The 141206-nt window shown below is 38.7% G+C and overlaps 2 protein-coding genes and 1 pseudogene across 6 annotated transcripts; 1 reads left to right on the top strand and 2 right to left on the bottom strand.

Annotated features, from left to right (window-relative positions):
• The first annotated feature begins 424 nt into the window (after positions 1–424).
• DRAM1 (DNA damage regulated autophagy modulator 1) lies at positions 425–34328 on the top strand. 2 transcript variants are annotated; one of them, XR_013994009.1, is made up of 8 exons: positions 513–1341; positions 14863–14930; positions 18555–18697; positions 24043–24220; positions 28422–28480; positions 31674–31766; positions 32315–32519; positions 34057–34320. XR_013994009.1 is itself a non-coding variant. In XM_081059674.1 (7 exons), the coding sequence occupies exons 1-7, from the start codon at positions 1211–1213 to the stop codon at positions 32357–32359; spliced, it is 717 nt and encodes a 238-aa protein (XP_080915800.1). In that variant the 5' UTR covers positions 425–1210; the 3' UTR covers positions 32360–34328. The 2 variants fall into 2 exon arrangements, 1 of the variants encoding a protein (XP_080915800.1); XM_081059674.1 differs by having other exon boundaries at positions 425–1341; positions 32315–34328.
• Positions 34329–77840: 43512 nt separating this feature from the next.
• On the bottom strand, positions 77841–79756 carry LOC308501825 (10 kDa heat shock protein, mitochondrial-like; annotated as a pseudogene). Its single transcript has 2 exons — positions 79663–79756; positions 77841–78147 (listed from the first exon to the last, which is right to left on the bottom strand). The product of its transcript is annotated as a 10 kDa heat shock protein, mitochondrial-like (transcript).
• An 18031-nt stretch (positions 79757–97787) lies between these two features.
• WASHC3 (WASH complex subunit 3) lies at positions 97788–140263 on the bottom strand. Of its 3 annotated transcripts, none has more exons than XM_081059671.1 (7): positions 140118–140263; positions 139442–139540; positions 131792–131857; positions 129967–130074; positions 126128–126238; positions 106987–107051; positions 97788–98071 (listed from the first exon to the last, which is right to left on the bottom strand). In XM_081059671.1, the coding sequence occupies exons 1-7, from the start codon at positions 140166–140168 to the stop codon at positions 97987–97989; spliced, it is 585 nt and encodes a 194-aa protein (XP_080915797.1). In that variant the 5' UTR covers positions 140169–140263; the 3' UTR covers positions 97788–97986. The 3 variants fall into 3 exon arrangements, with proteins under 3 accessions (XP_080915797.1, XP_080915798.1, XP_080915799.1); XM_081059672.1 differs by having other exon boundaries at positions 126128–126235; XM_081059673.1 differs by lacking the exon at positions 126128–126238.
• Positions 140264–141206: the final 943 nt, after the last annotated feature.

Raw genomic sequence — 141206 nt, 5'->3', positions numbered from 1 at the left:
CAGCTCTGTGCATATCTCTATTTTATTTTTTAATCTCCTCTTATCTACTAATGTTCCATACAATATTGTTTTATTTTGAATGTCAGTTTTCTAGATCCCATAGAACGATTTAATCTTTGTATCCTGTCCCCAAGCAGGGTGTGACAACCAAAAACTTTATGCAGCTGAAATGAACCCACGTTTGGTCACCAATGACCCAATCACCCCCACCACATACCTTCAGCTCAGAATCCCTAAATTATATCTCAAAATCACCATGCTTGCAAGTGCCTCCAGGACATACGTCCCTTTTTACAGAGTTTGAAATGTATTAAGTCACCTGTACTTCTCTTAGGTCGTGTTTCCCACTCCTGGGCTAAGCTTGCTCAGTGAGAGGAGAAAGGGAAATCTAATTCCTAAGAAACAAACACTCCAAGCCCGCTTTGGTGTGAAGCAGAGCTGTGGGCGGCACAAAGGGCCACCCAGCCTGTCTAGAGCTCGGTCCCACCCAGACTCCCACCAGCCCCCACACTCTCTTCGTTTTCAGGTGTACACAATCCAGGTGCGTGTCACATCCGTGCCGCGTGGCCTGGTGAACGTCACCGAACACTGCTCCCGGACCCCTGCAGCAGTAATAGCAGTGCGACGGGATGGGGTGGATGTCACCACGCGGAGGTCACCGTCTCCCCCGAGACGTGCAGGCGTTGGGACCTCGAAGGGGAAGCCCTGGGTGTTCGTGGTCCCGTACCCCGGAAACCCCGAGGGAAGGAGGGGCTGGGAGGAGTTGATCAGTTTCTCCGGAGTTGCGCAACCGGCAGCTCCCAGAGGCGGGCGTTCATTCCCGCCCGCGTCCCCGGAGCAGCCGGCCCGCGCTGACCCCTGCAGAGCCCGAACCAAAAGCGAAAGGAGCCGCGTCCCCGCTCACCTGGCGTCGCGTCCACTGGGTGGTCGCCGCGCCCCTCCAAGTCGGCGGGGCAGCGCTTTGTGACTTCACTCATTTCGCAACAAGCCGGGGCCGCCCGGGCCCCACCCACCCCGGCCCGCCGCCTGGCCTTCCGCAGCCTCCCCGGGTCCCCGCGCTTCCTCTCGCTCCGGGGCTGCGCCTGCCCCCGCCGTCGCGGAGCCTCCCGTCCCGCAGCTCGTGGCTGTCCGTGCGGTGGACGCCGCCTGGCGGGCCGGCACGTGGCGGCCCCCGCCCCCCCGGAGCAGCCAGGAACAGCCCGGCGGCGCGATGCTGTGCTTCCTGAAGGGAATGGCTTTCGTCCCCTTCCTCCTGGTGACCTGGTCGTCCGCCGCCTTCATCATCTCCTACGTGGTGGCCGTGCTCTCCGGGCACGTCAACCCCTTCCTCCCCTACATCAGGTGAGGGGCAGGGTGAGCGGAGGACTGGGGACCAGGCAGAGGTACCACAGGGAAGCGCTGCTGATGGGGAGGACGGGGGACCAGACCCAGCTGGGGTGTCTTGCGGAAAGACCGAGGTCTGAACACGAGGAGAGGACAGTATGCACCCTGGCAGAAGTGTAGGGACGCAGGGGGTACGGAGCTAAGCAGTTCTGACTTGACCCTGAACACAGTGGCATCACGAGGAGTTCGGGACAGACGGGAGAACTTTCAGACTGGGTGCGGGACAGAATCTCTAGAAGACGCTTCTTGGGCGATATTGAAACAGGATCGTCCTGATGGATGCTGTTTCTTGAGAGTGCAAGTTGCAGATCCAGGTGTGCGCTAAAACAGCTCACATGTTTCACTTCTGCTTCCCAACATCCTCTCGAAGTGGATGTCTGGCTCATTTTTTCATGAAAGGAAACTAAGTTTAAGCAGATGTTGAAATACCATCAGTGTGACACTGATGTCACAGCTAGGAAATGGTGAAAGCAGAATCCACACCCAGATCCATTTCATGCCAAAAGCAACACTGTGGTACCTTCAGGCCATTGGGGGTCAGGTTGTCGCTCTCCTGGATGGAGCTGCCCAAGATCCCTCTAGGTTCTGTGCCCCCAAAGTCAGAGCCCTCAAATTGTCAGCTTGTGACATCCCTTGTGTTGTCATTATGCCCTTTCGTTTCTCATGAGTTTTGGCCTCCACCTTTTTTAGGGTCACTTCATCAGCGCCCAGGACACATGTCCTGGTCCTCTTCATGTGCCCCCCAACTCGGTGCCTTGCCCATGGCAGTGTTTATTAGAACAGTTCATCTTTATCCAAGACATGTGATTTCTCTGGATCTGTATTGGCTGGTGAGGGGGTAATAAAGTTGGTGACACCCAGTGTTTGTAGAGATTATAGATTGTAGGGCTTCTCCTTTCTGCAGCCGTTCTGCCTTGTGCACAATATTCTGTAATATGGGTGAGGAAGGGAGTGAAGATGAAGCAAGAAGAGACTCGAATTTAAGGATGCAAGAGAACATTCTGGAGAAGGGGGAAATATACGGTATTGATGCAGAAAGAGGGGATCCTTGCATCAAGCAGGCTTTCCCACTAGGCCTTGTGCCCCTGCGGAAACCTGGGCTTAGTTTCTCATGGCTCATCTCAGTCCCGAGTGCCACTGTGTCACTCCTCTGGATTCTGAAGCAGCATAGGTCTTCTTAGACTTGTGTAAAAAGCTTCTCTCCCTGCAATGCTTTTTATTGAGAAAAGAGTAGCTCTATTTGTCCCAGATCTGAAGGTCAGGGACAGATAATATTTGATACGCATTGGCCAGGCAGTCAGAGGCAGGGTTTGAGTCTTTGTAGAGGTGTCTGATACAGTCGTGATTAATATTACCCCAAGGTGAACCTGAAATGGAAGACATTCAGAAATGGGGAAATGAGCTGACAAGACGAACCACTTATGAGATGCTCAAATCACAGACATTCTAAGGGAGAGGGTTTAAATTTAACAAGGAAAGAAAGCCTTTAGAAAAAGAATTACAGGAAGAAAAGGCATGAGATTGTCCCCTTGTTCCCAGGAGCCATCCGTCTACAAACAACAAACATGTATATTGCTTGCTCACATGTGTCTGAGGCTTTGAAGTTGTCTGCTTCCCTGCAGACAAGAGCAGCTGGAGCATTGAATTGCTCCTGCCCCTCCTAGAAAACCAAGTCATTGAGGCAAGGACAAGATGTAGGTAGATAAGAGCTAGACAACAGGACCTGGTGGAAGTAGCGCCAAATTTATCAGTTTTGCCCAGAAGTGTTCGCCCTTATCTCCTATAAGTCCTCTCTGCTCTCACTACCTCCTATTCTTCTTTACCCTCACTCCCTCCATTTCCTCCAACCCCACTGGCTTCCTTTCTGTGTCTCACACATGTCAGGCACACCCCCTTCTCAGGGCCTTGGCACTGATTATTCTTCTGCCGGAGTGTCCTACCTCCTGATGTTGCCCTTACCTCCTTTGTTCAAGTATTATTTCAGTGAGGCCTGCTCTGATAGGCCTATGTAAAATTGCACCCTAGTACACTTGATCTCCCATACCCAGTCTTACTAGTCACCAAAGCTCTGTCACCTTCTAACAAACGATATGATTTACTTATTATGTTGATTACTTGTCTTCCTTCTCTGGAGTGTAAGATCTATGAAGGTTCTCAACATTATCTGTTGAATTAGTATTTCTCAGGCACTCACTGTGGTTATTGTATTCTTCCCCCTCGAGCAGGCCAGTTCCCTTCAGGGAAGGCCTGAGTCAGTCACCGGTGGTGGGTCAGTGATTTGGATGTACACATGCTCCTCGACTTGGGGATAAATCTTAAGCCGAAAATGCGTTTAGTAATCTAACTTAACTCTTTCACTGCATTAATTGGTTTCAAGTTTTTTCTCCAAAATGTATCAAAAATTGACAAAAGTTGAACGTTGCAGCTTAAGTATTTAACAATAGCTTAGCCTAGCCTACCTTAAACGTGCTCAGAACATGTATATTAGTCTAGTGTTGAGCAAGATCATCTAACACAAAAACTATTTTATGATAAAGTGTTGAATATCTCATGTAATGTGTTGAAGACTGTAGTGAAAGTGAAAACAGTGGTTGAATAGGTTCTCACCATTAACCACTAACCATTAGCACACAGAACCTAAAGAATGCTTGAAGCATTGAACTAAAACAAAGAATACTGGCAATATAGTATTCTGTAGAGTATCAGTTTAAAAAAAGAAACTTTTTTATTAAAATATAGTTGGCATACACTATTAGTTTCAGGTGTACAACATAGTGATTGGACATTTCTAGAGTATGAGTTGTTGACCCTCGTGATCTTGTGGCTGACTGGGAGCTGGGGCTCACTGCTGCTGCCCAGCATCGGGAGAGTATCATACCGCATATCGCTAGCCCGGGAAAAGATCAAAATTCAAAATTTAAAGTATGGTTTCTGTTGACTGTAGGGCTTCCACACCATCATAAGGTAAAAAAAAAAAAAATCACAAGTAGAACTATCATAAGTCAGGACATCTGTGTTTAGAATGAACCTCCTTTTAGGTGATAACGTTGTTAACATTGTTCAAACAATCTGATGTTCTGATGTTTTGTTTTGTTTTGTATTTAACAATGTTGAACACTGAATAAAAACCATTGCATGTTAATTAAGAGCCAGAACCCTGGGAGCACCTCTCTCTAGTATGGCAATCAAACTCAGCTTCTTTACCAGGTATTTCCCCATGACACTGTTATTCTTCAGTACATTGGCTAAATGGGCAAATATTAATAGCTCTTATATATATATGGAAAGATGCTCAACCTCATGAATTGAATAAAAATTCAAATCAAAACTCATTGATGCAATTTTTCATCTACTGAATTGGCAGAAGAAACCTAAATGTTTGGCACACTATTTGTGAGACTTTGTGGAAACAGGCTCCCATATGTTGCTAGTGGGAATGTAAATTGATTCAATCTCTGTGGAGGAACTTAGCTTTATCTATCAAAATGACAAAAGTATATTTCTACAAGGTTGCTACTATTAGCATTGTTTTCAATAACAAAGTTTGGAAACCATACAAATATCCATCAGAAGAATACTAGCTAAATAAATATGGTTTATTCAAAGAAGACTTCAAACAAAGCTCTCTATACATAGAACAATCTCTTTGAATTAATACATTGATGTGAAAATTTTCCAGTACATTGTTACATGGAAAAAGCAAGAAGCAGAACAAAATATGTTACCAGTTTGTGGAAGAGGTTGGGGGGTGGAGGGGGAAATAGTATACATTTTGTATTTGCTTGCATTAAGAAACTAATAAAAGTGATTTATCTGAAAAAAAAAAGAAACTAAAAAAAGTGATTTATCTGTATGATGGAAGGAGTAAGCCATAGTCAGGGAGACATTAGCAGATGGGTAAAACGACAGAAATACTTTTAAAAAATTAATCTTTTTACTTCTGAGATAATTGTAGATTTACATGCAGTTACAAAAAACAATGCAGAAAGATCCCATGTGTCTTTTACCCAGTTTCTCTCAAAAGTAACATCTTGAAAACTTGGCATACCTTTATGTATGTATTTATTTTTCAAACAAATGAATGGGTTTTTCTCTCAGAAAATTAAATTAGAAACATGGGATTCAAACAGCCACTAAATTTAACAAGTTGGAGTAGAACAGTGCAATATTTCTGTATTATGAAACCATTAATGCAAGGATGTCAAAACCAAGGAAACATAAAAGTCAACCTGAAAGGATTAGTTACACCCATATCTATTGTTGAGCACCATCATGGTTAATTTATTATAGTTTCTTTTTTTTTCTCAATAAACTTTATTGAGGTATAATGTCCATGCAAGAAAATGCATCTATTTTAAATATACAGTTTTGTGAGTTTTTTTTTTTAAAGTATATGCCTATATAGCCAAAATATAGAACATTTTCATCACTGCAGAAGACGTCCTCGTACCCCTTCCTGCTCCATCCTGGCCCTACGCCACTGCTGATCTGCTTTTCCTTACTTTGCTAGCGATTCATCTTAATATAATCCTACAGCACTTACTCTTTTAATTTTATTAGTTTCAGTTGTGCAAAATGATGGAATAGTTAGACATTTATCATTTATACTCCTCACAAAGTGATAATGTGAGGAGTATAAAATTTCTTATATTTCCTCTGTGACCAAATCCTCAGGCTATCTTGGATCAACATTACTTACCAACTCCTCCAACTGGTAAGCCATTATCTTTTACACGTTCTTTGGCTTATGTTTTATGCTTCCAGAATATTTGGTGGCCTTTTACTTTAAAGTTTGCTAATTCTGCATCCTGGTTGCATCCTTTATTAGCTTAGTCTTTTTCTTTTTTTTTTTTTTTTTGCAAGTCCTGTTTGCTGGATGAATTGTGGTCTTTGATCACTTCCATGGCTCCTCCTCAGGACCACAAATCGTGATCAGTGATTGGTGGCAGAAAACCTAGAATGAAGCCACCTTAAAAGGGAGACCAAAATGGCATAGTAAATAAGTAAAAGAAGTTAGGTTTTTAACTCCAAAAATGAATCTGAAAATTACAGAAATTATTTGGTCTTTATTTCGCTAACAGTCACAAAATTTAGGTTATAATCACAATGTGCTAATTCTCATAATGAACAAAATTACAACGAACGCTTCTCATAATGAACAAAACAAAATGAAAATACAAAGGTCTTTTAAGGAACCAAAAACTTAAAATGATTTAGGTGCTCTTTTTAAGGGAAGGGTACATACTTTTCCAATACAGTTCTACGATTGCATGCTACAAAGTCTTTGATTTCACATTTGTCTTTGGAAGGGTACTAGGAAGAGGCTCATTTTTGCAGAAATGTTTTATGACTTCAATTTTTCCAATGACCATTGTTAATCTATGTGGGAGGACATTGATCTTGTCTGTGTCTCCTGAGGGAGAGATTTCGAGTCTGTTCGCTGCTCCACCCCCAGCATTTATGACAGTGCCAGAGAGATATAGGAGATGCTTAGTAAATATTAGTTGAATGCTGAGTAAGATCATTTACACCAGGTGGGCCTGTTTCTTTTATGCCTGTTTTATTGATCGTGTCAGTTTCTCTTCAATTGTTAACTGATTCTGCCAGCATTCATTGTTCATTTACTACTTTGATTGCGATTCCAACTCTTGTCTCCAACACCATTTCTACTGACTTCATGAAATTCTCCATGTTATAAGATTTGCAATCTCCCTTTGTAGTCAGTTTGACTATTTACTTCTCCGCTCTCCCAGATGATAAAAGCCACTCTTTATATCTTCTTTGACTGTGTGTCATGCTTCCAGAATATTCTGTGGCCCTTTACTTTTAAGGTTTTGCCAGTTATGCATCCCGCTTGCTTTTTATTAGCCTACTCTCACTTTTCGTGCAGGTGCTGTTTGCTGCATAGAATGTGGTCTTTGGTCATTCCCATTATTTCTCCTCATGACCACCGCCCAGTGATTGTTGGCAGAAAACTGGGTCACCTAGTAAATATTCACCATGTTTAATATTTACAACATTTGATAATCATACTGAGAGGGAACATAGTAGATTGGATAAGGGAACAACTGTGGAGCAGATGACTTTGGTTAGAGTACACCACGTGCCCCGGCTATAGGACTTTGGACAAGTGACTTGACTTCTCTCTGCTTCCCTGTGGGTTAATAGCACCTCCCTTGTGAATTAACACACGAACCCACTGAGAACTCATTAACACCCTGATCCAAGAACATAATAAGTTCTCTGTAAGCATTTGCTGTTAGTATTATCAAGGGACCAGTCCACATTAATCTGGGTAGATGCTAGTGTTAAGTAGGAAAGGACATTTGGTTGAGGGCTAGTTTTATGTGATCAGTTTATTTTATGGGTATAGCAGAAGCTTTCCTAACTACCCTCAACTTAATGAAATTGCTTGTTTAACTGATAACCTCATTCTCTGAAAAGTATACTGACTAAAGCTGGTGGACTCTGAAAACCTCTCCCAGCAGTGGCTACTCTCTGAGCTGCTTGCTTTCTCCTTTCACCTGTTTTTGTACGCTTATCAGTGCCAGCTGTGTTTGTTCCCAAATGTGTTTGTGCCAGTTGTATTTCTTTTTATTGTAATGATGTGATTTAACTCAATATACGTAAACTGTTGGTCTGTAAATGCAAAAAGAGAAGCATAATTTATAAGAATACTCGGTCGAATGCTTTGCCAAGATTCAACAGAGACAAGTAAAAAAATTGCAGTCTGTTTAATAGTGTTTATGACACGTGTAAAGATTTACGAAAAATGATAAAAAAACTGGAAGGATTCTGCACTTAAATTGCTTCAAAGGTGTCTTTAAGGTTTCCCTCTAAAGAAACCAAAACTGGAATGAGATCATTCAGGGTAGATGTGGTTTATCTTCCAGGAAGACGTATAGTGGACTCGCACTTGTGTAACTGTCTTGATTTACATCAATAGGTAGGCAAGCGAATATACATTGATGTTTGTGGTGTGCATGTATCTGTATAATTTTTGATGACTTCCTGCTTAAACCAATATTTTTGATTACTAACTACTACATTGAATTTCAGGCGGTGGTGACTTTTGCTTTCCTATTTAACTGCAACAGTGGTGTCTGGGATAATAAATAATCAGAGAATGAGGTCTGTGTGCCTAGAGTCACACATATTCTGACATGCTGTTGATGACATGTTAGTCTTTACAATGTAGTGATGATTACCTCATAGAATCTCTAAGTCATAGTGTCATAAGAACGAAAAGGGAGGCATGCCACGTAAAACTTTCAGCTAAGAAAAGTATCATCCTTTTAAGTGATAATTTATCATTTGATATTTTCTTCAAAAAAGCGTTGCCAAAATTAATTAATTCTAACAGAAGCATAATGAGAAAATTGAAAATCCCAAACTTGTACAGCTTGACAATGAATTGAGGTGGTGGAGGCAGTGTTCGGCTCCTGAGCCAACTGTAAATATTTAAGTTTTCCATTCAACTTAAATTTTCTTGTGTCACTTGATGACATTAAAAATCCTCCCCCACTAAATCAAATAAAATTGTGAACATTTTTCTTCTGTGTTTCTTACTTGTTAAAAGGTGTTAGAGTATTGCTCAAAAGTCCTGACTGATGCCGGGCTGATAACTTTTAATAAGAACTCAATTTCCACTTAAAGAGTGCTCCACTTAATAGTCCTAAATACCCAACAGTAATTGCATTTCAGCCCACCAAGAACATTCATTATAGAGTTATTACATTGCATGCCAAGGACAACTTGCTAATGGCTCCAGAAGGAACAGCTGATGCCAACGTGTTTGTAAATAGACAATACTGTAAATTAATATGGTAAATTCATACCGTAAATTCAGATGGAAATATGTTATCATAAAATGAAATGTAATAGAGCACAGCAGAGAAGGGTTCCTAAGTTGTGTCCGTTGAAATTATCCAGCTCTGGATGCATGACCTGGCTTCCCCATTTACTATCTGTGTGATCTCGAGTGCATTACTTTTCTAAGACGCAGTTTCTTCTTCTTTAAGATGGCCATAATAACTGCTTTCCTTATAATGTTGTGAAGACCAAATAAGATGTGCCGAGCTGAGTGTAAGTGCTGAGGAAATGTTAATTGTTTTCTTTTGTAATATTAGCAGCTATAGTCCAAGCAGGGATGGTTTCTAGAGACTCACCTTAAAAAACTTCCCAAATTTGACCTCTTATCACATCTACCGGGTCCCAGCCACTGTCATCTCTTTACAAACTTCTGAAATAGCTCCCTAATGTGGTCCCCCTGGTCTGCACTTGCCCCTCTATAGTCTTTTCACAATGTCCTTTATAAAAACATCAGCTTCATATCACTTCCCTGCTCTCAGCCCTCAACAGCATTGTATCATGTTTAGAATAATATTCAGAGTCCTTACCATGACCCATGGTTTCTGCGTGACGCCGCCTCTCCCCCCCACACACACATTCTTGCTCACTCCCCACCAGCCACACCTACTTCCTTGCAATTTTTCTAACATATTGCCATAAGGCCTTTGATTTTGCTGTTCTCTCTGCTTGTGATTTTCCTGGCCCAAATATTCCACCTTGTTCAGATCTCTGCTCAAGTACCCTTCCCAGATTACTCTGTCTCAAGTATGTGGCTCACCTATCTCCCTCTTCTTATGCAGGTTTCCTTTTCTTCACAGCATTTATCACTCCGAGACTATTTTTATTACCCTTCACAAGAATATAAATTCCACAAAAGAGGGGTGTTTTCTGTTTTATTTACAACTATAGTCACCATGCCTACAAAATTACCTATTACATAGAAGGCTATCAATAACTGTGTATTGAATCACTGAATCCTTGCATTTTTTGTTAGATATTAAGCTTCTTGAAGGTTATGAGTTAGTTATCTTCTCATCTTTGGCACAGTTCCCGACACTTTGGAATTGCTTAACAATTTTTTTAAAAAATGTTGTATCAGTGAACAAAGAGGAAACTCGGATTGATAGAAAGAGAGCAAATTGCAGGTGGGTAGTGTGAGGAAAGAGCAAGTTGTTTGCGTTTATGAATAGGAAATTCTTTTTACATTTAAAAATAGTTGACATAGCTTTAAGATGCCTCTCCCTCTAGAATAATCGTCACCAAGTGAAGCTGCCTAATAATTATAAGCATCCAAGAAAATGTAATGGCTTGTTATTATCATACTTATTCCTTTTAAATAACATTTAAATATTGTGAAGAAAAAGGAATTAATGGTCTCCTTTTACTGGTGCATTAAATGTTTTTAGGTTCTAAGTCCTGATTAATCTTCCAAGCAATGGACTAGAGTGTTATGGCAACGCAGAAACCTCAGTCTGGGCATGCAGATAATTTTGCATTTTGTCATCTCAGTTCCCCCAATAAATCATGACTCCAGGCTTTGGAGTAATGGAATCACATGTATTCAGTGATTTAAAGCATTTGACCAAGCTTATATTGTCATATATGTCTTTTTTGTATTGTTTCCATTCCTTTTAGCATCAAGTGATTATGCAGTGGCTTAATGTTATAAATTAGTTTGCAAAAGGATGTTAGACAAATAACCTGGAAATTTCCATGGTGAAATTAAGTTGTAGAAATGTAAATAAAGGAAATATAGACATAAACTGACTTCCTAGGCACAACCTACCCTAGAACCTACTGTGTACACATAACAACCTCAACAGTTTTGAAGCCACATGCAAGTGAACAGTTCCTATCCCTGTTGCAGTTTTCAGGAAGTGCCTCACTGACAAGGTGAGGAGGCTATAAATGGGACCAGGGCAGGGCTAGAACCATATTGCTTAAGCCACGTGGTCCAGAATCATATGGTCGGAGTTGGGCGGGGAGACTACTTCTGCTGGGTTGGGAGGCAACTGATTTTGCCTCTCCTTCTCTAGTTTCCTGAATCAGGTACCCAAGTAAAGCTATGCCAACTAAAGACTACTACCTCTGCCTTTGTGCAGTGAGATCATTTAGTTTGACCTTAACAAAAATAATAAAACACAGGCTGCCCACAGGGCCTCTCTGTACCTCCTTGGTGTTATACTCCTCTGGATTCCAACATCAGGCAGAAGACGTGACACAATATATGATGTAACATATTCGCACATTTTCGTTTGCTGCTTGGAAAGTCTTTTTGAAATATTCTTCAGCAAAATTTCAGCAAATGTTAGGTATCATTTTTGTCACTTTTATGGAAATAAACCACAAACTGACCATTCTTACCGGACAGATTGGGGTATTTGTGTCTCAGACTGTGTCTAATACCTAGTAGATGCCCCATAAATATTTTGTTGATGAGAGGATAAATTTTATATTATTATAGTTATATGTGGAGCCAAATAAAAAATTTTTTAAAGGTGGTTGCATTTAACCAAACAACTGTTTATGAATGCATTAATGTTTCCCCCTTTTTTTGTAGTTTAATACTGCCTATGTTTTAGTGCCAAGTATAGGAAAATAGGCCCATTGGTACTCATGCACTGAAGGTAGGTGTTGTAGACTCAGGACTTCTGAAAGGAAATCAGATTTACCATGGCAATGAATATTTCTTAAAGACATTTACAATTAAATTATGGCATTTGAGAAGCTGTGAGGTCTTGCCTGCTTGTCACCTTCCTGGTATACAGGAAAGGCATGATGATCCCTTCTTTTAACTGTCATGGTTCATTGCTCCTGAGAGCCAACTGTGTGCATTTCTTCCCAACTCCATGTTCAGTGACCAACATTTGGGTAGTTTGAAGTTTGACACTTTGGGAGTATTTACCCCATAGAAATGGGCCTATGCTACTGTAAATGCGCTCCTTCTAGAGCTGGTTGTTAAGGATTTACCAGCATATCACTGTTTGTTCTCCATCCCAATCCTAATCTTTCTTCTAATTGCTTTGTCCCTTGCCTGCTGTTAGAGCATAGTGAAGGCAGAAAGATTAGGGAGTCAGACATCTGGATTGGAATATAGATTTTGCTGTGTAATAATAGCTCCGTTACCTTGAACAAGGTATATAAGTTCTCTAATACCCAGTTTTCTCCTTAGTAAAATGAGATTGATAAAGGACCCACTTCAGGGTTGTGAGGATGACATGAAATGATGTATAATAAGCATCTAGCAGTGCCTGGTACATAGTAAATGTCCAATAAGTGGTATCTATTAGGTCAAGTTTTTTTGCAAGTACCTGATAGTCATTCAAAAAACACATACGGAATGGCTATTGGCAAAGCACTTTTGATTCTGCCTGTATTGTTTGTAATGTACAGATAAACAAGAATAAAATACCACCCCGAAATTCTGAGTTTTCAGATTGCATGTTTGATGTTATGTGGATTATACATTTGGGCCCTTGGCCTATGTCTTGGTTTGCTGTGAATAGACAGATAGTTCCCCAGTCTGGTCTTCTCACCTCCTGTTAGAACACCTTAGTCCGCCCCCAACTACCTATCCACCTAAATATCCTCCTCATTCTTCCCTTTCCTTCTCTTTCTCCATGAACAAGCAAATAATCTTCCTGGCATGTGGCAGATTGCTCTAGACCTATGGTAACAAGTCATCTTCCATGGGTTATCTGGTAACTGCTTTCTTTTTTCCCCCCTTCTTCTGCCCCGCCCCCTCACTCTGGTTCAAGACGTTTCTCAGTCTAGTTGTGTAGGACACAGCTCCCTGGCCCATGCTGCTGTTATGAGCCTTGCACCGCCCCCCCTACCCCCCCAGGCAGTCAGTCGCCAGTAAGTCGGCCACTCACTGCAGCTGACAGCGGCTCACACCGACTGCCGGCCACTCACGCTGGTCGACGGCTGCTCGTGGCAGGTAGCTGCTTTTTTATACCCTAAGGACAAGAATAGAAGGCTTGATTTCCCTGTGAGAATGAATCTTCTGGCAAAAGTGTTGCCCAAGGGTATGAACTGTCTGTACCTTTTTCTCATTACTGGTTCCAGTTCCCTCCTGTCGCCCACTCAGCACTGGGTTGTCCTCAGAAGGGCATCCGCCACCTTAAACAGCCTTCGCTACAACATTCCTTCAGTGAGAAAAAATGGTAATATCAAACTCTAAATACTTCAGATTCTTATAGGTACAAGTGACGCTGAGATTGAAATAGTTGAGAATAGAAGCATTTGTTGTAAGGGGGAATATTAACCTCTTTATATTCTTCAGATATTAAGTGTTCACAAAATTGAATGACTCCTGCTTTCTGCAAACAGGCTTCTTGTGGGATTCTTCAAACACTTTGAAGTACGCCTTTTTCAACGTGATCAGTTTTTCAATACTTAAATTGCAGAGCTGTTTTAAAACATGGGAACACTCAAGACGGGTACAAGTTGTTTCACGTTGGGAGCTCTTTTGCCATCAGTTTTAAACGGTTGCTTTATACGAGCAGCTTGAAAATGTAAACATTCAAGCCTTGGCACAGATGAATAGAAAACAGAACTTTCCAGTGCTACTTTCCAGCTCATTCAATTAGTGATAGACTACACCTGAAAAATGTTTTATAGGAATTATTTTTTGCTAAAATAATTTATCATACCCTCAATTGCTTCCATAAAGTATTGGCAGGCTTCAATAATATTGCTCAGCTTTTCATCATTATTTTCAGCAGTGTAAAATTGCGCATAAGTCAAATTGTTAAAAATTTTAAATGTGTTTATGTATATCGAGCATCCCAATAACAGATTTTTCAAATGTGATTTTAGACCTATTTTTTCCGCTGAAATAGTCACACTCAAGTCTTCACCAAGAATGGAAACATATCAATCAAGTTTATTGAGCTCGATCATTTTAGAAACACTACCACCCTTCACTTTGAGCATTTGCTAGCTTTTTATAATGAAAAAGATGTAATCTTTCATGATAGAAAAATGAATTTTAGATTTTCCAGAGGCGAATGAGAACACTTGTGGGGACAGAGCCCCAGAGAGCAGTTTCCAGCTCTCGGCCACACATGGAGGGGTCCTGGCTCGGGTAGTAAATGGCCATCAACTGTGATTGGATGGCCATCAGCTGTGGCTAGTTGGCCGTTAGCTGTAACCAGTGAGCCATTGGCCACTAATATAACTGCTGTGGCTACGCTAGCAGAAAATGTGGGCTGACAAGAAGATGGTGGCTGAGCTATTAAGCGGCTGAGTGTGCATTGCGGATAGTATGGCTCCTGCTTCCTGTGTCTCCAACCCAGCCGCCCGAGAGAATATAGTGGTATGACTCCCCTACCTATGGCTCCATGGGTGTTCCTGTTTGGCCTCACCATATCCTGCATTCTTATGTGGGGAGAGGGAGCAGAGACCCCACCTGACACCCCGCATGCCATCCTGTATGACACATGGTGCAGCCAGCAGGGTCTCCTGCAGGACAACACTTTAAAACAGAATCAGGCCAAGTCTTTGGAATTCAAAGTGACTAAACACCGAGAAGAAACACGGTATAAAACCTGCCAATTACCTGCCTGTCCAGAGGTCTGAACTGAATTCCTTTATCATAATTTGGATATTTCTTCTCTTTCTCAGTGATACAGGAACAACACCTCCGGAGAGTGGTATTTTTGGATTTATGATAAACTTCTCTGCATTTCTTGGTAAGTACATAATGACTATTATAAATAAATTTTAAAAATTCGCAATCTCCAATGAAGTGGAATGTGTCATTTGCAGTTTTAAATACTTTTTTTAAAAGATTTTATTATTGGGGAAGGTGAACAGGACTTTATTGGGGAACAGTGTGTACTTCCAGGACTGTTTTTTTCCAAGTCAAGTTGTTGTCCTTTCAATCTTAGTTGTGGAGGGTGCCGTTCAGCTTCAAGTTGTTGTCCTTTCAGTCTTAGTTGTGGAGGGCGCAGCTCAGCTCCAGGTCCAGTTGCACTTGCTAGCTGTGGGGGGCGCAGCCCACCATCCCCTGCGGCAGTCAAAACAGCAACCTTGTGGTTGAGAGGACAGGCTCCAACCAACTGAGCCATCCGGGAGCTCAGCGGCAGCTCAGCTCAAGGTGCCGTGTTCAATCTTAGTTGCAGGGGGCGCAGCCCACCATCCCCTGCGGGACTCGAGGAATCGAACTGGCAACCTTGTGGTTGAGAGCCCACTGGCCCATGTGGGAATCGAACCGGCAGCCTTCAGAGCTAGGAGCATGGAGCTTTAACTGAGCCAGCCCCTAATTATTTTTTAATAATAATTTTTAACAGACTTTATTTTTTAGAGCAGTTTTAGGTTCACTGAAAAGTCGAGCCCATGGTGGAGATTTCCCATATAGCCCATGCGCCCCCCACCACAGCATTATCAACACCCCCCACCTGAGTGACGTTAGTTAGAGTTGATGAACGCTCATTGACACAGTATAACCACCCGAAGTCCATAGTTTACCTCTGGGTTCACTCTTGGTGTTTATCATTTTATAAAAGTACAACCTTTCAAACTAGAATTTTGCTCTACTTTGAGAAACTAAATGACTAGAAATTCAGAGTTCCTTATAACCTCATGATAGGACTATTCTTTACTTCATCTGGTAATCTGCCACAAGATTTTGCAATGGATTTTATATGTAATTTGATTTTTTAAATTGTGTTTTATAGCCAGTACATGTGTGTAAACCAAAGACACTTAATGTATAAATTGATGTTTCTTAGCATGTGTTTTGAAGGCAACTTACGTGACAATCATCTGGGGTGCTGGTTAAAATGCCTGTTCTGGGGCCACAGTGCAGAGCTACTCACTCAGCATCTCTGAGAATGGGTCTTGATAACGTGATGTGAACAAGCACTGTAGGGAACTTAGATACTCACTAAAGCTTGCGAGGCACTGACATAGGTGTTGTTTCACTTGTTAGAGGGGAAAGGTGAAGCAGGGAAGTTTGTCTCCAACTCAGGTATGACTTTTCAATTCCTCAAATACACTTGAGATGCAGTTGGTAGGGTACAAGCCTCTCGTGAACCAATTAATGTCATGACTGAAAAGCTCAGTCTACTAAAGAGTCATCAGGTGTGTAGATATAAGATGCGGGTCTCTTTCTCTTTGTCCTTCCATAAACCCCTACCCTATGGAACAATCAGGTGTTTGCCAGAGGCCTATCCTGTAACTAGCACTTTTGTCCCTCTCTCCTGGTGTAGGGTGGGAAGGGACAGAGGTGCTGGAAACCCTACTTAGTGACCTGTCACCTTTTGAATTTGTTCATCCTACTTGACAGAGAGAATGTTTTACCCTGTCACCCATTTGTGGTCTTCTCCCAAGGTTTTAGAGGTGAGCAAGAGGAAGTAGAAATAGTCTCTCAATCTAATTGCCCTCTTACACCATCCTTGCCCAGAGTCCAGATTTAGAAGACAGATTATTTGATCATCAGCAAGTGATACATATAGCTTTTTGCTTCTAGGCAGGGCAGAATCTGACATGAATAGCTTTGTTTAAAATAATCTACGGTCAATGATTAGCTTTTAGCCTGCTTTTTAAAATTCAGCAAAAATATTATGGCCATCACACTATTGCAATACATAGAAATCTACTTTACCCTTTTTACACATGCATGATACCCATCTCATGGATGTATTATAATTTATTTAATCAGTCCCGTATTGTTAAACATTTAGGCTATTTCCGATTTTGCAATTTTCAATACTAAAGTGAATATACTTTTAAACATACCTTTGCATATATGTTTTTCTATAAAGTTGCTGAGTTGAAGGAAATATAGATCTAAAATTTTTTGATACCTATCCATTTATTCAACATTCATTTACTAAGTGCCTACTACCGTGTTTCCCCAAAAATAAGACCTAGCCGGATAATCAGTTCTAACACATCTTTTGGAGCAAAAATTAATATAAGACCTGGTTTTATATTTTATAAGACTTGACCTTATAGTAAAATAAGACCGGGTCTTATATTAATTTTTGCTCCAAAAGATGCATTAGAGCTGACTGTCCGGCTAGGTCTTATTTTTGGGGAAACACGGTATATAACACTCTCTGTGCTTAGTGCACAACAGCAACAGACAAGGACCCTCCTGTCATGGAGATTACATTTCATTCTTAAATTACTCTCTAAAACAGTAAATGGTATTTGGTTAATTGACTAGCTTTTTGGAAAAACATACCTTTAGTACTCTCCTCATACCTTTCACGAAAACCAAAGGCTACTAAAGAACTGAACAGGAAAAGCAAAACTATAAGAGAATTAAATTATAGGAAAATATTTTTTAAAACTTAAGATGGAGAACCTTATCTAAGTGTACAAAAAATCAGAAGCTAAATAGGAAAGAATTGACAGATTTAGGTAGATAGAACATTAAAACTTCTAAGTGATGAAAGATACAAGAAATAAAGACAGACAACAGACCAGGAGAAAATTTGTAATATTTACAACAGACAATAGACTAATGCACATAATGTGTAAAAAGCAACCACAAATTAAAAATTAATAGACAAACTCGAGAAAAAAATTATAGACATGAAATTTTCAAAAGGAGAAATGCAGATGACTAGTAGACATAGCAAAAGTTTCTCAATCTCACCAATGATCAGAGAAACGCAAATTAAACCAACAGGTTGCCAGTTTTCATTCATTAGATTGACAGTAATTAAAAAATCAAGGGCATATAGAATTACTTTCAAACTCTGCATAGTTTATAGAAGTATAAATTGCTACAGTCTTGGAACAATTTGGAGATACTTCTCAGCATTTTAATTGGACATAGTTTTTTAACCCAGTAATACTACTTCTAGGAATTCACCTTTCACAAGCACTGAAAGTGTGCCAAAGACTTGCACATACAAGGATGTTCACTGAGCATTGTTTGCAATAGGAAATACATAAAAACAATGTTGAAATCTATCATTAGGAGAGTGATGAGATAAATATAGCATTTCACTACATACCATGATGAGGTATGTACCCCTAAAAATGATGACATACACCTATTTTTACTGACTTGGCAAGATCTCCGTGGTACATTTTTAAGTGAAAAAAAGCAAGTCACCGAACAATACATGCATGATAGCATCCATGTGGAAAGGGTAACAGCCAAGTGTGTGTGTGTGTGTCCATTACACTAGGGAGAGAGTAAGCTAGGGTGAGGAATGACAGGGGTGGGTGAGTGGGGAGACTATTGCCATCAGAAAATTGAAAATACAAACTTAAAAAGCAATGCAAAACTTTCTGTGTTTTTCATTCTAAAAAGTCAAATAATAAAAATTCATCACAGTCCATTTCTTTTTCAGGTGCAGCCACTATGTACACAAGATATAAAATAGTGGAGAAGCAGAATCAAACCAGCTATTTCAGCACTCCTGTTTTTAACCTGGTGTCGTTAGTTCTGGGATTGGTGGGATGTATCGGAATGGGCATTGTAGCCAATTTTCAGGTATGACCGAGTTTTTTTTTGGTTTTGGGGGGTGATGGAGTATGTGTGTCTAGAGGAAAGAAGCAAGAACACAAGAGCTATGCTTGCGTCCGTATAACTATCAAATAGTATCCCAGTTATAACAATTGGGATAGTTTGCTTTTGAGAAACAGATATCATTTGAAGGTCAGTCCTGCATGGTACTTAGGAGAGATGGGGTGCATGTGGCATGATTATGAGAGAGCATGCTTTGAACCATGCTATGGGTGTCACATTGCTTTATATTCTTATTGATGTGGTTCGATGTGTTAGGAGAGCTATTTCAGTCATTGTACTGATTTCACTAAGAGTGTGAAAATATTTGTGTGTGTGTGTGTGTGTGTGTGTGTACCGATTCTACTGTTTGACCCTCTGGTGTTCAAGCTCTTTCACGGATAAGGATATATATAGGTACATGAAAGTGAAATAATTTGTTCAGGATTCCTCAGCTAATTAGTTGCCATGCCAAAACGTGGCCCCCCTGGCGCCAGTCATCTTGCATGACGACCCCTGTGGAGTCTGCTTGATATATTCTACTGTGTCGAGTGTTTGACAAAACTCTACTTGTTTTATTCTAATTTGGGGATCCCTGTTCATCCTGAGGTCTCTTACTGGAAGGCATGGGACCCATTTGTCTATGGAGAACATGTTCAATATTTTAAAAACATTTGTTGTATTCCAAATTAATACTAATTATAATAGTACTCACCTTATAGGATTATGGCAAGGATTTGATGAGGTAATGGGTAATGTACTGTAGTAACCAGCAGTCTGCACGTGGCAACCATCACGGTCATCACCAGTTCATCATTATAGGCTAACACTATGGTGGTCCTACTCTGTCCATCACTATTGTCTCTTGGGGACAGCAGAAATCAATTCATTCCAGGACAATTTCTTTTTCAGGGTACTCCTTTAACTTTTTTCCTACCAGAAGTGGGTTGATCTTGTATGATGCTTATTTTCACAAAATGGTGTCAGCCATCACTGCCAGCAGGCTGCTAAAGTACATGTCCACGCACTGAAGCAGCAGTCTAGGGATGCTGTACCCTACCATTGATATGGGAGGATAATAAATAACCTCAGGCCTCTATCCGTCCATATTCCACTCCTGCATGAAGTTGGACCATTGTCAGAGAGTCCTCTGTCTGACCTACACCACGTGGGCCTCATGGAGTCACTTTTTCTGCACTGTCCGTGGGGGATGCCATCTGTCAATAGGGATGGGGCATTATAATAGAGTGCTCTGGGACACTCAGTGCTGTATTGTGAGGTTGTGGGGAAAGGCACCCTTCCCTGTTTTTCACAGTATCTTCAGGATAATCTACAGGGTCCTGGGATATTCTTTAAGGTCTCAGGGACAATGAGTTTTCAGTTTTGAAAGTTACAAACCCATAATTATTAGTACTTCCTTGTTCACATTGGAACTAGAAAGGTGAGAGCCAAACTTGTAGCCTCCCTGAAGCAAGTGTATAGGGCTTCATGGAGGGCATTTTGTGAACTAAATTTGCTTCTGGCTTCATTTCACTTTGCTACCCTTATTGCCATATATGGCAAAATCAAACAAACAATGCTGCAATGTATGGTTACATGTGACATTTGTCACATGGTAGAGACTCTCTGTGACATTTCTTTGTTTTATGATTGCATGCATTTTGTTTTTCATAACCTCATTTATTGAAAATTTTCTATGTGACATGTTTATAAGAACATTGAATGTTTCAACTTGTATAATTCTAATAGTAACCTTAGAAAATAGGTAGTATAATTTTCCCCATTCTCAGTGGAGAAATGGAGGCCCAGAGAGGTTAACATTTACCCAAAATCATATGAGCAATAAAGGCAGAAGTGAGCCTTGCATTGAAGCCATCTGTCCAGAACCTGTGGGAAAGAGTTAACCTCAATGCCAGAATGAGGAAATCTCTGTGAGAAAAAAAACATGTTCATAAGTTCTAGTATCAGAAAACACAATGAAAAAAAAAAGGGAAGTGGGGAGACCTGGAATGATATAATTTGTCTAGTAGAGTATTTATATGAATCGTTCAGTGGGGGATAGTATGCACTCTATGATATCCTATTACTTAATTTGCCAAATCAGTGAATGTCCTAAGTGATATCGCTGTCAGTTTCTAAACCACAAAGGGAAGACTTTAGGAAGAAAATTTAGATGGTTAGATGATTGAACTCTTGGTTCTCTTGAAGGCTTCTATGATGTGATTACATTTTTTACAAAAACCGGAAATAGAATCTGTTACTTTCCTGAGAGCAAAGTGTTTGTCTTGTCATTGTTCCCACAAATGTATCTTTACAACTTCCGTGTTGAATATCCTGTAATTCATTTCCAGCATGCCATGAGCAAATCAACTTGAGCTGTAACCTCAAGAAGAATTAGAGATGTGACGGGAAAAGAGAGCGTTGACCCTCTGGTGGTTTTTCCTGAGTAGGAAGTAAATTGCATTTATCGAAAGTGCACAGATAGCTCCCTTTCCTGAACCAGGTGGGTGGGATGGCTACTTTTTGGGGTGTCCTCACCAATCTGTCAATGTTTTACTTTTCCTCCAGAAGTTTCCTTTTTGGAAAAGTCAAGTTTTCCAAGGTTTAACCCTCTCAATATTCTAGTTTTCTCTATCTTTACTATCTTTTAAATTAACAAGAGAGTTTTGAAAAAGAGATCCCAAAAGTGCTCCAGGTTTTCATCTTATCCTCTATCCAAAATTCATGTCTGATCTAAGACTCATTTGCCCTCTAAAAGGCATCTTTATGAGAGAGTATGTAGTCTACCGTGAAAAAGGCGCATTGTGAGTACAGCTCTTGGTCAATCATGGGCCTTTTGATCTGATAATGTCAGGGTTACTGCGGGGGTGGGGGGGTAATTAATTTTGCAGATTAAGATCCTAACAGATATGTTGACTTGGCCAGGGGTGAGGAAGCAAATTCCTTGACAATACTGGTGGGAGGGAAGTAAATATGTAAATTCAGGATATTGACCTACTTAGATTCTCAAAAGATTATTCCTGAAAACAACTCATTAGCAATAGATGCCTTGCTTTTTGTTTTTTTCTTTTGCCCAATATGCCTAACATTCAGAGGTGACAACAATTCTTCTGTTATTATTTTTTTGGTTTAATATTGTTTTCCCCCCAGTTTTATTGAGATGTCATTGACATATAACATTGTATTAGTCCAAGGTGTATAACATAGTGATTTGATATATGTACATATTGCAAAATGATTACCACGATAAGTTTAGCTAACATCCCGTCACCTCAGAGTTACATTTTTTTCTTGTGATGAGCACTTTTAAGATTTACTCTCTTAGCAACTTTGGAAATACACTATTGTTAAATGTAGTCACCATGCTGTACTACATATAACTGAAAAGTTTTTACCTTTTAACTGAAAATGTTTATCTTTTGCTCACACTTACCCATTTCCTTTACCCATCTACTCCCCACCTCTGGCAACCACCAATGTGTTTCCTGTATGTATCTATGAGTTCAGGGGTTTGTGTGTGTGTGTGTGTGTGTGTGTGTGAGTGTGTATTTTAAAAAAGATTTCACATCTAAGTGATCTCATACAGTATTGTCCTCTGTCTGACTTATTTCACTTAGCATAATGCCCTCAGATCCATTCATGTTGCAAGTGGTGAGATTTTTTTTTATGGCTGAATAATATTCCTCAGTGTGTGTGTGTGTGTGTGTGTGTGTGTGTGTGTGTGTGTGTGTGTGTGTATACCATATTTTCTTTATCCATTCATCCATCAATGGACACTTAGGTTGTCTCCATGTCGTGGATATTATAAGTACTGCTGCAACGAACATGGTGGTGCATATATCTTTTTGAGATAGTGATTTTATTTGCTTTGGGTTATTGCTATTTTTAATTGTGGTAAAATACATATAACATAAAATTTACCATCTTAACCATTTTTACATGTACAGTTCAATGGTTATTTTCCTTAATTCTTTAAATATTTGATAGTATATACACATTTTAAAAAGCATAGAATGTGTATTATTTTTCATATATAACTTTTTAAAATCTATACACTCATGCTTGGTATCCTAAGTATACAGACTCTACATGTAATAAATGAATAATTGATATGCCACGTTGCAGAATATTAATACATTTGTATTTGAATATAACACAAATCAAATAGTGAATTTTCCCTTTACATTCCTAAGTTTGGTACTAGGAAATAAATTTCCTTAGAAAATAATTTTAAAGTTTTTTTTTTTTTTTTAATTTTTTTTTCCCATGTGGAAGATAAAGCCTTTCTAAAAGAGTTTTAGTGGAAATTGATTCAAATCAGGCAGTGCCAAACCGGAAGTGGTTAGGAGTTAAATCTTAATCAAGATTTAATGATTTTTTTCATGGACAGTCTGGAATAGAACTCTGTGGTTCTGGGGAAACCTGGGTGGCCCAGGTCAAAAAAAATATTCAGGGAATGGGTGTGGACAGTGAATTGGGGCCAAGAGGAGTCTGGGGCCAAAACCAGGCTGTCTTGGACAATACTTTAATTTGCTCCTTTGCAAAGCTCTAATTTTTAAGTGCAAGGGGAAACTCAGGCATTCATTCTAAACGTCATTGTTATACCAGAAAGTAGGTACCTACTGCACATTTGAAAGGAGCCTTGAATGCACTCCTTAATGGTCAGTTAAGAGCACGTTTGGGGTCGACACCAGACTTTCTGCCTAGACTGGGTGTAGGGGCTGCCTTCTTGTTAAAATGGCTGGTTAGAGGATGGTGGGGGCTGGGGACTTGATTGAAATTGTCTTTGCATTGCAAGAGCAGTGTTTTTATTTAGATTTGTGTGTTCATTTGGGGTGGCTTGGGCAGGACAAATAGAGATTATGGGGGAGTAGGGAGCCTAAACACCTTAGCATCATGGAACAAGTGGTGTACCTGATTTATAACTTGTCATGTAATCTTCATTGCAAATCTGCAAGGCAGAAATTATTATGGCCCATTTTACAGATAAAGACATTCAGGTTTTAAACTAAGAGCCCAGTCAGTGGTTCAGTTGAGAAAGTTTTATCCAGATCAGCTAGACTTCAAAACCCACTATGCCCAACTCTGCCACCTCTAAGTTAGCTGTCATTCTGTCCTTGTCCCATGTGCTCAAGTTTGCTGTGGAAAAACATTTACTTTGTCATGGGGGAAGGGTTTTCCCTTGGTTATCTGCAAGCGGCTGCATTTTCCAAAGGAGGGTGGGTGCATCTGTGAGGACAGATGGCTTTGAGTAGCCGAGGGTGAGTGAGTGCTCGGGTCTTGATGTGGACAGACTCATTCCGAGTAACATACACTTGTGACTTTCTGTCTAGGAGTTAGCTGTCCCAGTAGTCCACGACGGCGGTGCCCTTTTGGCTTTTGTCTGCGGTGTCGTGTACACGCTCCTGCAATCCATCATCTCTTACAAATCGTGTCCCCAGTGGAACAGCCTCTCCACCTGCCATGTACGGATGGCCATCTCTGCCGTTTCCTGTGCAGCTGTGGTCCCCAGTATCCTTTTTACATTTGTCACTGTCCATGCAAGCGGGACACCTTCCCCTACCCACCTTTCATCAAAAAAAGCATGAAAAAAGCAAAGGTTAACAGCCACATTTCCACATGCTTCAGAAGAACCATTGGGGGTAAAGTGTAAATCGTTAAGAAAATGTCTCAACATTGTCAGGTTAGATCAAAAGAATCTTTGAGGAAAAGAATGGTCTGAAAGGAAGATGGAAAAATGTCAGAAAACTTCAGTCTCTGTTTACTTTCCTCCCAACAGGGTTGGTTTCACCAGACATGTGAAAATATTTATTTTCCTTTGTAGTGCTTGGCTAAAGACACCAAATATTGATATTGTACTTATAGTAACAGCCCTGTGAAGTCCCAAGAGGCCAGACTCTCCCCTTTGCCTGCACGTAGGTCATTAGATGGTTTGATTTACTCAGATTAAGAGGTTTTTAAAAGCCTCTGTCATTAACTTCGAGATCAATTAAAATATACTTAGCCTTTTCTTTTTTATTACTGATTTCATTTTCAAAATTTTATTTCATTTTCTGATTCAATGTGAAAAGAAAATTGGGCTTGTATGTTCTAATTTAAAGGAAATGACAGCTCTCTTTCTCTCTCGCTGTCTTTCTTTCTAGAGGTATTTAACAAAGAAAATAAAAAGCCTGTGGTCTTCAAGAGGTGGAAATTCTCCATCTTTTGAAATACCATCTGCACTCGTCAGAGAAAGCTGCAGAGTCATTAAAAATGGTGATTACTATTTTAAAAAATGGTGATTATTGTCACATTATAGGAAACTGGGAGCTATTTTATTAGTGACAGTTTTGTTAGTCTGGGTTGGATTGGGGTATAAAGTGGGTAAACCAGTACCATATACTTCTAAATATTAAGTTCAGTGTTGCTCTTTTAAAATAGAAACTATACAAAATATTAAGTCTACGTATGGTTTTGGGTTGGGTTTTTTCCCCCCAGTTTAGGGAAAGACATTTTTAATTACAAAATCTGTAAGCACAGAGGAAACAAATCCAAGTATTGAGAAATTTAACAACAAATTATATATGTCCCTGCTTCCTAAGATAGTTCCTTCTCTGTTTCTTTGTCCTATTCATGGATTGAAGACATTCATGCTTCCTCTTCAAATATATCACCTTAAGACCTTTAGCTTGTGTTATCTGTAAAATTCATAGCAGAAGTGTCTGTAGTGTTAAATGAACATTTCTTCATGTAGGGAACCTTTCCTTGCTTCCAGCTTTGGAGACAGATCTCTAGGTATTAAACTCAGAAAAAGTTTTAGCAGAATATGCATTTCAGGTCTCTGAGTTTCACATACTAACAGTTCCCATTTCGAGAGGGATTTTATGAGCCATGTCAAGGGGTGGCAGCCTCACACAGAAACAGGGTATGTCCCTGTATCGAGTTAATGAAGTCATCCATAGAAAAAACTCTTTTGCATTAAACATTAGCTGGTATTTATATTTTCTTACAAAGATTTCAAAGCGTCTTTAAAATGTCCTTGGTTCTCCTTATTGTAGTATTTCTGCAAAACAGCCTCACTTGACTATTGAAGACACTGAGGTATGTTAGAATCAGGCCTCTCGCCCTCCTTGGTAAACTGTCTGTCTTGCACCAGCTTCTATGGCGTTCAGAAGCCCCAACAAAATCACTAACAACAGAAAGTCCAGGTTCCTTTACCTGAGACACTCACTCTGAGATTGCTTGTTTTGACCTCATTTTTACACTTTCTCCTCCAGACTTGGCTGTTTTGTGCTTTGTGCCCCTGCCATTCTGGCTGGAATTACTCCCTTCACCTTGTCTTTTGAGAGCGGAACTGTCCAGTCCAACATGGTAGCCACCAGCCACATTTGGCTTGAAATGGGGCTAGTTCCACATGGAGACAAGCCGTTGTGCAAAACACACGCCAGATTTCAAAGACTTAATAAGAAAAAAAAAGTAAAATATCTCAGTAATAATTCTTTACATGATTCCATAATTGAAATGATAACATTTCTGATCTACTGGGGTAAAGGAGCAACATTATTAAACTTAATTTCATTTGGTCCTTTTTAGTTTTCTTGAAATGCAGCTACTATAGTAGAAAAATTTAAATGACACCTGTGGCTGGCACTGTATTTCTGTGGGACGGTGCTGCTCTAGAGAACTCTTCAAACCTCACACCTTAAAATCAGCTCCACTCAGGGAAGCCTTCCCTGACACCCAAACCCCATTCCACTCTAATACTTTACCCAGTGACGCAGCACTGTGCTTTGTTCTTTTCTCTCGCGTGGCACAGTCCTGGGCTTCCTTCGACAAGGCTGGGATGTTTCTGGGAGCTGAGACTGAGTCTGTTTGGCCAGGGTTTTTCCTGCCTCTTCTCCCCCGGCAGCATGGTACCTGGTGCCCAGAACATGGAACAGAATGAACACACACATGAAAGAATGAAGGGGCTTTAAAACTATGAGAAACAGAAGTATGATCATGAAAGGATCAGAGAATCTGCTATGCTTTCTACTTTTTTTGTTTTGAAAAAACTGAGAAGTGTTAAGCATTGCAACATATGGGGATGGCGGGCAGGGAGCAGAAGTGCTGACTCCCTATTCAGAGGGGGCTCTAAACTTGGCGTTGATGAAACAGTTGGAATTTCTAACTTCATTAAAATCTTTTTATTTTTTTTATTTTTTTTTATTTTTTAAAGAAAGTCTCATGTCTGTCTTTCTCTTTTACCTTCTAAGTTCAATCAAAGTGGTGTCACTGCCTTTGTATAAACAATATTCTCCATGGAGGGCAATAGCCCCAGTCCCTGGCGTTTAGCAGGCTGAGCCCAAGGTCAGATGTAGGATATATCTCTTTGATTTGTAAAACCCTTTGGGCTTGGGAGAAAGGGCTCAGCTTATACCCAGTTACTCAACAAAAATTTGTTTTTTAAAGGTAAGAGTTTCAATTTCTATAGCTTGTTTTTGTCTATAAGCCTTGATATTTTGTAATGCTTTGGTATGTTGAAATGTTAATTTTTCTAAAAATATTAATAAATGTTAATAAAGCTGTTGCCTTGAAAATAGTATTTTAGAGGAAAAGTATTTTTATTCAGTATTTTTATTTAGGGAAAATGGACTCAAAAAGTATCTTGGAGTGCCATGTCAGTCGTTTTGACCAAATTTAAACAACTATTGTAACTGACGGCAACACCAAGAAACAGGGTCAAGGCAAGTGTAGCTGCAGATTAAAATTTTGCTATACACAAATGAAAAATATTGCTAAGAAGTAACTGTTTCCATGTTGTAATTTAACTGCTGCCATAATCAAATTTAAGGTTTGAGATTTTGAGAAGCTAATATAACTTGGTTGGACTGCAGAAATGTTGGTATTAAGTATTTTTTGTTGTGTTAAAATACACACAACATAAAATTTACCATCTTACCAATTTGTAAGTGTATATATTTCAGTGGTATTAAATACATTCATATTGTTGTCCAACCATCACCACCATTTATTCCATAATTCTTTTCATTTTGTTAAACTGAAAGTCTATGCATATTAAACAATAACTCCTTATTATCCCCTCGCTCTAGACACTGGCAACCACTATTCTACTATCTATGATTTTGACTACTCTGAGTGCTTCATATAAGTGGAATCACATACTGCTTACTTGTCTTTTTGTAACTGGCTTATTTCACTTAACATGTCTAAGCTGCATCTATGTTGTAGCATATTGCAGAATTTCCTTCCTTTTTAAGCCTGAAAAATATTCCAGTGCGCGTTACACCACGTTTTGCTTATCCATTCGTCTGTCCGTGGACACTTGGGTTGCTTCCATGATTTAGCTATTGTGAATAATGTGAATAATAATATTGTGACATGGATGTTCAAATTTCTCTCTGAGGGTCTGCTTTCAGTTCTTTTGGGTATATACCCAGAAGTGGAATTGCTGGGTCATACAGTAATTCCACTTTTAATTTTTTGAGGAACCTCCATACTGTTTTCCACAGTGCCAGTACCATTTTACAGTCCCACCAACAGTGCATAAGGGTTTTAAATTCTCCACATCCTCGCCAACACTTGTTTTCTTTTTTTTTTATAGTAGCCATCCTACTGTGTATGAAGTGAAGCATTTTAACACTGTATAATTATTATTGGAAGAATAATCTAGTCTTAACGTTAAAAGACCTATTTTCTTCTGTACTTTCCTTAACAAATTCCTTTTTTTTAGTGATTGCCTGTGCTTCACTAATTTCTATAACCAAGCTGGAGTGGAATCCAAAAGAAAAGGTAAAATTTAAGTCATTTTCAATGCAATTGTCAAACTTGGTTATGTTGACTGTGGCTGGATCAATCCTTCTTTGAAAGGGTTGCTGCCATTTCTTAGAACAAGTTGCAAAATATGGAGTAAATATGGCATATAATTCACTTACTGTCCACTTACGTGGTAATGAGTTTTAATTAGCTCTCAGAGTAAGCTCAAATGGTTTCCTGGGATTAGTTTCAAAGTTTTGAATTCCTAATTCTCTCTTAAACAACCCTCTATGACTAGGAAGAGAGCTGAGGCATTTAAGGATAGGGGAACAATGTGAAGGAAAGTGTATGCAGGCCAGAGGAAACATGGGATGTTAGGCAACCAGCTCCACTGTAGTGGTTATTTCATTTCAGGTTAAAGTGAGACATAAATAGGGTCAGAGGTAAATTTTTAGGAAGGAGTTTGTGCAAGATTTTAAGAGATGGGCAGAAAGGCTCATGCTTCACTTAGGTGCCCAGAGTAATTGAAAGAATATTATTGGATGAACATTAGTTAGAAGCAATGCCTGGAACAGATTGACGAGGAGGGAGCCCGGAGTTAGGATGGCAGAAGGCAATTCTGTTAGTTCAGATTTCAAATCAAGATTAGCCTTAGATAGCAGATAAGAAGGAAACATATTTGATGGGCACTGGCAAGTGACATGAGAATGAAAGGACATGATGAATCAAAGATGACTTCCGAGTTTTTATCTTGGGTGAACCAAAGAATTTCTTCTCATGAACAGAGAGCGAGAGATAAAGTTCCTGACAGAATACGTTATTTGGTGGGGGGAGGTTGATGGGTTTGGTTTTACAGTTGTTGAATCAAAGGCTGTAGTGAAACATCAAGGAGAAATGTCCAGTTAGACGCACAGGACTAGACCTCTGGTGGCATTGAGAGCCATCAAGCAGAGCATAGGGTAGAGTGACCGGTCATTTCCAGACCAGACATCAGAACACATGGAACTGAGCATTTGGAATTGAGGTGGACTCATGCCATTATAGTGGTGATGCTTTTAGGTGCCATATGGAGAATGAGTGATGCCCCAGGAGAGAAGGGAGTTAGTGCAAGCATGGCAGGAGTATTTTTTCAAGGGACAGGTGGAGTTGCTGATGTTTTTCAAAAAGCAGTTTTAGTTAGAAATGTTGGGGTTAAAAGCCAATGGCAGGGGGTTAAAGAAATGATGAGAGGAGCGGTTCATTCATTCATCTATTGATGAATGTTTGGAGGTGAGAGGAAGAGAAGTAAGCTGGTGGCCAGAGAGGACAGCGTGATCAGAGGAAGGATTTCTCACCACAGAGGATTCTGGCACGTGATGGAAGCCTGCAGGAGACAAGGGAGAGACTGAAGATGCTGAGGAAGAGAATGATGCAGACAAATTTTTTAAAAGTTGTTTTCTGAAAGTGAGACCTCACGGCACAGCAGCCTCAGCTGTACTTTACGTTTTTAACCACTAGGGGGAGACCTTCCCCCACAAATCAGCTGCTGGGAAGGGAAGCATTCATCGAATCATATCCCCAAGCAGTTAAAAATCTTTTTCCATTTCATTTTCAATCTTAAAAATGTGAAAAGTACCTGATTTTTTTGGTCTCATTTGACATAGCATGTCCGAACTTCTGGTTCAGTGCACTTTCATTAATGTGCTAAAGAAGTATCTGCCAAAATTTCCTACCCCACCTTCATTGTCCAGGGATGATATGGGATGGGGCGGATTCTCCCCTTAATGGAGGGTGGTCGGGTCCTCCCCAGTGTGACCTACATGAGAACAGTAGATAGGAACATTATGAGGAGGGCAAAGACAGATGTTCATGAGAGTTTGATGTGCCTGGATTAAATCTTTGCGGATGAAAATTGGAGCAAGGAAAACAACTGTCACCATAGCACCAACCTGCAATTCAGCACATGTGATTATTCACTCTTGTGACCTATAGCCAAACAGAAAGTGAAGTGTGTGTGTGTGTGGGGGGGGGGGTCATTATTTGAAATCAGATCTACCGGATGGTCCACAGGTCTAATTTTGCAAGTGGGCTAAGATCAGAATGATGACGTTATTTTTTTACTTAAACAGTGTTTTAAAATGCCTTTTTTTTCTTTTTAAAAAATTAAAGTTTATTGGGGTGACAATTGTTAGTCAAGTTACATAGATTTCAGGTGTACAATTCTGTATTACATCATCCATATATACCACATTGTGTGTTCACCACCCAGAGTCAGTTCTCTTTCCATCACCATATAGTTGAATCCCTTTACCCTCATCTACCACCCATCCCCCCCTTTTTAAAAGTAATTTCCAGCATTTAAAAATCAGGATCTCTCTCTCTCTCTCTCTCTCTCTCTTTCTCTCTCTCTCTCTCATTCTCACTCTCACTCTGTAACACACGCACACTTTTTTTTTTCACCTCTTTGAAAGCAAATGGGTCATAGTTTCTCATCTAGTGAAAATCGAATTGAGTTGATGAGGCATGGGCTCCCCATATTCCCTGTCATTTTGCAACCATCAGTTTCTTTTTGTTAATCTGGCCTCCATAGGCAGCTGACTTCGGAACCCCCTATTAAAGCCATTCTCATTCTTGCCTTCTGTTTTCTGATTCCTGCCTCCAAGAAGATAGTCAGTGAACTCATAAATGTCTCACTGGCATTTGCTTTTTAGCTGTGTTTACCTTAAGCAGAACTATTTTCTGAACTGACATTTTCTATGGCAATAGAGACACACAACACCCAGTGGTGACAGCCCGTTCCCTCTAGATGCATACACTCATTCCTTCAAATAACTGCACGAACATGAATGCCTTTCAACTTGGGGATTCCCAGGCTTGGGAAAGCAAGTCCCACCTTGTATGGAACGCTCTGTCTTCCACTGAGTCCTCATTGGCTTCCTAGTCTCAGCCATTTGTGGCCCTTATTCTGCTTTTTGAAACTATTGTAATATATTTAGGCAAGTGTTAAAACCAGAGCGTGTGACAACCAGAGAGCACTTTGGGAATGATTTCATTCCTGATCTCACGGGGCAGGGCCCTGTTCACCTGCACGGTTAGGTTACTGTGTGGCCTTACGTACTGTTTCCTCACGGGGTGACTGACGTCACTGCACAGCTTTTCCCTCTGGTCTGACCTTCTCATTGTTATTTCGGTACCTCTACGAAAGTGAATCGGTTTAGGCTAAATTCTGTTTCTTTCTTGTTGCTATTAGGATTATGTATATCACGTAGTGAGTGCGATCTGTGAATGGACAGTGGCCTTTGGTTTTATTTTCTACTTCCTAACATTCATCCATGATTTCCAGGTAGGTGTTTATCAATTCAAATGTTACAAATGGCTAACACGTAGGATTGTTAAAATCCATAGAAAATCCCTTGCCTTAAAAAGAGTACTATTTTCTCTCTTTTTATCCTTACTCGTTTGAAAAAATATGTATCATACAATTTAGAGTATTCCCAAAGGCAAACAGCTTGAACTGTTCTGCCAACCAATGAAACCTGTATATGTCCTCTGCCATTTTATGCTTATAGTCATACATCCTGGTTATTTCCTTTTTGAGGAGGTTTCACTTAGTGGTTCCAAATAATAGGAAATATGTCTTTTAAAAAAATAAAAGTGAGTTGTTGAAAATTGTTCCCAAGACAGAGAGAAGGTGGGACGTTATCAGATTTGGCCCCAGGTAAAATCTTATATTTTGAAACGAGTGAATTCATTATTAGCGAAAAGGATATGGAAAGCCCAGAAAATTCTGTAGGACCCAACTCAAGCTCAGCACAAACCGTTAGTGAAGTACTCTCATAAAGGCTGGTTTTGTTTACCTTCTTTTGTACCTTTTTTCTTTTCTTTTTTAAGAGTGTCACCCTCAGGATATCCACAGAAATCAATGATGACTTTTGAAGAAAGAAGAATTATATCTCACTCAATGAAAGTCATAGACAATTTCCAGAAGTGGTGCAGGGGAAAGACAGGGTTTTCATGCTGCCCTGAGTGGCATGCGTCTGTCACTTCAGGACTTGAACTTCATTAAGAATTCTCACTAGTTCTATTATTTCCAAAGGTATGTTTTTCTAGACAATGTAGAGCATTTATGACACTGTAGCAATGTTTTTATAATTTTCCAAATAGACACATTTTTTATATTCGCAAATTCATTACAGAAAAGATGTTACAGAAAATGGAGAGCTCTTATTTTTGTACAGGTTCTATTGTGTCCGTGTGTGCGTGTGTGTGTGTGTGTGTGTGTGTGTGTGTGATTGATTTCTGGAAATACACTAAAAAGAATTTATTAACCAAAAGTAAAATTGGGGGATATTCCTTTTTAAATTTCATTTTTAGACAATGAACTGTATACATTTTTACCATGAGAACATTTGTAAAATTCATGTATGGTGATCATAAAGATTTAGTACACAAATGAACACTAAGTAAGATACCCCGATTTTTAGATGAACTAAACAAAATGCTTCCATTGAAAAGCCTTAATACCACTATGCACATCAATTCTAAGTAAACACGAAAGACCTCAGTTTTGAAATTCCGCCCGGCTCAGCCCCTCTGCTCACAAGAGCTGGAGTTATTACCTTTGCTACTAATTGGCAGTCTGTAGTGGGCATAATTTCAGGTGGGATGGATTCAGCAAAGCTGGTTCAAAATCAAAAACCTTGTAACAACTGGGTAAAATGGAGGAGAGTCCGGATTGCTGTCTTTGCTAGATGAGCAAAGAATGTTGGTGGAAGGGAGGATTATGGGAAGGAGACTTTTGCTTCACACTAAACCTCTGCAAAACCAACCTGTGAAAGTCATTAAAAATACCATTTGTAAAACCACCCTTTATTGTTACTGGCGTAAGTTGATGTACAGTCTGACTCAGAAGCTGAAACTTACATCTCTAATTCATTTTATGCCAGTAAATATGTCGAAGAGAGCATAGGCCCCAGAGAGAGGGGAAAGGAGAGGGTGTGGGGTGCAGTTTATTCATTCCTCTTCGTAATGCTGTGGCTGGATTTTGGACACATATGAAATGTGAGTCAGGACCTCTGTGACAACAAACTGTTTCCCCCAAGTGCCCAGCAGTGGGAATCTGATAACCATTCCTTGTAACTTGTCATAATAATGTGGATCCCCATTGTCACACTGGAACTGAAAGACTGATGAAAGCCATGTCAAGCATTTGTTATTCCGAAGAGGAGGTGGAACACCACATACCTTTACCGTGGAAACTAGTAGAATGAATTCCTGGTTGTCCCCCCTTTAAACAGACTTTTGTTATCAGTACTTCTCATACTGAGTTTCATTCTTCATTTCCACATCTCTCTGTGAGATTAGATTGGGAGCTCCTTGAGGGCAGAGTATGTGCCTTAATCTTTCTCTCTATAACTCCAGCATTGAACTGGGTACCTCCTGGTACACAGCAGGTGCTTAATAAACATTCACTGAATGCATAAATGAATGGGTGAACAAATAAGGGAATGACTAGAGATATTGGTAGTGTTGCCTAATGAAATTTACTCTGGTTGACTACTAAGTGATAAACCAATCATCTGTATCACCCAATAATGGTGACTGTTTTGCTTTGTGTCCTGTAAACATTTCAGTTGTTTGGGCTTCACTGTGCAGTGACAACTGTCTTCAACCTGGATATTTACCACAGAAATTGTTACATGGGCTAGACAAAATGGTACATCTGGCTTGGCAAACTGAGAAGGCCAAAATTCACTCCAGACAATCACATTCTGCTGCTTCCATGCAACCTCTAAAGCTGGTCTTATCCACATTTTGGTATTATTTCTAATTTCCATGAACTTGCATTGCCTTGGACCTCATGACTGAAAGAGTAAAATAAAATGAAGTATTTCTTTATTTTGGTAATTTGTGTCTCTGTTACCGTATGTAGCCTGGGCAGTATGATGAAGTGTATTCATCCAGGACACAATTCTAGTTCCATTGGATTTTTATAAAGGTTTTGTGTAAATCTTATGTTTTCTTAATTCATATAGCTTTGCATGTGGGCATGATGGTTCATCTTTGTAGAGATCCTTGAACATTAGTATCAGAAGTTTGCATCAGTCAAAATTCTCAGAGTTGAGGCACCAGAAATACAACTCAAATTTGTTCAAGGAAAAGGGGGCATCTGTCCACTCAGGAAACTGCGAGGTACAGGGCTGTTGCTGGCTCCAAGGATGGTGGATTCAAAAATGCCACCAGGACTCCATTTATTCTCTCCTCTCAGCTCTTCTTTTCTCTCTGTCAGCATCATTTCAGTCATGCTTTCCCCCAGTGGGCAGGAGATGGTTTCTGGAAACTCTAGGCCTACAAACTATCCAGTGAAAAGAGAGGACTTCTCATGAGTTTCAACAAAAACCCTTGAGTTGAAACTCATCCCTGATTGGCTGGCTTGGATCACATGCCCATCCTGTAGCCCAGGGAGGCAGGATATGCTGATTGGTCAGAACTGAGCCACATGTCCACTTCTGGAGCAGGGAGGGGTCAGCATCACCCATACTACTGGGCTGATGGTGGGTGAAAGTTGTTTCTCAGAAGAAAGGAGTGGGAAATGGATCTTGGACAAACAAAGCAAGATTCCACTATGGAATTAAAGTACTCCCCCACCACTGCCCTCCACACCAGAGAAGCTAACCTAACTTGTTTCAGAGGAAACCAAATTTACTTGCTGACAACCTTTTCAGGTTAAAAGAAAAGAAAACGCAAGCCATTTAATAAACGTGCCTTCAGTTAACTTCCATTAACTTCCAAGTGATGTTTACTCTTTTTCAAGCTTCTTGTGTCTTATTTAACCTCTGAGGTTGAAACATATTATCATATGTTTCAGATGAGGAAACTAAGGCAAAGAGAAGTTCAATGATGTACAAGAGATTCTGTACTGCCAGATGGCAACAGATTGCAGTCTGCGACTCTTGTTTTCCTGATTTCTAATCAAGTGGATCTTTTTTGTTGCTGTTGTTCAATGAATACTAACACAGGAGTCTACAGAACTTGCATTTCATAAACCAAATTAAGTACATCAGTGTTGTGCTGTGTTTGGGTTTCCTAACATCCCTTACATGTGGCAGTGTCCCATGTTCCCATTTTTTACTCAGTTGGATACATACTGGGTCTGGTATTTGGGCCTGGAATGAGGAAGGAGGAGTGGGAGGGAGATAAGTGATATCCCATTCTCTCCTACTCCCTGATTCTGGCAATCAATAAGCCCAGCCGTCTCCCCACACACATACTCTTGGTCTGGCTCTGAGTACCCGCATTCTCAAGGCCAAAAGGTCGTGCATCTGTGTCCTGTCTATTGCACAAGAGAGCAACCACAGCCTCAAGCCCTGGAGGAGAAGTTTCTGACTCTCCTTGGTCACCCCCAGCAGATTCATCTTCTAAAATGAAGAGGGCAGCAAGGTGTCAAACTCATGTTGGGGGCAGGGTGGCAGTGTCCTCCAAAATCAATGCTTGGCAAATGCTGAAAGAGATACCAACAATATACAAATACAGTCAACTCCTGTTATCTGGACTCACCACGCTGGGGTGAAAGATGATTTCTAAATAAGTGAGGATTCAACTGCTCCCATGCACAGCCCTTACTCTCTGAACCCTTTGTTCTTATTTAAAAATTTTCGAATCAGTAATATCCATATGATTCAAAAATCAAAACAATATAAAAAGGGGTTCTATGAAAAGCCTTTGTATTTCCCTCTACCCACATTTACTGAATTCATCCCTTTCCTCATTGAGATCTACTTTTTATGAAGCTACAAGCAGAAGCACATATTTTAAAATATTTCCCTTTTAAGTTCAACCCCCAAAATAGCATATTGTACAGCTTTGAGCCTTCCTCTTTTGACTAAGCAATATATCTTAGAAATGTTTCCTTGTCAATACATAAAGAGCTTCCTCAAATATTAAGTTTGTTCTGTTTTACACCTGTACAATATTCCATTACATAGCTGTGCCCATTTATTGAACAAGTCCTTTGATGAACAGTCTCGTGGTTTCCAAACTTTTGCAATTACAAGTGAATGACCTTATACGTATATCATTTCACACATGTGCAAGGAAATCTGTGGGAGAAATTCCCATAAGTGGGAATGCTGGGACAAACGGGAACTACATCTGTAATTTGACCAATACTGACCGTCATCTTGCCTTTAGAGCATTCTACTTGAGCATTTTTTTTTGGTTGGAAAATCTTTCCAACTATTTCACACTTTCCTTTAAACTGAGGGTGCCAAATATAAATTCACTTTTTCTTGGTGACTCATTGCATCTACAGGCACAGATGTGGATTCTGCTGTAGATGGTGTAGGACAGAGGCCAGCTGACTTTGTCACTTTTCTATAAACATTCTCCCTCTTTATGCTCCCTTTTATTTAAACACCTGGGGTGGGAGGTAGGCTATTTACTTCCCTCTGTTGCAACAGCACAACCCTACTCTGTTCTACCTCCTTTCTCTGGCTCTTCCTTCTTTTCATGGTCAAGAGTGTCTCCAGCTCACATTGGTTTTTTTGTGATCTCAAACTTTTGTCTCTGCCTCTTCTAGTCTTGTCCCTTTTCTACCCACTTCCCCCTTTTGGTATCTCTTTAGAGGGCTACCACGTCACTTACAACTCCTTATCTTTTGAGAACATTGTGCTTTCTAGACATCGGTCATCAACCATGATATTCTCTTTTCCTTTTCTGGCAAACTGACCCATTGCAGAACATTTGGAGGAATCCAAAGACCATTTGGCCCTTCCTGACCTTGTACATTGATGGTCAGTGTGGAATGATCCAATGAGTGGGGGATACCAGCAATTACAAGAACCACAAAAAGAGAGAGGAAATTCCAGCTTTGAAAAACTGAAAACATTTATTTAAAAATCATAAGCTTTAATTATGCTTAAATGTGCCTTTTATGTTATTAAAAAATAATAAACTATTTTTAGAGCATTTTTAGGTTTACAGCAAAACTGAGTGAAAAGTGTAGAGTTCCCACACACCCTCTGCCTCCGCACATGCACAGCCCTCCCAAATACTCACATCCCCCACCAGTTGTAATTTGTTACAACTGATGAACGTACATTGACACATCATGGTCACTCATAGTCCTTAGTTTACATTAAGGATCACTCTTAGTGTTGTACGTTCTCTGGGTTTGGACAAATGTATGATGGCATGTATCCACCGTTGTAGTATCATTCAGAGTAGTTTCACTGTCCTTAAGATCACTTTGCCATTTAAAAAATAAAATGTTATTTGGAATTACCTATGGCAAGGCATCCTAATTTTTTCTTTTTTTATTTTTTTTTAAGATTTTTTTTTTATTGGGGAAGGAGTACAGGACTTTATTGGGGAACAGTGTGTACTTCCAGGACTTTTTCCCAAGTCAAGTTGTTGTCCTTTCAATCTTAGTTGTGGAGGGTGCCGTGTTCCTTCAAGTTGTTGTCGTTTCAGTCTTAGCAGCTCCAGGTCCAGTTGCCGTTACTAGTTGCAGGGGGCGCAGCCCACCATCCTGGCAATCTTGTGGTTGAGAGCCTGCGCTCCAACCAACTGAGCCATCCGGGAGGGAGGCAGCTCAGCTCAAGGTGCTGTGTTCAACTTTAGTTGCAGGGGGGGAGCCCACCATCCTTTGTGGGACTTGAGGAATTGAACTAGCAACCTTGTGGTTGAGAGCCCACTGGCCCATGTGGGAATTGAACCGGCAGCCTTCGGAGTTAGGAGCATTGAGCTCTAACCGCCTGAGCCAACGGGCCGGCCCAAATTTTTCAGTACGAGGTATTCAGGAACTTTTGCTTAAGCACCAGGGACATTTCTTTACCTGCTTGGGTTATCACTCTGGTTCTGTTAACACTGAGATCTATCATATTGAAGATATTATTATAGTTGGTTGCATTTTACTAAAAATTAAGGAAATTAAGGTGCAGTGAGCTTGTCACCAAGTACCAAGGGATGGGGCTAGGACTAAACGCAGGGCTGTGAGTGTTACGGTCAGCTTTTTCCAAGAGGACAATGGAATTATCAGCCATTATCATGTCAGTATGAATGAGCTTTTCTAGGCTTATAAAATATAAGACACTGAGGACTGAAATCCCTAAACTGGCAAGTTTAGAAAAATGAGTAAAAAATTTGGGTTGTTGTTTCAAAAGGGTGGGTCCTAGTTTAACCGTGCATCTAAGACTTGGAGGCAGAGGTCTCCAGCACCCATGTAGACCTCTGAGAAGGAAATAGTGTGGAATAGCCAAGGATTCCATAGGGCAGTAAGGCTGGAGAGGGTGCGAGTGTGGGAGGTGGGGGTTTCAGTATGGTTTAGGCTCTGAAGGCTGTGAGGTATGGTTTCTTTGGACTCTCACCTCTTGGTACCTTATCATTTGTTTCTGGTTGGTGCAGTGAGATGGACTCAGGGTTGTCTTCTGTTTGGAAAGAAACATCTGGTGTCTGCTCCCCAAGGGGTAATTCATAGTGGGGTTCAGAGGAAAGACCATTTTGGCTATCCCCAGGCTGGGTAAATGAAGTGCTCAGAGTTCACACTGGTCAGACGTCTGGGTCTGGCGTCAGACCTCCAGCACGAGACGCGGAGTTGGTTATCTGAGCCTGCGTCAGGAAGCAGTGAGGGCCTCGGGACGCTGGGTCTTGGGTTTCTGCTCTCCTGCTTTCTTGCTCATCAGGCTAACATTAGCACAAGTAATAGGAATGTCCGGAAGACAAATTTCACCTTCTTGAACAATCCTTTTGCTCAGGGTCAGTCCAGAGTAGCAAGTTCCGGGGACCACCCAAGCCATCTGATTTAAGGTGAAGATTGATGTCTTTAGAGTTGGCCAGCAATTTGACAGCTGCTAACGTAACCTTTAACACGTGTATTAAAATGAATACTGAGCTCAGTTCAGTCTGTCATTTCTTCTTAATACTTGAAAAGCCACAGTTTTGTTTGAAAGTTCCCTTAAAAGGCTCTAGCGGGTGAATTTATTCTTCCGCTTGACCGCACTTGGAACCCTTAAGTAAGAGCCACCTTGAAACTGAAACCTGGAAAATCCCAGATCTCTGGCCAAAAGAAGAAGCAAAGGTATGTTCTGAGGTTTATTAAATAATTACCTAGTTGTTGACATGTGGTGGGGGGTAGGAAAAAAGTCGAGGTGTTGGCAAGTATGAAGAGAGATTAGTAAGGAGTTTGGGTCATGTGGCTTCTAAATGAGGAAGAACATTGTGGTGTTCCCTGACCTTTGGCTCAGGTCAAACTAGGGGATGTTCTTCAGACTCAGTTAACCCCGCCTTGGCATGAAACACCACTCTTTTGACTGTAAATGACGGCGGTCATTTAACTGTGATCCAGTTAATCCTGAAGATACTCAAAAGTCCTTAGTTGTTGGGAGCAGACAGCAGGGAATTGAAGGGAAGAAAATGGGGAGTGAGAAAAAGCTGGGATTAATTGGCCGTTTTGACTTCCCATCTACAGTTGGTCTGACAGCCAGAATAGGGCAGGTTTCCTAATATAACAAATTGCTCTGAGACTAACTCCATTCAGAGCTTCAGAAGAGGATGTTCTCAGTTTGGTGATACTTCCATGAGTATTCCCCAGACATCAGCCATTTGTGTGTGTCTTTTGCAATTCTTGTCATGCTACATAGTGCAATTTACTTAATAGTTTTTAATGACTCACTTAACTTAAATATTTTTAAAGAGAAACTTTTTATCCCACGGCTCCTCCTCCCGGACTGCCTAGCTTGAGGAATGGTGTTACCATCCACTGGGCCACCCAGGACAGAAACTTGAGAGTCCTATTTTAGACTCCCCATTCTGCTCTCCACCACAAGTACATGTGTTATAAAGCTTATCTTCTATGTACAGTTTATAGGGGGGAACAGATAATTGTCATCCAACCCAAGACATCTGGGGGAATGAAAGGAGCACTATTAATAAATATAGCCAGAGTAAATGGGGTCTGTCTGAAGCAAATGGAGAAGTGTAGTCAGCCCATCTGTATGGTCCTGAATCCTCTGTCCTCCTCTCCATTCCCAGCACCACTACCTCAGGCCTTCATAATTATTTGCTTGGACTAGTACAGTAGCTCACTATTGTTTTCTTGATTTCAGTCAGGTCCTTTCAAACACATCTTACACATTGAACATATTTACACGTTGAACACATTTGATACATTACCCTGTTATTTAAAATCCTTCAGTGGCTCTCATAACTTCAGGATAAAATTTAAATTCCTGGAGCTGGCTGGGTGGCTCAGGTGGTTGGAGCGCCTTGCCCCTAACGCCGAGGTTGCTGGTTTGATTCCCACATGGACCAGTGAGCTGCACCCTCTACAGCTAAGATTGTGAACAGCAGCTCTCCCTGGAGCAGAGCTGCCGTGAGCAACTGAGGTTGGCGTGAGCTGCTATGGGCTGCTATGTGCTGCCGTGGGCTACAGTGTGCCGCCATGAGCAGCCAGCGGCCAGTGTGAGTGGCCAGCAACCATCATGAACTGCCATGGGCTGCCGTGAGCGTCTGACCAATGACTGGTGACCGACTACCTCAAAAAGATGTATGCACCCCTATAACCAATGCAGTGTTATTTACAATAGTCAAGATACAGAAGCAACCTAAGTGCCCATCAATAGACAATTGGATAAAGAAGATGTGGTACATATATAAAATGGAATATTACTTGGCAATAAAAAAGAATGGAATGTTACCATTTGCAACAACATGGATGGACCTAGACGGTATTATGTCAAGTGAAATAAGTCAGAATGAGAAAGACAAATATCACATGATTTCAGTTATATGTGGAATATAAAGAACAACAACAACAACTAGAAACTATGCTGGTATTATGAGCCTTGCACCTACCAGCATGGGCCAGAGAGCTGTGTCCTACACAACTAGACTGAGAAACAATGGCTTGAACCAGAGTGTGGGTAGGGGGCAGAAAAAGTGGGGGGAAAATTTTAATTCCTTAGTGTGGCTTATGAGAGGCTCTTCATAGATCTGGTTTCTTTTTATCTTTCCAGCTGTGAGCTCATTCATTGATTGATTCATTCAACATTTATTAAAAGTTACTTTGGGTTGGCACATTGTTGGGCTTTGGAATATAATGATAAATAAGATGGGTGTTTATAGTGGAGTGGAGAAACAGCCAAGGAAACACTGCAATAAACATGCTGTGGTGAAGCACTGCACTCTTTGATCTCGCTACTCAAAGTGTGGTCCAGGGACCAGCAGCATGAGCAGCACCTGGGAGCTTGATAGAAATGCAGATTCTCAGGGCCCCACCCTAGACTCATTAAATCTGAATCTTCCTTTTTATAAGATGTCTAGGTGATTGGAGTGTGGATTAGTTTGCAAAGCTGTGACCTCTGGCACCATGCTAGTTGAAGCACTCAGTTCAGATCCCTAGGGATGGTCAAGCCTGGAGGGAGACTTGAAGCAGATGGAGTTTGCTACATGAAGGTGAGGTGGGGAAAGGCACAGATAGTGAAGAGGTTTTCATGTGCTGTGGCACAGACAAGAGAACATGCTGTTGGGTGGGAATGACAAGTTGTTCAGTATTTGGGGAGCACAGGATGCAGGTGGGGGCCTAACTTAGAGATACCCTTACTCACAGAAAACATTTGGTCAATTTGAGCATCTCCATTTTCACTTTGAGCCCATCTAGAAATATAATGATTTAGAATGAATATATGAAGATAGACAGCAGAATACAGGTCCCCAGGGCTAAAGGCAGAGGAGAATGGGGAGTTACTGTTTAATGGGTACCAGAGTTTCTGTTATGAGTGATAAAAAAAAGTTCTGGAAATAGGTAGTGGTGATGGTTGTACAACATTGGGAATGCACTTAATGTCACTGAATTATACACTTAAAAATGGTGAAAGTGGTTAATGTTTTTTTAAATTTTTCAGTTACTGTTGACATTTAATATTATTTTATATTAGTTTCAGATGTATAGCATAGTGGTTAGATATATAATTTACAAAATGATCCCCCCAATTAGTCTAGTACCCACCTGGCACTATACATAGTTGTTACAATATTATTGACTATATTTCCTATGCTCTACTTTACATTCCTGTGACTATTTTCTAACTACCAATGTGTACTTCTTTTTTTTTTTACAGTTTTTTTGTTGTTGTTTGTTTGTTTGTTTTTTTATTGGGGAAGGGGAACAGGATTTTATTGGGGAACAGTGTATACTTCCAGGACTTTTTTCCAAGTCAAGTTGTTGTCCTTTCAATCTTAGTTGTGGAGGGTGCCGTTCAGCTTCAAGGTGTTGTCCTTTCAGTCTTAGTTGTGGAGGGTGCAGCTCAGCTCCAGGTCCAGTTGCCGTTTCTAGTTGCAGGGGGCGCAGCCCACCATCCCTTGCGGGAGTCGAACCGGCAACCTTGTGGTTGAGAGCCCGCGCTCCAACCAACTGAGCCATCCTGGAGCTCAGCGGCAGCTCAAGGTATCGTGTTCAATCTTAGTTGCAGGGAGCGGAGCCCACCATTTCTTGCGGGACTCAAGAAATTGAACTGGCAACCTTGTGGAGCCCACTGGCCCATGTGGGAATCGAACCAGCAGCCTTCGGAGTTAGGAGCATGGAGCTCTAACTGCCTGAGCTCCAATGTGTACTTCTTTGGGTCTAAAAATCCCTTTACATTTTTCACCCAGCACCCCAAGCACCCTCCCATCTGGAAATCAGTTTGTTCTCTGTATCTATGAGTCTGTTTCTGTTTTTTGTTGTTGTTATTGTTCTTTATATTCCACATACAACTGAAATCATATGATATTTGTCTTTCTCATTCTGACTTATTTCACTTGACATAATACCGTCTAGGTCCATCCATGTTGTTGCAAACGGTAACATTCCATTCTTTTTTATTGCCAAGTAATATTCCATTTTATATATGTACCACATCTTCTTTATCCAATTGTCTATTGATGGGCACTTAGGTTGCTTCTGTATCTTGGCTATTGTAAATAACACTGCAATGGTTATAGGGGTGCATACATCTTTTTGAATTAATGTTTTGGATTTCTCAGATAAATACCCAGAAGTAGAAATGATGGGTCATAAGGTGTTCCATTTTTATTGTTTTGAGGAACCTCCACATTGTTTTCCATAGTGGCTGCACCAATTTGCAATCCCACCAACAGCGCATTAGGGTTCCCTTTTCCCCACATCCTCTCCAACATTTGTTGTTTGTTAATTTATTGATGATAGTCATTCTGACAGGTGTGAGGTGATAGCTCATTGGGGTTAATTTGCATTTCTCAGATGATTAGCGACATTGAGCATCTTTTCATATGTCTATTATAGCCATCAGTATGTCCTCTTTGGAGAAATGTCTATTCAGGTTCTCTGTCCATTTTTCTTTCTTTCTTTTTTTTTTAACTTGTATTTATTTAAGTGTGTTTTTCCAGGACCCATAAGCTCCAAGTCAAGTAGTTGTCTCAATCTAGTTGTGGAGGGCGCAGCTCACAGTGGCCCATGTGGGGGTCAAACCAGCAACCTTGTAAGAGCACTGAGCTCTAACCAACTGAGCTAACCAGCCGTTCCACTGCCCATTTTTCAATTGGATTTTTCTTCTTTTTTGGTGTTGAGTTGTATGAGCTCTTTATAAATTTTGGATATTAACTCCTTATTGGATGTATCATTGGCAAATATCTTCTCTCATTCGGTAGATTGTCTTTTCATTTTGTTGATGGCTTCTTTTGCTATATAAAAACGTTTTAGCTTGATGTAATCCCATTTGTTTTCCTTGCCCAAGGAGATAGATCAGAAAAAATATTACTAAGAGCACTGTCAAAGAGTTTACTGCCTTTATTTTCTGTTAAAAGTGTTATGGTTTCAGGTCTTACATTTAAGCCTAATCCATTTTGAGTTTGTTTTTTTATATGCTGTAAGAAGGTGGTCTAGTTTCCTTTTTTTGCATGTATCTGTTCAGTTTTCCCAACACCATTTATTGAATAGACTGTCTTTATCCCATTGTATATTCTTGCCTCTTTTGTCATAGATTAATCGGCCACATAGGCGAGGGTTTATTTTTGGGCTCTCTATTCTGTTCCATTGATCTATGTGTCTGTTTTTATGCCAGTACCATGCTCTTTTGATTACTATGGCCTTGAAGTATAGTTTGATCTTAGGTAGCATAATACCTCTACCTTTGTTCGTCTTTCACAAGATTGCTAAGGCTATTCGGTGTTTTTTGTGGGTTCCATACAAATTTTAGGATTATTTGTTTTAGTTCCATGAAAAATGCCATTGGTATTTTAATAAGAATTGCATTGAATCTATAGATTGCTTTGGGTAATATGGACATTTTAACTATGTTATTTTTTTCTATCCATTAGCATGGTATATGCTTCCATTTATTTGTGTCTTCTTCCATTTCTTTCTTCAAGGTCTTATAATTTCCCAAGTACAGGTCTTTTACCTCCTTGGTTATATTTATTTCTATGTATATTTTTATGCAACTGTAAGTGGGATTGTTTTCTTAATTTTTCTTTCTGATAGTTCATTATTGGTGCATAAAATGCAACCAATTTCTGAATATTAATTTTATATCATGTTAATTTACCGAATTAACTTATCATTTCTAATAGTATTTTGGTTTTTTGGGGAGAAATCTTTAGGGTTCTCTCTACATAGTATCACGTCATCTGGAAATAGTGACAGTTTTAATTCTTCCTTTCCAATTTGGATGCTTTTTATTTCTTTTTCTTGTCTGATTGCTGTGGCTAGGATTTCCTGGAAGTGGTAATTTTGTGTGTGTGTATATTTTACCACAATACAAAAAATTAATAATATAAGAATGAGTACTTTGGAGTTAAAGAAGATTTGATTTCTCAAGTTGTAGCTTTGCTACTTCCTTGCTGTGATGCCTAAGGTAAGTCAGGTAACTTCTTGGAACCTCAATGTCTTTACCTGTAAAATGGGAATAATGATAGTACCTGCCTCACATAATTGTCATGAGGATTCATTGGGGCAATGCCCATAAAGTACCTGGGAACTTGTTGAGATATCCTGATGCCCCTTGAAGCTTGCAAAGTATGGTCTTAACATAATGCCTGGAACAGCCAGAACTCAGCATAGCTATTAACACCCCTTCCACCTCCACTTTGACTGCAACAGTGGTTTTTAACTCTGGCTGCACATTAGAATCACATGGAGAACTTTGTAATACTCCACTGCCTGTAGCGATTAAATCAATTTCAGGAAATGGGGCAGACATATCATGATTCTAGGTGACTCTAACACGCAGCCAAGGCTGAGACACTGTGGTGTAGCAGTGATTCACAAACGTTAGTGGGTATCAGCATCACCTGGAGGGCTTATTCAAACAATTCCTGGGCCCCACCCTCAGTTTCAAGTTCAGTAGATACAAAACAGCACTTCACTATATTCCATTTTCTATCTGGTGACACTTTCACTTACTTTGTGGTCTGTATTGTTTTACCCACTACCTGACCTCTTCCAGACCCATTACTGTACTGCAGTTTTTCTTGAAAACATTTGCCAACAGCCTTCTTCAGGCCAATGGCCTCAATATTCTCCAACCTGTTCTGGCTTCAGATAGTTCACTATATCTCAGACTTCTTCTCCTTTGAATTCTGAGCCTCTACTCTCTAGGTTTTCCTCATTTCTCTTTCCTTTTCTCTCCTCCACTTGGAAGTAGGGAGAATCTCATGTGGGACTCCCACAACCATTTTCTTGAAGCCCTATATTTATCCCTCAAAAAACACACAGTCTTAGGAGTGAACAGACATGGGTTCATATCTTGTACCTGGGCAATTCACTCAAGCTCTGAGTCTCATTTTCCTCACTGGTGAGTCATGGGTGATGATAATTAGGCCCCTATGAATAATACATACCTGACATATAAAACTCAACTATTAGCTGTTATAGTGGCTCACCTTTAAAAACAAGGTAAAATTTAAACTTGAAGAGAACTCCAGGAGTGGTGGAATGAGGCCATGGGATGCAGAGGGCAGAGCCAGGGATATAAAAATCATAGCATGGTGGAATAAAGCCAGGATTACCAAAAGGCAAGGAAATGGCAACTGAGGATTTTCCACAAGGCCTGGACAGACAGGAAGGTGACAGGTGTAACCTGACAAAGGGAACTGACCAAAAGATTCCCTGTGACTACATTAAAATATGAGCCTCTGGGCTGGTCCATGCATAAGGAGGGTGTTATTAACAGATGGGCTATGTAATGGCCCCAGAGAAAATCCACAAGGGGATTCAACCCCATCAGTGTGAAATTCAGTCCTTTGGCAAGAAACAAAGTGCTAAAGAACCTGTTACAGTTTGCACCATTTATTATAGTCATGTGCAAAATATGACTGTGAGTGTTATCCAGAGCTCTCGTTACAAGATAAGGTCTGCATGCTGTTTCCCGTCGATGATGTTATTCAGCAGGATGGCTCACATGTTGAAATTTGAAACTCCTTGGGTGAAGAATCCCTCTGCAGGCTATACCAGATGTTGCTTGTGTAGCTCCCCGAGCCCAGAAAGATGAGTTAATCCTTGAAGGAAATTATTCTGAACTTGCATCAAACTCAGAGGCTTTGATCCAACAGGCCATGGCAATAAAAAAAACACACGGCCATCAGAAGAACTGTGGGTGGTAGTCCTGTCTCTGAGAAGGGAACAGGGCCACTGGCCAATGGCTTGCATTCCAGAAGGCCTCCAGATGCACAGAGCCTTGAGCAGAGGGCCTCACTCAGTGCGATATTGTGAAAATCCTGTACTTTAAACACATGTAGTCATAAACAAGAATTTCCTCACCCTTTGAAGACCCTACAGAAGTATCACCCTCTCCAAGATGTTTCCCCTGAATGTTCTAGGCCCCACCGACCCCACTTATCTTCTAACTTCTTCAACTTTCATCATTCATAGCACAACGCTTGCCACTTGTATCTCTGTATTTTTGTATTTCTGAATGCCCAGCACTCTATCAGGCACCATGTGAGTCATCTCTTTTCATCCTTAAAATCTAGCATAGTACCTGGCAAGTAGCAAACACTCGGTAAGTGAATAGATGTTTATATATATAAATGAACGGAACTATTGTTCGATGGCTAAATTGAGTTGGCACGTAAAAAAGAACTATGGAAAGACATAACAGACGCCTCTTGTTTTGTTTGCTCCGCACCTCACCCTCCCTACTTCCACAAGTTTCCTCTCCCTTTGCCATACCTTTGTGGTTCCCAGATGGGCCGCCATGTTGTTTCATGACTCTGTAGAGTTTACCTGACTCAAGCTGTTTTAATGAGTCCTTTGCTAGGATTTTTTGACTTGGAACCAGAGAGAATGATAACATAGTCTCTTTCTAGTGACCAAAGTAATACAGAGATATACTGGAAATTTGGGAACTATTGAGCCCATATTTTTCACCATGTGGAGAAAACTGATTGCTAGCTAGAATGAAGACTGAAACTAATGAAGAGAGTTAAAGGAGACACAGAGTCAAGAAGCAAAGAGAATCCTGGATGGTCCTCATGTTCCTGGTTTCAGTTGTTCCCATGCACATTCTTGTCTTTGGGTTTCACAAACATCATATTACCTCTTGTAATAACCCCCTCTTTTGCTTCAACAAGTTTGAGTTAAGTCTTTGTCACTTGCAACCTCACAAGTCCTAACAAATATAGAAGTGTCTGCTTTGTGGTAGACAATCTAAAAGAGAATAGATGAATAAAATCTCATATGCCAAGTTATGAAGCTTTGCAAAGTAATTTTTCAAAACTTCCTATCCTTTCTTGTGGTTTGAATAAATACCTCTTTGATATCCCTTCCCGACCTAGCACAGTACTGAATACAGAGGAGGCACAGGGACACACAGACATTTCTGGCAGGTCGAGCGTTCATTTTCAATGACTTTTTATCGATGTGTACATTTGTGGAGGACCTCAGGTCCTTGGGGCTGCAGTGTCATCTGTGCATGATGGAAACCACATGTGAGGACTTTCTAAAGTGCCCATAGAGTGATAGGCTCTCAACAGCAACCACTGATTGAATGCTAGAAGAAGGACCATGGGAAGGACCATGGGAAACAGCCTTTGAATCGCTCCATGGTAAACAAGATGGTACTAGAGACTTACTGGTGTCTACATTTCCTGAACTTCAAATCCTGGCAAATGGCCCAGTGCATATGCGGAAATTATGGGAACAGTGGGACAGCATATTAGATGTGTGTGAGCAGCTCAGCATTTCTGTTTACCATATCTGTAGAGCTGATCTTTAGCATCGAACACTTCTCTAGACAGGCTAGTCTACTTACTGCCACCCAAATAGACCATGTGGGTTTTATCCTTGGCACATCTGCTCACAAAATTTCTTTTGCCAGATACCTCTCTAGCCCTTACCTCATCTCCTTTCTTTGATATCAAACATATCCTCCAGATCCAGCTATCCTACCTCTTCCGGGAATGACTGCTCTGTCTAATCTACCATGCTTGGCATTTCATTATTCATTCTAAGAATGACAAGTACATGCCATGTAACCTCATATCCACACTCCCCATTCCCATGAAAAACATCACTAATTGACACTGGTGCTGTTTCCCTCCAAGGTTGAACTTCAGAATTCTTCTCAACACAGCATTTGAGGCAGCCGCAAAATGCTCACTGGAGCTGGCAAGTGACATGAAACCTTGTTGCTGTTTCTGATCCATTCCCTTCATTGTTACTTGAATTTCTGCATATGCTTGTCTTTTTTCTCCAAATGGGCTATCAAGATAATCCTAATCCCAATCACAATAATTCCAATCACAATAATAATAACAATGCCAAGAATCACAATAACAATAGTAGCAGCAAATATTTATTGAATACTTACATATGATGGCACTGTGCTAACCCTTTTACATGTCTTTTCTAATTTAATCCTCAACATGATCTGTAAAGAGGGTATCAGTGTTATCTCCATTTTATAGATAGGCAGCCTGAGTCTTTTATTTATTTATTAAATTGATTTTAAAAAATGTTATTGGGGAATGTTGGGGAACAGTGTGTTTTTCCAGGACCCATCAGCTCCAAGTCAAGTCGTTGGTTTCAATCTAGTTGTGGAGGGTGCAGCTCAGTGGCCCATGTGGGGATCAAACCAGCGACTTTGGTGTTATGAGCACTGCACTCTAACCACTGACCCAACCGGCTGCCCCTAAATTGATTTTTAAAAAATAAAAATTGTGTATATTTAAGGTATACAACATGATGTTTTGATACACATATACGTAGTGAAATAATTACTACATCCAAGCTAATTAACCTGTATTCTCTCATAGTTACCATTTGTTGTTGTGATGAACGTACCTAAAGTTTACTCGCTTAGCAAATTTTCAGTATTCAGTACAGTATTATTAACTCTAGTCATGATGCTGTACATTAGCTCTCTAGACTGATTCATCCTACATAACTGCAACTTTGTACCCTCTGTCAAACATCTCCCCATTTTCTCCACCTCTCCACCCCTGGTAACCGCCATTCTGCTCTTTCCTTCTCTGTATTCAGCTTCTTCTTAAGATTCCACATATAAATGAGATCTTACAGGTTTTTTCTTTCTGTGTCTGACTTATTTCACTTAGCATAATGTCTTCCAGGTTCATCCATGTTGTTGCAAATGGCAGGATTTCCTTTTTCAAGGCTGAACTTTATGTATATTACAATTTGTTAATCCATTCATCTGTCAATGGACAGTTAGGTTGTTTCTATATCTTGAGACTTAAATATGACAAATGACTTGTCCAAATATACCCAGTCAGAATGTGGCACAACCTCGAACTTGACCTCGAAACCTTTGCTCTTACACAACGTGGTGTATTATCTCGTCCTTCTGTGTATTATCCAGCTGTCACAGAGTTATATGCATAACAAGTATTTGTTGAATAGGGGCTTTTTATCAAGCAATGAAGTTCTTCAGAAGAGACAGAGAGAAATTGAATTGAAAATATCAGGAGCAAATTCTCTTCCCCAAAGAGTTGGAACATACTTGAAAGGGGTCTACCTCACTTTCCCAATATCCTTGGCTGAAGGCAATGCCATTTCCCATTCCGCAAATAAACATGCTTTATGGAGATGGAAATACTAAAGATCAGCCATAAGGAGGTGGGGCACTCTGGTGAAGAAGCAGCTCTGGGAGTATGGGAGCCATCTGATGGGTCCTCACAGTGGTTCTGCTACTATCTAGTCACTGGCATCTCCCTGGGACTGACTTTCCAAATTTGTAGCATGATTCATCTGGACTTTATCAGCACTTCCCAAGTGTGTCCCTGGAATACTGGCCCTATAAGAAGTTCATATAGAAAGTGGTTCTGTTGTCAAAAACTACTGGGAAATTGCGTTACTCCTTGGGAGATACACCATCCATATTAGAGGCTCTGAGAAGTCCAGGAAGGAAAAACCTACTTATACGTATAGTGTTTACTTAATGCTTGTTAACCCAACATTTTCTAACCCCTTTGGCTTCACATAGTAACTGCTAATATCTCTTAAAAGTAATGCCCACACTTAGTGTAAAAAAAAAATTGGCTAAATATTTTCTGAAGACCCTAACAGTCTATAAGTCTGTTGAATAATAATTTAACTTGACTGTAAACTGCCCCTCAGTGATTCACAGTGAATCACAATTTCGGATTTTTGAGATTTCCTTTCAGAAGAATTTGGAGGGTGTTAAGGTGACAGGGTTTAGCAGTTTGTGCAGCTCTGTGAGTTTCCTGAAATGGGCGATAGGGGGCGCCAGTGGACTGCATTAGTGGCCATCCCTCCCCAAACGCAGCAAGAAAGGGCAAACCCAACTTGTAGCAACCAGAGCAATTCCTTTTCCAGCTGAATGGAAAGCTACTGAGACCCAGCTCCCCTCCCTTTTGGATATTTCTCTCCCTCTTCCTCCTTTGGAAGGGGGAAAAAAAGGGCATCAGGCTTGGTAGGTAACACAGTACTTCTGCCCTTTACCTTTACAGATAGAAAATCATATAAAGCAACTCTTTTCAACTGCTTGCCATTGGTTGTGTTCACTTTGGGGCAACTACATTTGACAGTGGAAGTTCTTACTGGACTAAACATAGAGCCTAGGACTTGAAAAAGGAATTCTTTTTTCCTTCATCCAGTCTCATTTTGAAGGGAAAAAAAATGTACAGGTGAAGGAAAAAACTACTTTAGGACATAAGTTCTTTTTAATATATATTTTTTCTCTATACTTTGGGTGTAAGACTTACACAATAAGACTTTTTAATGCTATGGCAGGCTATAAGAGGCTTGGGGGCAAAAGGACTATACATAACTTTTTCTCACTGATCAGCTCCTTGTCATTTTCCCGTGAAGAAGCAGGCCTGACCTCCCTACCCAAGTTGAACTCAAGAGATTGGAGTGACTGCTTCTAAGGTGACATTGTCATTTTTTTCTACATCCTCTCTCATTGTTAACTCCTCCTTTCCCCCCATTATACCCCCATACACAGAGTCTCCCACTTAGGAAAGAAATGTTTCATAGACTTTAATGTTTTTTTCTTCAAGAGAAAGTGTAAACAAGGTTCAGGAGTATAGCTATCCCATAGAAACTAACAAGAGGACAGAGAAATCATATTTTCTGATAGGAATTCTCTTCATTGCTGGCTCAGAGGCACTTGGAGTTTGGAGGGTCTTCAGCATTCATCAAATCTCATCCTTTCACTGTGTACAGGAAGGCATAGGAGTCCCCAGGCCATACAGGGAGTAGTTCCCTGGCACTAGAGTCCAGTCCCAAACCCTAAGGAGATCTCAGGTGCTCATCTTTGCAGGCAGTAAGATACATAAGCAACAGTCCCACTCGGACTCTACACGCTGTATGGAGCGTCTAGGTTTTGAGAATCCCATTTTTGTGCCAGGGAGGACAGTGGAGAAAATGGAATCTGAGAGGGGGCCGCGGGGCCAGCAAGCAAAGCCCAGTTTGTCTGTCTGATTTCTGATCCACCTCTATGATTTGCCTTTCTCAGAAAGTAATGTTAGAAAGGGTTCAGAAGCTAGCAATCAAGCAGTTTTGCCTTTGAAAAGTGTCTAGTACCTTAGAATTCCAGGAAGTGCTGAATCATAGAGGAGAAGATTCATAAGAAAAGGATAAATGAATATTTATTAAACATCTCCCATATTATTAGATATTTTTTTCACAGTCATTCAGAGGTGGACAGGCATACTGTGATCTCCTTTTTATGGGGGGCAGCAAGGAGGATGAGAGACGTTATGGAAATGGGCCCAAAGCACTGAAGCTGGGATTTGAACTCAGGTCTGTTTTCACTGCTCATAACTGTATACTACTACTTTTTGTTCTTACTTAACTGTTTTCTACTACAGTGATGCTCAACTGATATCCTATATGTGTGAAAGACTTTTTCCTATACTTTCTTCAAATTTATGCAGATAATAATATTCTACAACCACAGTGGTGTCTGCTTCCCACAATCATTAGATTGAGCAAGTTCTTCTGAGCATCTAACTTAAACCCCCTCAGATACAATGAGAGCCACCGACCCTGCCCTCAGGGAACATGGAAAATGGCTACAACATGGCAGTTAGCAGCAGCTTCCCAGTCCTGGTTCCAAACAGCTTCTGTTAAAAGAATTGCCAATTCAAAACACATGCGCTGTCCTGAAGTCCCACCCCCACCCCAGACGTTCCACTCTGGGTCCCTTTCAGGATGAGTCTGAAATATCAGTCAGAATCAGGCCCGGTTATCCAGATTTGCAATCAAGATGGATCAAGGCTTTTCTTCCACCCTCGGTCCTGAGCTGAGCCCTGATCAGATCCCTTTTTCCATAGTATATTCTAGAGCTAACATTTTTTTGTGATCAAATACAGTGTCTATTTACATTTGAGCTGTCAGGGACCAGAAGAAAATTTCTTACATGAAGAATTTGGGTACCCTTTTTGATTCTTTATAACTAGAAAACTGTAGCCTGGGGATCTCTTTGCAAAAATGTATGCATGTAGGACATGATTGAAAACTAGAACACATAGTAGTACAATGATTTGCATTTAGGAGTGAGTGAAGGTTTTCAGAAAATGTAGGGAATTTGGAGCTAAAAGACCTGAGTGTGATTCCTGTTACAGCCCCTTACTAGCTATGTGATCTTTGGCACATCATTTACCCTCTTTTTCTTAAGCTTTCAGTTTCTTCTCTGTGGAATAAAAATAATAATACATAACTTACACAGTTGTTGAAAAGATTTTTGCAAAGTGCTCCATAAAAAATGTAAAGCTATTACTATTAGCACTATTGCTATTGCTCCAGCATTAAAAAAGCCTACCTCTGAGTTGAGAGAATAACCTTCAATCTTGCTCCTTGGCACACACTTTTATTTTGGGTGTTTCCTATGTGCCAGGGTTTATCTGTTTTTAGCTTCACAGGTATTAGCTTATTCCTAATCCTAGAAGGTAGATGCTATCTTTACCACCCTCATTTTTCAGCTGAGACAAAAAGAGAAGCAAACTAGTGATAACTAGGAGCCAATAAGTGATTGAACCTAGTCTAATTCCAGAAGCCATGCTCCTGACCACTAGGTCAGTTAGGACTCATTTGGGAGGTGAGTAACAGAAATTCAAAATAGCAGTGGCTTAAATTAGATAGAGGTTTATTTCTCTTTTATGTAAAAGTCCAGAAGTTGATAGTTCAATACTAGACACAAGGCTCGCCTCCACACAGTACTCAGAGCTCCAGGCGCCTTCTCTATTCCAATGCTACTAATATGTAGTCTCCTCCCCAACATTCAAAATAGACGCTAGTGTATCAGCATTACATTTGTATTCCAAGCATCAGGATAGAGGAAGAGAGGATAGAAAGGGCATAAAACACATGCCAGTTGTTTACTTTGGACTGCTCCTGGATGCACATGACATTTCTGCTTACATCCCATTGATCATAGTAGCAAGGGGGCTAGGAAATGAGTCATTATTCTGGATGGCTTTGTGAAAAGTTAGAAATTGGAGGATTTTATTACTGAAAAAAGGGGAGAGGTAATCAGGGTTTCAGGGGATTATGGAAGAGGAGTGGCAGATGAAGCTGGAGAAGCAGGCAGGTGCTAGATGATGAGAACTTATCAAGATCCTTCAATTCACCACTGTCATCTTTGGGTTCATCTACCATTTCAGCAGGTACCAAGGGAAGGCAGAGCTGTTTCCTGAAAACCACCAGTTATGGCCATTGACTGGCCTTCTGAAGGCTTGTAATAGGTGTTCTCCCAGAATACAGCACAAGTGTCCACCTTGATGGTAGACTTAAGGCTGGTTCCAGTCTGAGACTCATTAGCAAATGAGATTGAAATGGGCATGGGTAGCTTCTGAGTCATGTCTCTAGAGAGTCCCAAGAGAGAAGTTGGGGAAGGAGGACATCAGGACAGGCCACAGGCTCTGAGGGGCCTTTAGCTGGCTTCTCTGATCCTCCAGAGACAGCCTGGATGCCACTGGAAAGTAACTTCTTGGTTTCCAAAGCCCTTTCCTACATGCTACTTTGCTTGAATGTACAATAAGATCGTGGCAGGGGTTTCTGGTCCCCATTTTACCAATGAGGAAAATGAAGTCAGTATCCTCCTGTGATACTCTGTAGAATGAGGTGAGGTCTTTGAAAATATCTTTTCACAAACGAGCCAAGTGATTATGTTCACATAACTTTGAGAAGCACCATGGGCAGGATGCTGAGTGATACAGGAGGGTCCCATTTAGGATGGCAGATGAATCGCAAGATTGCAAGTGCCATGATGATTTAGAGTCATGTCTTGTATCATCACTCCTATATCGCTACCTGGCTCATTGTAGATACTCAATAAATATTCAGTGAAAGAATGAATGAAGACAAGCTTAGGTATCCAGCCTTCCGGAATCCTATTTCCTCTCGTGCCATGGAATAATCCTAGATGAGCTCACATTTGTATGTGCTTAGTGCCAACAAGATAGTTGATACACGCTATTAAAACCTCCATTTTAGAGATAGAAACTGAGGTTAAATGACTTGCCCAGGGTGACACTCATAGAACTAGAACCGCGATTCAAAATTAGGCTCTTAAATATTATACTCTCTTTTTCTCTAATAGAGAGTGACTATTCACTACATGTCAGGAAACTTACCATAGCTCAAATCATTCCCCGTGAAATAGTCTATTCCTAGATATATAACAGTTAACCCAATACACAGCTATGAGTCCCTTCACTGGACACCAATGTTATAGCAAAGTTGCACTCTGCTTCTTAGACTATTTGCTCATGTTGAAGTGCCAAATTAGATTGGCAGAGAGGAACATATATTGACCTTGAATGTTTACTTGTGAGCACACATCTGTTTTTGTTAATGGGGATGTGTGCAATCAGAGTGAGCTCTCAGAAGCAGACATTCTTGATATGGAATTTTCTCCCCGCCTGTGAAGTTTTATCATCCCTCTGGCTGGAGAGCAGTTTGTCAGGTTAGACAGTGGCCTGTTGGACCTAGAAGCTTCTGGACTCTTCTGTTCTTCCAAGAGAGCTATTGTTTCTTCAGTGCCATTAGCTGAAGTTGGACCTTAAGGAGATATGAGATTGTGTGGGGAGTAACTACATCAAAAAGACCCCCAGTAGACTTGGAAGAGTAAAACAGCTCTGGGAGGAGAGTAAAACCCCTCTTTTTTCCAGCAACAAATTCAAGATACACGAGCTGACCCCCTTTCTGATCTGCCTTCTCAGGGGCTCCTGCTCCTCTGCCCACTTTTTTATCCACTGCCTCAACTCTGGCATTTGTGCCTCAACTCTGGCATTTGTGGGGAGGGGTGGTTGCCCACATTGAGAATGGTTTCCATTTCCTTCCTTTGCTGACAGTCCTTTGTAGAAGACATAATACACAGATGGCACAGGCAAATGTTGCCTTATAACGTGTTTGGCATTAGTAACCTTCATGTGTTTTCTCGCAAGTTCTTCATTTGTCTAGATGCAACCAAGTTGGCTGACCACTGCAACACCAGGGCAGGTAGGCCTATGGGTTGTCAGTTAATGGGGTTCATGAGGACTATGCTTTTTCACTCAGTTTCTTTACCTGAAAGAAGAATTGAAGACAGGACTATATGAGTATGTTTCTTGGAGGCAAGCAGCTGTGACTGGATTTTGGGATCCACCCAACTCCCCAAGTGACGAGAATAGTTCTTGATTTATTGACTGACTGAAACTACATCCCTGACATTTGGTGAAAGTGAAGCTTTTTCAAAGACAGGGTATGAAAAAAACAGGGGAGGTGAGGGTATGAACACAAAGGGACTTAGTAGTAAATCTGTCCATGAAGTGGTGCTCATAGTCTGCCTTTGTATTTCTTTTCTAACTCAATAAAAACATTGTGATCCTTTTGGTTACAGAAGAAATATGACGACTTATGGTTCAATACTTCTGCATCTGATTTCTTAGACTTTTGACATTTATATTATGCTTCTAACAGTTACACTGCTCGTCTTTGAGATATCTGCTCATTCCATTTAGAAAAGCATTTTGCATTGTGCATAACCTCTTGTAACCCCAGCCATATATGTGTGGGGGTGCATAACCCCACCCCCACATGCCACACTTAAGTGTTCCCAAATTATAACTCTGCCAAGTAAAGGAAGCAGAGGTCTGCATCTTGACTTCCTGTAGCACTGGCAGAATGTGGTAGTGAGCAAGCAAAAGTTGTTAAAGATTTGAGCTGGAGGAAACCTGTGCCCACTCCAATGCATCTGAGGTAGATTGACCTGAATAAGGTATATCTGTAGGTGAGAACTGGACACTACTTTCAAGGCTGTGGGAACCCAGGTGGACTTTCCCCTTCATGAAGTCTCCCCTGCATCTAGCTGGAAGGGAGATGAGGCACCAGTGCATAGCTCGCTCCCTTCACACTGCTCCTTTAGGTTTTCAGGTTCCCCACTATTTAAGATAGGGAAAGGAAACAGGGAAAGATATGTGGTATTGAGCTTCTGTCCAATTTTGTCCTGTGGGGCACTCAAGTTGGATTTAATTTAATATAGAAAGATTGTCGTATACATTCTGAGTGCTGTGTAAGAATTCTTAACTGTTAACAACATATTGAAAGAAAGAAAATATATTGAAAGAAAAAGTTAACCTCAAATTTGCAAAGAAATAAAATTTAAATGAGATTTCGTCCCCCTCCATTAGATTAACAACAAAAAAAATTTTTAGAAGCTCACACTCAATGATGGTAAGTGAGGGTGCAGTGAAATGGGTACACTTACATACTTTTGTATGTATGTAAATTGGTACAATCCAAGATATGTAAATTGGTACAATCCTTTTAGCTCATAACTTGTAATTATTAAGAGGCTTAAATTCTTCTTCCACCAAACTATTATAATGAAATAATCAGAAACTTGGATAAAAATGTATCCACAAAGATGTTCATGGTAGTATTCTCTATAGTTATAATAAATGTGACATAACTTATTAGGTAACAATGTGATTCTAACAATAAGAAAATAGTTAAATAAATGATGGCATATCTCTAAGATTTAAGAGTCATTAAGATTCTACAAAAATATAATTATCATGGCTCTCTCCTGCATGAAATTAGATACAGACATGTGAATAAGTCAGCTCTTGCTGCATAACAAACCACCCCAAAATATAGTGACTTGAAACACTCAAAATCTGTGGATTGGCTGGATGGTTCTTCTGGCCTGGGCTGGCTCAGCTGGAATTGGATGGGTGAGACTGGCCTCTTGTCCACATCTAGAACAAATGGAACAGCTGGCATAGTTCAGAGTCTCTCCATGTAATCTTTCATCCTCTTGGTCAACCTGGGCTGTTCTAAAATCATTAAGAGAGAACAGGCCCTATTGCACGAGCACATTTCAAGCTTCTGCTTCCATTACATTTGTTAATGTCTCATTAGTCAGTCAGTCAAGTCACATGCCCAAGCCCAGAGTTGAGGGGTGGAGAAATAGACTGAACCCCTTGATTGGCAGATCTGCAAAATATTGTGGCCATTTAAAAATATATCATACTATATGACTTACCTTCGCTAATAAAAATGTGAAAGCTTTGGGGCAGAAGCTTTAAAGCCAATGCATGCTTTCCTGTATTCTCCTTTCCCTCTTGCACAACCAGATCCATTTGAGATGGTAGCTCCTCCATCTGCCTCAGTTCCAGAGTGATCAAGATGAGCAGAAGCTCTGTGCCAACCTGCACTGGACAAATGGCTTGAATAAAAAATAAATCTTTGTTGTTTGAGGCCACACAACAAAGTTGGGATTTTTTTGCTATTGTTACAAAACCTAGTCTATCCAAATGACTACAAAAATTGTGTAGTCTGGGATATTTTAAAAAATTATTATTTATATGGCAAAGAGTTCATTATATAATTGAATATAAACTAGCAGACTATAAAGAAACTATACACTTGTGTAATGTTATATAATCCTAAATTTGTCAAAATTAGCAAACACAAATTCTGGAAGGTAATATATCAGAAATTTAACAGTGGGATTATAGGTAATCTTTTTCTCCTTTCTTTTTTATATTTTCCAGCTCTCCTATACAAGTTTGTATTGTCATGATAGATTATATTAATTTTTCAATTCTCCCTACCCCCTCCATATCCATTGCCACATGATTTACTGTGTTTCCTGGGGGAGGATTTTTATGTCCTTCCCTCATTGGATTTGGGCTTGGCCATGTGACATGCCTTGGCCAATGAAATGTGAATAAATATGACATTTGCCATTGTTGGAGCAGAAGGTTTAAGACACACCTTGAGTTTTGGGGCATTTCTCTAGCTCTTTCTCAGGCATGTCCCACGTATAAGCTGCTCTTTCAGCCTGGGTCCTGAAATGAAAAGACAGAGCAGAGTCAGGGTGTGAAAGAATGGAAAACATATATATTGGCCTCTGCCTCAGTTTCTGGCACAGAGCTCCCCAAGCCCTTGTAAGTCCCTAAGCAATAAGAGTACGAGGAGCATCTGTTGTTCTGCTATTTGGTCTTTGACCCCAGTTCCTGACACAGAGCTCCTAAAACCTTTGGAATTTCCTGGGTGACAGCAGTGTCTTTTGTTCTAATGAGGTGACTCTTGGTGGGCTTCACCAGAAAGACCAAGCCATGATTAGAAGCTTGGAATTTTCAGCCCCACCCCTCTCCTCCATAGAGGGAAGAGGAGCCAGACATGGAGTTAATGAGCGATCATGCCTAAGTGGTGAAACCTCCATAACAATCCCAGGAGTATGGGGTTCAGAGAGCTTCCTGGGTTAGCGAACATGTGGAGGTGTGGGGAGAGCGGTGCAGCCAGAGAGGGCACGGAAGCTCCGCCCCTTTCTACATACCTGCCCTTCGCATCTCTTCTATCTGGATGTTCTCCTACATCCTTTATCACATCCTTTTATGATAAAGTGGTAAACAGTAAGGAAGCTCTCTTCCTGGGTTCTGTGAGCTGCTCTAGCAAGTAAATTGAGCTCGAGGACGGAGTGTTGGAAACCTCTGATCTGTAGCTAATTGGTGTCATTTGTGAAGTTAGAAGCAGAAGTGACAAGCTGGACTTGAGATTGGCCTCTAACGGTGGTGTTAGGGGGCAGTCTCCTAGGACAAAGCCCTTAACCTGTGGGATCTGACACTATCTCCAGGTCAATAGTGTCAGAATTGAATTGACTCGTAGGACATCCAGCTGGTGTCACAGAATTGCTTGGTCTGGGACACACACTTCCCACACCCCCCACAATCTGGTGTTGTGAATGTAAAGGGGAGACACACAGGAGGGAAAAGGAGTTTTTTTTACTCATAGAGCCTGGTGCAAACCACAGCCCACCTCAGCCTCTATAGAGTGTGCAGGGGAAGTGAACCAGTGTTGTAAGCTTCTGAGATGGGGGGGCTGAAGGGGGAGGGTTGTTAACATAGCAAGCCTCACTAAGAAAATTCTTTTTGTAGTGTAAAAAACATACTGAAAAATATGGCCTTCGTTGACTCGTAAGTGCCAAATTCTAAGCCCTGCCCATAAAGGATACTGCTTTCTTCTTTATACCACACCATTGTTTCTTTCTCCCTCCCTTTCAATTACAAGGTGGGATAGGATGAAATCTGGTTGTCCTGAAGTAAGCCAGTTCACAGATCCAAAGGCTGTTCTCTTACCATGGGGATGTATCAGGGTTGACACCTCTTTGGACCTGAGGACAAGTAAAAATGGAACTCATCTCTTCTTCAGTAAGAGACTATTTTAACACTGTCGAGTATTTATGGCATGATTCAGAAGTCACCAACCAGCATAGAACCCTTGTCATTCTGAATTCAAATAGAATTGTTCCTTCCCAAATCTGGCCAGGCATGGTCATACACCACATGTAGCTTTCTTTCTTTTTTTTTTTTTTTTTACATATGACCGAATCCTCCTTATGAGCCCCATCTTGCTGAGTAAAGACACTTCCATTTATGTATCTCAGTATTCCCTCCCTGTCCTGCGCCCCTTAGGGCCTGTTAGCACATGGGTTTCCTTATTGTGTCACTTGTGAAGTTGGGCAAGTGGCAGCTAAGGTGTGTGCTAGTCCCAGGGCTGCTTCTTGGATCTTTACAATCTTTGAAAAAGTGATTTCTCTGTATATCTACCTGGTCACTCCTTGCTCCACTGGCACCTTTTGCAGACATCTGTGACTACAGTACTCCAGGTCCTCTGTTTCTCAGCTCAGTCACAGCCTGGAGGCCTTATCCCCTTAACTTGCCTCATCTCAGCTCTCTGAGGCTATATATTTCTTTAAAGTATAAGAGATTCCCATTTGATTCCCAGCTCACGTGCTCTGACCTGCAGCCCCCACTCTGGCGACCCTCTGCTGAGCTTGCCAGCAGCACCATCGACTGCCTTCCGTGTTTCTCACTGGGCCCTTGGGGGACTTGTGGACACTCTCCATGCCAGATGGGAGTCAAGGGAGGCTGGGCTTAGCCGTACTCAAAGTGGCAGCCCAGATTGGCAGAGGGGGCACTCTGTTTTGTTCCAGTTGCTGCCTTTGTGCATAAGAGGAAGTATATGAGCTAGACTTCCTGCTCTTGGCTTTAGGTGAAGATCGTGGAAGGAAGTGGGCCATAGTCCAAGGTTTGGAAGTAAGGGTTCTGTGGGCTCCTCAAACTGGAACGAAAATTTCTCCTGCTTCTCCCAGAGCCACGCTTGGGCCATGTTTGGGAGCTTATTTTCCATCTGTTTTTCATTTCCCCAGCATAGAATGTGGGAGGTCAGGATCACACAACATTCCCTTCTCATTCCCAAGATGCCTCTGAACTCCCTTCCTTGAATTTTTTTGTTCCCATCTATGCTGAATTACTTGAATGGCTCCCAGCACACACCAGGCTATTTTATACTTCTGAGCCTTTGCCTAACTGTTTTTTGTTTTTTTTTTCCTACCCCGACTGCCCTTCCAACACCCATTTCCCTTGAAAAACTTTTATTCATCTCCCAAGACACTAGCCCGGGCTCTTCCTCCGGGATGCTCCCTTCCCTCGTGGCACTTTGCATGATGAACTTCATCAAAGAGATTGTTTATGTCTGTCTTCATCACGAGAAGATAAAGTACTGAGGAGCAGGAATCCCCGCTCAGGCATCTTTCTTTCCTGAGGCCTAGCACAGAAAAAGTGCTAAAAAAATGTTGGTTTACTAAGTAGTACTTTGTCTCATGCACCTGAAACGAATAAAAAATAAAGTTGGTTTAAAAAAATTAAACCATGGGTAAAGGGTACATAGTATCTGTCTGTATTATTTCTTACAACAACAGTATGTGAATCTATAATTATCTCAAAATAAAAACATGTAATTAAAAAAAACCACGTTAACGAACAGGGCCAATTATGCTCTAAAGCTCCCCAGTTACCCCCTGGTTGAAGACCAGAATCCAAGGGAAGCCCACGGCCTTTATGAAGTTACCATTTCCAAAAGGGGGATGGATGCTTCAAACTATTAGTAGGAGGGTGTCCTACACCTCACTTGTCCTCAGAACTATCCAGTCCTGAAAAGCTTGGAGGCAAGTGAAGGCACCTGCTAGCACACACAAATGATACCAATTATAAAAAGGCGTCCCTGCAGACAGATGAATTAAGGAAGTGGTCTCCTCTAGGCTTTGTGGGTGGACATTGTCTGTGTGTGGAATGAAAGTATGGCATTCCTTCCTTTGGGTGTTCGTACCCACACAAACAGACTAAGAGAGGAGTGTAGGCCATATTTCAGCACGCTCTCTCCCTCTCAGCTCTGCACTCATATAAAAGGCCTAACGTGGACACAGCTGCCCAGGCCTGAGTAATTTCCTAGGTTTGCCCTCTCCCTTCAAAGGGCCAGCAGTCATGTTTCCATCTACTTGGGAAGTCTGATCATATTGAAACATTACTTGTGGGTGTAGCAAAAACTTAGCATTTTCTGTCATTTCCTTAAAGACGTCAGTGTAAGCATGGCTCATTCTCTACAAAACTTAGTTTTCCTTTGGAACTAGCCCCTCCTTTGCATTTGTTCCTTGTAGAAGTTCTTGTGAGATATAGTCATCTGTGGTGATGGTGGAAGAGGGCTTCCTTTTTTGGTTAGAGAGTGGAAGTGAGGGTCCAGGAACAAGTTTGGACCTCCTTTATGAGTGGCCTTGTGGGACTCTGCTAATCAGGCAGAAGTATCCATGCTGGCTAATTTCCTGGGATCTGATGCTGTCACACGAAGGCAGCACAGATACATACCTGACCGCCGACATACAGCAGAAAGTGGAGTATGGTTCACTGGGGAAGCTTCCACGTAGAGAGGCAGCAGAATGCATGTGTACCCTGCGCTGCCATCCTCCAACAGATAGAGGAGTGCTTGACTGACCAGAGCTGGATGCTTGTCAGAGACAACGTCAGAGAAAGGACCCTGTCCTGACCTACTCTACTGATTTTTACGGAAAGGGTGGCAGAGACCATCTGGTATGCTGTAGAATATTGGGAATTTCCAGGTTGAGGAAGCAGTTTTGTTCAAAGATAGAACCTTCAGAGATCAGCTTCTGGCATCAGCCTGTACTTTCCTCAAACTAACACAGGTTTGCTCGGCCAGCCTCTTGCTAAGCTACCAAGAGGGTGGCTGGGATGTGTCTCTTCTCTGGCACCAAGTAGGCAATTGGGCACCTAGTGAGTGTGGAATGTATAGAACTATTATTATTAGGAGGAAAATCATGTTTATTTCCTATAAATTTGCTCTCCTCCCACATGCCAGCTATGGTAAGGCCCTTGGAGGTAGATAAACTGAATGGGACTTCCTATGCTTGCTTTACTTCATAGGGAAGGCAGTAGACAGATTCTCTATAGTGGGTTCTTTTTGCATCTAGATGCCTAGAGTGGAAACCAAGTGATCTTCTGTCTCCTGCTGGGTAGAAGAGATCGCCACTGGAGAGGCTGGGGTGCACAGGAACCAGGTGGGCACAGCTTTCTGCCCTGCATCACAGCTTGGGCAGAGTAGCCTCCATTGTGCCCAGGAGAACCATTCCCGCAGAGGTCTGGTTTGGTATGGCAAGCATACTGTCTCGGCCAAAACAACAGGGCCAGTGGCAGCCCTATGATGACTATTGAGTGCTCTTTTGGAGATGAATGTTTAAAATCAGGGCTGTCCCAAGGAGAAAAGCAATCCAGGACCCATCAGAAAGTTGGGTTTGCTGTGAGCCCCCGAGCTCCAGTATCACTGGAAGTTCTAGATCTACTGTTCTGGGCTTAGCATGGAATAGGATGGGGCTCCTACCGCAACCCAAGCGGCTGAGTTGTTCAAAGGGGAAGAATCTGTACCATGGGATGGCTGGCTTTCACAGCCACAGCCACTGGTGGCAGGTCTCGGGGGTGATGTGGGGTAGTTGCATCTTTTGGAGTCAGAGATGTCAGAGCTCAGGTAGTGTGAGGGATCCTTCAGTAGGCCTGAAGACCACGCTCCTAGTAAGAAAGGAGCTGCAATTCCTTCCACAAGCAGTAGGAGGCACAGCAGCTTTAGTAGGCAGAGGATGTGGTTCTGAGCATTGGACAAGCCTTTCCCCCCCGCTCCCTCAAATTGAAGAGACTCCCAGGGAAGACTGCATCTGCAACCTCCCAATGATGGTAGGATCCATGAACTTGCCATGCTGAGGATGACGAAACTTAGCCTTCTCTGCCAGCTTTCTCTGTAGTGTGGCCCATCTACTACTACTACTACTCCTGCTACAACTACTACTATTGGCTATTAACTGGGCACTCTGCTAAAAGCTATACAAAGATTTTTTCACTTAACCCTCAAAATAAACCCATGAGTTAAGTACTACTGCAATTTAAGAATCTGAAGTTTAGAGAGGCCACGTACATTGTTCAAGATAAAACAACTTGAAGTGGTGTAGCCTGAATCAGAACACATGTCAGTGGGATTCTAGTCTACAAGTTTCACCATTACCCTGTTTTGCATGTGCCTCAAATGTCTCAACAGCACGTCATCTATGCAACCAAGATATCTTCCTTCAGAAAGTGCCACATGGCAGGAACTGTGTTTATCCTGGTCACCACTGTGGTCCCAATGCCTAGACCAGTGCTTGGCCCACAGTTGGTACTAGATACGTATTTATGGAAAAAAAAATAACAGGGATGTGTAGATAGCAGAGAACCAGCAGTTTGCACTGAGTCTCTTTCTTGAAGTGAGCTTTGAATCATCTTCCTATGCCAGGTCCAGAGAAGGAAGCCATGGACCATCAGGGTATTTAAACATTTAGTCATTCAAATTCAAAACAAGCATTGTTTTATGATCAAAATGAATTATCCTGACATTCTATCACATCTTATCAGACTCTTCTTTATTCAAAATGTTGTTGTTACTATTACTTAATAAACTGGAGCAAGCAATAAATTCCACTGGTCTACAGAGACTGCGGTTGTGTTCCCAGTACCAAAATGATTTTGATTATTGAGTTGGCATATACCCCTACACATTCCTAAATCAGTGGTTGGCAGCAGCAAGATTCTGAGAGAAAGAGAAAAAAACAGCATACGCACACACGCACACACACACACATACACACACATCTAGCAGCTTCAAAGCCTCTTACACATTAATGGATTCCTTATGGATTACATGGCTGTAATTGTGAAAGAGGGCAAAGAACTAAAACAAACCTTATTACTTTAAACAAAAAAAAAATTTTTTTAAATATTCTTTTGAAAAGTCAATTTTTCTGAAGAGAGTAGGAAAAAAAAAACTAACATAATGGAACTCTTAAAAATGTGTGTCTGCAACACAATAGGAAACCAGAATAAATGTAGGCAAGGCAACCACATGAGGCCAATCACAGAGTGAGTTCATCTGTACTCTAACAGCAGAGGAAGATGAAGAAAACAACCAGCGGAGCGTAGTGAGAGAGAGTATGCCAGCTCATAGTAAGAAGGTCGGGGGTGGGGTGCCATAGGGGGAGGAACATTCTAGAATTTGAAACAACAGGATATTCATATCATATTCCTAAAATCCGTATAATGAAATCTGTTTATATTATCCTTAAATTAATTGTTCAATGTTCAAATTTCAGTGTCCTGGCCAATGACCCACCACCAATTTCCTTGTTCATAACATTTTCTTTTCTTGGTCCCTTGAAAAAATAACGAATAAGTTTCTCCATTTATAAAGCTGCTCTGAAATGTCTTCTTACGTCATAGAGGCTGGGAGGTCATCTTGGGACACTGAATGTAATGGGGGGGGGGCCTTTGGGCCAGGGACCAGAAGGTTTTGTGATTGTGAGGCAACTTCTGATTCCATTAGCTGATGGTTGACTGACATTTTGGAACAAGATTTTGCAAGAGACTGGGGAAAGGAAAAAGAAGGAGCATGGGAAGGAAGCACTTAAGAGATTGAGAAGGCAGGAATGAGCTGAGTGCTCCCAGATTTGAGGAGGATTTTATTATTGGACACAGATCTGCGGTGAGCTTTTCGCCAGGATCTCAGAGGCCTGGCTTGCGGGGCCTAGTATAGGTTTCCTTATCAGCTTTGTGTTAACCTTACCAAGCTAATTGGCTTTGTGAGAGAAGATAAGCTAACTTCTCACTTACAAATTAAGCAGCCCCAATATACAGGCGTAAGAGGCAGTCCTCCTAAGAGTTTAAAGGAGACATTTTAGGGGGGAAAAATAAAGGAAGTATAGCTTTACTTGCTTGGAAATTATTTCTCAGAGAAGTGACATAAGCTAAAAGCAACTAGTTTCATGAAAGATTTATCTAGATTTCTTGGTGCTAGATTTCTAATGTTTATTACTGGAAGTGAAAGATTTGGGGGGTGTTCTTAAGTTTTTCTCAGTATTTCTATCAGAGGTGGCATATCGGTTGGGTTGCATAGAATCTGACTGAATATATAATTTCTCATTGAAAACAGTAATTACATTTTGAAAGACCTCAGGAAGCCCCTCTGTCCAAAATGTGTGGAAATGTGAAAAAAAAAGAATAGGCTTTACAGTCAGACAACCCACTATATAGCCCACTTGCACTATTTCCTGCCTTTGAGTAATAATAATTTTACTTTGGGTAAATTATTTAACCTCTCTGAACCTCCACTCAATGATGAGGATAAAAACATGCCTAACAAGGTTTCTATGAAGAAAAAGTAACATCATATGTGTGTAAACACAGCATGGGACCTGGTACACAGTAGGTCTCCAATAAATATTTATTTTCAATACCTTCATTTTTTCCCACCACCTCCTGCACTCTGATTCTTGAAAACTTTTAACCAGTGAGAGCCTTTCCTTGCACAATCAAAAATAATAATAATGATAATTAGCAAAACATAGCCTAAATAGATAGCATAACATCACTAAACACTTACCATACTTTTCATCTCATTTGACCCTCAAAACAATCCTATGCAAGAGGTGCCATTATCAATCCCATTTTACAGAAGAAGAAACCAAATCTAAGTAGGGTTAAATACTGTTCAGTTATCTATTGCTGTGTAACAAAGCACCCCAAAAGTCAGTGGCTTGATGTAACACCATTGTATCTCATGATTCTGAGGTAACCTGGCTCAGCTGGGCAGTTCTTCAGCACCCTGTGATATATCTGGGGCTGCATTTATCTGGAGGCTCAACTGGTCTAGAACATCCAAGATGGCTCACTCACGTGGCTGGCAATGGGTGCTGGACGTCAGCTGGGAGCACAGCTGGGACTGCCCACCAGGGTACATCATGCTCCTCCACCACTTCTCCTGGGATGGCAGCTGGACTTCAAGAAGGAGCTTCCTCAGAGGAAAGAAATGGCCTGGGCTCAGAAGTCTCAGGACATCACTTCTGCCATGATCTGTTGGTCAAAGCAGTTACCTAGCAAGAGTAAAGAGAAGGGGAAACAAGTTTTACCTCTCAATAGAGGAGTGGCAGGGGGGGAAGGATTTGATGGCAGCCATGATTGGAGACTATCCACCACAAATACTTTGCCCAAAGTCACAGAGCTAGTGGGTGTCAGAGTCAAGGTTCCAACATGTCAGTCTGACTTCAGAACCCACACTCCTAGCCACTAGGTCCTATACCTACCTACACACGGCAAGATACAACTAAATGCCAATACCTATGGAAAACACAGTAAGTACAGTCTAATTTCCGAGGGGAGATTGGTACAAAATTAAGAACTCTAAAAACCCTAAAATGAAAAAAGTACCCCTTTTTGTGCCCCTTCTCTCCATGTAATGCAGAATAAATGTTATTTCATGAAATGTCACAAACGTTATACAGACGGAGGCTAATATGAATTCTTTCTGGATTTTTTCCATTTCAAAATTCTGGATACCTCCATTAAAGGTGAGGTTTTTTTCTGTATGTGTGGGGGTGAGGTGGTAGTGAAGGGGGGTGGTGAGCCCCCTGACTCATAAGTGCGCTAAGCACATCCTCAGCCTGCCTATTGGGTAACTCGTACCTGTGTGGGACAAGGCACAGCGGCCTGGAGATGGCAGGGGACGCTCCAGCGAGAGGCAGAATTTAGCCTGGCTCTGAACTCTGATGGTGCTTTGAATAAGAGAAAGAGAAAGAGGGGGAAGGGAAAATAAGAACGAGACATGGTGTTTGGAATGAGCAGTGAGTAGTAGCTTAGCGGGAATGGAGTAAGGGACCAGGCTGAAGAAAAAGGGTCTGGATTTGGAAATGGGAGAGCTGACTAGTAATTTACTTGATGATTGGAGCTAAATTGGCTTCCCATCTTCAGAGGTATCCCAAAGTAGCACTGAGAACCAGATCACAAAGAAGGAAAATCCTCATGAAACTCAGGCCCAGCTGTGTAAACTGTTTTAGTCTTGGACTTGCTGAAGGCAGATGCCTGGCGAGCCCTGCTGGGGGCTGCTGGGTAGGAAGGATACTGCTCCAGGATCTCCCAGTGGCAGGGTCCCAGGACACCTAGGCTCATTCCACTGTCTTACTAGTTTCATTTGGAAAGAGGCTGACAAGCATAAAGCAAAGCCAGTCATCATAACCCTTCCTATAGCACTCTCTAGAGAGTTTATTAACCTCATCTCTCTTACTTATCAGGAATTCCTGGTGAAAGAAAGGACACGGGGACTCTTTTGAGCCATCCTGAGCAAACATCATCTTCAGATTATTTTCCTAGTAAGGTGGCTTCTATCATTTTCATTTGCAAAACCTTTTCTCTTTCTTCACATTTGAAAGCAACCCAGTACAACTGTTGTAATTTTTTTCACGTAAATTACAAATATTTAGAATCCCTGTCAAGGGAATGAAATAAAAGCAGATGTTTTCCCGTATGCTGGTCCCGAGTAATACCACATTAGAAAACAGTATTTTCAAGTCTCGTTAAAAAATATTTCAAAAAAATAAACATTTGTTAAATACAAATAAGAACAGAATATGGCATTTTAAATATTAATATGAAATTCAGAGCTCAGAAGTCTGAAGACCAGAGAATATGAGTTACTTGTGGAAGGTCACAGAGTGAGTTTGCAGCCAAGTCAGAATCTGAACTCAGTTCTCTCAAGTCCCAGCCTGGTGTGCTGTCTAGACTCTGTGGTAGATTGACAGCAAAAATGGCTGCAATCTGTCATGCCTGCCTGTGGCAGAGACTGCTGTGTGTTCATTCTACCCAATTTCCTTCCCTTATTGAGCACTCAGACTGCTGTTCCCAGGCTTCCTTGCAGTTAGGCATGGCCATATGACTGGCCATATTCCTTTGGCCAAAGGAATGTGGGCAGGGAGAAATATATAGTTAGGCCTGGCTTATCAGAACTTTCTATTTAATTTTCCACATTCTCTCTTTTCATCTTGCTGCTTAATGGAGAGGATGCTGAAAATATGGAGAGGGTAGCACTACAAGAAGGAGGGAGCTTGAGCCCTTGAGATAGTATTTGGGGGATTATTGGCTGGCCGGGAATATCCACATTGTACTATTGCATGAGTCAGAATAAATTTTTATTGTGTAAAGCTTCTGAAAGTTTGAGACTGCTTGTTACAGTTGTCAGTTTAACTTGCCCAACATAAGTGTTAAGTTTAATGCAACCTTCCTAGATTGATCATGATTACCTACTTTTCAAAAGATTACCCAGTAGAGAAGATTTCAAAATTGCATTAATTACCCCCACTTAAGTATAAACTCTCCTGTATCCATAGTTAGAAATAATGGCCTTGTTCAATCTCTCACTTTTGTAGACTTCACAATATATGTGAGTAGTAATAACACCAAAGAACAGATCAACTTCTCCTACAATATAATATGCTCAGAGACAATTCTTTGTGACCCCTGCCCCTGATTAGGACAATGTCTGTGCCCTCAACAGCAAGCTGCTTTCCACAACGGCTGTTGTAAGATATTTAGGCCCACTGAATGTTGGGAAATAAATAGAGGGGACTAAGCTTCCATTTTCTTGATGCCTTAGAGCCAATTTGGCACTGTAACAACTCTGTGATTTGTATTCATGTGGCAACCTTACCACTTCCTGTTTTGATCTAAAAAAAAGAACTCTAGGAGAGAAATGAGGTCACAAAAGTGAAGAAGGCCCAGTGTGCCCCCTTTTTAAATTTTTTTATTTTTACAAGATTTTTTTTATTAAAAGTAGACCTAATGTACCATATTATACGAGTGTCAGAGATACACCATAGTTGTTCAACATTTATATACCTAAAGAAGTGATCACCATGATAAGTCCAACTATCTGACACCGTACCAAGCTATCACAACATTATTGACTATATTCCCTGTGCCGTACATTACATCCCCATGACTTGTTTTATACCTGGAAATTTGTACCACTTATTGCCCTTCACCTTCCCCAAATTTTTAATTTTTCAATTACAGTTGATATTCAATATCATTTAATATTAATTTCAGGGGTACAGCATAGTACTTAGACATTTATGTAACTTAAGGAGTGATCTCCCTGACTAGTCTAGTACCCACCTGGCACTACACATAGCTATTTCCGTATTATTGACTATATTCCCTATGCTTTACATCCCCATGACTATTTTGTAACTACCAATTTGTACTTCTTAATCCCTTTACCTTTTTCATCCTGACCTCCAACCACCTCCTCTCTATCACTCTAACAAATCTAGTACCCATCTGACACCAAAAATAGTAACTACAATATTATTGACTACATTCCTTATGCTATATCCTACATCTGAATGACTACTTTGTAACAACAAATTTGTACTTCTTAATCCCTTCCCCTTTTTTCATCCACACCCTCATCCCCCCTCCCATGGTTGCCAGAACCATGAAATGTTTTCTGTATCCATGAATTTTTTTCTGATTTGTTTGTTTTTTCTTTTTTCTTTAGATTCCACATATAAGTGAAATCACATTACATCTGTCTTTCACTTTCTGATATAATCCACTCAGCACAATACCTTCCAGGTTCATCCATGCTGCCACAGAAGGCAAGAACCCATTCCCTTCCATGGCCAAGCAATATTCCACTGTATATATGTACCACCTCCTCTTTATCCATTCTTTTATCTATGGAAACCCAGGCTGCCTCCATATCTTGGCCATCGTAAGCAACGCTACAGTGCACATACGGATTCACAGGTCCCCTAACAGTAGCATTTTGAGTTTCTTCAGATAAATACCCTGAAGTGGGATTACTGGGTCCTTCTTTGTCTCTTGTGATAGCCTTTGTTTTAAAGTCTATTTTGTCTGGTATAATTATGGCAAGCCCAGTTTTTTTTTTTTGTTTTTTTTTTGGTTTCCATTTTCGTGATATATATTTTTCCATCTCTTTACTTTCCATCTGTGATGTGTCTTTCAATCTGAAGTGAGTCTCTTGTAGGCAGCATAAGGATTTTGTTTTCTTATCCATTCAGCCCTCCTATGTCTTTTGATTGGAGCATTTAATACATTTACATTAAAAGTAATTATTGATAGATACGTAGCTAATGCCATTTTATTATTCATAATTTTGATTCCCCCCCCCATCTTAAAGAAGTCCCTCTAACATTTATTGTAATCCTGGTTTGCTGGTGAAGAACTCCTTGTTTTTTCTTATCTGGAAGCTCTTTATTCGTCCTCCTATGTTAAATGACAGCCTTGCTGGGTAGAGCACCCTTGGTTGTAGGTCCTGACTTTTCATCATGTTGAATATTTTGTGCCAATCCCTTCTGGCTTGCAAAATTTCTGTTGATAAATCAGCTGATAATCTTATGGGAGCTCCCTTATAAGTAACCAGTTGCCTTTCTCTCGCTGCTTTTAGGATTCTCTCTTTGTTTTTAACCTTTGCCATTTTAATTATAATGTGATTTGGTGTGGGCTTGTTGGTGTTCATCTTGTTTCGGACTCTCTGCACTTCCTGGGCTTGTGTGTCTATTTCCTTCACCAGGTTAGGAAAGTTTCAGTCGTTATTTCTTCAAATAGGTTCTCAATCCCTTCATTGCTTTCTCTCTTCTCCTTCTGGCACCCCTGTGATGTGAATGTTGTTTATGCTAGATGTTGTCTCACAGGTCTCTTAAACTCCCCTCATTTTTTTTTTTTTGGATTCTTTTTTTTCTTTCTGCTGTTCTGATTGGGTGGTTTATGCTACCTCATCTTACAAATCACTGACTTGGTCCTCTGCTTCATCTAGTCTGCTGGTGATTCCTTCTAGTTTATCCTTCATTTCCGTTATTGTGTTTTTCATTATCGACTGGTTCTTTTTTATGGATTCTATGTCCTTTTTTATGCTTGACATATCTCTGTTGAAGTTCTCACTGAGTTCCTTGAGCATCCTCATAACCATTGTTTTGAACTCTGTCTTTGGTAGGCTGCTTGCCTCCATTTCATTTAGTTCTTTTTCTGGAGTTTTCTCTTTTTTTTTTCTGGGATGTATTTCTTTCTTTCCTCATTTTGGCTGCCTCTCTATGTTTGTTGATTCTATGTATGAGGTATGTCTGCTATGTCTCCCAGTCTTGGCCTTGTTACCTTATGTAGTAGGTGCCCTGTGGGGCCCTGGCACAGTCTCTCTGGTCACCTGCTCCGGGTGCTCCTGAAGTGTCTCTTGTTGGGTTGTGTGTGCCCTCCTGTTATAGTTGAGCCTTGATTGCTATTGGCACCTCTGTGGGTGGGATTGAGCCTTAGGCTGATTTCCTGTGGCCATATCCACTGCTTATGTATGGGCTGCTGTGTAGGGGGGCTTACCCCACTGAGTGGGATTCACCCCAGCAGGCTCTGGTGCCTATTGAGACCGCCCTTTATGTGTGCCACTTGTGGGGTTAATTGGGTAGTGTTCTGCTGTTGTCTGAGGCCTCTTGGGAGGGGCTCTGGTAGAGGCCTAAGTCACCCACTGCCTGTGACCAGCCGGAGACCACTTGGTAGGAGCTACAAAGCTATCTGTGGTTTTTCACTGCCTGTACTAAACATGGAAGCATATGGGAGAGGCCACACTGTGAACCAAGGATGGCTGCCACTAGTACCGGGTCTTCAGTGACTTCACAAAATCCAGGACCGCTGGAGGTCTGTTGTCGGCTCCCATGAGGTTCTGCCTTCTATAAAGCCTCGGGCAGTATGGAATTAGGTGAGGCCAGGTCTCAGTGAGTCAGCAGGGCAGAGCTCTGGAGCTCACCAGACCAATTAGATTCAGATTTTGCCGTAAGCGTAAGGGGCGGGCTCAACACAGGAAAGATAGTGCCTGCCTGCTGGTTGCAGGGAAGGAGGACCCCATGGGAGGGAGAAATGGCTACTGTCCTCCAGCCCTGGCCTTGAAGCCACACATCTCAGTCTGCTTCCTGTATGCTTCTGATGCCCTCCGAGTCACCGTCCCTCCGCTGGAGCCCAAGGTGAGTGCCTACGAGCAAGTGAGTCTGTGTATGGGCTGTTTAAGAGGACGCCTGGGTTTCTCTCCTATTTTGTCCCACCTGGATGATTGGAATCCCCACTGTTTGTCACAACCAGATGTTATGGGAGCTCCTCTTCCTGGCACCAGTACTCCAGGCTAGGGAGCTGGGGCTGGGGTCCTTCACTCCTCCAGGGGAAACCTCCACAGCCGAGGTGTCCCTCCCTATTTTCAGCTGCCATAAGGAAGTTTGGGATCAACCCGGTTCATGTCTCTGCCCCTCCTACCAGTCTTGACATGGCTTCTTTATATCCTTAGTTATAAAACTCCTGTTCAGCCAGACTTTAGATGGTTCCCCAGGTTGATTGTTCTATAATTTAGTTATAATTTTAATGTGTTCGTGGAAGGAAGTGTTTATTTACTCTGCCATCTTGGATCTCTACCCCAGTATGCCCCTTTTTATCTTCCATTTTACTCAATATAAGTTTAATGAACATTATGTTCACAACTCTGTGTGTTTATGTATGGAGGTGTTGGGATTTGACAAGGCAAATAGATGTTTGAAAGACAGTATAGTGTAGAAAGGGCATTGACTTTGATGAAAGAGACCTGGATTCAAATTCTTTCTCCACCAATTACTGTCACCTGCTTAAGCATTTAAATTCAGCTTCCTCATTTGTAATTTTTGAGGATTGTTGAAAGAATTACAGAATTCCCTAGAAAGGAGCCTGGCAAACGGTAGGTGCTTAATAAGTGATAGTTCTTAGAGAGGGGGGGGCACAAACACAAACTTGACCAGTTGGATGTATAAGAAATGGCAAATAATTGGCATAAACAAGAAAAATTGGACAAGTGTGGAGGAGGGAAATCATATTGGGCTGGAATGGACAAAATAGGTTATTAATTTTTCTTAGTCAAGGCTTCCTTTTAGAACATGTTTCATTTCTAATCTAATGTGGATGACAGATTTACATGTACAACTCTCATGCTGGTATCACCAAAAAAAGTATAAAATGAAACAGGAATTTATTATTCCTGAAGAAAAGTTCCTATGTTAGATGAAAAAATTCACAGCAGGCACTGTCGACTCATGTATACCCGTGTGTGTGTGTGTGTGTGTGTGTGTGTGTGTGTGTGTAACAGGTATGCTAAATAAGTGAGGGATAAGCCATAAAAATTGTTCATATAGTCAGAAACAAAGAGTTATACTATTTCTAAAATTGTAGGTATTCAGAGTTAACAGAGGATATTTCAAGCCAAACCATTCATCTTATAATTGAGTTAACAGATCCCAAAAGGTGAAATTATTTGTCTAAGGCCACAGAACTAGGAAATTGTCAAGCCAGGACTTGAATCTTATTCTTTTGGATTTCTGGTCCAATGCTGTTACTAACTCCTTTCTAGTCCAGGCCTAAGGAGTTATTCCGTAATGCCACTGGATGGAGCTTCTTGGAGGTCTATAGTTCCGGGGAGTGAAGACTTACTAATTTCACAGGGGGAGATCAGACTTGAACAAAAGCGCTATTGAGGGATTTCACAACATACTTAAAAATACTTAATATGTCCCTTATTTAATTGAACACTTGCTATATGCCAGGCACTATGCCAAATGCATTATATATATATATATATATATATATATATATATATATATATATATATATATATAATTAATATATAATTTATTTATTCATTTGCTTGAATTTTTATTCATACCTAGTGTATGCCAGGCATTTACACTGCGTGCTAGGATGCAACATTGAAAAGACATACATACATACATGGTTCTTGACCTCACGGGACCTCTAGCCTTCCCCACAACAGAAATTCCATAAAGTTTGTTTGTTTGTTGCAGCCATTTTACAGGTGATGGAAGGGCTCAGAGAATAACAATGATAGCTGCCATATACTGACCACCTAGCCCATACCAGGTACTTTTGCAAGCATTGGCTGAGTTAATCTTCACAACAGCCCCATGAGATAGGAAACGAAGGCACAGGAAGCTGCAGTGACTGGTTCACGGTCCTGTAGATAGTAAGCAGTAGAGCAAGAATTGGAACCAAGGCTGCCTGGTACCAATAATGTTAACCACTACCTTCTCCTGACCAGTTGGATTCCTGCTCTTACTCTCTTCCCTGAAAGATGATGCATATTGTGTCAAAACTCTGCTGGTGGGAGCTAGGATCCCAGGAAGCATCAATTCCTTTGCCTACAGACAAATTCTGTGTTTTCAGCATATGGACATGGACAATAATATTTGCTTGAGTGCTCAGCAAATGTGAGTGCTGAAACTGTACACATGACATCCAACTAAAACACCAGCATAATGCTAGCCCTTAGTAGATCCTCAATTATAGTAGGCAAATAGTAAGCAGTAGGAATAAGTAAGCAAGGCAAGAAAGAATCTAGAAATTATTGAGAAGTAGGAGTTCCTAGTAGCAATATTGCTGGATCTGTGTCTAGTCAAAAATATGTTTGTATTTTTGTGAGGGTGGATTTGCTTTATTTAAATATAGAAATAGCAAGTATCTACGTGACCTTTACACACCTGTTAGAAAGAAGGTGATTTTCTGCATATGTCAGCTACACAATTTATTGTGTAATATAATATACCCATCTTTTTAAGCCATCCTGTTGCAAGGCATGGACTCACTCCTTGAGAATAAAAAACAGACTTGAACAATTTTTAGTTTCACATAAATTCTATTAAAGAAGAATAAAACAGTGAAATCGCAAGATCTCCCCCCTCTCTTCCACCATATGGGTTTCTTTGAGATTTAATAATATTATAAATAAAGCAGCCTCAAGATGAAATGCAAAACAGTGAACAACAATTTAGAAACATTTTGAAGAAATAAGTATTATATTCCAGTGTTGCCAGGCTTTCAACATAAAAGTAAGATAGAAAACAGAGCGAGAACTCTCATTTACTCTATCAAGAAGGCATAAATATTGGCTCTGTATTAAGCCAACCTCTTGCAGCTGTACACCAGCTCTCAACTATTAAAAAGATTCTTAAATTCCCAGGGAAATAAAAATCAATTTCAGCCATATAAGTCTGTACATAAATCTATTGTGCTTTATTCCAAATATTTTCTCATCAAGAAGTTTGGAATAAAATTTTTTTGAAAGAGACCTTCTCCAGTTTACCCATTCCACTATTATAAATATTTGAATGACTTCCAGTAACTTTGCTTAGAAAGTCTCAATGTCTGTATAACATGCCAATGACAGCTCAGCAGTATATCAATACATTTCATTATTTGGCAAGACAACCACTCATAGCAATAGACTGGAATTCTGATTGCCATTTTTATGTATTATATTTCACTTTTGTCACAGAACAATGATGGTTCCTCTTGCCCTCTTGGCAAGATACTCATTTCTGGGCTTATATGAAATATCTATTTTATCTGTTAAAGCTTAGAATGAGCGAAGTGATTACCATTTTAATCCCAAATCAGTAAGTGTAGTCAGGTCTTGAAAGAATTCCAATCACTGTAGCCCTTGTTCATATTTTAGATGAATAATACTGCTATTAGGTTGTTTTCCTTATGGCTCAGTTTATATATTTTGTGTGTTGGAATTACAATTACTAGTATCGTGTCTGTTGTTCACATAGCTCAAACAAATAAATGGACGTGGTATTCGTTTTTTGAGTTTTGTAAGAATCTGCACTGGCAAAGTGAACTACACATATCTGCTGAAGTTTGGAGATAAGGAATGGAATATAGATAGAGTTATAGAGATGTACACTCTAGAATAGTTGCACACTCTACATGGCATCTCTATAACTCTATGTGTGTTTAGATGCACACTTCTCAAACTTTAGTGTGCATTAGAATCTCCTGGAGAGCTGGTTAAAACAGATTCCTAGGTCACACAACCAGAGATTCTGACTCAGTAGGTCTGGGTGAGGGCTCAGGACTTTGGTTTGCAACACCTTCCCAGGTGATGCTCATGTTGTCGGTTCCTCTTTTGAGGAGCAGTGGAATAAAATGGAGTGGTCAACGGCGAAGGCTAAACTCTTGCTTGCAACAGACTTGTTGACGTGGGGTAATTTACTTAGCCTGTTTTTTAAAATATATTTTATTTGGAAATATTTATATAAGTACAGTGAAACTAAATTTAAGAGATACTGGATGTCATTACTTTGGGTATCATTAGTTTATTACAAAAGAGAGACACGGAAATCACTTACATGATGAGATTTCACAACTTCAGTGAAAGGGGCAGCTTCACGTGATGCCATTTCAATGGTGATTTATTTCAGTCTACATACTTTCCAAGAATGTCACCGTCTCTAAAGAAGAAATAATCCTTGTCGTCTAGAACTACTTTGGTGCCTCCGTATTCTGGAAGAACTTTATCTCCACCTTTCGAGTCAACTGGTTGAATCTCTCCACTCTATCTTTTAGAGCCTGATTCAACAGCCACTATTGTTGCTTACAATACTATTCCTTGAGATTTTTGTGGAAACATAATGCCTCCTTCGGTGACAGTTTCCACAGCCTCCTTTCAACTAATACTGGGCCAAAAAGGGGAAGGAACTTTCTAAATGCCTGTCCTGCTGTGGCTGCACCAGCAGCAGTTCATATTCTGCTCTCGCGCCGCAGCCACAAGGAGAGACCTGCAGTCCGGTCCTCTGGACACGTGAACTTTGAAAAGTACTTAGCCTATTTTTAAACCTTAGTTTCCTCATCTGCTCAATGAGGGTTTTGTAAAGATTAGGTAAGTCTGTAGAGCACTTGACAGTGCTGGATAAGATACCTGCTAAGTATGGGCTCAAGGATAGCCATAGTTATTGGGAATGCTGTGGTCTCCTTTTCCGAGATCCATCTAGTGGAATATGTAGTGCTTCAGCTTCATATCCTAGTCTACTTGGCAGATTATTTGCTAAGTATGTTAAGGAGTTACCTGATTGGTACGTTAGCAACAATTCTAGACTTGAATTGCTCAGGTGGGCCCTAAAACCCTTAAATATTTTGACCTTTGGGCCTTCCAACTAACTAAACAACAAAACTAAAACTCTGATTCTCTGTTCTTTGGATTATTTTTCATTTAAATGGCTTTAGGTTCACAACTTCATTATTGTGTCTCCTTATGAAAGATATTTTTAAGGACAACATCAGTTTATTTTCAAAATCAAACTCAAGTCTTTGGAAGCTAATATCCTCTCTCTCCATATTTTACTATTAAGAGGCCTGGTGTACTGCCAAGGCAACATATTAATAAATTTAAGCTTGAGATTTTCATTGTCATGTGAACGTTGAAACTGGCTCTCAATGACACCGAGAAGCCAATTCAGCAGGATATGTGTATTGGGTTTACAACGAACACGCCTGTGAAAAAATTACTTTAAAATCCCCGATTTTGTGGTTTGCTTTTAATTTGTTAAAAAGTCATGATCCATCAGTTACAAGAATCTCAGCCAATTCAGGCTAAGTTAATTCTGAGAAATATATGATTTCACTTTCGTCAAATGTTAGTAAATTAATTTGCCTTGCATTCAACCATTTATTCAGCTGTTTCATTTAATACTAAGGGCCATTTCTGTGGTAGGTGATGGTCTAGACTCTGGGGAAAACACTTACCCCAACTTCCCAGTGTTTACAGTCTAGTGAGAAAGGTAAAAGCACAGTTAATAAAACCTCATTTTCATAGGCTGATAAATCGCCAGTCTTTACCAGTTAACAAGCTGTAGAAAGTAAACTCATTATTTGTGTTCATACCCAATGACTCATGAATCTGTTAACCATTACCCAAAGCTCGAGACACATCCGCAGCACTGGATGATGTCTTCTCAAAGTAGGATTGTTCAGAGCTTCTATCCAAAAGAGCATTTTACATTTCCCATGATTTTTATTTGTAAAATATAAGTTCATTTTACAAAGCAAAAGCAAAGCAAGTCAGTTTTGTAGCTGGCAATTAGCTGTTACATAAACTCTCGAGCAAAACTACGTGATCGAAGACAGAGTACCAATCTGTACATGAAACATGATCTTTTGGGCGTTTCAAAAGATACAGGGATTTACATTCACATAACCTGTTATGGACTGACTGTTTGTTTCCTAGCCTCAAACCCTCTTACCCTCGCCGAATTCATATGATTCAAGTCTAACGCCCAGTGTGATGGTATTTGGAGATGGGGCTTGTGGGAGGTTGTTAGGGTTAAAAGAAGTCATTCTGGTGGAGCCTTCATGCTTGCTTTCTCTCTCTCATGTGAGGACACAGCAAGAAGGTGGCCGCCTGCAGGACAGGAAATGGGCTCTCACAAATAACTGAGTCAGCCAACACCTTGATGTTGGACTTCCCAGCCTCCAGAACTGTGAGAATAAATTCCTATTGTTTAAGCCGCTCAGTCTATGGTATTTTGTTATGGCAGCCTGAGCAAACTAAGACATGACCTTAGAAAGGGATTTGTACAAAACTGTTGAAATGCTTCAAATTTATCTCCCATTATTCCCAAGCAGAACCCCTCAGGCTGGCAGGCTGGCTCTTTGCCACTTTTCTCTTTCTTGCCCCTTTTATGCATTCCAATTTGTGTTATTTTCTTTACCCAAAATGCTCTTCCCAAATCTTCCACTTCTGGGTCAGAGGCTTATATCTAAGAAATTTTTTGTGATTAGTGCTAGTCCTTTCCCAAACGATTGTATGTTGCAAAGTTTGTTTTACTATATGAGTACATTTATTTGCATTTCACTCTATGGCGTCCTTAATTTGGTTCAAGGATGTAGGTGATATCTCTTCCGCTAGAACTTGAGCATACCCACGAGAAGCCTCTGGTCTAGATTTTTCAAATCTTTTGTGTCCTTCATTGGCCCTTTTAGAGTGTTGTGCAAATAAAATGGGAATAAGACTTACTGAATGAAAATTGAACTAGGTGCTGAGAGCCAACAAATGTTCTGAGGCTAATGAATCAAGTAACGCAAGGAAGTACAATAAAACTCTGGCTCCAGAGCCTGCAAGTGGGGGTGAGAGAGAGTCGTTCTGGATAAGTGAGTTTAATAGATGGCTGAGGATTTATCCTTTTAAACACCAAGAGTTTTAATTATCTTGGATGGAAATATTTCCAATATATTCATCATCCCTGTCTTCTAAAATAGTGCAGTATAAACGTAATCCAGCTTGATGACTGCGGGTTTGTCATTAAAAGTAGCCTTGTGCTGTAACCCCAAGAAGCCCTCAGGCCCTTCGGAGGTATGCAGAACTGTTTGTCCTTATTCTAAATGGCTGCAGATTGCCGTGTTTTTATTGTTGTTTTGTTGTTTTAGCTTTCCTGGGGCCTCCCTTGCTGCTGGGCTGTCAGTCTCACTGATGTGTCATTTCTACTCCTCACTCCTAATTCTCTACTTCTGATCTGAAGTGAGTTTGGAAATCAAATGCCTAAGCACACTGTGGTTGTTGTCATGATTATAATTGCTAAAGATGTGTGCTAACTGAGAGCAAAGGGCTCTGTGAGGGCTTGCCAGGGTCTCCATGGCTAAAGTGTGCAAGAGACAAACACATACAGGTTCTGAGCTCCTAGATCAGCTGCTCTGAAGACTTTTTAATTTCTTTCCCTTTCTATTTTTGAGTCTGAAAATAGAAGTTTCTGGCCCTATGTTTTTTTAGATAAATTAGGAATTCACATATTCAACAAGTGATCATTGAGTGCTTCCAAAGGGTAGGTGCTGCAGAATGGCCCTCGGAAATGGATCCTCTGTGTCTGGCTCGCTCACTGCTTTCTGTATTGCACTAGCACGTGCCAGGTACTCAACCAATATGTGTTGAATCAATGAAGTGAACTTTCTAATCTGAGCAGAGAGAAGATATTGCATTGCCATACATATATACCCAAACAAATTTACAAGGTAAGCTGTAGTAAGGGTCATACCAGAAATACAAATAAAATATGTACAAGGACCAAAAGATTATTGTCTCTGGAAAATCCAGAAGGACTTCATGAAAGAGGTCATTTTGTCTGGAACTTGAAAGATAGTGTTATATTTCAGTCAGCAAATTAGGGAAGTTAGAAGAGAGAAGAACGGCACAGACAAACACCAGAGGCTAAAATGGGCAGGTTGTACATGGGAGACGATTAGTACATTTTGGCTGGAGTACGGGTAGCAGAGTAGGAGGAGATCACATGATAACATTATATTGGGGTCAGAGCATGGGTGGGCCTTGAATGTCAGGCTAAGAATTTGGACTTAGTTTATTAGGTGATGGGGAGGAACTGAAGGTTTTTGAGCTGGGAGGTGACATGCTTAGAGATGGATTTTAGAAATCTTGGTAGATATTAGAATTTAGGAGTTGAAGGGAAACAGGGCTGGAGGTGATTCCAAAGGTGTAGGTGGGAGGCACGCTGTGAGGCATGCCTGAGCTAGGATGTTGGTGTTGGGGGGAGCGGAGTGGGAATGATTGTCAGAGAGGCTGCAGAGGTGGCATAAGAGGATTTGGCAGCTCTGTTGTCAGGAACGACAGAGAAGGCCATGTCTGGTATAACTCCAAGGGATGTCCTTTCCAGAACTCTAAGAGTCTGGAAGAACAGGTTTAAAGAGATGCTGATGTGTTTGACGTGGGACATGCTGAGCTGTGAGAGGGAATTGTTGACAGCTCTGCTGTAAAAAGCATGGGTGGGAAACTGCCCCGAAAAACACCAACAGGGTAATGAATACTCACAAAACGAGTGCTTATGTGGACTCAGCCCACACAAAGGAGTTAAAGGGTCCACATCTTAATTTTAGTCCCTTCTTGGCGTGACTATGTTAAATACTGTTCATTCTTCTTTTTAAATAACTTTCAAGTAGTGCAACTTAAAAAAAACACACGACTTTTACGTGCTTTTCTTGAGAGATGACTGTTGATAAAAATGGCGCGAAGGCTGAGTGTTACTGGAGTTGTTCATGGATTCCTAGTACATAGCTCCTCTCTAAAACAAAACAGCGAGCGAGCAAGAAAGCAATCACACTGAGAAAACTTTCCCCCAATGGAAGATAGATCTCAGCTTCAGCCATTGGAAACAAAGGAGTTTTCAGATTAGCAGGCAGCTCCTGGTGGAAGTAGGGAAGCCGGGGCACTGACTTGGATTTCATAGGACAGATGAGTAGGATTTCTGCACGTAAACAAGCGGAAAGTGTACTTTCTAGGCAAAGGACAGCTGGCATGAGAGAACGATATAGCCGGAAGCCACTTGGCTACGTTGTGTGGAGAGAGTATGGGGGAGAGACCATGCAATTAGGGAACGAGATGGAGGTGTGGCTTGAGAGATGGGTTGGGCCCAGGTGCAATGGGCCTCGTATGCAACAGTAAAGAGTTGGCATTTTACTGGCGGTGGGAGCCATCCCAGAGGTCCACTGGGGAAGCAGAACAATCAGATGTGTTTAAGCAAACTCCCTGGTAGATCTATGGAGGATTCCTTTAGAATCGGGGAGTGGAGGAAGCGATGAGGATACTACTGAAATATGGCTTAAAGCAAATGAGGACCTTTGCAAATGAGATTATGGACTAAGGCAGTGCTTAGCCTGTAACAGGCACTGCATGTGTGCTGGCTGATAGGCTGTTCAGGTGGACCCAGCTTTGGGCCCATCACAATTGGATAAACTTCCTCTTGGATTCAAATCAGCTTTAGCAGTAGGTGGCCGGGCCAAAGTGGAAAGGCTTCTAGAAGATTAATACTATAGTCAGAAGTCAAGGTTCATGTTTGGCTCAGGGTACAATGTTAATACAATAGACACAGGGAAGCAAAATATGTCTGGTGGACCTGCTTCCTTATAGCATGCCGATCACCTTGAAGCATAATCATTCTGGACAGAAACACGTCAGGCCCAGAGGTTGTGGTGTAATGTAGCTTCTGAAAAGTCCAAGGGAAAAACTGCAAGAAGTCTCCACTGAAGAGGCTATATTTCTCCTTCTCCTTCTCTCTCCCCCCACCCTACCCTTTCCCCTCCTTCTTTTTCTTCCTCTTCTTCATTTCAATACAGTGACTATGTACTACTCTGTAGGATTGCTCTGTCCAACACAGCAGGTACTAGTCACTTATGGCTATTAAGCATTTGAAATGTGACTAATTCAGATTCAGATTTGCAGAGAGTATAAAATACACACCAGATTTCAAAGCCTTAGTATGAGAAAAAGAACGTAACATATTTCATTAATACTTTTTGTATTGGTTATAGGTTGAAATGATAGTATCTTAGATTTATTAGATTAAATAAAATATATTACTAAAATAAATTTACTTTTAAAATTATGGCCACTGAAAAATTGTATGTATCTTATCAGTCCGTTGGACAGAAATACTATGAAAAGTACAGTGTTATTTTCTATCGCAAAAATAAAATAGTTCTAGCCCCTCTGATTTTTCCTACCTTTTTCCTTGTAGGAAAGTTGGTCACCATGTGTAGTAGGAAGAAATACAGAATGTAGTAAACAGGTTAATGTATTCTTGTCTATTGTCCAGAATTGTCCGTCTGCCTTTCAGTGTTTCCATGGAGATTAGATTAGTGCAACTGCAGGCTTGTTTTAATGGTTGTGGTGTCCTGTACCGTTTGCATACTATAGAAATTATTTAAATAAAAAACTTGAAAGGTTCAGCATTTGGGACCATTAAAATACAAGTAAGATGGGAAGCCAAAATGTCTCATATTAATACCTTTCTTATCGAGGCAAGTTGTAGTCTGACATGTTTACATAGACTCCACCTTTCGAAAGAAGAGGTTATTGTAAAATACTCTCCTGCAAAAAGCTCTGAGTCAATATCTTGATTAGAACATCAATTAATAATTGCAAATTCTTAAACACCAGCATACTCAGTGAAGGACCACGTTGTTTTCACATTGGCGAACAGCAAGTAACTGTTCAGAAAGGGCATTCCTGGATTCACCTGCAGGGCTTCCTTTTTTGTTTTTCTTATGGACAAGTGGAAATTATAATGCACGCTCCTAATACTGACCTTTAGCCTAATTGGCCCTAATTTTGCAGAACCTTCCTGCTTCACACCAACAACCCTCTATGATTCTACAAATTCAGTGTGTGTTAATATTGAACAGAATGTGAAATAGCCTCAAGGACTCTCCACCAAATGGAACTGATTGTACAATGAAAATCAACTTAAGGAAGGATCTGAGGCATCATGTATTTTACTATGTGCTTGTAAGGCTCTTTGCATTTGGAAGCAAGTAAATTTGTTTTTAAATAGAAGCAGTCTCTTTGAAAAAAAAGCAAAACCTTATCCACTGTCTTTGAAGTATGAGACAAAAAAATTTTTTTTCAAAGCTAAATGATGACTATGATATCCAAAGGAGGAGAATTACAACTTGAGGTGTGCCTGCCACACAGAGGGTCTGCTGTGCTTCAAAGCAGTTGGGAGCAGTTTAACTATGTATACAGACACTCTGATAGTAACTTCACAGACAGTGAACTTTTTGGATAGAACAGGCAGTTCTTGAATAACTGTCACCAGCGTTATACAGCAGAGCAAGATGGAACTAAAAGATTCTCATGTCAAGCCTTTAATATCAGTGCAACAAAAATGACTTCATCTGTGCAATTAGTGAACAAGCTGTTCCCACTCGTCTAATAGTTCCAGGAGGAGAAACTTATTTTGACTTTCATTTGTCCCGTTTTTCCTGCGTACTGAATGTTGCAACCTTATGTCAACTAAAATCTCTTGGCCTAATAATTACAGCCAACACTGCCCTCAATTTATTAGTACAAATAAAAGGATGGTGAAATAAATTAAACTCAGCCCTCCCACCCATGTTACATCCTCTTCTGCACCTCAGAAGTTCTGTGGTCAAAATGTTGCAGCAATTCTTCATCCATAAAATCAAACTAAATTTCTGTTTAATGAATTAACTTTGCAGAGTTTTGCTATTCCTATCATTGCTTTATTTTCCTGTTTGAGCAGTGTATTTGATAAAGTTTAAAATAATTAAAGTCTTTCACTTAAAGGAAAGAAACTCTAAGGGATCCCTTTCTTTCACATTTAGTTTCAATTGTCTGAAGGGAGAAGGCTAAAGAGAGTCATCCACGTCTAGAAATATATGGATATTATGAGGCTGGTATATATGAGAAACACATTGTGACTTGAGTGTTTCGCCTGGAAGAAAATTTTCAAATATTAACAAATTAGGCCCCAGAAAAATCAGAAAATGGATTTTGTATCTTAATTTTGACTCAATAGTGAGGCTGAATAGGCAGACCCAGTGTTTTTTTTTTTTTTATTAGTTTCAAGTGTACAAAACAGCATAGTGACTAGACATTTATATAACTCACATAGTGATAACCCCAATAGGTCTGTTACCCATCTGACACTGCACAGATTTGTTACAATATTATTGACTGTCTTCCTCATGCTGTACTTTATATCCCCATGACTATTTTTTTTAAATTATAGTTGACATTTAATATTATTTTATATTGGTTTCAGGTGTATGGTTTAGTGGTTAGACATTTATATAATTTATGAAGTGATCCCCCTGATAAGTCTAGTACCCATCTGACACCATACGTAGTTTTTATAATATTATTGACTATATTCCCTATGCTGTACTTCATATCCCCATGGCTCGTGTCCATTGCTCTTTTCCATCAAAATCTGAAAAGAAATATCCAAAAACCTTTTCAAAAATGCTATTCCTCCAGGTATCATCTATCTTACTAATAATAAGCCCTAGGGATCTGGGGACTGTCAGCAAAGTTGCTTAAGTGATGCCAACTTTTTCTAGGACTTAAGGATCCAGATTCATTATTCCAAAGTGAAAAACAGATGTCGAATAAGGTCAAAAAGTGGGGAAATGCTCCCTCTAAAAGTAGTAATAAGCCACTTATGCAGTGGCTTCTCAGGTGGCACTCTTACCTTATAGCATATACCATTTTAATGTGGGGGAATATGTTACCTAAACAAATAATTTTCACTTTAAATTGCAGACAGTTCTGTTACTTTTTGATGCCCAGAGTATATAAGCTGCAAAAATAAATTTGGGGTGAGGCATTCTACTTAGAACTGCAGCAGTCTACTTAGAATTGCCTGCCCTCCCGATCCCATCTTTGTCTCTCTTCTTTTCTCTCAATCCTCACTCCCCACTTCAGGGACTGTTCGTCTCGTCGGGATTTGTAAAAAAAATGAAAAATATTTTTTTGCCTCTTAGTGCTGTTATATGTAGTTCCACTCTTGTTATGGCATTCTGGTTTTCAAAAGGGCAAACCTGCTAGTAAGGATAAAACAAGACCAGCTGTAGGAATGATGAAGGAAGCGCAGATATCCACTACGTGCTAATACAGTTATGAGCTTTGAAATGAATTTACTCTTTTCTTCTAAAAGAGGATATAATTTAGGAGAGGATTTCACTCTAGACATTTTTTAGCACTTAACCTTGTAGCCAGGAAGTGACAGAGTTAATGCCAATCCTAGCAATTTCTTAGCATTTTCTAGTCTTCAGGCCATAAATTAGAGAGCTGAAGAAGGACCAGGTTAAATTATTTTGGTAGATGAGAAATATGAAGCATTTCCTCCGAGGAAAATTTAGGCCACTGGATTAGATCACTGTTTGATGGGTACACCTCTCGTTAGAGAGTCTGCCCAGGAAGCTATCTGTAGATTAAGTCAACTAGAGGCACCTACTACAGTTTATGTAGGTGTTCTCTTAGGATCGTTTTTTCCCTAAACATTTTAGAAATGATGTGGATAAACGTTAACTACACAAAGATGAATATAGAAGAGGATAGTCAACATTTCAGAGGAGAAAATTGATAATGTTCTTGGCATATTAGGGAAATGGTTAGACTGAAAAGAAAAGAAGTTTACTAAAGGCAATGTTGGGAAGAAACATGACCTCCTGAATTCAAAAAATATTTATTGAATGTCTACTATGTGCTATGCTTTGTTCTAGGTGCTAGCTTAATTTCCAGGAGCCCACATTCTAATTAAATTTGAGGGTCTAAAGTTGAAACACCGAACTTCCACTTTCGGTCATGACAGAGTAACAAGGACCACATTTATTCTCCCTCCTTAAACAATAGAAATACTGGTTCAGATCTTTTAAACTAATTTACAGACATTGGAAAACAGGCAGTACAGAATAGAGATCTCGGAAAAAAGGGGAGAAAACCCCCAATAAGATGAGCCTGATGAATGTCCTAGTTTACCACCTGAGGAGTTTCCAGGCCACCACACAGAACTGGACCCCAGCAGAGTTTGGTGATCTCCCTGAGTTGTGGGGACTGAGTTCAGAGAGTACAGAGATGACAAGGCAGCTAGACTTCATGGGGCAGGCACTGGAGAGAAGAAAACTGCAAACTGCAGCGAGAGAGAGAGAGAGAGAGAGAGAGAGAGAGACAGACAGACAGACAGACAGACAGACAGACAAAGAGAGAGAGAGAGAGACAGAGACAGAGAAAGACAGAGAGACAAAGAGAGAGAAAACTCCAGATATCCACAGAGGACCCCCGTAAGTATTTAGCTGAATAATAAGTGCCTGGATTTGAGGAAACTACCAAGACTAAAGAAGAAACCACTGGAAAGGAGCCAGTGGAGTAATCCTTGGAGCACACACAGGTCTGGGAATAGTTTATGTTCCCACTAGCCAGAGCAGAAAGACTTCCTAACAAATAAGGAACAGCGGACAGCCTTTAGAAGGATATGATCTCAGCAGTAGGTCAGGTTAGCCCTTGGCTAAATGCTGTTCTGCACCCATCGAAGCTTAAGAGCAAGCCTTCACACTATCAAACTGTTTCCAAGTAATTTAATTGCATCCTACTGCAAAACCCCCAAAGTATTTAAAGCATTGCAAACATATCCAATACTCAAAAATGTTAAACTTACAATATCTGACATTAGATTAAAAATTACCAGGCATGCAAAGAAACAGGAACAGAAGACCAAAATGAGGAGAAAATCAATAGAAACAGACTCAGAGATGACATAGATGATGAAATTAGTAGATACATTAAAACAGCCATTATAAATACATCCCATGTGTTCAAAGAGTGAAAGGAAAGTGTGAGCGTGACAAGGCGAGAAATGGAAGATATCTAAAAAGACCTAAGTCAAACGTCTACAGTTGAAAAGTGAAATGGATGGGGCTGGGATTAACAGCAGATTAGACAGGGCAAGAAAAAAAGATCAGTGAATCTGAAGACTGTAATAGAAAGTATCCAAAATGAAACACAAAGACTGGAAAAAATGAATAGTGAGCTATGGGACAACACCCAGAAGCCTAACATTAGTGTCACTGGCATTCCAGCAGGTGAGGAGAGGCAAGTAGAGACAAACATGTGTGGCATATGTATATATATATATATATATATATATATATATATGTATATATATATTTTTTAAAGAAACTATATATTTAAAGAAAATATATATATATATTTAAAGAAACAATGGCTGAAATTTTTCTCCATTTATTCAACAAAATACTTACTAAGTACCTGCTGTGTACCTGGAGCTGGGAATATGATGGTAAGAAGTACAAATGCCCTCCCAGTGGAGAAGTCTGGCAGGGAAGTCAAATAGTTACATTAAAAGGTATGATAAGTGTGATCTGGCATTTGTTGGTTGTGGCTGCTCCCTTCCACTTGAACCATTCTTTGATATTGGCTTCTGTGACACCATCCTTTTTGGGTTCTATTCTCCTAATTCTGACCAGGCCGTAATACTCTCTGTACCGGGCTTCTCGCCCTCCACCTGTCCCAGGCGTTGTGTGTTTCCTCCCTGATTACTTCCTTGGCCTTCTGCCCAATCTACAGGTCAAGTTTCCTTCTCATGATCTCATCCGTGTCCATGGTTTCATCTATTATAGTTCCAAATCTGTATCTTCAGCCTAGAATTTTCTCCTAAATTCCAGACGTGTTCTACCTACTAAACAGTTTCAGTTGGATGTCCACAGGTGCTCCAAAGTAAACAAGTCTCAAATGGAATTATTATTTACCCTAAACCCCTTCAATTCTGCACGCCTTAATTGAGTCAATGGTACCTCGTCCTCATATAGCCTTAATCCTTGGCATTGTCCTTGATTTCTGTCTCCTTCACACCTCACATCTAGTTGACCACCAACTCTTGCAGATTTGCTCCGGGCATTTTTCAAATGAATCTCCTCTTTATCCCTATAGCCAGTACTTTAGTTCAACCGTATCATTTCTCTTTTGGACGCATTAGTCGTATCTCCTTTCTTCTGGTCTTGATTTCTTTCAATCAGGTCCATACGGCAAAAGGCGAAGTAGAATCCAATTGTGTTACTTTCATGTTTAATGTCTTTTGATAGTTTTCCATAGACTGTCAAATAAAACTCCAGTGCCCCATCAAGGTCCACAGTGCCCCGACCTGCCAGCCTCATCTCACACTTTGTATTGAATTACTCAGTTCCTCAGATTCCTCATGGCGTCTCATACATCCTAGTATTTGCACAGGCGGCTCCTTCGGCTGGACTTTGTCCCCTCTAATGCCGCTTTGTGGCATTCTTTTTTTTAAATTTTAATTTGTATATGTTTATTCATATGGCAAACAACATTATGCAGCTGGTTGGATACCCTACGTTCAAAAGGCAACATTAAATTCATACTTTCACATCATAAGGTAACATTATATTAGAGCTGAAAATAACTTAACGGTTAGTCCAAGCATACTGAAAAACAACCCCCAAATAGCATTAATTTGTTCACGTTCTTCCTCTAACTTAATTGTCATAAAACTTATTTATGTTAAGAATTACTTTTTTGTGGCATTCCTTAAGACTCAGGTCAGATATTGCTACATCTCCACAGCTACCCTGACATTCCCTTTCTCTAAACTGAGATTAGCTGCCCTTTATCAGTACGTCCATAAAATGCTCCACATATATTTTTTGTGGGGCATTCAGCTTGATTTTTCAGAAGTATCTGTTTATGTCTTTTCCATCGCTCAATTGTGAATCCCTCCCAATCCTCTCTACTAGCTATCCTCTTTCCTTGCTTAAGTAGGTTTTCTTCAAGCACTTATCATTACCTGACATACAACAGATTATACTTATTTGTCTCTCTCTCTCTCCCCCAATAAGAATGTAATCTACACAAAGGTGGGAAATTTTGTCTGTTTATTGCAATATCCTTGACACCTAGAATAGTATCTGTGGCACAGAGTAAGAGACTTGGTAGTCATTCATTACATAAACAAATAAATCTGTGCCCTCAGCATTTAGAGCAGTATCTTGCATGTGGTTTTGGTTATTAAATTCTACTGCAACTTTGTTTACTCATCTGTCTCTCCTTGCAGGGGTATTAGATGTCTGAGGAAGGTCTCATGGGAACAATATTCCCTAATTAGGCTCTTACGTTCTTTCATGGTCGTAACAGTTTTTTTTTTTTTAATTGTGGTAAAATATACAGAACGTAAAATTTAGCAGTTTAACCATTTTGAAGGATACAGTTTAGTGGAATTAGGTCATTCACATTGTTGTGCAACCATCACCACTATCCATCTTCAGAACTTTTTCATCTTCCTCAACTGAAACTCTATACCCATTAAACAATAATTCCCTATTCCCCTCTCCTTCCTGCCAGTGGTAATTACCATTCTACTTTCTATATCTATGAATTTGACTACTCTAGTTACCTCATACAGGTGGAATCATACAATATTTGTCCGTTTGTGTCTGACTTACTTATAATAACTTCAAGGTTCCTCCATGTTACAACATATCTCAAAATTTCCTTCCTTTTTAAGGCTGATGATATTCCATTGTATGTATATACCACATTTTGTTTATCCATTCATCCATGGAGGGGCATTTAAGTTGTTTCCATGTTTGCACTATTGTGAAAATGCGGTTCGAGCCCATGCTTTCATTTCTTTTAGGGATATACCTAGAAGTGGAACTGCTGGATCATATGGTAGTTCTGTGCTTAATTTTTTAAGGAACTGCCATACTGTTTCTCACAGCAGCTGCACAATTTTACATTCCCACCAGCAATGTCCAAGAGTTCCAATTTCTCCACATCTTCCCCAACACTTTTTCCTTTGTTTTGCTGTTTAATAATAGTTAACCTGATGGGTGTGAAGTGATACCTAATTGTGCTTTTGATTTTCATTTCTCTAATGAATAGTGATGTTGGGTATCTTTTCATGTGTTCATTTACAGTTTGTATATCTTCTTACTTTCCCTTAAATTTTCCACGTTTTTGCCAGTGCTTGGTATAGTCAGCCTTTCAAATTTTAGCCATTCTAATAGGTATGTAGTAGTATCTTGTGGTTTTAATTTGCATTTTCTTAATGACTAATGATGCGATGCATCATTTTATATGCTTATTTGTCATCTGTATACATTTTTTGAGGTATCTGATCAAATCTTTTGCCCATCTTTTTAAGTTGAATTTATTATTGGGTTTTAAGGGGTTTTTAAAAATATATTTTAGAGATCTCCTTTATCAGATATGTAATTTGCAACCATCTCTCCTAGTCTATGACATGTCTTTTCATTCTCTTAACAGTATCTTTTGAAGAGAAGTTTTCAATTTTGGTGTTCCAATTTACTAATTTGATTTTTATGGATCATGCTTTTTGTATTGCATTTAAGAAATCTTTGCCTAACCTAAGGTCACAGAAATTTTCTCCTATGTTTTTTTTTTTTTCTAGAAGTTTTATAGTGTTGGGTTTTACATTTAGGTTTATGATACAGTTTAATTTTGTATAAGTTTCAAGGTATGTATTTAAGTTCATTTTTTAAATATATGAATATTGGATTGTTCCATCACCATTTGTTTAAGTGCTGCCTTTTCTCCACTAAATTGCCTTTACATCTTTGTTGAAAATTAGCACTGTATACACGTTGGTTTAATTCTGGACTCTTCATTCTGTTCCATTGATATGTTTGCCTATTTTATACAAATACCACACTCTAACTACTGTAGCTTAAGTTTTTAATTTAAGTAAATACCTAGGAGTGAGAGTGCTATCTAGTAAAACTATGTTTAGCTTTGTAAGAAATGGCTAAACGTTTTTCAAAGTGGTTGTACTATGTTGCTGTCTCCTCAGCAAGGAATGAGGGTTCCTATTGCTCTGATCCTTCCCAGCATTTAGTATTAAGGGTATTTTGGATTTTAGTCATTCTAATAGGTATGTGGTATAACCTCATTGTTGTTTTAATTTGTAGTTCCCTAATCATATATGATGATGAACAACTTTTCATATGCTTATTGAACATCTGTATATCTTCTATGATATTGGATTCAATTTGCTAAGAAATGTCTAAGAATATATTTACCTCTGTTTCTATGAGGGATATTTGTCAGTAGTTTTCTCTTATTGTAATGTCTGATTTGGGTATCAGATTAATGCTGGTCTCATAGAATGACGTAGGAAATAGTTTCCTTTTTTCAATTATCTGGAAGAGTTTTTGCAGAATGGGCATTATTGCTTGCTTAGTTGGTAGGAGTTACCAATGATACCATGTGGGTGTCCAGTTTTCTTTATGGGAATGTTTTTAATTATAAATTCAAATTCTTTTGTAGCTATAAGGCTGTTCAGATTATTTCTTTTTGAGTGATTTGTGGTTGTTGGTGTCTGTGAAGAAATTTGTCACAGATTTTACCCTTGGGGTTTTTTGATTTTGCTCTCTAGGTACTCTGTTCACGCTGGCCATTGAAAAACTATGATGCCACCTTCTCAGAATTTTTCAAAGTTTGGAGAACTAGAATGACAGTACACAAAGTATAAACTAGTATGGTTAAGGTGTCCCTAAGAAAATGTAGAAGTAGCTTAAGTTGACTGCGACAGGGTCACATCTTTTCACACAAGTGAGAAAAATTGAGAGATCGATATTAGAATAGCCTGAAGAAAAGTATAAAGATTTTTTTCCCCACAGCTCCATTTTGCAGATTACAATGTGAAATTGTAATAAGATTACTGAAATTTTAAGTATTTTGCCTTTGTATGAATAACTAAAAGTGTCAATATTTAAGGTAAGACTATTACTGGTAGATTAAGCATTTTTGTTTATATAAATAAATTTTTTCTTTAGTACATTTCTTGGGGGAATCATTCCACCATTCTGGGCTTCAATTTATTCATTTGTTAAAATGAGGCAATCAGACTAGATATTTGCTAAGATTTCTTCTGGACTTAAAAATATTCCAATATTTAGAACTTACTGCAAAAAAAAATGCAATGTTAACTGTGAAACTGTTTAATTCTAAAGTGTTTTAATCTAATTATATCAGTTTGAACATAAGTATACACAGATGCCTAGTAAATAATTTGTAGATATTGTAAAATGAGGTTTTTCCAGACTTCTTTATTTGTAAGCTGCCAATCTAAAATAATATTGTTTTGGGAAGAGAGGACATGGAGTCACAAATAAAATCTTTATGCGTCATGTTCCAGAAAGATAAGTATCTGTTTAACCTACCTACCTAAAACCCATGTCAGAGTGACACTTGCTTTAGTGGCCATCTTTTTGTTTATGAATCTTACCAACTAGAAAGGTAAAAGTGAATGTTTTTGAAAAAGACCCCTTGGCACTCTCACAGCAACCGTTGAAGTAAAGGATTAAATTGTAGGAATTTAACTTCTTCACGAATCCTGGAAATCAAGCTTGTTTTTGTGAAGAACTTGATCAGAAACAAAAGTTTTCCTGAGCCTTATGTTGTCTGGGCACTCTGCGAGAGCACATGGACACAATTTATTCTCTAACAGGAGCCATGTTCTGGTTCAGATAGAAAAGTTTCACAGAAAAACTCTGCGGGGTATGTGTAAATGGAAACATTTAAAAATTGTATTATAGTTGCAACAGACTATAAAGATATAGATTTAGTCATTGTTTATCCTTTGGTCATTCTTGGAAGATTTGAAAAACTAAAAATTTTAATGAAAAAGTTCTGGAAATCTTGAGTGAGCTTTGCTATCCAACTTGTCTTTATATCCAAGAAGAAAATTATACATTTGAAGGAAAAGTGAGTTCAGGTCAGTCTGGTGTTTTAGAAGCAGCATGTCTGCCGCTGATGGTCGTGGCTTTGCCCTGTAGCAAATCTCCCAGGCCTGCCTTGGTTTTCAGCCACAGCGGTCGTGGAGTTCAGATAGAAAAGACTCACCTTTCGGTGACAACAACCCATCTCAAATAAGTGCCCCATTTGTATGATTTGTGGCAAAACGTCCTTTCCAAGGCCATGGGAGCCCCCGAGGCCTATATGCAAGTATAATTGCAGACATGTAGAAGAGTAATGCCATCAACCAATGGGCCCAGGGCTAGTGGATGGATGCTTCAGCCTCCAGTCCTTCTGGTGGACAATTCTGGGAAGCACTTGCTCATTTCTGCGGTGGTGCTGGTCGTGGAATCAAGTCCCAAGCACACACAATGGCACTCTCCATCATGTGCCTTTGTATTGTATTTTCTTCCCTCGCTCATTCTTCCTGCTGTCTCACTCCTGCTTCCTGGGATCAATTCACAAATAAACTACTTGCTCCCAAGTGTTGTCTCAAGGTCTGTTCTAGGAGGGGCTTTGGTAGGAGAATGTGCCTGGAAAGCAGATCCTTAGGATGGGTTTCTGGATCACTTATCTTATTGCTAGTATTAGCAGGATGGTGGTAATCCCTGGTGTGTATCACATGCCCTAAGAATTCCACTTGTGGTAGACTGGGATGGGAAGCAATGGGTTATCCAGTAGCTATGTCACTGTTAGGATGGTGCAAAAGTAACTGCGATTTTTGCAATTATTTTTAACCTTTTAAACCGCAATGACTTTTGCACCAACCTAATAGAATGGTTTGGGGGCAATTATGGAATTGGCTAGCATTTAATTGCCTTGGAAGCTGTGAAAAAATGAAGTGGCACATGCAGGTCAGCCAACTATCATCTTAGGGCACACCAAAAGCTGAAAGGCTACCTTGGCATTGTTTAAAGAGACCATTATCTCCTCTGTGAAAGAACAGCTGTGGTGAAATTCAGGACCGGAGTTTAATTGTAAGGGTTGGCAGAGCTGCAAAGGAGATGAAACATGCAGCCTCCCCAAATATGCTTTTCTGAAGTCAGGGCCCTGATGTCATAGGACAGGGGCCGCAATTCGGGATGAGAACATTTGGATGGGTGCGCTTGAGAAGCTTGAATCCCAGTTTTCTCTGCATCCCCCAGGGCAGCCAAAGCAGCTCTTTCTCACTCACTAGAGGGAAGCAGCCTCCCCTTACCTGCAGACCATTCAGTGTTCACCTGAAGTGGATGCCTTGTAAGCTGACTCTTACTACTTCAAGATCTAACTTATCTTCCCCATTGCTTTGAGAAGGATAACTCAGCTCAAGTTTCAGCCTAGAGAGAAAATGGAGCCCTTGATCTGGGAAGCAATAGCTTATTTACTGAAAGAATTTTAGAACTGGCTAACAAGTACTGGCAGGAATCTGAACACGTCTGGCAATAGGTCTTGTGTGTGCTGGACCAGAGGGGCAGAATGTTAAGGCTGGAGAGGGGAGAGTTTATTGACGAGAGCATTCTCTTATGACTCAAGATTCAAGGTGGCAGGGACACATGGAGCTGGTTTTTATGGGCTGCTGGGATGGCTTCTTAAAACTTCTCATGATGATGGCATATGCTAAATGACACGAAGATGCTGGAATTGCCTTGGCAAAGTGTTGAAGGTCAGTGGCTCAGAAAGGTGGGAATGTTAGAAAGGATTTCCTGTATGGAGAGAGCCAACTTACTGTTTTCCAAGGAAGGGTCCAGAGAACACACTCTTTACTAAGGCAATAAAGAATATACCAATGAGGCTGACAATGACATCTTTCAGAAAATCAGCGGTACCTGTACTCCGCAGGCCAGGATTCACAGGATACAACGCTCTTTTACTGTGGGCTCTCCTGTATTGAGATGACAGGATTCCATAATGGCAGGGGGCAGGTAGTGGTATTCAACTATCAGTGGCAAAGTAGCAGCAAGGCTGAAGTGGCAGGCAAGGTTTCAATCGATGGGCATGAGACCACAGTGTAGGGATCTGTGGTGGTGACTGCTCAAGGGAAAGTGTGTCTTTACTGGTAAAACCCCAAAAAGCAAGAGCTGGTGAGCAAAAGGTTGAGGTCAGGTGCGGCATGGAAAAGCGTTATCCTATAACTATTATCTCATGCCCATCGACTGAAAAAGAGGCCAAAGCCCTTTGATGAATGCCACTTATGCCACAATAAGTATATACAATAAATATTCACCCAGTCTTTCTCTAAAGAACCATAAGTGGCCTATCAAAGTAACTGCACAATGGAGAAAGGGGAATACTCAATCCCTTCAGATTGTTGGGTAGAGGATTAAACTGACTTGTTATCAAGTGATCTAAAATGTTTTTTTTAAATGTTACACTGTTGCTGACTTGTACTTAGGCTTATGGCTGCATCTGTACTGAACACGTGCACCCTTTTTTCTCGTCATTCTCTAAACAATACGGTATAACTATTAACATCGCATTTACATTGTATCACGCATTATAAGTAATCTAGAGATGACTTAAACTATACGGTGGGATGTGCATAGGTTATGAGCAAATGCTACGCCTTTTTACATCAGAGACTTGAGCATCCGTGCTTTTTGATGTCTGTGGGGTTCCTCGAACTGGTCTCCCGTGGATACCAAAGGTAGACTGTGTTTTAGAGATTTTCTAGACTGGGTGCAAATAATTATTCATGAAGAATTATTTGTAAGGTGAGGTGAGATCATTTTAAACCTGTGCAAATTAAATATATTTTTTCTGTTTAGGCAATAAAAGAATTGATGACAATGACGCTTGTGCAGTCTGAACTACATTGAAGCTATCTTCAATTCAATTTCTATCTGATAATAAATATAATATCTAACTTTGATCGTATATGAACTAATGGCCAAATGGTGAAAAGCTCCAGACAAGTATGCTAATAAATACTACCTAATAAATATATCTCCATGGATAGGAGTTCTATATCCACTCCACATTGTGTATGACACATAAGCTGTAAGTTTTCACAGAAAATTTCAATACAGTATTACACTCTTGCAGAAATGTAACATTTATGATAAAAATGGACATCATACTTTTCATGCTAAAATACTCACAAAATATTCACTTAGCCAAATTCACGTGTTTTTTTTGCATTGAGTCTATTTTTGATAACCTCACATTGACTTTACAGTAAATGTTCACTCCATCCCTGTAATGCTCCATCTTAGAATTTATAGCACCAATTGCACTTTCTTAGGCTATTTTGTTTTACAGTTCAGGGCCCTTTATTTTGGTAACGAGACATACTGCCAGGTTTTAAAGGCTTTATTTATTTATTTATTTGTTTGTTTGTTTATTTATTTATTTATTTCTAACACCGAGGAAGCTTGGTGGTGGATATTTGCCTATTTGACGTTTGTATGACGAAGAGTTCAAGATCAGGCTCGCTTTCTGACAGAATGTAAATGTACACCTACATATGTCTATGTACTTGCCATCAAAATTAAGCTTAGTCACTAAAAGAAGATTCGCTATCTGAACTTTCTTCTGTGTTTTTTTCACCTTCGCCATCAGGCACTGGAGCATCTGGCCTCCTGAAAGAAAAGGAAAAACATTTTGAAAGGTTTTTCCAGTTGAAAAAAAGCACAAACTGTAAATTAGGTTCATCCTAGAATATTGCTGCTAATAAATCTGCCCAGTGTGCATCCTTCACTGAGAGACTCCCACTCGCCACCACAGCGTGCCTCTCTGGCGTCTCCAGCACCATGGGGATTAAGTGCTATTCCTGTACAGGCTGTGGCCCTGTTTTCTCTTGCCAGCCCTTCCAGAGTGTGCTACTTCAGCACTTTCTGCTTCTCATTACCATGGAGATCCAACTGTAGGCAGAGATGCGATCTGGAGAGGCTGGCATGACCAGTGCTGAGGCCGTGCAGCCCCCAAGTGTACATGAGGTACAGAGAGAGGAAAGCTAGCAATGGAAAGAAAAGGAAAATGTTCATATTCAGGAAAGCGGCAGGGAGAAATTTTAAAATGGAAAGAGAGTTCAAGAATGTCTATTAAGAAACATAGGCAATGTGGAAATTTTGCGGAAGAGAAGAGTGTCTGGTCAAACAAGGTTCTTCATGTTTGTTGAGTGTTTCCACTTCTACGTTTTATCTTCAGAGAATATAAGAAGTATGAGTTGGTAAAAATAGTGTTTTGAAGAGTCCCTAGGCAAAAAAAGGAGATATGAGAATGGTTACACTCCAACTTTGCATGGAGGTGCTAGAATAAACCAAAATGAAAATTTAATGGTGTCACTAAAACAGTCACCTAGCTAGCCTCCGTCGTGTTTGTCAGTAAATCACTGAATCAGTTTGTAGCATTGTCACTCAGTCTCTAGTCACTGTTACCAAGAAAGTAAATTAAATAAGTAAAGTATACTTCGGGGAAACTAACAGGGAAAGGAAGAATAATACAGCTCCTGTGTCTCAATAATTAAAAACTACCAGACTTATTTCTCCCTCAGGCTCCTTGATTCTTATTAAAGACTTAGAACATCAACAAATAAAACTCTTCTTTGCCAGAGACAGAACTACTATTACTAAAATATGAAAATGTATGGTCTGTTTACTTTTAGTTATGAAAAATTATGGCTGAGTTTTGGCTTATATTTTTTAATATCATATCTGGCATGCTACAGAAAAGAAAAAAATGCTGGCATTGCTCCCTTGTTGTCTGTCACATATCAACCCATTTACTCTGCTGCGCAATTTTAGATTGTGCTTATGAGGAAGTCACATACACTCAATACAGTAAAACTTTAAAGCTCGCTACAGCATTTCTAGGTTTTGACTGAGGCTCCCTCTGCCTAAAATACGAACACAGGACCTCAGACTTCATTACTGTCCCTAGAAGCAAGAACTCTAGCAGTGGGCATGAAAACCAGGCACATTTATTTCCCCCAGTAACTTCTTCTTTGTTACATAGTTGATTTCTTATTGTCTTCACTTTGTCAAAAAGGAAAAATATTACCTGAGGGAATTATTTGAATACTATCATACAAAACTATGTTAGTATCTATGGAAGCACCAACAAACAAAACAATGTACACAACTTCCCTACAATACATGCTATTTAAGAAAAGGGTAAAAGCAGCCTAGGCCTAGAAGGGAGTGAAAGGATAAGATTAATTTGTATGTGGAACCACTTTTTTGATATATGTGATGCTGCATATAGCATAGTGGTTAAGAACACAAACTCGGGGCCGGCCCGGTGGCTCAGGCAGTTGGAGCTCTGTGCTCCTAACTCCGAAGGCTGCCGGTTCGATTCCCACAAGGGCCAGTAGGCTCTCAACCACAAGGTTGCCAGTTCCATTCCTCGAGTCCCACAAGGGATGGTGGGCAGTACCCCCGGCAACTAAGATTGAACACGGCACCTTGAGCTGAGCTGCCACTGAGCTCCTGGATGGCTCAGTTGGTCAGAGTGTGTCCTCTCAACCACAAGGTTGCGGGTTTCGACTCCCGCAAGGGATGGTGGCTGCGCCCCCTGCAACTAGCAACGGCAACTGGACCTGGAGCTGAGCTGCGCCCTCCACAACTAAGACTGAAAGGACAACTTAAAGCTGAATGGCACCCTCCACAACTAAGATTGAAAGGACAACAAATTGACTTGGAGGGGGGACCTGGAAGTGCACACTGTTCCCCAATAGAGTCCTGTTCCCCTTCACCAATAAAATCTAAAAAAAACACACACACAAAAAGACTGGAGCCATACTGCTTGGGTTCAAATCCCATCTTTGCTACTTACTTGCTGGGTAACTTTGGGGAAGTTATTTAACTACCACTTTGTACCCAAGTAACTGGATTCTTGTGATGATTAAAATAAAGTATGTCATTTCATAACTAGAGTGTAAGTTATATTAGAGTGCAACAGTAGTTGAGATCAGACCATTTGGCAGGAACCATAGGTGGAGGGTGGGAGAAGTTATATGAAATATAAGTTTTCACTGAAACTGCATTACTAAGTTTGGGATTCTTAAGTAGTCATTTATTTTACATTCACATTGTTGTGCAATCATCACCACCGTCTCCAGAACTCTTTTCATTTTGTAAAACTGAAACTCTATACCCATTAAACAATAACACCCCATTCCCCTTTCCCTACAGCCTTTGGCAACCACCATCTGCTTTCTGTCTCTATGAATTTGACTCTTCTAAGTGGAATCATATAAGATATGTCATTTTGTGACTCGCTTATTTCATTTATCATAGTAAAGGTCTTCAAGGTTCATCCATGTTGTAGCATATATCAGAATACCCTTTCTTTTTAAGCCTGAATAATACTCTGTTGTGTGCATATACAGAGTACATTTTGTTGAATCACTCACGGTTGGACATTTGAGTTGTTTCCACTGTTGCATTATTGTGAATACTGCTGCTATGAATGTGGGTGTACAAATATATGTTTGAGTCCCTGCTTTGACTTCTTTTGGATACATGCCCAGAAGAGGAATTGCTGGATTATATGGTAATTCTATGATTAATTTTTTTCATGAACTGCTATACTGTTTTCCATAGTGGCTACATCATTTATATTCCCACTAACAGTACACAGGGTTCCAATTTCTTCATACTTGTTAATGTTTGTCTTAACTCATTTTAAAAAATTGAAACATAATTGACATATAACATTATATTAGTTTCAGGTGTACAAAATATTTCGATATTTATATATATATTGGGAAATGATCACCACAATAAGTCTAGTTAACATCCACCTACACATTAACATCTAGCTACACATTTTTTTCTTGTTTTGAGAACTTTTAAGATCTCCTCTTTTAGCAACTTCCAAATATACAGTATTGTTAACTATAGTCACCACGCTGTACACTATATCTCTATGATTTATTTATTTTATAGCTAGAAGTTTAGCCACTGACAGACCACAAATGCTTTTTAACAACACCTTTTTTTTTTTTGCATTTTTATAAGAATTTATTTGAGCCAAACTGAGGACACATGCCAAGGAGCAAGATCTTAAATGCTCTAGAGAATAACAGTTTTGCAGCTTCCTTTATGCATTTGGAATTAAGGAGGGAATGTAGGGAAGATTACATGGAGGTGAGAAAAATCAAGGCGGGGATTGGACTACAGATAGTTAACAAGGGTATGTGTTCTCTTGAGGGTGGTTATTGCAAAGATCTGTTAACCTAGATGCACAGAAACAATGGACAGGGCTTGCTTATGGCAAAGATTAACCTGTTACTGAAGAAGTTACATGTCTGGGGCGAGACTACCCTCCATGACCTGCCCAGTTAGGAGTTTATGATCAGATCGCCCAGTCAGGTTACTTTGTATAGAACTCCGTTTTTATCCACAGTTCCCCCGTTTGGCCATAAATCAATCCAAAGGATGCACTGATGAGCAAACTTTTGGTTGGATAGGGTAATACTACTTTTTTTTTTTTTTTTTAATGTGTATAAGAGCTTATTTGAGCCAAACTGACAGCATATACCAGGGAGCAAAATCTCAAATGCTCTAGTAACACTGTCTTTTTAATTTTTATCATCTCTCTCACTCTTGTGATCAAGGTCTCTAACACTGGACCAACCACAATTTTTTGACATTGTTTTCTCCTGTCTTATACTTTGTTGCCAGTCTGCCAGCCAGTGGTTAAAGACTGGCAATTAAACTGAATGGGAACCCAGCTCAACAAGAAATAAACAAATGGAACGAACTTACTTTTGGAAATGTCCCGTTGGGGAATTGAGGCCTCTTCTATCCTCAGTCAGCCCAAACCCAACCTTTAATCCATTAATGCTGTTGTGTACCAAGAGGTAGGCAAAGATCACTGGCCAAAAAGGAATTCCCTTAGAGGGCAAAAAATCTGTCGGACATGACTGGAATATAATTAACAGAAAATCTTGCTTTCCAGTATCCTTTTGTTTAACACTAATAAATCCCCTCTGTCTCAGTGATAAGTAGGCTGAGGTGGTTACTTTTGTTTCTGGCAACCATAAGATAGGTCTTTCCACAGTCTGGGAGAAGAGTATAAATCTTTTGAATAGATATCTTTAGGACAAATGCCAACTGAGCTGGTTCTATTCGAAGCCTGCAGAGTAACTTGAATTCAATTACATCCTTTCTTCAGCCAAATCAATATGCTGCAAACTGTACCCTTTTACTTATATGGAGTATGACCAGTTGAATTTCATTCAGAAGTCTGTTCTTTACTGCAATGTTTAAAATACAGATTTTCCAGTTTGAGAAAACAGAATACTCTGTGTATGGTAAATATCTCTTTGTTGAAAACACAAATGTGTCTTGGTGTGGAATTAACCACTGGTCATCGCAGAACATGAAAGCATTCACGAGACTCTACAAGAGGAAAAAGATTTACTGAAAGTCAGGCAGAGAGAGAGAGTTCTGTTTGGAACTGGCAAAACAAGTTTTGCCTGGGTAGTCTGATAGAGAGGCCGAAACAGAGGGGTAAGAGAAATACTGGCAGAAGAAGTTTGCCAGGGCAGAGTCTGAAGGAGACAGCTGTGCAGGATTTTTGTTTAGCTCGAGTTTCACATTTTTCTAAGCAGGATATAGGGTGCTTGTCAGCCTGCAGGGGGGCTGCCATTACAATTGTCTGTCCTGTTCCCATCTATGATGGATGTCAGCTTGTAGGGGGTTGCTATTGAGATTGGGAAACGTTCCGTTCCCACCTATGATGGATGTAAGGTGCTTGTCAGCTTTCAGATGCAGTGCTAGCCAGGGATTCAGAGATAAGTGGTTAATGTTTAAGCTCCTTCCTACCAGCTCACAAGCCCGTTCCTGTTAACTCTTTACCTGTCTCATCACAATGGTATACAGGTAACAACTACAGGATTATAAACAACTTGTGATCCAAAAGCCTGGTAAGTTGTTTAGAACTTGCTACATCTTCCTCCATTACATAACATTTATAAATCACATCTAACACTTACTGCTTATCCAGAACTGTGCTAAGTGCTTACATTTTTATCTTATTTAGTCCGATCAACTCTATGAATTCTTCCATTTCCCATTATACTGATGAGGAAACTGATGCACAGAGAGATTAGGTAATTAGTCCAGGGTCAGATAGCTAGAAAGTACCAGGGCAGAACCTGAAACCCAGCAAGCTGACCATTACTAAAGTCTGCCTTAGCCTGAGGCTTTAACCATCACGAATTTCATCTCTAGCTGATGGGCAGGCCCACGGGTTAATCTCTGTATCCTAGAGTAGTAAAAATACTAATTACTGCATAATAACAGTAAATAACCTTAATTCTGGGACATAAATGTAAGCCTAGAACAGGATATGAGAGAAATGCTTTTTTTTTCTTTGTTTTCCCCTGGTAAAAAATCCAGGCATTGATCAGAAGACTTTACAAGGCACGGTTTACCTGTTTTATATTTCTGAATACAAAACTAAAACAAATTAACCTTAAAATATTCCATTTTCTTTCCCATTAAACTCTTTTGAGTATGAGGTGACAAAAGTACTCTTTCACATATCTTTTTCTTTCAGTGGCATTGGAAACTAATATTTACAATAAACAGGACTAATTCTTGGTTATATAAGAACTATTATTATTTTCAAAAATGTGGATTTTTAAAAATAATTAATCCCTTAGAAGCAGCACACAAATACTATTTATTTGGTAATTATTAGGCATTTTCTTAAGTTTTACAGAATTTCTAAAATTTGATAATAGTAAGTTTTCTTAGGAAAAGAGCCAGGCTCTCTTCTCCTTTATCATGTAAACTTAGTTTACAATTATGTGCACTTAGCTTCCGAAATTTTATATACAATCAGATAACAATGTATTTTCTGATCAGTAGTTATTCTGTATCAACCTCAGCTTTGCTTTTTGCTCAGTTCAGGCAAATCTAGACTATTTCTTCTATCAGTTATATGAGTCTGTTTTACTATCTAAGGCTAATAAAAAAAAGTGTATGTTTATACTTTAAAAGAAAAAAGAAAACAGAACAATCTTTACTGAAAGTTCTTGGCTGAGGCTTACTATGTACCTAAGATTCTAAATGAAAGCACACTCTTCACTTGGGTGGCACATTTTCTTTCTCTTTCATCAGCTCAGATTTTTCTCCCAAAGTGAGGCTCTTTAACTTTTCTGTAAACATGATTATCGGAGTGCCAGAATTCCTCATTAACAAGGCAGTTGATTCCTCCATTTATCATATCTGGCTAAATGCAATTGGAGCTGGTTTGCTAGCAGTGGTGGTGATAGGTTCTAGTGAGTCACCCCCATTCCAACCAGTGCCCCTTGTGACCAATGGCCTGTACTTATGAGGTAATGGGGCAGAATTCCGGCTCCAGGCTGTGGTTGAGGAGTAGCTTTTCTGTAAGACAATGTTTGAGCTGTTACTGGAATTCTACCCTAAAACTTGGCACCATCTTGCAACTGAATGTTTCTCAACATTTACAGACAATGACATACCCTCAAACTTGCTAAGTGGAATACATCAAGGAATTATTAGGGGTACCAGGGGTGCGCCCCTTGGTAGCCATCCATTCACTTCTTAGGGTGGTGATACCCAAATGGACTCTTGAAATGAGAAATCAGCCAGAGCAATAAGATGGAGGAAGAGGAGCTCCATGGAGAAGAGAGAAAACACTCAAAGACACCAAAAGGGAATAAGAAAATGACACATACGGAGAATGGCCAGTAGTTTGTTACAGCTACATAAGATAGGCAAGAAATGAAGCTAGAGAAAGAATCTGGGTCTCGATGATAAAAGTATTTATATGCAATTCTAATATATTAAATTATATGTTGAAGGCAGTAGAGAGTCACAGAAAGATTTGAATGAAGAATGAAGTATTGAACAGATATACTCAGGCTTTAGTAACAGATTAAAAGAGAATAGGAAAACCAGTCAGGAACTATTATAATAATTCAGGTGAGAAATGATGAGAGGTTGAACTAAACAGCAATGGACATGGAAGCATGTGATGTGATCAGATGTGAGGGATATTAAAAATGCTAGTGTGGGTAGCTGGTTATGTAAAGGATTATGAAGTAGCGTTAGTCTGAACAGTGGATGAAATGAAGCCACAGGGGTAAAGGGATTGGATAGTTAACGTATATTGATGCTTATTGGGATGCTAGTTTTCCATTTATTGTATTTTTCTCTAGAGAGAAAACTCATCATTTCAAAGGTCACTTTAGCTCTTATAGCAGGTCTACTGTGTATTTCCAGAAGCAAAAAAAAAAGGTCATGGTCAATGTTAAGTATATTTACAACATATATTACAGTGAGTAACAAATGGATTGGACCCATATGTTCAATCACATCAAAATGTATGTCACAATCCATCTGCTTTTAAACTGTGTGTGTGTGTGTGTGTGTGTGTGTGTGTGTGTGTCAGAAACAATTTCCAGAACAAATGTCAAATATCCTGAAGATGCTTTAGTTCAAATTACCAATCCATGCAATTGAACTGTTTGCTACTTGGACATTATTAAATGTTAGATACATGTTGAAAATCTGTTCTTAAAAACTTTTTAAAAATTCCCAAATTTCATACTTTCGATGATAAAATATGAAAAAGGGACTGTTTTATGGTATTTCACCTCCAAAATGAACACATTTTGTTGAAGGGCTGAGAGCCAAGAAAAATTCCAAAGTAGTATACTGCTAGTACAACATGAATGCCTGAATAACATAGCTAAATACATTGGGGTGAACTAAACTCCCCAAACTGGAAAGACTGTTTATAAGTATCTAGATACTTACAAAACAGTCTAGTTCTGAATAATACATTAAGATATATTTTATCCAGGATGAGCTATGTAGCCAGGTTTGCTTGGATGGAATAAATTATTGTCAAATTTCTGAGCCACAAATTGTCAGCATTTCTCAACAAATATTTAATAAAACTCACACAATCCAGTATCTAGTTTCATAATAACAATTAATGTGGACCTAGAGTGACTTTATCCTATTTATTTCTCAATCTGGCTCAACTTAGATTATGGTAGAGTAAATTTCCTATACAGTAAGGTCTTAAATGAAAATCTGGTAGATAATTGAGAGAGAGAGAAACGAAGAAGGAGAAAAAAAAGAAAAGGAAGAAGAAGAAGGGAGAAGAGAAAAGAAAAAAGAAAAGAAAAGGAAGGAAGGAGGGAAGGAAGGAAAGAAGGAAGGAAGAAAAGAGAGACAAAAGCATGCAGCATGGAAAAAAAAATACTTCTTATGGACCCTACTGCTATGTAACAAAACTGTCGTTAAATTCCATCTCTTCTGGATATCTAGATTCACCACTGATCTATTGTAAATGCTCTTATATGTGCAAAGGCTGGTTTTAGTAGCATAGGGTAGATTTTTCATTTTTGTAACATAGCAGAGACACTATTTATGAAGGTGGTCTCCTCAATTATAAAACACTGTATAGGAAAAAGTAGAGAGAGTTTGAAATATTTTTATTATAACTCAGTGTTACAAATTCAGTGTCTTGGTAATGATATCATTATATTAGAACAATTACTTACTCAAGAAGATCTGGGTCTAGTCCTTCCGATACCATTTTGTTTCTTATTGCCATAACTGGAACACCCTAAGCAAAGAACACAATATAATAATCCAATCATTAAAAATGCCTCCATCATAAACACAGAAAAATAGACCAATGGAACAGTCTTGCAAGCCCAGAAATAAACCCAGCATATATGGTCACCTAATATTTAACAAGGGAGCCAAGAACACTCAACAGAGAAAAGATGGTTTTATCAATAAAAGGTGCTGGGAAAATTGGATATTCACATGAAAAAGAATGAAATTGTATGCTTGTCTTTCACCACTTACAAAAATTCACTCGAAGTGAATTTAAGACTGAAATCACGAAACTCCTAAAAGAAATCATAGGAAAAAAGCTCCTTGACATGGATCTTGATAATGATTTTTATGGAAGTCACACCTGAAGCGTAAGCAACAAAATAAAAAACAAGTAGGACTTCATTAAACTAAAAAGCTTCTGTACAGCAAAAAAAAAATCATCAAGAAAATAAAAAGACAACCAACACGATGGAAACAAAAAATCTGCAAACCATATATCTGATTAAGAAGTTAATATCCACAATATATAAAGAATTCATACAAGTCAATAGCAAAGAAACAAATAATCCAATTTAAAAATAGGCAAACGGCCTGAATAGATATTTTCCCAAAGAAGATATATGAATGGCCAGCAGTTACATGAAAAGATGCTCAACATCCCTAGTCATTAGAGAAATACAAATTAACACCACAATGAGGTTATCACCTCACGCCTTTTAGAACGGCCATCATCAAAGATAAGTGATAACAAATACTGGAGTGGATGTGGACGAAAGGGACTTCTCGAGCACTATTGGTGAAACTGTAAATTGGTGCGGCCACTATGGAAAACAGTACAGAGGTTGAGCAAAAAATTAAAAATAGAACTACCATATGATCCATCGCTCCTACTTCTGGGAAAGGAAACAAAAACACTAACTTGAGAAGATATCTACACCCCATGTTCATAGCATTATTTATAATTAGCTAAGACATGGAAACAACCTAAGTGCTCCTTGATAGATAAATAGATAAAAAAGGTGTGAGACATATGTCTATATAGCTATATCTATATAGATACCTATATCTATATACTCGTAGATACATTATTCAGCCAGAAAACATGAGAAAACCCTACCATTAGGGACAATGGATAGACCTTGAAGGAATTATGCTAAGTGAAATAAGTCAGACAAAGACAAATACTGTATGATGTCACTTATATGTGGACTCTAAAACAAAACAAAACAAAACAAAACAAACTCATATAAAAAGAGATCAGATATGTGGTTATCAGAGGTAGGAATAGGTGGGGGAGGGGGAATAGGAGGAACGTGGTCAAAAGGTACAAACTTCCAGTTCTGAGTAAGACACGTCAGTCCTGGGATGTCATGTACATGATGACAATAGTTAACACTGCTGTATGAGACGCAGGAAAGTTGTTAGGAGAGTAGATCCTAAGCATTCTCACCACAAGGAAAATTTTTTTTCTTTTTATTGCATCTCTATGAGCTGATAGATGTTAACTAAACCTATTGTGGTAATCATTTCACAATATATGTAAATCAAACCATCACACTGCGCATCTTAAACTTATGCAGTGATATATGTCAATTATTTCTTAATAAAACTGGAAAAAATAAAGAAATAGAAGCTAAAACAATGCTTCCTTTATATGTCTCCACGTACCGCTTAAAACTGGCGGCTCATTTTAAATGGCTCATTTAAAATAACTCTTATTTTGCTTTTATATTAGAATGTGCATAGCACTTGAATAATCTAAAACAGTAAACATTTTAACTGACTTAATGGATCAGTGTTATCCAATACCATATAAGCCCAAATTAAATATTTGAGCTTTTCCATTCGTAATTCTGCTGTATAGAAGCCATGTATTATATTCCCTCTCTTCTTATATCACCAAAAGAAACAAAACATTGATAATTCAAATGATGAAAGCCTTGGATGGACCAGTACAATGAATACTTAATAGCATGAATAAATTTCTTTTCAAATAAAGGTATCAGAGCTTTCTACTCTTAAGTATAGCTATGTTAATGCTCTTTTCATAAGCAATGTCCTTCCATTTGGACACATTATGCACAAAGGTCAAATACAATTAAAGAACTCTCCTGGGACTGTATTCTACATCTTCCCCACACCAATACCAACACTAAGCAATGACAATTCTAGAAGTGTATACATTGCAAAAACATTGAGAATATGTGAATTTCAAAGTTCAGGATAAGAACATCCAAAAAGTAAGAAAAGGCAATGTCAGAAAAAAATACAATTTTACTTGAAAAGGGAATTGATTTGATGAATAAATAAATAAACAATTATTGAAAGCTCACTTATAAAGCTCTAAGGAGAGAAGATGCAATCAAGTCTCTTTGTCAACTCCTCTTCACATCTTCCCAAAAGATGAGGATATATTAACCTGATGTGTTAAATTTGAGGACTTTGATTATATCACCTTCAAAAGTAAATGGGGTCACTGTGCTTTAAAAGGCTGAACGTGTGGCTGGGACTCTCCTTCATATCTCTTCATCCCATGAGGTAGGTAGGAGGCATAGGCCGAGCCAGGGCCCACATGGGAGAAAACTCAGTCACCTCTCTATTGCTGTTGTGTACTCTTTCCTTTGGTCTTCCCATGTTACTAGCCAATTGTGACATTTAGTTTTGAACTTTACAAGTGAGCTTTCAATAAATGTTTATTTATCCATCAAATCAGTTCCCTTTTCAAGTAAATTTCTATTTATTTCTGAGTAAATACAGAAAGAGGCCCCGTAGGAGCTCTGAAGCTCCCGTCCAATTTCTCATAGCTCTACCCTGAAGTTTCTGGGCACCCATCCAGCCAAGGTTCCCTGCTTTCTTTTGCAGTTGTCCCTTGAGGTCTCAGGGATCTTACAGTTTTTTGGTCTCAGGGATCTTACAGGGTGGTTAGGAGCATATGTGGTTAGTAGTAGAATTCTGGTATCACAATCCTACACCTCCGTGTTCACATCACTATGGCAGCACAGTGCTTTATGCTGAGAAAATAAAAATATAATCAGCCGCTGCCCTCCGGGAGTACAGTCTAATAGATGTGTTAAACATATGACCACAATACAAGCATGAAATTGATAACAGAGCCCTGTATAATGGGCAATGTTAGAACCAAGGAAAGGCAGGCAGAGTTGATGACCAGCAAAGGATTCGCTGAGGTGAGTCTTGAAGATGGGATAGGAGTTTATTTAAAATGAAAAACACGGATACATAGAAGTATACACAAATCTTTAATCTATCATATGTAGGCTTGTCTCAAACATATTTTTTAGGAACAAATGCATACTTGTGCAGATATTTGACCTCCTTCAAAATGCTGATTTTATTTTACATTTTACCCAATAAAATCTGTGTTTAAGTCCAGGCAAGCACATGCTAAAAATAAGAGTAAAGTGGATTATAAATTCAACATGAAAGTCTTCAAAGTTAATGACCATGTTACCTCTCATTGTTATGGATCTTGCCAAATTAAGTTCAGATCATGATTAACTATAATCCTCATTTTTAAAACCAGAAAATATATTAAATTTTTAATTCTTATTTACTTTTTAAAAGATGTCCAGCAAAAATGCCTTCTTTAACCATAATCTTTTATTTTTGCAATGGAGAAGGAAAAAGTCCAAGTTCCCTACAGCTTGCTAGGTTAAAGGAGGTTGGGAAAGCAAAGCCTTCTTTCACATTTGCAGGTTACCAGGAAGACTCTCCCTCCTGAGAGGTAGCAAAGGCAAGGCTGTCATTTACAGGCCCATTCATACATTTATCTTCATAACTGTTCTGTTTTATTTTTAAAATTAGTAAAATTTAATCTATTAAAACTCGGGTAATAATGGATACATAAATGCATCTTAAATATTAGATGGATGAAAATAAATAGCACCATCACAAAATTTTCTTCAAAACCATACTGCTGAACGTAATACTTGTTCCATAGGGCAATTTTTAAGGTATTCTGAAAAATGAAATACGATAGGTTTGGAAGACAAAGACAGTAGAAGGTAAAACTCTGGGCGTTTTGTTAGCTTATGAAATTTAAGGATAAATGAAAGACAAAATAAAAAAGCAGTTAGTTGCTAAGGGGCAATGGAATGCTAACAGACTCTTACATTTGGGATAAAGTAAGCATGAGATTAAAACTTGAACCACTTTTAAAATATACTACCTGGAACTAAGACTTGAGAGAAATATTTTTAAATAAAATGTACTTAATGATCACATAATAATAAATTTCATTTGATGGAAGAGAAAGTTGACTACTTGAACAACCAAGTTGGGAATTGTACTTGATAATTAAATGCCATTCAACTATTTAGTATAAACAGGGAAATTAGAAGTTTGAACCATTTCATTAAAAAATACTGAAGTGCTAAGGAGAAATGGGAAAAAGTGCAGAGTTAATGTCATACTTCTTTAAAAAGACCTCTCAGTTTCTATTAACTATGGTTTGATGGTATAAGGTCTTTCTACAAACTTGACTATGTAACTTATTTATTACACTTTAGCATAATCCACAGGATATCACTGGAAAGGTTAAACAAACAAGTTACAAAACCGAGAAAACAGAAGGGAAAAGAAATGAGACTGAAAAAAAAAAACACATTTCCTAAAATATAGCAAGGAAAGTGTGTGTAGGGTGGGAGTGAGGGGAGGTGGTAAAAAGGAAGGGAGGAATAGGAACAGGGAAGTTGGTGGAATTAAATAAGCTCCCTATTTTAACATTAGTTTCATGGGCTTGGTTATAGTATAAGAATAATAGAAGTCTGAACTCTATAAGCTCCCTATTCTACTCTTAGTTTCTCGAAGCTGATTCCAGCAAAAGAATATTACCAAAATTTAGTGAGTTTTTAGTAATTTCTGTATCTGGATATAGATAAAGGAAGATACATATAACTGATATCTTTCCCTATTAGAGACTTTACTATTATCATCACCTTAATAAAAATCTCATAAAGCATGATACAAAAATAATTTGGCTTTTGTTACAAAGGATGCATTCCAAAGGGATTTGCTGATATATTTCTAGTGATGTTGCTTAGAAAATTGGTTGTTTTGTTATATTCATTCTTAGAGGTTAAGGAAAAGCCTGGTTTATTAAATATCAAAAAAGTGTCCAATTTCTAATCTCTAAGAGACAAGGCTACTGGTGGTCTTAGGAGGACAGGAGAGGCCTCAAAACTGAAGTCTACTGAACTGTGGGATTATTTTTGGCAAGTGATAATGGCAGTTTGTCCAACATAAGTAATGAAGAAGAGAGAAGTCAGCCATAAGTTTGATGTTCCAAAAAATCATGTCTATTTGCGTCACTGGAGAAAGTGTGTAAAGAAGCCACAGTAATGAAATTATGATGGCAGCACTAATAGTTAAACACTAGTTTCTTATATCACAAAAACTGTTTGGGGTTATAGGACTGCCAATATTTACATTTATGTGTTATTGTGTTAATGAAAGCCAAGCTACTACATTCCTTTATGAAACGTTGAAATTTTCCTAAAGTTTTAGATTAGGAGAAAAAAACAAACCCTCTTACTCAATCTAATAGAGATAAATTACTTTCCCTTTTTTTTAAATAACAAAAAAGTACCTTATATTTTAGAGTTTTCCCTCTCAGTTTATGAGTTTGAATCATAACAATTCAGTTATGAAAGACGGAAAATATGAAGTTTGTGAAGTTTTCTTCCTTACCTAGGTCAACAATATAAGAAAAGATCTACTGAGTTGATAAGTGGATGGTACTTGTTTTATTTGAAGGGAGAGGGAATGAGTAGGATTGAAAAGATGCTATGGGTTAGAAAAAGGCAGCCAGTCCCCCAATCAGGCTCCGTTTATTTAAATTTTAACTTAGTAAAATTGACTCAATCCTTTCTTTGCCTTCTGATTTTCAATAATGTTCTCTTTGAAATATCTATACTGCATTTTATGAAATATACTAGTAGGGTGTTATATTTAGGATAAAATTTTTAGATGAAATATACTATATAATAGATAATGAATGTTTACTAAACTAACCATAACACAAAAGCAAGTGCATGCTCCATCTTTTCCCATTCTGGAAGCTTTCTGTGAAGCTTCCAAATTAATTTAAACCTCTTAATCACTATAGAATGAAGATGGCTATCTAAAAAAAGGGAAGCTTTATTTCTAATGACTGTACGGATTTAGAAAATGACAAATTCTGATATTAACTCTGATACTGTTGCCTGCACTGGTCATTCATTTGAACCTAAGTATGTGGGCAAAGAAGCAGCTCACAAATCTTGACTGGCACAATTCCCAGTGTCCATGGACCTAACAGGAAATGATTCCCTTTCAATGTTATCTCAAGAGATCAGTTCCACAGGGAGAAAGTATTCCTCACTAACTGCGCATCAGATTGTCTTTAAAGATGAAGGAACAAACCACATGATAAAATGGACAAAAATGACACAGGCCATGACTAGGCTCCAGGAAATTGGTAAGGCAGCTACTCTTACTTTATTCATAAAATAAATACATGTTAGCAGTTCCATCTATGCCTTTTAAGCATGGGAACAAAGGTTAGCCTAAATGCCTGTCAAGAAAACCTTTAAAAATTTATTTCTAAAAGTTAGGGAATCTATTGTTATGAGACTCAAAATATACCGTGTTTCCCCGAAAATAAGACCGGGTCTTATGTTAAGGTTTGCTCCAAAAGACATAAGCATTAGGGCTTATGTTCAGGGGATGTCATCCTGAAAAATCATGCTAGGGCTTATTTTCCGGTTAGGTCTTATTTTCGGGGAAACACAGTAGCTGCATTTATTTTCCCATGTGATTGATTTCCACCCCCTGAATATTCTTGTAACATGATAAATATTAGGTATTGACCATTTCTTAGCACCTCAAATATTTGTTGACTTAGGAGTAATTTGGTGCTGTGGAAGACCCATTTTCCTTCCTTTATTATAATGCAAAAACCCCAATAATTTAAAGACTTGCTTTGATAGGCTAATTAATGCTATAACACCATTATGAATATGTCAGGTACATTACAGCTTTGCTACACCTCATTTCACTCAAACGATATTTATTGTTGAAAACATGTATTGATTAGAATTGTCTAAATCTATGTTTACTTTCTAGGAATAAAAACTTTAAAAAGAATCATTGCAAATCATTTTGGAATTTGCTACCTGAATTAAAAGAGCAACAAGTTCAGATGGTCTCTTACTCGGTTTTTGGAAACTTATTGCTATATGTACCTATTCAAGAGGATTTAAAGAAATATCTCCAAATATAGCAATAAAAGATATAAAGAATAGTCTTCTTAGTAATTAATGATAAATACAATTCTACTGATTGAAACCACAGAATGTTCACTTTTGAACTAATTTTTCAATAGTGGTAATGTGTTTGAACTGATGTATTATGAATTTCTCATTCACTGCCCATAGGCACCCATTTAAAGAGCGATGGCCAGAATTAGGCACCCCGTGTAGCTACAGAACCACAATGAAGGGTCCTGAATCTGGTACTAATGTGTCAACAGCATGTGGTCTAACCAATTAACTGAATAAAAGTCATTTGTGAACTCAGACTAGGAAAAGAATAAGCAAAGTTGGGATGTTGTATTATACCATGAAAAACTCTGGTAAGCTATACTTAGGTCCAGAGATATGTATTTTTTTTTTTCAACAGACAAAATTTTTTTTTATTTCCAAGAATATTTTTTTTAAAGTTATTAATACAGTGGACCCATAATTAATATACTTTTTTTTATTAGTCAGGTGCACAAGACAAAGTAATACTTAGACGTTTATCATTTATATCCCTCACACTGTGTGGACCCCGCCCTCCATCCACTATCCCTCTGACATCGCACAGAGCCATTACATTTCCACTGTCTCTATTCAGAGATACGTATTTTTTAAATTCAGTATTAAGATAAATACAAAAGATGTACATATCTTCTGGTAGAGGAACATATAATTTTCATTCATTATTCCCAATAAAATATTTTGAAATCAATTTTATTTCCCTTTAAATCATACAGTTAACATATTAGCATTTTCTGCAAAGTATAAAATAATCCTTACCAAAAAATTAACTTACAAATGAGGTATGTTATTGCATCTTACATTGCCGTGATCTATTCAAGGCACATTATTTTCCACACCAGGAGAGTCCACCCCATTATGAATACTTCCGGTATCTGAGATCCTTGTCCAAATAACGGCGCTAAAGTGCCTCTGTCAAGTTGATGGTCTCTAAAACCTCTGAGACACTTTTTCCCACCTCAGGTGACTCCACTTCCTTATGATAGATCATTTGGCTCTTGGGGTCTTTACTTTTTTTCCCCATTAATTAACCATAATCTTAGAGAAACAAATTTATAATTAAGGTGAGAATCATATTTCTATAAAGAGTAAATCTAAGTAAGTAGCTACTTAATTTACATCACCATTATTTCCTCCTCACCAATTTGGAAAGCCTTGATCAGAGGTACCATATTTCTGACGAAGGTAGTCAGCAGGAAAGAAAGACAGAAGGGCACTGAGAAATCAAAGTTGGGTAATTGAAAAATTATAATTGGATCTGAGTAAAAGAATTACACTACACATTTTAGGAAGTATAAAAACTGTGATTGTTAGTGTATATCTTCAAAAGCTTCCTTGTGAACATTAATAGTCACGTCACAACTTCTAACTAAGAGCGAAGAAGTTGTTTACAGAAGTTAGAATGAAAGATATGAAGTCAAAAAAGTTAAAAATATTTTTCTGCTGAATGCCTCTGTCTTTGTTAGTTCCCATTTTACATATCATTTAAAGGAAATTCCTATGAAGTTTAAACCTACCTTAAGCTTATCCTCTAAAAGTTGCCTTCCCTTGCTTGCTTGCTAATTTACATTCCTTCTTTTGTCTTTCTTTTGTAGGCAGAGACGTATAGAAGTATAATGTTATAGTGAACTTAGGGCAGATGAAGTAAATTTTATTGGCGTTTAGCAAAATAAATAAACTGAAATAAAGAATTACACGTTTTGGTTTGAAAGGACTATTTCAGATAAGCTGTCCTATACATCATCTCAATTATTTTAATTATGATACCAATAACACAAAAATATAATATAGAGAATATATTTCTGAAATATATTCTTCAAACATACTTCTCTATATTTAAGAAAAACTGATTTGACAAATTTAGCACCCTAAATGTATTTCCTTATTATTTTTAAAAGATTATTTTGCATTCTCAAATTTATGTTTCTCTTATTCCCCCTTTTAAATTATTTTTAAATTTAAATTAATTTTTAATTATCTGATATATTATTAAAAACAAAGAATGCAAGTGTACAGCAGCCAAATGTCCTCCTATAATTGTAATGGAGACCAACATCTGTATATACCAGCTTGTTGGTCTGACAGAATTCTTCAACTTTCATTGAGCATTCCAAACCCTCCTGAGTGAGGTTCAGAGTTCAAAATATATTTTTCCAGAAATCATAAGCACTATAAATAAAAATAGTTATGGTTAAATAATTAGTTCCTGGACACAAATTATTCACAAATCAACACTTTTGTGGTAATTGAATGCCACCCGAGGATAATTATAATGAAAAATGTCGTATCGGTATTAAAATATTGCGAGCTGTATGATTATGGCAACAGTAATTATTAGTGAAGACTACATAAGGCATAGATAAGAATCAAGGCAGGTGCATAGAATATTACCAAATGGATACTGACAACCATGTAAGTTGGTAGTACGTGTCCCACTACATGTTTTTCTTTCAGTGTTCTAACTTCATACATCAGGAAAAGTATGAAATTGAAAACCTGAACTTAGCAATATCACTGTTTACTGCTCTCCAACAAACATATATAAGAAAAATAAAATAGCAAAGAATAAACACAAGGGCAAATACACCATTTAAAAGCAATACTTCTCAACATTAAATACGTATGTAGTATGACTGGTTCTGAACTCTAACTTTGAAGGCAACTTGGGGAAGGGTTCAAAGGGCAGCCAGAATATTGACAAATCACCATCTGTCAAACTTGCACAGTAATTCCTCACACGTGGTTTCCTTAGAAGCTAGTTCACTGACTTTAGCAGAGAATAAGGAATTTTGGTAGTTCTTTGCCAAAAGTACAACAAAAAGTTACCTGTTTCTAGGTTCTCCAGATACTCAGGCCATGGCAAAGCATAGTAACACCCCAGGGGCTCCCAATAGGTGGCTGTCAGTTTTCTGCCTTAGGGGAAACCGCTATCCAATCCTTCTAGCATTTGATATAAGATAGAATGCAGAGGAAGGAAAAGAATAGTGGTCACTTGAGTTCCATTTATCCCAATTCAAAGTTACTACTCATACAGTCTACCATTCTGCTAACCTTTGCTTCTTTCTTTTAGTTGTGGTCAAATGGATCTGGCTGGCCACTTAGTTGATGGGAAGAATAATGTATTTCCCTTTTCAATTTTCAAAGTTGGCTAAATTATGCAATTAATTAAACAGACAAATATTTATTTGCACCTTACCTACATTCATGTGTGTGAGAAATCAATCACTGTACAGTGTGAGGCAAAAACAGCACAAAAAGTTTTCCCCCTTCAACTTTTATGTGCTCAAAAAATACTGACCTTGATATTGATTAGTAAATCATAGGTATTAGAAAGGAAACAAAACACATACTAATATTATAATACCTACAGAGTTAAAAAAAAATGAGAAAAGAAATAATGGTTGTTAAACTAAATCCATAGCAGGGTTTTCCACAGCTATGGCCATATATGAACCACTTTTGACTACACTGTCAGTCAGTGACAAGGAACTTACCCTAGAGCTCTCTAGACCATGGAAAGTCACACTGGGGTCATGTCCCCCAAAAGATTTTTAAACCCTTTAATTACTCTTACAAAAACTACACCTTATCTAAAGAGCACTCTACTTCATGCTTAATTAGTTTTGCAAGGTCCAAGGTACATAACTTCTTGATCAACATCTTTAATAATCAGTTGGAGACTCTTCATCCTTAGGTAATGGAAGTCCCATTTGCCCAGGCCAACATCCACTACTGGCAACAGATGCATCAGAACCACCAGAACCAAGGAGATTATTCAATTCACATTTTAAGCCAGCCAAAGAAAATAGAGCTTTAAAAAAGCCTAAGTGTCTGAAGAGACTGTTTTGGCAAATCTGGTTTCAAAAAACACAAGTCATTAGCTTCTTAATGTGGAAGTAGGACTTTCCCAATGCACAATTTATTACTGGCAAAGGATTCACCAAGCTCTGCCAGTAAAAGGGGGAGAATTGTTGGAAAAGTGATCTATGTACACAATTCCAGTTAAGTTATAAAAGCAATATGTAATTTAGTAAAGGCTTGTGCTGCACTATTATGACAACAAACATTAAATCAGAATCAATTATCTGTCACATTTGGAACACAACAGTATTACTCACTGAAAAATCTTGTGTAAAACTTGCTTAAAAAGGAAAAGAAAATCAGAAAATGCCAGCAGGTGTTCCAGGAACATTCGTTAATAATGAGATCCAAATCTGGGGATCAATTAAATAAATCATAAATCTAGAGAGAACCTCAGGTCTCATTTTTGGTACGAGGAAACTGAGGCCTTAAGAGGCAACATGACCTGAACATGGTCACACAGGATGACAAAGCTAAGAAACTGTATCATGTTGCATCCCAGAAGTACAGAGTAAAGATCTGGGTGTATTCTTAGGCATTCAAATGTCTCACATAAACAACTTTCTGGAACTGTAATCATTCTTATATCTCACAGAGGGTAGTAACCCAGGTGTGACAGAAAAAGGTATAGAGACCAAAAAATGAGGTACTGCTTATTTCTCTGTGAACTGGTACTTGTGACATTTGCAAAATTCTGCTGGATTATGTTCAAATGAGTTTATATTAACTGAGCAGTTTTAACTACCTAGGCTCTAAAATAGATTGGCAGGTATGTGACAAGTGAGGCAAAGCAAAATAATAGTAGTACATTCCAGGAGATAACCAGGATCCAGGAGAAGGAAGATTTTGTGGCAGCTTAAGAAAGCCAAAAATACTGTAGTTCATTGATAATTAGCAGGCCTGAAAATTGTTAAATATCTGTATTTGTAATTTGCCGGACTTCCTATGTCTTCCTGTCTAAAGTGCGTGATCACTACATGGGTTGTCAAGCAAATTCAAGGTTTTATACCAGCAAAGAAGCTAAAGTAGCTTGAAAAACATTTGTCTATTCTCTGTTTTGTCAGAGAGAATGAAATGGTTCTAAACAATAATTCAGAAAGGAAGAAAGTGAAGAGAGTACCAGAGGGTTGAGGGCCTAGTAAGAATTAAGATGCTGAGTGGAAGAATATTACACTTTGGAAAAAGATAAACTCAGCCTAAGTGGAATTACAGGTATAAGACTCTGTTGGGGAGCAACAACTCATTTTTAAATGATAAAAATATAAAGGCAATTAAAAATGAAAGAAATCTTGTTATGGTCCTTAGGAGGTGAGAGGATGTCTGGAACTGTCAGTTCCCTTTTGAGGGTACAGGAATATTATTTTTAGAATCTTAGGAATACATTTTTATAATATTTTTATAAATATAGTGATTTTTTTTCCAGAAAGACAGGTTTTTTGTAGACTATGCTATGCTATCTTCTCTTTTGTTAATCCAAACAATTCTCTGTACAGAATATAAGCTTCTAAAATTCAGCTTTAATAACATGTAGTAATGTGTACAACGGGTGATAAACTACTCAAGACCATACCAATAGACAAAGTGCAACTCATTTGATGAATTATGCTGATAATTAGTCTTTCTCTATATTAATACCTAAAACTAAATTGTTGAGTAGTGGATAAGCTAGAGAAACATTAGTCACCCTTTGAGGTCAAGAAAAATTGGGTATTTTAATAAAAATATACAATCTTGTTGGGAAAATGAAACATTTTTCAGTATGGATAAGGCAATTTGTAATGAAGCTACCCTCTAGAATTAACTGACGTTAGAGTCCTCCTTACAGGAAGTGGTCAAATTTGTTTTTCTTTCTATCTATATCCCTTTGAACCAACACTCAAGAAACTGAACCACTTTAGCAGAATGAACTGATAAGATGACTATCACAGAAAATAGGAAGGCATTTCATTACCCTGGAGTATAGAGATACAAAGCTATCTAGATTCTTCCCATGTCGATGGCAGAAATTGAAGGAGTCTATGTACAGATTGTAATGGGTCTCTAAGGACTCTTCTGTGAGGCATTTTCTAAAGCAGGGTGCTACTGTCATCTGTTCTTCTAGTTATAGTTCTGTAAAGATACGGATATAGAAAACACTGCTAGTTATGCAGTTGCTGCTGAAGAACAATATTTTCAGTGCTAACTTATGACGTTAGAATGATTATATACTCCTTGAAAAGTGCTAAGTAGCTCAGAAAAACCAAAAGATTACCCTTAGCAAGACTCATAGGTATGATCAAGGGGCTTTAAACTGAAACCAAAGAATAAAAAAGTTCTCAGGACAGAGGATCTGAATACATATTGTTCCAAGGAAGATACATAGATGCCAACACATAGATGAAAAATGCTCAACTTCACTAGCTAATAGGGAAATGCAAATCAAAACCACAATGAGACTATCACCTCACAACTGTCAGAATGGCTATTATCAAAAAGCCAAGAAATATGTGTTGAAGAGGCTGTGGGGAAAATGGAATCCTTGTACACTGCTGGTGGAAGTATAAATTGGTGTAACCGCAATGGAAAACAGTATGGAGGTGCCTCAAAAAATTAAGAATATAACTATCATATGATCTGATCCAGCAATTCCTCTTCTGGGTATTTATCTGAAGAATATGAAAACACTAATTTGAAAATATATATATGTACCCCATGTTCATTGCAACAATACTTATAATAGCCAATATATGGAAGCAACCTAAGAGTCTATCAATGGATGAATGGATAGAGAAGATGTGGTATATATAAACAATGGAATACTACTCAGCCATAATAAAATGAAATATCACCATTTGAGACAACACATGGAGTTTGGGGGTATTATGCTAAGTAAAATAAGTCAGAAAAGGACAAAAACTGATTTCACTTACCACGGAATATAAAACAAGAAGGTAACATGAAAAAAAATAAATAAATAAACTCATAGACAATAGAAAGGTGGTTACCAGAGGGAAAGGGACATCAGGGAAGGGTGAAATGAATAAAGGGTATAAGGTAACGGATGGAGAGTAGGCTTTTGGTGGTGAGCATGCAATAGAGTATACAGATATCAAATTATAATGTGCACTTGAAATTTATATAATGTTATTAACCAATGTTACCTCAATAAAAAAGTAAATTACTTTAAAAAATCCTCAATAAAAACTGCAAGACTATGAATAGCAATAACACGACAGGGGGAAAAACAGAAGAAGAACTACCGTGTTTCCCCGAAAATAAGACTGGGTCTTACATTAATTTTTGCTCCAAAAAAACCGCATTAGGGCTTATGTTCAGGGGATGTCATCCTGAAAAATCATGCTAGGGCTTATTTTCCAGTTAGGTCTTATTTTCGGGGAAACAGGGTAGCAGGTAATTATTAACAGGAGAGATATAAAGAAATAGGAAACAAATCCAACAGCCTAAAAAAAAGTGTGTGTGTGTGTGTCTAGAGCAAACCTGAAATTTCAAAATAAGTAAATCCTAGGGATAGCTAACACTTATTAATAAATAGGAACTGGCATCTGAAAGGCATATATTACCGTGTTTTACAATGGAAGGAGAAAGATACCTATAAATCAACACAAATATGGAAATTCTTGAACTTGAGCTAAAGGAACCCCTAAGTGAGACTAATAAAAGGCAACTGTTGTATTATGAGGTGGAGCATACATTTTTGGACACCTGACCAGACGAAGAATTTAGATGAGGTTTTCTAAAACATGCTGCAAACAAGCACAAGGATAAAATACAGATGTGATGTACTGGCAGCTAAATTTTGCCCAAATCGAGCATCTAGTAAATTCCAATATGCTGAAAAGTTTATCCTTCAACAGATAAAGGAAGCACTGGGGTAACGGATTTAACTATTTCATGCTTAACATTTGAGCAAAAAGACAGAACTGAATGATGATGCAGAAGTGATAAGAACTCTGGTAATAATCATGCCCAAGAAAAACAATCCTGGGCATTGTCAAACATGTAGCCTATACATGTCGTCGGTCATTTTGACAGTCACTCATAATATACTTAGGAAGTTGAGAAATGGTGGATTTACAGAGGGCTCAAGAAGATTAATGATTGGCAGATTCATGTCCACCGTGAGGGAGACCTCTACTTGGTCTATTCTTAGTTTGGTACTACAAAACATTGTAAATCAGTACTCTGAAGAAACGGGAGCATTTCTACACACTTTCAAGTGACACAAAGCTAGCAAGGAGAGTTAACATGTAGGATAAAATATCCATTCAACAAGTATTGATTGAGTACCTTTATAGGCAAAGTGCTAAAGTGAATACAAAGGTGAATCAAGACACAGGTCTTCTTCCTCTCATGGTTTTCTTTTCAACAGGGGAAATAAAAATATGTAAATAATCACTGAACAAGCTTATGAAGTCATAAGTTCCACAAAAATTATAAAGTGATTAGATAGGTCAATGAAGGGAGCTATTACTCAAGCTTTATGTGTTGGTGGGTTCAGAAGTAGGGATGATTTAGTAAAAGTGCTCTTAGGAACATGTCAGATAAGTAGAATTTGGACATGTAATAATCAAAAGAAGTGGGATCTAGATTCAGAGGTGGAAAAGCATGGAGTTTATATCGGGAAGGATTTGTGGTTTTGTATGAAGAATGGAATTCAGGACAGGGAGCAGTAAGAAACAAAAGTTGGGTAATAAGATTCTGGGATACAGGTTGGCGCAATAAACTGAAAACAATAAAATTAAATTTAACTAGGATGAATTTGCAGTTTTAAGATGGCAGTGTAAAGATGTTGCTCCCCCCTTTCTCCTTGAAAATTACGCCCAAACAATAAGGCACAAAGAAGTAGAACACAAACTCCAATTTTAATGACAAGGAGGTATATATGTACCACAATAACATGGAAATGATTGATGATTTAGCAGAGCAGAGGAAGGCCAAGTCCATGTGCCTGAAGAGGGAGATACCACAAAGAAACAGCACTTCCAGAACCCTATAAATGCTGAGGAATCAGAATCTCCTACCAAAGGCAGAGGGGACGTAAAGTACTGAAACCAGGAAAATTAAACTAAAATCTGGAAGAGTCTGAGGCACAAGAAACTGAACCCCTGCTCCTACTCTGTGATACTAAAGGAATGGGCTGAAGCTAAGTTCCAAGTACTGCTAGAGCATGTTTGTTTTTAATAAAATGAATAATTATTTATTCTATCATAAATGTTTCTAAATAAAACTTCTTTTAATGATGTTACAGGCTGAAATATTTTTAAATAGTTCTTCATGAGCATGGCTTTTTTAGAAATACACATGCTCTAGCTCCAAGTTCCAACTCCAGATTCTAATTTAGTAGGGTAGGGACGAGGAACTTGTATTTTGACAGTTTCCCAGTCTGAAAACCACTGAGCTAGTGTAAAAAAGAAATCTGTCACCAAAGCCTATCAAAAGGTAAAACAGCATAGAGAAAATACAGGCATTTTCATTCATAGGTTAAATACTATTAATATGTACCAGGTATTGTTCTAGGAATGGGGAATAGTGCAATATACAAAAACTCCCCCTACCCTCATGGAATTTATATTCTAGTAGTGGGAGAGACACAAAGTAACTATGTCAGATAAGTAGTAGTTTACATATTATTGGAAGGTTATATGAAGAAAAATATAGCAGGTAAGAGGTAAAAGGAATGGAGCCAGAGTAGAGTTAATAGATTTAAAGGAAGTGAAGGAGTATACCACGAAGATATCTGGGAAAAAATGTTTCAGGCAGAGAAAATAGCCGATGCAAAGGCCTCAAGAGAGGAGACTGTCCATACATTTATTCAAGGGACATGCAGCCAGCGGAGCTGGAACACAATGAGCGAAGACATGAGATCAGAAAGGTAACAGGAGTGAGCTAAACTGTATAGGATCTCATGGGGCTGTGAAGGACTTTGGCTTTTATTCCTAGAGATGGTAAGCCATATAATTATAAAAATGAATATTTAACAGATCATTTAAATATCTGTATCTACCTACCTACCTACCTACCTACCTACCTACCTACCTATCTATCTATCTATCTATCTATTCACACACATACGATATATACCAGGGGTGCCAAAGAAATGTATACAAGTGGACACTGTGGTCTACGTTGCCCAAGCAGTAGTTCTCCGTCATCAGAAGTGTCTGGACACTGATGGTAACCACTTTGAGCACCTCTTGTAATTGCAGAAGTCAAACGTGACTTGTATTCATCTTTTGTTATCGGTATATATTGAGTATTACAATTTTGATAGTTTTCCTTTCTCAAAATGTGTATAAAAATTGTAATACTCAATATATACCGATAACAAAAGATGAATACAAATCATGTGTATACATTTTTTGGCACCACCAGTATGCGTGTGCGCACACACACACACACACACACACACACAATTCTGAAAAGCAATGGAATGTGTCTAAATAATTAATAACAAAAATAAAAATTTCAAGTGGTGTTTGGGAACCTTAGCTGGCTAAATAAATCTAGACAATACCTAATATAGCACACTAAAGTAAGTGTTTAAGAAATGTTTGTGGATAAATGGACAGTGGAATTATACAGAAGAGTTTTTAAAGTTCCTGTAAAATCAGACATAATGCATCAAGAATGCAACAATTATCCTAAGATACAGGTTTTAATCAAAGATTTCAGAGAATTCTTATAGAAATGACCAAGTGGATTTTCCTATTTCATATTTTATATACATTAGGCAAAGAGAGACTAAAAAGATAAATGCCTTCCAGAGTCCCTCTGAAACTTTCCCTCTTTTGTTTGAGTGAATCAAACTTATAGTTTTTAACAGTCCATCCTTATATTTTATACTTAGCTTGGGCTTTCCTGGGTTCTAGCTTTAAAAACTTATTTATCATGATTCATGCTCAAACTAGCTCTACTTTATTCTTTTAATTTAAAGACCTTCAATATATTTTCATCCCAAAGTCTGGCTGATATTTTTTCTAAAGGCTAGAGACCAGGGTTTGACTGTCAGTGAAGAATTCTGAAAGTGACAAATCCACTTCTGACGGTTAGGAAAAACGAATGTGTTTTCTTCTCACCGTTGTCGCCATTGTAGCTTCTAAAGGAACCAATCTACTCTTTCTTTTATCAGAGAGTATTTGTTTTTAAATTACTTTGATGATAAGTAATGCCATGGACAGCAAAATAAAAATGTTGTCCTTAGTACTTCTTAGCATTATTACTTCTTTTGCCTGATAATAGAATGGTACAAAAACATTAATTTTTTAATTAACAGAAAAATGATGAACAGCTAGCTCCTTCAATCACTGCAACAGCACTTTCTACAGGAATGAAAAGAAATTAGTTTCTGCTGTTATAGACAACTGCAGATATTTTTGGTATCATACTACGTAATGATTTCTCAGAAGAAATAAAAATTCTGAAATCATATAATAAATTTAAAGGATTACCTTACATGGCCAAGAAACTTAAGCTTTTTTCTATAAACCAAATCACCTGACAGATGAAATTCAGAATAACATTACACACAAAAAAACATTATTTGTGCTAGCATACAGGAATTAAGCTAAAGCCATAGCATCTACCAAATGAACAGTCTACTTTCATTCCTCTATTGATACATCCAAGATTTACAATGACAACTTTGTGTAAAGCAAAAAAATTCATATAAATCTATATTAAACTATGTTAATCTGAAGTGTGAGATCAGTTTTAATTAGAAAAGTCTGGTCTTTGGTTATTTTTTATCAGGCCATTAAAACATAGGAAAGAAGTAAGAGAATAGAAAACTTGGTCACTCGGTTTAGCAGTGTTCTCAGGTTGAAAAATAACAATGAAACCTCCAGGGTTAAGACTTTCAAATGCGGCTGCTAGACAGAGAAGACAGACCAAATTAGCTTACCACTTGAACCATTTTGAGATATCTGGCATATCTTGGATCCTTGGCTACAGTTAAGATATTTTCTGCTGTTACTTCACTTTCCTGTGGTCCAGAGTCTTGTAAACTGTTCTGCTGTAGAGAGTATTGCGTGTAAATCTTTAGACAATTCACAAAAGGGGTCCATCACGTTACTTAAAAGGGATATTTCTTTTTATAATTCTAAAGCAATCACTATCAGAAAAAAAATCATATTTCTAAATGTAAATACCAATAATTTAATTATGGGATATATGTTCGCAAATATTTAAACATGATTTCAGAGAAAGGTACGCTTAATATTAACAATATATTGTTCCTTAAAAATGCAAATATATTCATGGCATTAAAAAATATTAGAATCCTGCTTTACTTGTCCCCAGAATGCTGATATAAAACATGAATTATAGGTTGGACATATTATTTTAATAAAACTTTTCATAAAGGTAATAAAACTATCGATTCATCAACTGTACAACTCTCATGGACAGTAAATTGATTTTCTAGGTATCTATCGTCTGCACAGTTGAATTCCTAATTTATTAAATAATCTTTTTCTAAGTAGATATGGCTATTCTAACATCTTAGAAAGCAATGCCTAAAGAATTTATGGAAGAAACCCATTTCTCAGACAAAATTATCCAGTTTTATATATTTCAACTATTAATGGTAACATTCTCCACATAGTGGTTAAGATTATATACTAAATATTATGTACAGTAAAGAATACTGGGAATGGTCTTTTAGATAAAAATAGTTTTATCATACAGGCAATTCTCACAGTACTGTATTACCTCAAACTTGCTGCAACCCTGCCCTCACTTAAGTGCAAAGCTAAAACTGTCTCTATATATCTTGATTTTTCTATCAACATAGAAATAACATTTAGAATAAGTTTGCTTTTGTGAATTCTCACTTATTACCTGTATATGTATTAGCATTAATAGGAATTTCCTTAGCAGAATGAAGTCAAATTTTATGTCTACATATCTATGCTGGAATATAGATAAATCAAGAAATATCTTGAAATATTGATAGTTTTAAAATGAATGTGAATTATATATTAAGGTTTTTCCTTAGATAATTCAAATATAAATTAAAGCTTTCAAAAACACTGAAGCAAATAAAACATCCAAAAATCCTTCAGATTTCTACTACTGTTAAACTGACACTTTAATGTACAGAAGTGAGTGTATGTGTATTCATCTGTAAAATACATAAATACAAAAAGTCCAAAACATTTAATTAAATAAAAAATTCAAACAAAACCCAAGTATGTTTTTAAAAATATTATGGACAATAAACGCATACAATAGCACAATAGTCTAAATGCTAATTATACACAGGCCTACTGATTCTCAAAACTCAGCTGTTAACTTCTGCCTAATAATCAAGACCTCAACAAGGTTTAATTATATCAGGTCTTATGTGAATGACCCAATAAATCCTCTACCACATCTCTCAACTGTCCTTCATTTTATTCTTAAATTAATCTCAATCTGCACAATTGGATGTTCTATTGTGAGTAATGATAAAATCTGAACCATGAAATTAAAGTTGCAGAAAAATCAGTATGCAAACCTTGGATCTTTGACTCATATATAGAAACTGCAATGAATGGATCATTTCTAAAAAAGTGTATAATTATCCTTTATCTGATAAGTGAGTTGACTAACGCCAATGGAAATTCTGTGTTAAGCAATACTTACATCCATTTCAAAATATTTCACAAAAAAAATACCAATTAATAACAATGGAGAATAAATTGATTTGAATATTAAGAACATGCTAAACAGTCATTTTATTAAGCTAATCAATGCACAACTTTACCAAAATTTTTAAACTCAGGAAGCCAACAGAGCTTCATAAATCCTCCAAATGAATTAATATACAATTTTAAAATAAAACTGCCAAGATATATTAGGCTATTCTGAATTTTAGAAAATTTAGATGTGATTACTCATAACCAATTTTTTGAGACCTTAAACAGGCAGGACCAAAACAACTGCATAAGTTTTAAAAGGCATATTGAAGATAGTATTCATAATGGCACCTGGAAAAAATAATATTCAAAGTTGTACAGATACCACTTAAAAATGTATAGAAAAATATGACAGCTAATATCCACCAAAGCATAGCTACTATGTAGAGTAGAAATACTCTTAATATTTTTTACATGTTTTGTTTTAGAAAAAGGATGGTCCATATTTAAGTGAAAGAACCTTTTATGTTAAACTCCTCTACAACATCCGGCTTTCCTCTTATATATTACATGTGTTTTCCAGTGGCCATGATGATGGAATTTCCTATGTAAATTAAATGGATGTTAAATTTTCTAGTATGTAATTGTTTAGAACATGGTCATCTAATTCATTACACAAAGCTATACTATATCTAAATATATGCCTCCTCCCACAGTGCCTCACACCACATGTGCTCAGTATGTTTAATGAATTCAACACAGGTGCTGGAGACAGTGTCGTGTAATGCAGCAGGTAAGAGCTAGGACTTTTGGCACCCAACTACCTGGGTTAAAATTCCAGCTCTTACATTTACTGTTTGGTCTTCAACAAGTTACTTAACCTCTGTTATACTTATTTGACGCATCTGTAAAGTAGAATTGATAATACAGTATATAGTTCATAGGGTTGTTGTGAGGATTAAATGAGTTATTAATAATTTATGAAAAGCACTTAGAAGTAGCTTGGCTCACAGGAAGCACACATTACATCTTAGTCATTATCACAGTCAATAGCACCATGATCTAAAAAGTATCCTGTAAAAAGTACCTCTGGATACAAATGCAGAACTCCACAGAGATAGGAAGTCCACTTGTTTTCCATTTTAATGACTATCTTATTTTGAATTTTAATACCTCACTGAGATACGCTAGAGATTATTCTCAAACCATAAATGTTTATTTCTTGAAATAAAAAGTAACATAAAATTTAAACTTATACAGAGAATAAATGAACATTAAGACATAAGAAGCAAATGTAAAAACCATTACTTATGATGCTGATTTGAACAAATTAAACCCCAAAACACACATTTTAGACAATTGGTATTTCTTAGATCACTATCTGCCAAATTTCAATAGCCTACAAATCACCTAGGGATCTTGCTAAAATGTAGCTTCTGATTCAGTAAGTCTGGGGTGGAGCCTGAGATTTCTAACAAGCCCCCAGCTGATGCCCAGGCATCATGAAGCACACTTTGAGTAACATGGGATTAGATAACAAGGGAATTGGTGTTAATTATATTGTGTGACATAAAGCATTGTGGTTATGCAAGAAAACATCAAAACTTTGCAGAGATGCTCAAGGCATTATACAGGGGTGAAATAGTATGATCCTGGGATTCAGTTCAGCTAGCGACAAAAAAGAGATGAAGCAACTGCCACAAAAATCTTAACTGGTGAATCTGGGTAACGGGCATTTGGGTATTCATTGTACTATACTATTTTCTGAATACTTGAAAGTTTTTATAATAAAATATTTTAAAAGTACATTTTTTATAAGAACTTAGAAAAAATTTCCATAGTGAACTCAGAGAAAGTAATTATATTCAAGATTTTTCCAAGTCCTTTATAGATCAATTTTCTTTTTTATAAGCAAAGAAAATATAAACTTCAGGAAGCCCTTCAAAATAACAAAACAAAACACCTAACTTTTTTTTCTCAAACTTCAGTTTCTATCTTAAGGCTTTAAAATGTTAGTATTCAAAGTGTTAGATTTTTAACTTCTTCCTTCAAACCTGTTGCTTAGGTCTATCTAGTTCAACCAACAAGATTTGCTCATGTTTCTTGGAACTTAAATACTTACCTGTGGTTGCTCTGAAGTGGTTTCAGAATGTGATTCATTTGTGACACTAGTGACACTTACAGGCGATACTTCAAATGTGACATCATCTAGGCCTGGGATTGATGACAACTGAGAAAATAAAATTAATGTTGGTATATGAGGATAGTACTACATGCTAAATACTGTAAGTTCCTAGGTGTGTGTGTGTTAAGTCCAGAAAAACATGTTTATGAAATCTCATCTTTGGTGTTTGAAATGATCTATGCCGTAAAATATTCAAAAGGAAAAGGCATTTACAAATACAATATTCTGAACAATTTCTCACAAATCTAATTTAGCTTATGATCATTATTTTCCCAGAAATTATTTTTAAACTAGAAAGAATCCTTGTGTAAGGAATGAGAAGAGCAGGGCTTTGGAGTCAAAGTGCCTAGATTTAAGTCACAGGCCATGTGACCTTGTGGAAATCTCTATTGGCCTCAATTTTCTCACCTGTAGGGTGGGGATAAAAAACTTACTTCACAAAGATGTCGTAAAAAGATTTTTACTAAACACACTTTGTAAAAAAAAGTGCTTTTGAATTTTAAATTTCAATTATTTGAGAAATGGCAAAACTCTTGTCATCACATTTTCATGTCTAATATAGCTCCTTCTTTTTTTTAAACATTTATCTCTGAATGTTACTGAAATGTATTGTTTTTCATACACAAAAGATGAGCTTGTTGTCAGTGGTTAAACATCTCAGGTTGGAGTTGCAAGGTCCACGCAAACCCTCTTTTCTGATTCAATCTTGATATCAGTGATATATATTTGTCAGGTGTTTGGCTAATATTGGAGATTAACTCTATGACCATGGAAATAATTAAGGTTAACTTGTCCATATAGTAACTCAACTTGTGACCTTGAACTCTAAGTCAAGAATTCCACAAACATTAAAACAAGATACATAATCATAATAAAGAATAATGAAAAACCAATGGTAATAAGATCTGAAGCAGCGATAGTCATTGAGAACTGTTGACTGATGACAGTACTTAGCACAGTGGCTATGGCCCAAATAGTTTCAAGTGGCTATGGCTGCTAAGAGGATATCTTGAACATGTTCAAGGCCAGCTAGCCTAAATTTTCCAAGCTAGAGAAATGTTCGGAAAGAAACATAGGGACTTAGTCCACAAGAAGATGTAGAAAGTACAAACTACAGATCCTATGTTAAAGATATTAGTCATTTTAATTCCGTAGAAATATTTAATATTTTTCAGATTTTTTTTGATAAAAGGACAAAGTCATAAAAATATATGTGTCTCCATTACATATAAACAGAAAAAACACACAAAATCTGCAAGCTTTCAAATGAAAACAACTCTTTTATATTCGCTAGTTATTTTTCTGACTTCAAAATATTGATATTCTTTATTAGCATTTAATATACTTGCAAATGAAAAATGGCTGATACTTTCTCCAAATTTTGCTCTGGAGACACCTAAAGTTCTTACTGTATTATCAAATGATTACTATTAAGATAATTGGGAATTTTCCATCAAATGAAGTAAACTATATAACAGCTCAATTTGTTAACATGTTACTCACATTATGCTTTTGACTAGTATAATGAAAGAAATCTCAATCCATGTGTACATTTAAACAAACTCAGTTAATGGCTGAGAATAATTATCATTTCCTTTGCAATTACAATAAATTTTAAAAAACAAATAAAAGACACTATCCCACCTCAAGATGGAGGGGCTAAATTTAATTCATTCCCAAATGCACTTAAAGTTAAGTATAACTGAGAAGGTTGATAAGTGTACAGCAAAGTTTATACTATAAATTATTCAGAAATACAAACCTTTGCATCTAAAATATTGAGAGTTGTTTCAATTTGTTGGATACGAAGAGAAAGGTCTGCCAATTTCTGGAAAAGATTAGAAACAAAAAAATAAAGTCTGATTAAATTAAACTTAACAAGGATAACAAAGGGCAGATTGGAAAATAATAAAAACCATGGTTTAAGTGTTTGTCATTTTCTATGTTTTCCATATTTCTCTTATTTACATGAGTAGGAATAAAAGCTCAAGTATTCTATTATTTTTCATTAGCATGCTTCACAGTTATTTTATAAAATTGTATTCATAGATAAGAAGTAGTTACATTTTCAGCCTTCTCAGACTCATTATCAAAGCCACAATCAATCATTGGGATCGCAAACTCCTCCCAGGACAGAGTTTTTCTTTACTGCTATGCCCCCAGTCCCCAGAACAGTACTTGACACTTAATAGGAGACTAATAATTATTTGTTGATGAATGAAGACATTCTTCATAGAAAACAAGAATAAAAATGAGCTCAAGACAGCATAGAACAGGATTTGCCTTTATAAGTTACTTAAATACATGTGTACAATTAATCCTAAATTCAAGCTTTTCAAGTTTGAAAAGTAAAAAGAACATGAAACTGGAAGACAAGCAGTTCATGTTGGAAGGAATTAAAACAAACAAAAAAAAAAATCAGAGTTCTAAAAAAACAAAAGGAATCAATCCACCACCAAAATCCCAGATAAACCAGAACCAAGAGTTTACCATACTCTAGTTACTCTACCCAATTATATACAGAGGGTGCCAAAAAAATGTATACACATTTTAAGAAAGGAAAAAACTGTGTTAAAATTGAAATACTCAATATATACAGATAACAAAAGATGAATACAAGTAGTGTGTATTACATATTTTTGGCACCCCTGGTACATACATACACACACACACACACACAGCCACATAAAAGTAACATCGTAAAATATGATCCATAAGAATATTTACTTCTACACATAATCCCATACATTATTATATTCAGTGACATAGTCCAAGAGCAGTTGGACGGTTTACTAGTTGCCAGATGTGCATGCAGCATTTGACTGCTTCTGGGATATTATCAAGATCCTGACTGACTCATATGCAGATTTTTAACACCCTGAGAAATGGTAATTTTGCCCACATTTAGAGAGAGAAAAAAGTGGAAGCAACCAGAGTGGTTAGTGCTTCCTCACAAAATACTTATTTTTAAGATGAGCATCTTGAGATCTACAAAGATATAATTTAGAAATAAAACATAAGAATCTAGTTTTAGTGGCATTCAAAGCTAATTAATTTTGATTTCTAGGATTTATTCACATAAAGCTTTTATGTAAATATAAATACAGGTTTATAAGACATTATATGGATGGATTCCTCTCCAAATTATAGGTGTTTTCCTGAAAAATCATGGAAATTAAATTTTGGCAACTTTAATCAGTCTTTTAACTCATTAGAGAAGCTTATGATTGTAGAAATCCCACAGCAAATTTGTAAAGTGAATGATATTTTCTAACTTATTTTAAAATGCATACATTGGATTGACCAAAGTAAATAAACACATAAAGAGAAACAAAAAGATGAATTAAAAATTAATCTTTGTTTTAATATGTCTTATGTAAGTACGTATTTTTAACCAATAGTATCACTGTAAACATTTTGAGCACTTACCATACTATGCTACACTGTATATACAACATATCATTTAAAATCTCACACCAAATCTAAGACATAAGAACTATTATTATACCAATTTTAAAGATGAAAAAAAACTAAGTCTTCATACAAGTAAAATAATCTGAACTCAAACACTCCAACTCCAGATACTATTTTTGAAAGAATATTACATTGTTTTGAAAAGGCTTTATGTTGTTAACACATGATGTCACAGACTCTGGGAGATGATGTGTCAAGGTAGATTGTAACAAATCAGTTTTAACAAATGTACCACGCTGGTGGGGGATGATGATAGTGGGAAAGATAGTGTGCGTGGGGGCGAGGGGCAGGGAACTCAGTGCTTTCTGCTGAGCTTTGCTGTGAACCTAAAATTACTCTAAAAAAATAAAGTTTACTAATTTAAAAAAAGATGGAAAATTCCCAAAGTATTTCACAGGTAGAATTCTTGTTATTCAAAGCTAATAAATGACTAATCCTTTTCTCACTAAGATGTTACTGTGCTAAACACTGGGAATCAAATTTTTCTGATCAAAGTTTCCTAAAACAGATGCTGTTTATCTGATTTAAAAATTGGTATTAATTTTTTTTCAGGTTTAGATCATAAAACTAAATAAACTATCCTACAATGGGTACTCAATGATTCATACAGGATAGGCTAAGGATTGAAATACAAGTCTTAGTAAATAATGGAATAAGGATGAAAATGATGATTTAGGTAATTACTCGATAAGGAAGATTAAAGAGGCTTGGACAAAAGAGTTATAGTCAGCCCACCATATCCATGGGTTCTGCATCCTTGGATCTAACCAATTGCGGATCAAAAATATTAAGGAAAATGAAGTTACATTATTGCTGATGTGTACTATGTGGTTAGGCCTACAATGGTTGTGTCTGTACTAAACAGGTACAGACATTTTTCTTATCATTATTCCCTAAATAATACAGTATAACAACTATTTATATAGCATTCATTGTATTAAGTATTATAATCTAGAGATGATTTAAAGTATACAGGAGGATGTGTGTAGGTTATATACAAATACTACACAATTTTATATAAGGGACTTGAACATCCCTGGATTGTGGTATCTGGAGGGGTCCTGAAACCAATCCCCAGTGGATACTGAGGGATGACTGTACTTTCTAGGGCAGTAATTCTCAATCTTTTTTTGGTTGCAGATTCGTCTGGTATGTTAATCTTTTGCTTTGACACTCATATTATCTAATCTCATCTACTATTTTCAAAACCACACCAAAAGGAAATGATCTGTGTCTTTTTAATAAAACAAGACATATGAATGATTTATTCACACAAGACATGAAAGACACTGATTTAAACATCAATATATTATAATGTATAATAATTTATCCAAAATATCTTTGACATTTAATCTAGTAACAACAATAACTGTGGAGTACAGTAGTCCCCCATTATCCGTGGTTTCAGTTACGAATGGTCAACCATGGTCCGAAAATATTAAATGGAAAATTCCAGAAACAAACAATTCATAAGTTTTAAATTGCATGCTATTAAAATGCATAGCATGATAAAAATCTCGCGCTTCCCAGGATATGAATACTACTGTGAATTTTGCTGACTAAATTTCAAGTTAAAAAAACTGAAATTTAAGTTAAATATAGTTATTTTGTCATCCAAGTTCATGTACCCCAAGTTTAAAACCACTATGTAAATGATTTTCTTAAAATCTGATCAACAATGACTTTTTCTCCTGGCTAGGGAAGATTTTTGTTGTAGATAAACCATGTTATTTTATTATCCATAAAAGTATTACCCATCTTCTCTAGAGCTGGTTTTTGAGAGTCTAAAAGATTACATAGCGGCTCCCAGCTAGTTCAGTTGGTAGAGCATGAGACTCTTAAAATTTACATGTTATCTGGGTTATACAATATAATGCTTTAATAAAAGACATACTATGTCAAAATTTTGAGTTTTTCTTAAAGAATGTAACTGATTTCTTTTGTAATCCTTGTAATCCTATACATTTTATTTTATACATTTAAAAACATTAATTTTGTTTCATTAGACTGCCAAAGTGTACATGGCACAAATTAAGAATCTCTGCTTTTCAAAGATAATTTGGCATAATAACTGTTATTCCTATAACATATAATTATTCCTATAATGTACATAAATACATACTTTTTAGAAAAGCCATTGTCACTTGATCAACTACACCTGACTTCATTTATGGGCTGCTGAAGTTCATTTCTAAGATGTTGATGCCTTCTGCATTTTCCTTGTACAACCCCAGACTACTACAAAGCAAGTTTCTAACCTTGGGTCTACTGACATCTTGGGCTAGACAATTCTCTTTTGTGGGGGCTGTCTGGTGTACTGTAGGATGTGTAGCAGAATCTCTGACCTCTATCCACTCAATGCCACTAGTACTCTCCAGTTGTGACAACTAAAAATATTTCTTGACATTGCCAAATGTCTCCTAGTTCAGAACCACTGCTCTAATGTGTAGATGACTTGACTATGAATATAAATAATATAACCAATGAGAGTAACTGTGCCCATCTCTAAAAGTTTAAGCAAGGAGGAAATGGAAAGGCATCAGTTTCCCATGTATTTAGCCACTCTTTTATCTTTATAAGGATTTAAAGCAAACCTGAAATATACCTTGGCTTGGGACAATAGGGGAATTTACAAGTTACCTGAAATCTGTAAGCTGAGCTAAAAACTTCTTGATTTATCACCCATCCGTTTCTAACACAGAGTATTTTATTAAAGTGAAAAAGAAGACGAAAGGAAGAAATATGGAGTGAATAGTTAAACATGGAAACAAAAATAAAATACTGTGGTTTTTAGGTTTGTAAAATATCCAGTGTGCATATCCAATTCTCTAAAAGAGAAACAGTATTTAAAAATAATGGATCTCTTGGTATATCGCACTGGATTGTACGTGTCCGAACAGCCAGAAAGGGAAGCAACTGCTGCTTTTATTAAGCTTCATCTGACACTTAAGCCCAGCAGTTGTAAAAGTTGTAAAAGCAGTTGTAAAAACTTGTAGCAATAAATAGTTTTAAACAAAACATTATTTGGTTGATAAGTCCGATGGTGGACTTAAAACTGGATGTAGAAGATAAGCTCTGTAAAGTTTTTTAGATTATGTGAGAATTCTCAGCAGTTTTGCCTATACTTAAGATTTTAGGGAAAAAAAAAACATTGTAGAATATTTTTTAAATGATTAAAAACCCAGTATTCTAGGCATGTTACAAGTCTGAGTCAAAATGACACATCTGACTACCCTGTTTATAGAGTACCTTTGACTTTAAAATTCAATATAAGGTTAAATTTCTGCTCACTTTTATCTGCAATATGCATAGAACTTGCATTGAATGCCCCTCCACCCCACCCCCCACCCCACTCTCAATTTAAATTAGCAGTCCCAATGGACCACCATAAGATTTTGCTGATTAGGGCCAGAGTAGAAATGCTTACTGTGGATTTGTGAAGAGATGACCCTAAGTAACTCTGTAACTTGGATCTGATTCAGCTACTTTCCTTTCTCCCTCTTCTAACTTCTTTCCTACCCTGGATCCAGTCATTAGAACAGTTACAAAGTAGCCTGGTATCCAGAAAGTTTTTTAAAAGTTAAGTTCTTCACTTTTCTCTATTAGAGAACTCTAAAACCAGTATTAGTGATGAAGAGACCCCAGCAATTTATTTCAAATTTAATTACAGTTTCAGTTTAGCAGTGACTGAAGTTGTTACAGTTTGGGTTTGGTTCAAACCAGATTGTATGAAAAACAAAAAACAAAACACAAACAGGTATTTCTTCCCCCCCTCTCCCATTAACTTCCAGTTCAAAACATAACAGCTGAGGTTCATGTTTTGTTGAGGGAAACAGTCATTTGGGTTCTTGTTTGAGGCTTTAAATGAGGATTATAGATCTACTAGGTGCCATGTCAAAAAACCACATTAATCTTAACTTGGAATAAAATGGCACTTTATGTTTGAACACATATATTATGTCCTTGGAATTCATCATATCAAAAAGACATTACATCAAATGGATACGGCATAGCAAAGAAGAGAATACGTATCTGAAAAATAAAATTTGAAATAGCTATTAAAAAAGACACTTTGAAGTCTCTTACTTGAAAATGATGTAAACATGCCTCTTATTCAGGGCAGAAGATGCAATATAACTGAATAGGGAGACATTTTTGGTTTCTCCAGTGAATAGATCAGAGTTGGAATCCCAGCTCTGCTATTTTCCAGCTGTGTGAGGGTGGGCAAGTTAGCGCAGTTACTGCAGCTATAAATACTATGCACTTAAATATATGTTGAATGAATGGATGAATGGCTAAACACATGATTTAAACTTCTCTACATCTTGTTCCTGTATTTCTAAGAGAGAAATAGCTGGACCTCTTCCAAAGGGCTGGCTGTAATGATTAAAGATATGTAAAGCAATTAGCACAATGCCTAGCACAGAATAAGCACTGTCATCACACCCAGCAAACAGTCTACAACTATATCCAAACTGCTAAAACATTGATTGTAAATAATGAGTCCTAGTCAACCTAGATTATCATTCATTAAGAAGAAAAAGGCAATAAACAACATTTAAACTTCATGAGTTTTCAGTTAACAAGCTCGTCTCTAGAGTTCAAGGAAGAACTAGGGAATAGTGAACAATACAGTGAAAACAGCTGAGGGGAAGTTGAGAGAGGAAGTTGAAAAGGGGAGAAAAGAATGAATCACGAGGCTCTGGTAATTCATAAGAAATCAGTAAACAAGAGATGATTACTGTTATATCTGATCTAGTCCCCAGTCAACAGTACTCACTCCCCAGGCCATGAAAACCATGGGGCACTACAGCGGTGAGGGGCCCAGAGCAGCTCAGTTAAGTTGCTTTTCATAGGTATCTTTGCTGGCTGTTGCTGTTTATTTTTTAACCCAGTGATGAGGGGATGGAGTATCTGCTCCTCTCTACTAACAATCCTGGAATAGTCTCTGTCCAGATACTTTTCTACCCATCCCTGATATAAAAAGTGAAGGACTAAATCCTTGGTTTACTGGTTTTTAGTCAGTCAATTCTACACCCACTTAGAGAGGCAGCAATATAAAACTCACCGGAGCAAGCACCTAGTCTCTGGACCTATTAGATAAAATACATTGAATCGAATCCCTTATTCTATCAATTATCATTTCAGTTCCTTTGTCTTAGTAAGAAGACAGAAGAGATTTTGATAGCTAGACAAAAACAGCAGCTGAAATCTACAAGTGAAAATAGTTTTCTTCTGTCCATGCAATTTTTAAGGCTATACCTTATGTTAAATACAAGACATAAAGAACTCAATACGGCTTATTTAATTGGCTCACTTGTGAATTATGTGATTTTACCTTTCTCCTTTCTTAAATCCAATTTCAACCGATGTTTCCCATTTCCCCATTCTCTTTTTTGCCTGTTTTTTTTTTTCCTTAAAGACAGGGATCTCTCATCTTTAATTGGGTACTTAATCCTCACTTCACAAGTCAGTTGCAGAAAGTATTTTTATTTTCATAATGATATTTGATGCCAAAACTATGTTTCTAGGCCACCTTCTTACCCATTTTTTTTTGGCTCCAAAGATGGAAAATAATTTTAATAGCCACTGAAACAATGTGTACTTGAAAATGTAAATCTTTGGGGTAAGAGAAACATAACTAATTTCAAAATACAAAACGTTTTCCACTGTGAAATTCTGGAATTCCTTTTGTTCTCTTTAATCATAATAAGCTTTTCCTGAACTATTTCACCAAGGCCTCTAGAAAACTACTTCAACAGAGGTGGCGTGCAGGACTGATGGTGACAGAATCAAAAAAGGATTTAAAGCCTGTTAACGTCATTGGGTGACATCACGTGGGAAGAACAGACTGTGATTCTTGTTTTACTCATTTGCCGTCTCCAGAAGTGCAAAGTGATTTCTAGGACACTCATTACACCAGTATCACAGGACCTACCTCCTCACAAACGGTAGAAAAGCGATTGAGGAACTGTACAGTGTGCACCACAAACTGGTTTAGAAATGCCACCGTTCTTTTCTGCTGAATAGCTGGCACCTGCGTTATGTAAAAAAATATATATATATGTGATGTACGTATCACAGGAGGAAGATGCCCTATGCAATCCAATCCCTTTGCTATGAACACAACGGGGTGTTCTATGAGCGCTGTGACACGAGTCCCTTGCAGGACTGCCAATAGGCAGTCCTTGATTTGTTTGTTTTCCCAAACCGTGGGGGGGGGGGGGGTCCCAAGATGGCAGAAGCTGCAGAGAAGTTTGAGAATGGGCTCTGGATTCACAAGGAAGAACTTGTCGGTAAAGACAGCACACGCCGACACACAAAACACCTGGGGGCCGAGTAAAAGAGGTGGGGTTGGAGGTCGCAACCGGCCCACGTCGCCTTGAGCAGAGCGACCCGTGAAGCGACGGCTGGGACAGGCACACGGCCCCCTTAAACAGCTCGGGAGGGACCCCTTTTCAAGGTGCAGGACTCTCCCTCCCGAGGCCGGCCGAAGAGAAGCCCGGGGCCAGGGAAAGGGGGAAGCAGGGGAGATGGGGTCCCCCTGGGCATCGGGCGTCCCTTCCCCAGCCTCCTCCCAGGTCACCGGAAGTTCAACTCCTTCCTTTACAAACCTTGGTCAGGTCTATGCCTGACCCCATGAGAGGAAGCCCGTCCTCATCCATCTCCTCAGCGGGCGGGGGACCCAGGGATCACCCACAAAGTCCACCCCGACGTGGCCCGCCCAACCTGGTAATAGTGTTTAAACGTCTCCCCCCAGTCCCCGCCTCCCGGGCCCTTCCTGCCGGAAGTAAAGTCCCCGCTCGCCAATCACTCGGCGGCTCTCGGAGAACACGCCCCCCGCACGGCATTCTGGAATTGGTAGTTCTAGGTCTGATTTGTCACGTCAGACGCGGGGTGGAGCATGGTTGCAGTTCTCGTAGTAAAATCTTCAAAACGAGGCAAAAAAGAAGAGTAAAAGATTGCGTCCGTTTGAGGTTATACCTGCTTAGTTTTATCTGTTAAATATATACATAGCTAGGGGTCATTCGTTAATCAAGTGTGTGTGTAACTTTTTTTTTTTATGCTAAATGCCAGGTACTCTGCTAGGCCTTGTGGGGAATACCAAGATTGAGTCAGATTAAGCCCGCTGTGCTTTATGCCCTGATGGAGACGATAAGACTTGTTTCTAGAGGACTTTAAAACATGACATAAAAGGTCAAATGCGACAAGTGAAGAAGAAACCGTTGGAAATAGCATCCACTTAGAGACATCATCGAAAAGGGGCCACAGACACCTGAAAAGCCTGCATCTGGGGTTTGAAGCTCTTGGTTCAGATTTTGACTGTGCAGTTTACCAGCTATGTGATGTAGGTCAAGTCACCAAACCAAAAGTTGCACCCCTTCTACTAGATACCAAGCACGATGCTCAGTACTAAAAAGATGAAGAAAGTGGTCTCTGCTTTCAAGATGATTTTAATCTAAGGCAGACGTAGAGTCTAGATTTGCCACATCTAGTGCAAACAATACTGAGAAAGTTGTGCGCACACACCCACACAGATGCAAAGTGCTTTGGTATTGTAGATGAAAGGTGCTTTTAAATCCTCTGAGAAAACCAGAGAAGATAGCTTTAAAACCAGAGAAGGTAGCTTTTTAGCAGGTTCCTGAGTGGAGTTAGCCAGGCAGACAATTTCTGGTAGATCTTTGTACAAACAAAGGCATAGA

This window comes from Rhinolophus hipposideros, assembly GCF_964194185.1.
Source record: "Rhinolophus hipposideros genome assembly, chromosome: 9".
NCBI classification, from domain to species: Eukaryota; Metazoa; Chordata; class Mammalia; order Chiroptera; family Rhinolophidae; genus Rhinolophus; species Rhinolophus hipposideros.
This window is presented reverse-complemented; position numbering and strand designations above follow the sequence as displayed.

Excerpts from the sequence above, each read along its gene's own strand:
- DRAM1 (XM_081059674.1), top strand. The coding sequence starts at position 1,211 with ATGCTGTGCTTCCTGAAGGGAATGGCTTTCGTCCCCTTCCTCCTGGTG. Across the intron at positions 14,931-18,554 it reads AAACTTCTCTGCATTTCTTG|GTGCAGCCACTATGTACACA; the intron begins GTAAGTACATAA and ends TTTCTTTTTCAG. Across the intron at positions 24,221-28,421 it reads CTGTGCAGCTGTGGTCCCCA|TGATTGCCTGTGCTTCACTA; the intron begins GTATCCTTTTTA and ends CCTTTTTTTTAG.
- WASHC3 (XM_081059671.1), bottom strand. The coding sequence starts at position 140,168 with ATGGATGAGGACGGGCTTCCTCTCATGGGGTCAGGCATAGACCTGACC. Across the intron at positions 139,541-140,117 it reads CAGGCATAGACCTGACCAAG|GTGCCAGCTATTCAGCAGAA; the intron begins GTTTGTAAAGGA and ends TACATAACGCAG. Across the intron at positions 130,075-131,791 it reads TCAATATTTTAGATGCAAAG|TTGTCATCAATCCCAGGCCT; the intron begins GTTTGTATTTCT and ends TTATTTTCTCAG.